The 144,179-nt window shown below is 36.8% G+C and overlaps 5 protein-coding genes, 1 non-coding gene and 1 pseudogene across 39 annotated transcripts; 2 read left to right on the forward strand and 5 right to left on the reverse strand.

The window, feature by feature from the left end:
* Positions 1-1,951: 1,951 nt before the first annotated feature.
* LOC114290488 (putative threonine aspartase) lies at positions 1,952-11,123 on the forward strand. 4 transcript variants are annotated; one of them, XM_082916737.1, is made up of 11 exons: positions 1,952-2,199; positions 3,929-3,979; positions 6,074-6,194; positions 6,354-6,438; positions 6,980-7,061; positions 7,217-7,346; positions 8,742-8,902; positions 9,504-9,667; positions 10,005-10,128; positions 10,207-10,311; positions 10,838-11,123. In XM_082916737.1, the coding sequence occupies exons 1-11, from the start codon at positions 2,050-2,052 to the stop codon at positions 10,925-10,927; spliced, it is 1,263 nt and encodes a 420-aa protein (XP_082772863.1). In that variant the 5' UTR covers positions 1,952-2,049; the 3' UTR covers positions 10,928-11,123. The 4 variants fall into 4 exon arrangements, with proteins under 4 accessions (XP_082772863.1, XP_082772864.1, XP_082772862.1 ...); XM_082916736.1 differs by having other exon boundaries at positions 1,964-2,199; positions 6,351-6,438; XM_082916738.1 differs by lacking the exon at positions 3,929-3,979 and having other exon boundaries at positions 1,963-2,199; positions 6,351-6,438.
* A 6,719-nt stretch (positions 11,124-17,842) lies between these two features.
* On the forward strand, positions 17,843-51,190 carry LOC114290497 (putative disease resistance RPP13-like protein 1). 23 transcript variants are annotated; one of them, XM_082916756.1, is made up of 11 exons: positions 17,843-22,525; positions 24,242-24,303; positions 24,619-24,687; positions 25,939-26,069; positions 28,288-28,332; positions 29,370-29,440; positions 30,420-30,486; positions 33,432-33,482; positions 33,590-33,699; positions 33,794-33,846; positions 33,984-34,484. In XM_082916756.1, the coding sequence occupies exons 1-3, from the start codon at positions 18,228-18,230 to the stop codon at positions 24,648-24,650; spliced, it is 4,392 nt and encodes a 1,463-aa protein (XP_082772882.1). In that variant the 5' UTR covers positions 17,843-18,227; the 3' UTR covers positions 24,651-24,687; positions 25,939-26,069; positions 28,288-28,332; positions 29,370-29,440; positions 30,420-30,486; positions 33,432-33,482; positions 33,590-33,699; positions 33,794-33,846; positions 33,984-34,484. The 23 variants fall into 23 exon arrangements, with proteins under 23 accessions (XP_082772882.1, XP_082772874.1, XP_082772883.1 ...); XM_082916748.1 differs by lacking the exon at positions 24,619-24,687 and adding an exon at positions 27,460-27,544; XM_082916757.1 differs by lacking the exon at positions 25,939-26,069.
* Positions 51,191-51,577: 387 nt separating this feature from the next.
* LOC145819403 (serine/threonine-protein phosphatase 7 long form homolog) lies at positions 51,578-53,766 on the reverse strand. The gene is made up of 4 exons (XM_082913391.1): positions 53,709-53,766; positions 52,507-52,583; positions 52,021-52,398; positions 51,578-51,658 (listed from the first exon to the last, which is right to left on the reverse strand). The coding sequence occupies exons 1-4, from the start codon at positions 53,764-53,766 to the stop codon at positions 51,578-51,580; spliced, it is 594 nt and encodes a 197-aa protein (XP_082769517.1).
* Positions 53,767-70,313: 16,547 nt separating this feature from the next.
* LOC114290486 (K(+) efflux antiporter 2, chloroplastic) lies at positions 70,314-102,050 on the reverse strand. Of its 9 annotated transcripts, none has more exons than XR_014362430.1 (21): positions 101,815-102,050; positions 99,770-101,522; positions 99,397-99,568; positions 99,146-99,236; positions 98,540-98,676; positions 97,884-97,943; positions 97,648-97,767; positions 97,155-97,223; positions 96,638-96,703; positions 96,265-96,354; positions 95,856-95,960; positions 95,645-95,773; positions 95,059-95,268; positions 74,165-74,314; positions 73,252-73,305; positions 72,891-73,070; positions 72,446-72,512; positions 72,188-72,364; positions 71,912-71,968; positions 71,080-71,154; positions 70,314-70,954 (listed from the first exon to the last, which is right to left on the reverse strand). XR_014362430.1 is itself a non-coding variant. In XM_082916763.1 (21 exons), the coding sequence occupies exons 2-21, from the start codon at positions 101,452-101,454 to the stop codon at positions 70,832-70,834; spliced, it is 3,696 nt and encodes a 1,231-aa protein (XP_082772889.1). In that variant the 5' UTR covers positions 101,455-101,522; positions 101,815-102,050; the 3' UTR covers positions 70,314-70,831. The 9 variants fall into 9 exon arrangements, 3 of the variants coding, with proteins under 3 accessions (XP_082772889.1, XP_082772890.1, XP_082772891.1); XR_014362429.1 differs by having other exon boundaries at positions 72,816-73,070; XR_014362426.1 differs by having other exon boundaries at positions 73,012-73,070; positions 74,130-74,314.
* On the reverse strand, positions 98,944-99,048 carry LOC114290502 (U6 spliceosomal RNA). Its single transcript, XR_003639025.1, has one exon. It is a non-coding gene; the product is annotated as a U6 spliceosomal RNA (small nuclear RNA).
* A 5,941-nt stretch (positions 102,051-107,991) lies between the features above and the next one.
* On the reverse strand, positions 107,992-110,051 carry LOC114290496 (iron-regulated transcriptional activator AFT2-like). The gene is made up of 3 exons (XM_028234443.2): positions 110,042-110,051; positions 108,845-108,948; positions 107,992-108,384 (listed from the first exon to the last, which is right to left on the reverse strand). The coding sequence occupies exons 1-3, from the start codon at positions 110,049-110,051 to the stop codon at positions 107,992-107,994; spliced, it is 507 nt and encodes a 168-aa protein (XP_028090244.2).
* Positions 110,052-127,357: 17,306 nt separating this feature from the next.
* Positions 127,358-128,068, reverse strand: LOC145819404 (protein FAR1-RELATED SEQUENCE 5 pseudogene; annotated as a pseudogene).
* Between the last annotated feature and the right edge of the window lie 16,111 nt (positions 128,069-144,179).

Consider the following 144,179-nt stretch of genomic DNA (forward strand, 5'->3'; position numbering starts at 1 on the left):
TCTTCGAACAGAAACCAGAGGGGAGGGGAGAGGGAGAAGAGGGAGGAAGGAGGAGGGAGGAGGCTACGAGCTCGCCATCGCAGCTCGTTGCCTCGCCGTCGGCCGTCGCAGCCGTCTGATCGTCGTCCGATCCAGCTCGTCGCAGCAGCTGTACCGCCGTTGCCTCCGCCTCTGCCTCCGCCTCCTCCTCCTCCTCGCCCACTGGTTATGGCCCCTTCCAGTCCGGCCCTTCCCTTCCTCCTCTCTCCTCCTTCCTCCCTCTTCCTCTCCTTCCTCCCTCTCTTCCTCTGCGTTTTTTTTTTTTTTAAAATTTGCCCTGCCGGGTAGAGCGGCCGAGGATCCGGACTCCCTCTATTACTACTAAGGCCTTATCTTGGTTAGCATCCCTTTTGACTAACCCATCACCACTCTTGTTTCCTTCTCCCAGAGCATGTTGGATTATGTAATTGTATTTGTTGATGAGAAACTTTGCATCTTCTACCAGGCTCTTCATCGAGGAAGTTATCACAAATTTCACTTTCAGCAATTCAATAGCTTCGGTGGAGTTGGTCCCAATGATGAGGTCTTTGTATCTCTTCTCAAAAACAATTGTTAAGTCTCTATAAATTGCTCATAGTTCTGCTTCGAGATTTATACACATGTCCAGGCTTGCTGAAGAATCCACAAAGCCAAATACTCATCTTGTCTCGGATCAAGCCACCAAACCCGCCTTGATTGCATTTTATACAAGATAAAAGTAATCAATTTTTTCAATTGAAAACACACAAATAAATAAAAAGCACATATTGATTGCATGAATCACTTCCTCTCACAATATTAGCAAGCACCACACTAGGCATGGACAAAATTATCGGGGTGCAATTTGGGTGGATTTAGACAGTTAGGCTTATTTCGAGTTGTTGGGTTTTTATTTGGTATAAGATTTGGATTAGAGAGTATTGTTTGACCCAAGAAATCTATCATAGGCTTTACATTAATTATTTAAATTATTTATTTTGTAGTAGCCTTTGTGGCTATCACTTAAAAAAAAATAAAAACAAAAAAATCAATCCACTAATGGTAACATATATTTATTGTATTTATGACTAAAAAAATAAATGATAGTTGTATTTTTAAATATGAATCATCTATTATTTTTGGTGACAAGTATAATATATTGAACATGCTATAATTATTAGATTAATTAATTTTTTTTTAATAAATGATATATACAAAACATCTCATAAAATGAAGAGTTTAAATAATCAAAACTGGCCCTTCGTGGGTCCCACAACTGCTTTGACAATAGTGGTATTTTTTTTTTTATATAGATAATGTTAGGGATATTAATGAAGTATTTGGTAGAATTTTCTAAATATGATTTGATAATAGAGTTTGTAAATTTTGAAATTATGATTTGAGTATGGAAAATTTGTTTGGTGAATGAGTTTTGAAAAGAGTTTTGAATTGAGAGGAGAATTTTAATGTGATATATGATATTTGATATAAAAACTTACAACTTATAACCAAACATATAATTCAAAATTCTATTAAAAACTCATAATTTATTTTTAAAAATATCGATTTTTTTTTATTTAAAATATAAAAAATACCAGGTGTCAATTGTAAAAAAAAAAAAAAATACTGTTCTAATCAACCGGCCAAAAGTTCGGGAGAACGACCGGTTAACTCAAATTTTTTCGCCTTGAAAAGAATTTTCAAAAGTGAATGTAAAATTAATTTTTAAAAACTGTAAACAAACAATACAATCCAAATAAGGAGTGGAAATGTGTTTGGAGAGGTTCTCCAAACACCGCCTAAATTTTTTATCAAACAAATAAGCAAAGGTTTCATATGATTGTGAAGTCCACAATACACATGCGAGACATTTAATTATTTATCAAATTTATGAAACAAATTTAATAATTTATTTGATAAAAAATTTAGAACATTATTTTCCCTTTCTTTTTTGCTAACAACACACTACTAAAACACTCTTTTCACAACCTACAGCACCCATCAGAATTCAGCCCTCCACGCCCCTTGAAAAACGCTCCTCACCAAAATTCCATGGCGGAGGAGGACGATGTCCCTGATCAGAACCCTAGGTTCTTCGTGGCGGTGCACGTCGGCGCGGGATTTCACGCGCCGTCGAACGAGAAAGCTCTCAGGTCCGCCATGAAACGTGCCTGCCTCGTTGCTGCTTCTGTTCTTCGCAAGGTATTTCCTTCGGATCTCCTCTCTTTCCCTCCGTTTGGTTACCGAGAATCTTGAGGAAAATAAAGGAAAAGGAAATTTAAACTAGAATATCTTGAATCTATGTCTTATGTCGTTTTGTTTGAATTCTGAATATTTTCTAGCTATTTTCAGTTGAAAAGGTAGTGTTTGGTTTACTGGAATTGAGTATGATCATTTCATCACAATGTCCATTCTCACATATGGTTCGCTAAAAAATGAGGGAAAATGCATTATAAATAGAATCATCATTCACCATTGTAAGTGGGAATGGTCATTTCGTACAGATTATATAGATTGATCATTCCATTTTATTCTACTAGGTATTTGCATATTGATGGGGGGCCTGCTCTCAGACGTGTGTTAGCATGAGAGAGAGAGAGAGAGAGAGAGAGAGAGAGAGAGAGAGAGAGAGAGACTCTTCATGTTTGGATGGCCCTTTTAAAGTTTATTAGTAGGAATTACCATTATTCTTCTTTTTTTTTTTCTTCTTCTTTTTTTTTTTTCAAGTTGTATGCCATTTTCTGCGCGTCCTAGATGTATCATAGAAGTAGAGCCCTTGTTATTCTGGAGCATGAACACTGAATATGACTGAATTTGTTTTGGATATTATGGTGGGATGTTATAATTTGATCTATGCTTTGGAAAACAGAAGACAATGCAGGCTTGGACGAGGATGGTGTGAGAATATTAGGTTTTATGTATATATGGTAGTATATATATTTTGTATATATTAGGGATTTAGTACATATTTTTGTTTCCTTTTTCAGTTTTAGGATTAGATTGTTATATAAACCGATGTATTCTTATATTAAAAACACAATTGAATATACAGAATATATATACTGCCTAGGGGGTTGTTTGGGATAAACTAAATAAGTTTACTTTTTGACTTTTTATAAAATATGGATTGAGTATGGGTAGGGTTTGAAGTGATGTGGTAGAGAGATGATGTGACTTAAATAAGATGATGCGATTTAAATAGGATAGTGACTTTTTAGCTTTTTTAGGTTATGCCAAACCAAGCCCTAATATTCTCATAGATGGTGACCATTGTTGAACATGAAAAATCTTTTGAACATTAACAGTCTTGAATGTGGAAAATTAAAGATCATGTGCTGTTGGAATCCAAGGATAATGGAGAAGACTAAGAGAAACAATAGCTCAACAACGTGGTTTAGCAGTAGGCCTAGATTCACGGTCAAACTGGCAGAATGATGATTTAGGGTAAATCTTGAATTACAACATAGAAAACCATTTTCTTGGTAACCTGGTGAAACCCACTGATATTTCTCTCACTTGTAATGTGGACTGCCTTCACTTCTGTCATTGCATCTCTTACCAATTCATGATGGCATTGTTAAAAAATGTCTCCAATTTGAGAGCCATAGGAGTTCTTTTTAAGTCAGTTAGAAAGACAAGCCATGAAGTTTTTAGAAGGGACTCCTGAAAACACCTTATCATAGAAAAGGCCAAGTTGTTTTGGTTCTTCCTTGTTACCTCTTTCCATGCGTTGTATACTTGATAACCCTCCAAGGTGGCCTTAACAGGTAAATTATTGCCTGTATGTAGAGGGAGAAGCACTGGTGGAGATGTTGCTATATCAATCCTAATACCGAATATAAAGAATATTAAAGTTAGTTGTGTGGTTGTTTTGTGATTTTGTTTTTGAACATACACCCTTTAATGCACTTGTTTGTTTGCTATGTTTTAGGGTCCTGGTGGGTGTATAGATGCTGTTTCAGCGGCAATACAAGTCTTGGAGGTATGCTGCTTGTTTCTTTGTGTGTGTGTGTGTGAGAGAGAGAGACAGAGAGAGAGAGAGAGCCTACTGTGTTTATGTTGCCACGCTGTACTTTATTGAAGGCATTAAAGATTTACTTTGTGTTGGACGTTGATTGTCTTGAGTAAGTTACAATGTTGAATCTACAGAAATTTGGAGCATGCAAATGATCGTTAGTGGTGGAAAATAGAACTTGTCATTCTAAATGAACTAGAAGGATGTCATGCACTATGGGCATGAACTTATCTCATTGTATGATTTTTAAAATTTATTTTTAATGAATTATTGTAACTGTCTTCATTGATTTATATTTTTATCCTCAACTCATTTGGAAAAAAAAAAAAAAAAAATTCTTACACAAATGAATTAATCAATTTCCTTTGTCCTTTTTTGGAAATAAAAAAATATAACATGTCTTTGGAAGTAGGCTTTACTGGATGTTGCTTTAATATAACAATATAGATTAGAATGAGGGTTAAAAGGATTTTCTTGGATGCTGCTCAGCAATTTTCATATTGCTAGATTTGCTTTACCATGTAGGCATAGGTTCACTAAAAGAAAATTTTTAAAATCACTCATATTTTGAAGCTAGAAAAAATTATGGATTCTGATAAACCTTAAACTTAAGAGACTTCGAAAAACAAAAGCTACTCTTTATTTATTTTCAAAGCGACTTTTAATTTGAAAAAAAATAAATTAGTTTCTCTTCATCAGTCAGAACCCCAGGCTATGCCTCACAATTACATTGTGCTTGGCAGTGGTTCATCTGGAATGATCCTTATTGTTTTTTTACTTCAAGAACAATCCACCCTTAGAAAACAATAAAAGGAAAGCATAACTTACAACAAAAATTGACTTGATTTTCCTGTCTTGGCTATTTGTTTTCCACGATCTTTTGTCTAAGTCCAAATCAATAGAGGATGATATGTTGCTGTAGGTTTTGTTTCTGAATCTCTGTTGGAATTATATGCCTCTAAGGTCCTTTTCTTTCTCGTCCTTTTCAAACTATTTTATTTAGACTTCAGAGTTGACTTATAGTGATCATTTATTGTTGCAATATCTTGTCTGCTAGACAAAAATGTTTGCCCAAGTCATCCTGAGCTTAGCATGAATCAAGATTGCTGCTTCATTAATGTTGCTGTCCCTGTTAGAATCTTTTATTGCTACTATATTGGTGACTTAATGCAGTCAACAAGTAGTTGTGTGGAGTTGATATTAAAATAGAATGACCCCTAGAGCTCACATGAAGATTGTATAATGAAGGCTCATCATAATGCCACTTTGAGTGGCAGATAACAGTTGAGCTGCCATGATCAAGATGACATACTAGAAATAAGATTTGATTTTGGAAGCAGCCTATAACTGAGACATTTCTTATTTGATGAGATGCATAGAGCCTAAAATACTTGATACATATTTTGGTGGGGAGAGTGGGTTGGGTTTGTGGATGGGAGTTTTAAATGCTCTACTTGTGCAAAAATGCAACCAATCCAATCTTTTGCATGTCAGGAAAACTAATCTGTTTTCAAGCTACAAAGCTGAAAAGTAATAGTAGTGGGTGGCGTGAAGAATTCTTTATTTTCTTTTGTATAAGATCCTTACATGCAACTTGGATTACGTGGAAAAAAAAGAGTAAGAAATTTTATGTCGTGGACTCTAAAGTCATGTCGAGAGTTAACTGAAACTCATGGATTATTCTTTTCTTTAGTATTTTGTGAAATTTTTGGTCTTGTAAATGGTAGATGGAATTACACATTTGAAACTACAAGATAGTTCAAGGACATTTTAGCTGTGCAATAATTGGTTTGGATGAACATAAGCTAGTGGTCCATGGGCTGTTTGGGCTCGTTGGATTGGTTCAAACTTAAGGGGACCAATACGATGCCCTAGGGGGATGGTTGGGCTTTGATGTTGTAGGGTTGTTGGGTGGGTTAGATATGGCTCTAGAACATTCCTCCTATCTGTTTGATGTGGAAAGAGCCATTTCATGCAGTGGAAATTTTCTGTAGTGTTTCTCTTCTTAATTCTGTCTAGCTATTGTGAATTTCATTAGTGATCAAGTTTGTTTCTTTAAAGGATGATCCAAGCACAAATGCTGGGCGTGGCTCAAATTTGACTGAAGATGGTCATGTGGAATGTGATGCCAGTATCATGGATGGTGATTCTGGGGCATTTGGGGCTGTTGGAGCGGTGCCAGGTATTCCTGAAGTATAATTAATGGAAACCATACTCTAAATAAGTAAATAAGTTTTTATGTTGTGAGCTGCAATTTTTTCTGTTCTTTGGCTTTGATAATGATATGGAGCTTTCGTTTTCATTTTATGCTCTTCATTTCTGTGAAGTTAATAATTAGCAGGTGTCCGGAATGGAATCCAAATTGCTGCTTTGTTGGCCAAGGAACAAATGTTGGGGTCAACACTGCTGGGTAGAATACCTCCCATGTATGATTACACCTGTGTTTATCTTTGAATTTTGATATATAAATTACCTCTTTCTGGCAGCATTGTCACAGTAATTATTTATTTCTTTTGCATCTCAGTTTATATTTCTTGTTGTATATCATGTCCATGAGTTAGGAGTTGGGGATTTTTCATTGGGAATTATGAGTAGTGCAACATTATTTTGTTAGAGATGTTATGTAATGCATACTATGTGTGAACAGTGAGTATGAATCTGCCTTCTACACATGTTCAGTGCTTGTAAAACTCAAATCAAGTGAAACCATGAAGGGTAATGGGTGAAGTTAGTTACAGTGATTTGGTCTTTAATTCAAAATTTGAAAGAAATGATTTATTGAGGAGTCCATTCCAAGTTTCTAATAAATTAGTTTCTTACTTCAACATCATGCCAAATTGGTATTCCTCTTTTTCTTGGCTACACTGCTGATCCTTGGTGAGGAGTTGGTGCATCTCACTAAGGCATGCCATTTGTTGTTCTCCCTCAGATTTTTGTTTTCTTATGAGGCATTTTTGTGTTTCCTAGCTTCTTGGTTGGTGAAGGTGCACGTATGTGGGCAAAATCCAAGGGTATTCCTTTGCCGGCAAGTATACCGGAGGCTGATGAGGTAAACTCTCCTAGTTTTCTGTCGTATCTGTCTCAATTTCCATTACCTTATATATCAATATTTTTTCTTGAATATGTTGGTTTTAAATTTCTTTAGTAATCTGTTTTTTATTTTGGAATTAGTTATCATACTTGTTGTGCATCTTTTGGAAACAGTGGCTGGTTACAGAGAGGGCAAAAAGACAGTGGGAAAAATACAAATCAATGCTTGATGATGCAAAAGCAGTGAAAGCAGAAATTGATGGAGAACCTTCTTCTAGCACTCAAGAGAATGCTGCTGTATCAGGTACTCCATGCCATTTAGATTTTAAACAGAACATTCCCATACCTCCCAAAGCTGGCAATAATTAAGTGGTGTACCATAACTGAATATGTCAATTACTTGTTTCATGATCAATATGTTTGAGAGAGAAGGATGTTCATGCTAAATATGTCAATTTCATTTTTCTTTGGTATCCACAACCATGTGGTGTACCATAGCTCACTTTGCCCCCCCTCAACTCTTGTCACGTATGACTTTATCCCCTTAAACTAAAATTGTAACACTTAACTTAACGCCCCTTATCTATGTTTTTTCCTTTTCAATTTGGACCTCAATTACGAAAATACCCTTTCAACTATGAGGGTAAATAACACTTTACCCTCTTCAACTATCACTCAATATCACTCTACCCCCCTCAACTAAAAATTTTTATACTTTGTTTGGTTTTTAAACTGAATTACAGTTTTTGAGTGTTTTGTTGATTGTGTTTTTTTTTTTTTTTTTGATCTTTTAGTAAAACTTTTTTGTCATATTTTAGTAAAAAAAATTAAAATTTTAAATGCACCTAAAATATAAAATATTTGTAAGGAAATCTAAAGGAAGTTTACTAAAGTCAAAAAAATAAAAAATGAAAAACGAAAAAGCTGGTATGTTAATATATTTTCATCTTTAATGAACTTTTTTTAGATGCATCTAGATTAGATGTGCTTAAAAAGTAAAAAAGAAAAAGAAAAAGAAAAAGAAAAAAGAGAGACTAAAATATGAAAAGTTTCACTGAAGACCAAGAAAAATATGAAAAATAAAAAGCTCAATAATAATTTTTAAATACTAAACCAAACAAATTGCTTATGTCATTTTAGGCATATGATTTGAGATGTCATGTGCAACTCACATCTCAAATTTTCATTTATCTATGAAACAAATACATTGATACAAATTTGTAAATCAATATGGCAAATGTAGCATTTTTTAGTTGAAGGGTAAAGTGATATTCGGTGATACTAGTTCAAGAGGGTAAAGTGTAATTTATCCATAGATAATAGGGTATTTTCATCATAAAGGTTTAGATTGAAAAAAAATCAATAGATGAGGGGGGTTAAGTGTTACAATATTTAGTTCAGGGGGTAAAGTAATACGGGACAATAGTTGAGGGGGGGTAAAGTGTAATTTACCCTTGCTGAATATGTCAATCACTTGATTCATGAAAATATGTTTTGAGAGAAAAGGATGTTCATGCTAAATATGTCAATTGGTAATTTTTGGTATTCGCAACTAAATATGTTACAATGATAAGTATGTCAATTACTTTATCTTCTCTCTCTCTCTCTCTCTCTCTCTCTCTCTCTATTTTATGGTTGGGCTGTTTTATTAAAGTTTATTTTGAATTTATGAATGTTTTTGCGTGTGTTCCACAAACAGTTCTACCATGTGATCATTTGAAGACAAATGGGGATCATGGTAACTTATGTACGTTGAATGTGCCAGAAGATGACTGCATTATGGACACTGTTGGGGTTATTTGTGTTGACACTGAAGGACATATAGCATCTGGAGCTTCAAGTGGTGGCATTGCACTGAAGGTGATTATCTGCTTTGTTTTTGTGGCATTTTCTTGTTATATATGCAAAGAGTTTCTATATTATTTGTCTCAATTCCTTAAATTGTATCATTATTTTTCTACTATTCTTATTTAATTAACCCAAGTATGGCGATGGGGGTCGAATTGGTGTTCTGTGGGAGGAGTTGACTGGTGGCCATTGACGGCTTGGTGGGGGTGTATGAAGTTGTGTGTGTGTGTGTGAAAGAAAGAGAGGAGAGGGATTTAGAGGCTTTGATTTTTTTTAAAAAAATTCAGTTCCTCTATGACATTTTGTGCTCCCAAGGTCCCAACAACCACGCAAAAGAAATGCTTTTCTTGGTAGTGAATGAAACCTTGAAGTGGTTATTGGGTAGCCAGTTCATTTGATGAAGTTAACCAAGTTTGTAAGGGCCTATTTGGCATCATTTTCATTTTCATTTTCATTTTCATTTTCAATGCTTTTCTAGCTTGTCTTTTTTTTAGATTCGATGCCTCTGTTGATCACAATCCACACCTAAAAGTTGAAATTTGCATGACATCATTTCTAAAATGGATCATTATTCAGTTAAACTTGAAATTTATTCTCCAAATATTTTTAACAGATAAGTGGACGTGTGGGAGTAGCAGCAATGTATGGCTCCGGTTGTTGGGCATCCTCAAAAGGTCTGTTTGGGGCTCCATTTATAGTTGGTTGTTGCGTTAGTGGTGCTGGAGAGTATTTAATGAAAGGATTTGCTGCTCGGGAGTGCTGTGTCTCATCATCACTGTATGTATCCTCGTTATTCAAAAATATTATTTTATTTTATTTTGGGAAGTATAACTACAGAATAAATAAAAAAACAAAAAGAAAATTGTATCTTAGAAACGTGCAATTTTTTAATTTTTCTTTTACTATAAGGAACATTATATTTTCTTGGTATGAGGCTAGTTTAATACTGGGATATTTTTGTAAACGGCTTCTTGTTTTTCTGATTTTTGCCTAGTTTAGTGCTTTCTTCTATGTATTTAGTTCTCATTATTTATTTAAACCTACAAAAATCATATTCTTTGTGTATATACCCCCAGCTTGTGAATCTAACATGGTTATTATTTTTGTTGCACAGGTCGCAGGCAGGTCCGGGCTCTGCTTGCATGAAAGTTTTACGCTCTGTTATGCAAGATAGTAGCCAATATGGCACTGATAAAAGTGCCGGAACTCTAGTTGTTCAAGCCGAGGCTCCTATAACAGTGAGAGCTCCCAACCCTCAGCCTTAATGGTTTTTTTGAGGAAAAAAACGGCTTATTATTTGTTTGTTTCCTATTTAGCTTCCCGGGACTTCACCTAAGCTGAAAGCTATAGAGATTGCAGCAGCCTACACTTCCCTGTCTTTTGGAATGGGTTATTTTGGAAGCTCTATGGAGCGGCCCAAGGTACTATAATCTGTTCCGAGTAATATTTCAAAGCCTTTATTGTTGCATATGAATTTTCTTCTTTAATTGATATATTTAGATCAGATTTTAAGATCACAGTGAGTTCAGTCAATCCTTGCAGATGACATTTAATGGTGAATCATCTCATTGAGAGTAAACCAATATGTTGTGTATTAAATAAGTGTGAAGTGTTCGTTAACATTTGCTATAATTAATGATTTCTTGTTTTATAATTGAACAAATATTTTATATAAGAGCATATCATAAACTGATTGGAAGAGATTTGCATTTCGTATTTGAACTATTCATTTCGTATCAGTCATAATTGTAATGGTGACATATAATAGTTTGTAGTTGTCCTGTTCGGTTGTTCCTTTTTTTGCCTTTTCGTGTCCATATCATGTTATATTATGTTGGTTTACATTTATCTATTTTTTTGCTGATTACATGCAATTCAAACCTAATTATGTGTTCAATTTTTTACTTATACGAAACTTATTTGTTTTATTCATCTGTTTTTATGCAGGTCTCAATTCTTAGGACTACAAAACAGCAAAATAGGACCGACATCGACCAGTTTGCCGCACGAATTGATGTTGGTGAAAGTAAAGGATAAAATATCGTGTGTGCAAAGATTTTGATAAGAAATTTAAAATTTGGATTTAAGTCAAACTGGTTTATTTATCTTCTTCTTTCAAGTGACTCATCATGTTTCAAATGGTTAGTAAAGCAAACCTAAAACCTGAAAGATGTTCATTTTTGCTCATGAGAGAGATCAGCACAATTATTTTATGGACCATTCTTCCACAACATGATAATGGGCTTGTTTGGTGTAGAAAGTTGAAAATTTGTGAAGCCTCTTTCATTGCGCTGGGGGCCAAAACCTTAAGCCTAAGTGAGCTCGCATGGTGGACTGATACGTGGGCCAAAATAGGTTTCCTATATGGGCTCGTGGCCTGGCCTCCAGGCTTAGCCTAAGATTTGAGTTGGTTTTTAAATAATTTTTCTTCACTTTTTTTTTTTATAATTTTTTATGGGCTGGGCTAAGCTGGGTTTCAAATTCAAGGCCCAATTTCACTTGTGCTGGCATGTCCAGGATTTGAGCTTTATTCGTGTAAAAGCCCAATGAGCTTGGGCTAGGGTTGGGTTTCAAGTTCAAGGCCCAATTCGAGGCTCGGTTTAATTTGGGCTGGCCTGTCCAGGATTTGGCCTGTGTTGAGTAAAATTCCAATGAGCTCGGCCAGGTTGGGTTTCAAATTCATGGCCCAGTATCACTTGGGCTGGTCAATCCAAAATTTGGGCTTTATTTAGATAAAAGCCCATTGAGCTTGGGTTGGGGTGGGTTGGGTTTTAATTTCAAGGCCCAATTCTGGACCTAGTCTTATTTCAGCTGACATGTCTAGGATTTGGGCTTGGTTTAGGTAAAAGGCCAACGAGCTTGGGCCGGACTGAAAGCCTCATTTGGTAATCTTTAATTTTAACCAAAAAGTCATTATAAATTGTTACATCGCTCTTTCTATTTTTCTATATATTTTTTTGTAAAAAGTCAAAAAGTTACTAAGCCTTCGTTTGAGATAGATTGATTTTTTGATTTTTTAGCTATTTTAGTCGGGGGCTAAAAAGTCTTGTTTGGGATAAGTTTTTTTTTGGTTTTTTTTTACTTTTGTGAGAAAAAATAAAATGATTATGAGATGGATATGGCATTTTGTTGTATTTGATTAAAATAATCAATTTTGTCCTATATGGCTATTAGTCTAAAGCAGCATCCTAAACATAACCTAAAATAGTCTGTTCTCAAACGAGATTTCAAGTGTCAAATTCAGGGCTCAATTCTAGGCCCAGTTTCACTTGGGTTGACCCATTTAGGATTTGGGCTTTGTTTGGGCAAAAGCCCAACAAGTTTGGGCCAAATGGGGTTTCAAGGACAAAAAATTGTATGTCATTCTCTTTGATCTTTGTCAAATTTTTAAAATTGAACCTTTGAGATTTATTTGATCCTCTTAAAAATAAGATTTATTTGAAAGAAGTGTTTTCCCCAAGAGTATTGATTATATATATATATATATATTTTTTTTTTTTTTTTTGAATTTTTTTTCCAGAAATATATTTGTATATGTTTTTTTTTGGGTTAATTATAAAAAATAAAATTAAATTAAGGTTTCACGTGTCATTTTAAATCTTGGTGTTTTAATTCTGACAAATTAAATCTTAAAATTTCATCTGCATATATATATACCATTGTTGTGATTTCAAAGAAAGAGACTTTCATATTTTTTTTTCCTATTTTTTATTTTTATTTTTAAGTAAATGCTTTTGTGATGACTTTTTGACCCACGTGCTCACATTCTACTTTGTCATTTTCTTTCTTTCTTTTTATTTTTTTTATTAATTACAAAAAAATCTCAAAAATTTACGTATTTTTCACTTTAAATCTCAGTGTTTTAATTTTGATAAATTAAACTCTGAAGTTCTATTTGTATTTCAATGTGTTCCCTCTGTCTATCTCTGTCTATATAAGGTAACAGACAATAATTTTGGGGTTTAAAGAAAAATGTGTGAAATTTTGATTTTTTTTTTTTTGTGTGTGTGTGTGTAATTAACCCTAATATTTATTATTATTATATATATATATATATATATATGCATAACTTATTATATGTGTATTTGTATATATAGTATACTTTTTTTAATTTAAATTGACTCTTCCAATGATAAAATTTTGATTTCGTCTCTAATTTTGATGACTATATAAGAAGGGTTACCTGAAATGTAATAGACACGTATTAGTGTTATAATAAATTAAGGCTATCTAAAATAGGTTACCTACCATATAAGAGGCACGTAGTAGTGCTTTAATGGATTAATGTTATTTTTTAGTCATCAAAATTAGGGATGAAATCAAAATTTACTCCCTCAGTCCAATATTGATAGTCATTTTTTGAAAATTTAAACTTTTTAAGGAAACATAATCATTACACTTTAAATTAGAATTTTAAATAATTAATTCAAAAGTACCTTTCTTTTTTTTTTTTATAAATATATTTATAATTACTTTATAAGAGATAATTTTGAAAATTTTTAATTTTAAAATTTTGACTTTTCAAAGTGAACATATATTTTGGAACAATAAAAAAATGTAATAATGGGCCAATAAAATGGGACCGAGGGGGTATCAGTCAAAATTTGAATAAAAAAATTGCTCATATATACAAGCACATATGTACATTTACAATAAGATATGTAAGTTATATATCCACACAAAAAATTAAATATTAGGGTTAATTAAAATTTTAAAAAAAAAAAAAAAACTCCAAAGTTTTATGCATTTTTCACTTTAAACTTCAGTATTTTTCACTTTAAATCCCAAAACAATTCTCCGTTACTTTACACAGACGAAGATAGACCAAAGGGGCACATTGAAACATAGATAACATTTTAAGGTTTAATTTATTGAAATTGAAATACTGAGATTTAAAATGAAAAACGCGTGAAATCTGAGGATTATTTTTGTAATTAACCTTCTTTTTCTTATGCTTTTTAATGTTCACAAACATAACATCAATACAGTGTGAAAATAAGGGTGAAAGTGAACTATAATGGTGGTTTTCACACGATAAATAGAAAGTAGTGACAAAGTAATTATAAATAAATTTTTTTTTAAAAAAAAAGTAGTGGAAAAAACATTAAGCAGGTGTCTTTTCTAAAAATAACAACCGTATTTATTTTATATGTGACCCATAACCTTTGCAATTTCTCAGTCATTTTTGTACGTTTCACTAACAAATTCTCAAGTTTGAAAAAAAAAAAAATTATGTTTAATTAGCTTTAATATAGGGAGTAGGGATGTAATCGGTTCGCAATGATGGGGTTAGAAAATTAAATTAAATAGGCACTTATTAATTACAATATCAAAAATTTTGACAAAAATATTTCACGCAAATTTTTACGATTGATTTTGAGAAACATCAGAAAAATAATGTTATTTGTAACTAGTGTATCATGGACAATACAAAAAAAAATATGGATATAAGTCTTAAAATAAATTATATAATGATAAATTTTTTTTTATACAAAATTTGATTAAAAACTCAATAGCCCCGTTTGATAGAGCTGTGGGAAAGTGCTTATAGCTTATGCCTAAACAACTTATAGCTTATAACTTTCAGCTTAAGCTGATTTCCAGCTTATTCTTAAAGCATATCCTGCCCCACTCAAAGAATAAGCTGTTTTCTGACTTCCACAAAAGCTATAAGCTATAAGCTATAAGCTAAACCAAACACATCAAAATAGCTTAAATTAAGCTGAAAGCTGAAATAAGCTGAAATTAAGCTGTACCAAACATGGCCAATATAATAGTAATACCACGTCATCATTGATATGTGATATCACCAACTAATAGTACATAAATACATAGCGAGTGAACCTCACATTTCAAATGTAACTAACAATCCAATAAATTTTATATCTTTATAGTGAGATTACTTATATTTGCATGTCAATAATAATGACATCAACGTTACATTCAAAAAAATTTATAAATAATATGGTTTATAGTAGTTTCTTCATTTTCAATTAAAACAACCTTTATTGTTCATATAATTTTTAAAATGTCATTGACATTTCACTCTAATAATATTTTTGTAATTTTTTTATTTAAAAAATTTTCTTTATGTTTACAAAATTTAAAAAAAAACAAAAAATCCCAAAATCTAGGGAGACACGTGACCCCCCAGGCCTTACCTCCCTCTGCCACTGTCGGTTCGATAAGGTTGGTATTTAGGTAAAAAGATTTATCAAACCGATAATGTCGATTTTATTATTTTTGAATACTGATACAGACCGCTTCTCTCATCAAACCACACCGAACCGGATGAAACGGTTCGGTATGGTTTAATTGGTCTAAGACTTTTTAAATTTGAGCCACTTTTAAATATAATTACTAATCTACATGAAAACATTAAATTAGCCATTTATTCACAATTTCAAACATATCTAATCCATCCATTTACTAAATACTTTTCAATTCCTAAATTAACAAAATTAAAATAAAATAAAAATTAAAAAATACTAAGATTTCAACAATAATGAGTTAGAGTTAAGATTATATATAATAAGAGTTTATAAACTTAGGTTATAAAGATAATACGGATAATTAATTAAGGTTAATAATTTATTAGATTTATTAATATCATTATATTATTAGATTTTATATATATATTATAAATATAATATATGTTGAAGCAGTCGGTCTTGGTTTAATTCGATGCACAAGGTATTTAAACCGATACCGAATCAAAAACTGAGAAAAATCAAATTTAAAAATCACATAGATATATTTTTATTAAAAAAAAAGATCAAATATAACTAATTTGGCCCTGTTTAATTGGTTTGGTTGACTTTTTTTGATTTTTCTTACCTCCTTAATAGAGAGAGTAGTGACAAAGCAATTAACAAAAAAAAAAATATTAAAAAAAAAAGCATCAAGCAAGTCTCTTCCTAGAAATTATAACAATGGTGTCTATTTTATATATGCCCCTAACCTTTCTTCACAGTTTCTCAATCATTTCTCTACATTTCACTAGCAAATTCTCAAGTTCGAATTTTTTTATTTATTTATATTTTTTGATAATTAACTTTAATAGAGGGAGAGTAGACATAATAATAGGTTAAATTTTTGTTAAGTTAATGTAAATTAAAAAAAAAATGTCTGATTATATTTTTGTTTTCAATTATGTTGATAAAGAATATTCAATTAATACTAATATAATTCACTTTTTTGTGTTGGTATAAATTAAAATTTAAAATTTTACAATACTTATTTTCAATGAGAAGTTATATGTATTTTTATCCCCTAAAGTTTAAATTCTGGATCTATTCTTGATTAAAGATCCTATTAAATAATTGGATCTTTTTAGCATTTTTGTTTGTTAAAAAAAAAAAAAACAAAGAAAATCGGAGCTTGATATGAAAATTTGTTTAATAAACTGTTTTTGATAATTACTTTTGGGAACAATCCTTTTTTATAGTGAAATTAAAAGTTCCTTTCAAAAAAAAATTGTGTAAACATTCACACTTTCTTATTTTGAAAATACAAGATCATTTGATAAAAATTTGTGAATTTTGACACTTTTTTCCACAAAGATTAATATGAAACTCATCTACAAAAATTCCATAGAGAAAGAGGGAGGGGAGAAACATTTCATTCACAAAAATGAGCAATTGGCATGATGTGCTTGTGTGTGATATGAGAAAAGCCTCATGCATACCAAACAAAAACCATTGCTCATTACAATAAGAAAATAAACATGTGCAAATTTTAATCACTAGTTTTATAATTTGGTTTTAGTGTCATTTCGACCTTTGTAATTTTAATTAATTCAATTTCAATCTTAAATTTTTTATTGTCTCAATTTAACTTAATTGACTGCAATCATGAACCCTTTTTTTTTTTAAAAAAAAAAAAAATTCACATGAGTTACACTTCTAGGAACAAAACTATAAATTTTCTTAACTATGTGAGTCAATCTCAATCATCTCATTAACGATTTTACTTTAAAAACACTAATTGACGTTATTTATTGACGTTATTTATTGAATCAAAATAACACAAAATTTAAAATTAAATCAATTAAAAATATGAGAATCAAAATGATATACAAGACAAAATACAAAACTACCAATTTAATTTACCCAATAAACATTATCACTTTCCTTATCTTGATTCCAGGGAAGACCGGGGTACTAGTTGGCAAGCTATCAGCTTGCAACCTAAGACAAGAAAATAAAACAAACAAAATCAAATCGAGGCCAAAAAAAAAAAAAAAAAACTATGGTGCAAAAGATTTTTTTTTTTTTTTTTTTTTTTTTTAATGATTGTGAGGCAAATCTTCACAATAATAATAATAATAATAATAATAATAATAATAATAAATAGTTCTCGATCTGTATTGAAAGTCGTTGTTTGGACTCATGGAGTTCGCTATGAGTTTCATTCTAATAATCTAAACTGTTCATTTTGTATTTTAAATTTCTCATTATTTAGTTATTTTAGAGTACTGCTCCACATTTTTTATATTAGAATACTTGTCTAATTATCTTTTACAAAAGAGAAAAAACATTAATTAAATTGTAAATTAAATCATTGATCTCCATAATTTAAGTAAAGTGTCATTTTAGTAATCGTAATTTTAATTTGAATATTTTGGTTCTTCCAATTTAAATTTTGTTACAAGATGTTACCTCCGTCAAATGGTGTTAACAATTTAAACATAAAAAATTAAGTGCAAGATCAGAAAGATCAAAATAAAATTCAAAACAAATTATAGGGACCAACGATATAATGAATATATTAATTACACCGCTGATCTTTATAATTGATTTTAAATTTCATTTTGGTTCCTCTTTTAGTTTACTCATAATATTTTTTCTTTTCAAATTCAACAATAAGTAACAAAAAAAAAAAAAAAAAAAATGACATTCGAAAAAGTCATATTCTAACAAAGTGTATAAACCAAATCCCAAAACTATATTGCTGGGTAAAGATGGGAAAACTTCTAAGCCACCCTCTACCAACTGAGAAAAATCATGATAGAGATATGGATTCATTTAAAAACATATTAACAAACGTAGTTGTAGTTGGGTTCTTCTACTAACAATATTATATTTGGGTTCTTTTATTTTTATTTTTATTTTTTTAATTTCTATGCTGTTTTCGCAGAGGGACAGGGGGGCCAATGAAAGGAGACGCCATTATTGACTTCTTCTCAGCACTCAATTTCTTCTTCTCACACAAATATAGCCATTTTTGAGACTGCTAAGGCTTTTTTCACTGAAAAAAAAGTCAACAACCTCTTTGCTTTGCCTTGCTTTGCTTCTGATCTGTTGGTTTTTCTCTTTTCCTTGTGTAATCGGAAACAATGCCAATGCCTATAGCAGAGATCTTTCTCTCTGCCTTCGTCAAATTGCTGTTTGAGAAGATGTCCTCTTTTGCCTCCTCCAAATTACCCACCTGTATTGCTGCCCAGCTTACCAATTGGACCAATATGCTGTCTCAAATTGAAGCTCTTCTGATTGACGCCGAGGACAAGCAACTGACTGATCGAGCTGTGAACCTGTGGCTCGACGATCTCCAGGATCTGGCATATGATTTGGATGATTTAGTGGATGAGTTCGCCACCGAAGCTTTGCGACAGAGTCTCAAGGCAAAGCCTCCCCAAGCTAGTTCTAGCAAGGTATGGAACGTCCTCCCTAATTTCAAGCCAAGAGATGTTATGTTTAATTTCAAAATGAAGTCCAAGATTGAGGAGATCAATACCAGATTGCACAATAGTTTTGAACAATGTTCACAACTTAATTTGGTAAAGATTAGTGTTAGAACCACATCTCTTGAGACTCGGCCAACTCGAGAATCTACATCTTCACCTAAAGGTCCCATTTATGGCAGAGAGAAGGATCAAAGAAAGATAGTTGAGTTGCTCCTAGGTAGGGATGAATCAAGTCGTAACCACCCTGAAGTAATTTCCATAACGGGTATGGGTGGGGTGGGTAAGACCACCCTGGCTCAGATGGTATACGACGATAAAACTGTGAAGGAGCATTTTGATCTGAAAGTCTGGGTTTGGGTGTCAGATGAGTTTGATGTTATGAGAATAACAAAAGTAATTCTTGAGTCTGTGACTGAACAGCCATGCAATTTTACTACTTTGGAACAAGTTAAAGCTAAACTAAATCAGGCTTTGGCTGGAAAGAAGTTCCTAATTGTTTTAGATGATGTCTGGAGCAAAAAATACGCTGATTGGGAAGATTTAAAAACCCCTTTCAGTAATGGAGCCCAAGGGAGTAAAATCGTGGTGACAACACGTTACGAAGACATTGCAAGAATGATGGGAAGTGTTGAAATTCAAAAGGTTGGGTGCCTATTATATAAGGATTGTTGGTTATTGTTTAAACAGCTTGCCTTTGAGAATCGAAGTATTGATGCAAATCCAAATTTGGTATCAATTGGCGAGAAAATTGTGGAGAAATGTAAAGGTTTGCCTCTGGCTATTAAGACACTCGGTGGCCTTTTAAAGTCCAAACTACGAGATGAGGAATGGAAAGATGTATTGCAGAATGAAATATGGGAATTATCAGAGGATGAAAATGACATCCTCCCTGCTTTGAGATTAAGCTACCATCATCTCCCTCCACATTTGAAGCAGTGCTTTGCATACTGCTCAATAATACCCAGGGGCTATGAATTTGAGGAAGAGGAGTTGGTCTTGTTCTGGATGGCGGAGGGTTTCATTCAGCAACAAAGAGAGAAGCAAATGGAAGACGTAGGAGGTGGGTACTTTCGAGAATTGTTGTCACGGTCTTTTTTCCAACCATCAAGTATTGGTAAAAGCTCTAAATTTGTGATGCATGACCTCATCAATGATTTGGCTCAAGTAGTTGCAAGAGAAACTTGTTTTAGATTGGAGGATAGATTGAAATATCCGGAGCAGTGCAAGAATATAGAGAAAGCTCGACATTCATCTTACATGCAGGAGTACCATGAGGGTATGAAAAAATTTGAGATCTTTGACAAAGCCAGGCATTTACGGACCTTCTTACCATTAAACTCACCATATGGTCATAATTGTTATTTGGCAAGCAATGTTCCCCTTAATCTATTGCCGAAGCTAAGACGCTTGAGGGTGCTCAATATGACTGGATATTCCATCACAGAAGTTCCAAATTCGGTTGGAGATTTGAAACATTTGCGGTACCTTAACCTTTCCAACACCTATATTAAAGAATTACCTAAATCATTAGGGTCTCTCTACAATCTACAAACATTGATGTTAAAAGAATGTCGAAATCTAAAAAAGTTGCCAACAGACTTGGGAAACCTGATTGACCTACGTCATCTTGATATTACAAATGCACATTCCTTAAAAGAAATGCCACTGGGAATATGTAAGTTGGCTAGTCTTCAAACACTGTCTAATTTCATTATTACTAAAAACAATGGGCATCAGCTAAGAGAGTTGGGGAACTTAAATTATCTTCGGGGGAAGTTTTGCCTATCTGGGTTACAGAATGTGGTGGTTCCATTAGATGCAAGAAAGGCGAATTTAAATGATAAGAAGGGATTAGATGTGTTATCAATGAAATGGAGTGTTTACTCAGATGATTCACGAGATGGAAGAGTTGAAACAGAAGTGCTTGACATGCTACAACCTCACAAGAATTTAAAAGAGCTCCATATCCAAGGCTACCTTGGTACAAGATTTCCGACTTGGATAGGAGATCCTCTGTTCTCCAATATGGCTGACCTAAGTTTAGATAATTGTAGAAATTGTGCATCCTTGCCACCACTTGGACAACTACCCTCCCTTAAAAAGCTTTACATTATAGGTATGAGTGCACTAAAGCATGTCGGTTGTGAGTTCTACGGGCATGGTGGTGTTCAACCTTTTCCGTTACTGGAGACTCTAAGCTTTGAGAATATGCGAGAATGGAAGGATTGGTATACTTTTGGAGATCACAAGGAAGTTCAACCGTTCACTCATGTTAGTGAGCTCTCCATCAAAAATTGTCCTAAACTTGTTGGAATGTTGCCAAGTGATCTACCTTGTTTGAATAAGCTACAGATCTCAAACTGCCTTAACCTCTGCGGAATGATGCCCAAGGATCTACCTTGTTTGAATAATCTAGAGATTTCAGAGTGCCCGCAATTCCTAGTTGAAGGTTCCAGCATTAGCCTCCCGTCACTCACCTCGATAGCTATGAATGACATTCCTCTAACAAGCCTTGAAGCGATCCTTGAGATGAGGAGTATGGTTGATGATGAAGTGATATCGGCAAATGCAAAGTCTAAGCATCCGAGTTCAATAGCTTCCTTGAGCATTGAGAGGATTAAGAAACTAGAGTTCTTGCCGAAATGGATTACTCATGGGCTGATGGAACTCCAGGAATTGCAGATTAGAAGGTGTGAAGAACTCAAGACACTGTGGAAGAATGAGGCAAGAGTGCAACACAGTCTCCCTGCATTCCGACGTTTGGGAATTGAAGGCTGCCCCCAGTTTGTTTCATTGTTTGAAGAAGAGGAGGATGAAGAAAATGAAGGGCAACATCAGCAACAAGAAGAAGAGGGCCTGTCTTGCATAGTGAGGCTTGAGCATCTAACAATATATAATTGTGAAAAGCTGGAGAAACTGCCACGGCTGCTACATACCTTCACTTTTCTTCGAGAGTTGTATGTCTGTAAGTGTCCATGTCTCGGCTCTTTTCCGGAGACAGGTTTTCCGTGCACGCTGAAAAGACTCGAGATTCGTGATTGTGAGGCTCTGCAATCCTTGTTCGGGTGGATAAGGCAGATTAATGACAATAATCTTGAAGTGTTATGGGTTCAGAATTGTCCATCTCTTACGTGGTTGATATCGTGCAGAGGTGGGGGGCTACCACCCACACTCAAACGACTTTACATTTCGTGGTGTGAAAAGTTGGAGGCACTGCTAGCAGAGGAGGGGATGGAAATTAACTGTCCATCTCTTGAGTCTGTTGAGATCTGGGGTTGTGATAGGCTGAAATACTTGCCAGATGCCTTTCCTAATAATAATAATAATAATAATCTCAGGAATCTCAGTCGGTTGATGCTACATGGGTGTGAGAATTTGGAGTACATTCCGGAAGGATGGTTACACTCCGCAACAAATCTGAGAGAATTGAATATCAGGGGATGCAAAAAACTGAAGGCCCTGCCACACGGATTGCAGAGCATCAACTACCTCACTTCTCTGCAAGAGCTGTGGATGGATATTTCACAATGGAACAACAACTTCAAGAAGATTGGTTTGCACAGTTTATCCTCTCTTAAAAGACTGTTGATTGAAGGCAAAGAAGAAGAACATCCTGTGGGTTCCAGCTTTCCGATAGATGGGATGTTGCTGCCCACCTCTCTGATCTATCTTCGCATTGAGAATTTCCGAAATCTGGAGAAGCTATCTTCTAAGTTGTTTCAAAACCTCGCCTCTCTTGAATCTCTTTATATCAGGGATTGCCCTAGGCTCAAATCTTTACCAGTGCAAAGGCTGCTTCCCTCACTTAAGCAATTGTCGATCTCGAGATGTCCAAGACTAAAAGGGAAGTGTGAAAAGGGCAAAGGCAAATATTGGCCCCACTTAGCTCACATTCCTGATGTCTTCGTTTATGATGATGATGGGCACCGAAATGCAACTCAAATTACCAGGTATCAAAACAGAAACTAATTTGATAAATATAAACATTTAAAAATTATTTTCAGATTTTAAAAACAAATCATATGAAAAACGATAACTGTTTTTTATTTTTATTTTTTTCTTTGCAGACTTTAAAAAACTTAATCAAACAATCTAATTGATAGCAAAGATTTTGAGCATTGCTAATTTTTAAAGTCTTTTTGCTTATCGATTTTCAAAAAAATTTTGAATGAGGAATCGCTCAAGTATGCAATACATCCTATTTTCAATTTAATCAATTTTTTTTGGACGAGGAAGCTATTTTCAAATTCATATAAAAACTTTAAACAAAATGAATTTGTATTTTGAATTAATAAAAAATATTTTTGAAAATAATGAAAAAAATATGTTAAATTTAAATTTGGAGAACCATTATGGGATGTGTAAATAATTTTTTAAATTTTGTTTGGTTTTGGAGTTTCCAAAAATAGTTTTAAAATTTTAATTTGTATTTTTTTAATATATTGGCTAATTTGTTTTTTATTTTTTTTTATTTTTTAGATGCATCTAATCTACATGTACTTCAAAATTTTAAAAATTTTAAAAATCTTTAAAAAATTTAATAAATACAAAATACATACAAAAATGTTTCAAATTTGTATATTTGTTAATATTTAGTGATTTTTTAAATGATTTTTTTCATAAATTTTATACTTTTTAGGTGTATTTAGATTGAGTGGAACTAAAAACTTAAAAAATATTGATAAAAATACTTAAAAAGTTCACTAAAAAGAATAAAATATGGATTGAAACTTAAAAGCTATTTTTGAAAACTCCAAAACCAAATAGAGTTTTAAAAATTATTTCAAATTCTAAAAATTAAATGAGTTTTGGATTTTCAAATTTCTAAAAACTATTTTTAGAATATATAGCCAAACAAAATTTTAGAAAATTATCTTTCAAAATTATTTTTTATTTTCTATTTTTTTAGAGGGTGTGAAAACCAAACCTTAGTTTTTTGGGTTTTTTGGGCTAGTCATTAATAAATTATTTTTGTATTTGTTAAGTTGATGCCTATCTAGTGACCAGGAAGAACTCAGATTGAAAATGATTAAGCCGGTACAAATTCTTGTTGAAGGAGGAATTTTTTGGCCAGTCAAATGAGGGTACTGTTAAAAAAAAAAAAAAAAAAAAGGAAAGAGAATGAAATGCTGTGAAATTATGCAAGTAGTTTGCAAATGCTTAGGAAAATTAAACAATTTTTTTGTTGTTGTAAGAGCTAACTTAAAAGGTTACAAACAAATATACGCATATCAGGTATCCAAATTTCATTTTGGTGAGTTGTTTTGATAAATATGGAAACTGAAAACAATTTTAATTGTATACTTGGAGTTGTTACATTTTTTGTATGAAAAGAATTCAGAGTATTAAGTAATATCAATCTATAAGAGATTATTTGATATAGAAATGTGCTTTCAAGGATCTGAATGCAAAGAAAGGCTTATTCCGATAGATTTCCTCGTTTGCTTGTATTTCCCGAGGGAACCACAACAAGTGGAAGAGTTCTCATTTCTTTCCAACTTGGTGCATTTGTCCCTGGATATCCTGTCCATCTAGTGATTGTTTGCTATCCCCATGTATACTTTGATCAATCTTGGTAAGAATTTTCTTTAGTTGAAACCGTTTTGGTGTTGTCTTTTGTAATATCTTTACCTAACTTGCATCATATGGCCTTTCATTTTGTTTAGGGGAAATATAACTTTGGAAAAGCTCATGTTTAGAATGTTCAGAGTTTCACAATTTCATAGAGGTATGTTGTGTGATTTTTTATTTATCTATATTTGCATATACTAAAAACGTAGTGAGTTTGGCTTCCCCCATTGTTTATTTGTAAAATTTTTGGGTAATATGGTGTATGAGGTGGCAATTCATATATATAGGTTGTTATAGTGATGCCCTAATTTGTTATTTTTCTTTTGATAACTAAGTCACTCTCGCAGATCATCAATACTGATTATTCATCAATACTGCATTTATATGATGTGTCCCTGACTATATTATAATTTGAATTTTGGTTACTGTATGTTGTAAAAAGTTGAATGAAGTCATTTATTAAATTGTACAGGTAGAGTACCTTTCTGTTGTTTTACCCCTTGAAAATCAGTAGGAAAATGCTGCCCATTTTGCTCAGAGGGTGAGTCGACATTATTTGATTAAGCTTTGTTGCCTTGTTGGCTTTAGTTGATATTTTAATATTAAGCATATTCTTATACATCAAAGTTTTTAATGGGCACATTACGTACAATTTGTTAATTTTTTGTATATTGTTAACATGTTCTATATATCATATGTGTAATCTCCTAACCAATTTAGAACCAGTGGATGTTTAACACACCGTAACTATTGTAATTGAATTTGTGTGATGTTATGTCTACTGCATTTGTGTGTGGAAGCCTGCCCTTTTTTTTGGCATTTGTGCACAAAGAATCAGCCAATTGATGATTCCTGGTCTTTGGATTTCAAGTAATATTATATATATACAAGGATCAAAATTTCGATTCGGTGTGTCATTTCAAATAGTACAGAAACAAAACATCTAGGAAATGTTTTATGAAATGAAGATAAAATAGAAATGTTTGAAAATATAAATTGAAATATATCTAAATGTATAAAAGCTAATAATTGATTATAGTCATTCACGTAAAAGAATTAAAAAACTAATGTCACTGGGAACTAAAAATTATTACGTATTGTCAAATAACTCAATTTTATTAAAAAAAATAATAAGGTCTAAAAATTTACTTAAACAGTAGTAATAAATGTTTATGAAAATTTGTAAATTTGTATAGATACAATTTACTCTTTCGGTATATCACACTATGTTTTGGTGTGTTTCACTATGCTTTGATGTGTTTCAATGAAAACACTAGAATTTTATTATCCCACTAGTGTTTCATTTCGATCTCTTGGGAAATGGAAACACTTCAGCCATTTCAATGGAAACAAATGAAAATTTTGTTCTCATATATATTAAAGATAAATCCATGTCAAAAAGTTTTTCATTCATGTGTTGTCTACGTTTTTCATGTTATTTGGTTCCAAACAAATGGCATATGGTACCTATTAAAATTGGGTGTAACTGCACATGCAACAGCCCTCATGTCTTTTGTGTGCACTATGTTAACTTATTACAATTGAAGGAATAGTTTCCTATTTTACGTCTTTAGTTTGGGAAATTTTTCCCTTCTGTATTCTTTTAGTAGCAGTTGGTGTATTGCCTTGATTCTTAGGGGCAGAGCCATGTATAACAAAGTTCCCACTGGAGATTTGCAAAATCTGAAATTATATACACTCCACATGTTTACAAAATATCTAACTAAAATATCTACCTAACTAATTCTGTTACAACAAGTTGAACTAACACTTGACTTGTTTGGTTTGTAAGACAACATATCTCTAGTCTGGTCTTGGATTGAATCCTGGATTGCTGAGTCTTGCCTGGTTACACTAACTGTACAAACATCTCATTCCTATGGGGACATCATGCTGCTTGCAAAAGCTTCCGAGTCTAAACAGGTCACTTTTCGTGCTGCATGTGTTTTGGTTTTTACAGTTTATCTTGATTTTAGGTTGGCAAAAATGATCTTGTACTTCACTCAAACATTCTATGAAGTGCTAGATTTCAGCTCTTAAACTTAATTTGATGGCCTTTTTTGCAATGGACCAAGAATATTTGATGTAGTTGCAATGATGGAATTTACATTGTCTCCTTGAGATCTCATAATGTTTTAGGTGTAGGCCTTGAAGCACACCATTTAACGCTTATAATTCCTCTCTTCCAAAATAAATAAGTTGAATTAATGTTTTTATTAATGACTATTGATTAATCTATATATTACTGAATGGAGGAAGGATCACAGATTAATTTGAAAAAATAGAGATGAAAAATGCAGCAGAGAAGTCTTGGAAAAATTAATGTGCCAGTAAAAGGTCTTGCATTCCTTTAGTTCTAGTAAGGAGATTTTTTTCATCTCAACTGGAGTCTTGAAACAGATCTTTAAAATGTAAATACAGTATTACTTCGATCTATGTTAATTGGTTTCTTTTCTATGGTTTTAGTAAACAATGAATTGTTAATTAATGGAACATGAGAAAATAAAATAACCTGGAAATGAAATTTAAGGTCGTAATTTTGTGGGAAGAAGAGTATACAATATGTTGATGTTTGGCGCGTTATGTCCGAGTCATAGCACTTGACATGTACACCTTGAACCTTTAGTTAAGGTGTGTAGATAAGCCAAATCAAGCAATATATCTGGCTGTCCAAATTCTTAAACATACTTTTAGCTGCTTAACCTTGGCTGGTGAGGAGTAGATTGTTTTCAAACTTGGCAAGAGCTAAGCCAATCTTGCTCAAGTTCAGCTCAAAGTTTTCAGACAAAAGATCGAGCTCCTAATCTTGGATAAGCTTTACGTTGTCAGAAAGTCAAAAGAATAGGGGCCTATGGGTAAAATGAGGAAAAGTAGGGATTTTTTTGTCACGGTGCATTAGAATGGATTCTCACTTTGCTTGTTCATCAGCTTTAATAAAACTCAAGGAGTAAAATTAGCATAATGACCTGCCTGATATTTGGTATTGGACAAAAATTCCCACAACCTGTCATGTCTTACTTCAAGTCTCTTTCACATAAAAAAAACAACGCCCAAATAGTACACATTAATGTATGTTTAGGAGGGGAAAGATTGGGTACACACCTAACCTTTGGCATAGTGCACAAAGTGGCTACCCTGAGACTTGAACCCATAACCTCAAGGTTATTAGGCTAAGATTTTACCACTGAATCAATGGTCACCCCTAACTCTCTTTCACATGCATTACTAAAAATATTTTAGTGTACTTTGGTTTGCCAAGTTTGATTTCTTTCAAATTGGGTTGATTCATAGAACTTGAACTTTGTTCATTTAGCTCAACAATCTAAATTTTGCGAGCGCCAAACAAAGTGTACTCAAGGCTCCAGCTGCTTGGTTCATTTAACAGTTGTAACCTTGAGGTATGGTGAATCCTGCCTAGACATGAGCTTTTTGTGTGGTTAATTTCTAACAGCCTTCATTTCTCCGTTGTATGTTTCCACTTTGATGGAAGAGTATTTTTTTTTTTTTTTGCCAAATACGCCATGCTCCTTCCAGGGAGTATATATGTTGTTTGGCAACATTGTGTTTGTTCATAGTGTTTATTGCCTAGCCCTAGAAAACTGTCCAGGAACTTTCCCGGATGCAACTTTAGCTTCTTTGGTTTCTTTAATATTTTTTCATATTTACTTGGAAAGTTTTTTGTAAATTTTTCATTTTGTCTACTAACTTCTATACAAGCCTTTTTCTAATAAATAATAATGCTAAATTATTTAAAGAGTCATGCTAATGACAGCCTGATGGGCAGCCAATAAGGGGGAAAAAAAGCCAAAAAACTCTCAATGTGTTTTTTACACATCCCAAAGTATTTTCATGCATGTATTCAGATTTTTCACAAATTTGGATACACTTTTTACACGTCCACTGGTACTGTTGACAGCCCAAAGGCTGTCTTTAGCATTTTTCCTTATTTAAATTATTCAAATGTATTCCATGTCCAAGAGATATGCTGGAAGACTCATAGGAATGATGGAAACAACCAGGAGAACACTGCATGTTTTACAAAACAAAGTTGCATCTCTCTCTCTCTCCCTCTCTTTGTGGGGGAGTTTGAAGTCTTCTATGGAGTCCACTCTAATTTTTTTGTGATTTGTATGCTTTGTAGGAAAATCCCTCACTATATACTGTTGAAATGGCAAGGGTGGAATCAGTGAGTTTTTAACTGAATGATTTATATATGAATACTTTTGTTGTGTTATAATATGGTGAAAATACGGATAGATTCATATCTCTTCACTGTTGTATCTAATAGAACAGTTATTTGGAAGGTTTCCTTCTGTCACTTTTTTTAAGAAATCTAGATGTATTACTATGCTGAATATAAGGGTTTTTTTTTTTTTAATACAAAAAATACTTCGTTATGTGCTTTTGCATAATAGGTGATATCATATCCTCAGTATCTTTTTGTCTTGTTTTTTTTTGGGGTGTGTGTGTGTGTATTTAAAATAAATGTATAACACATTTTAGAAAGAAAAAAACGAAGCATGCTTTTGTATCTTTTGGTTAAAATGATGAAAAATTGAAAACAAGCTTTATAGACTTGTAATTTACATATGCCTTTGAAGAAGAATTTTTGGGTGCTCATGTAATATCTAGAATGCATGTTGTGTGTTCCTATAGTCAAGAGCACTCTATCGAGCTTGCCTATTTATTTTTTGTCTATGACCCATTTTTGGCGTTTTATCCTTTCAAAACGTTACTCACCTAAGGTTTTAGTTCAATAGTAAATTTTATTTTCCGCGTAAGAAAACCTGCGAGGAAATATATTTGAAAACCTTTTGAGATCATTAAATTTACCGTTTCGGAACAAAAATGTACCATGTTTCGAAACATGCTTTCAAAATCTAATTCGTTCGGGTGTTGGCGTTTTGTGGTAACACTTTGGTTTTATGGATTTTGTAGAGAGCTTATTTCCATTGGTTTTCTAATTGGGGTGCATTCTGCACATAGCGCGTGCCTATTGTCTCTGTTGGTTTGCAATAAATTATCTTTGTTTTTTTTAAATGCAGAGGAAGATTCAAGTAATTTGATTACCATCAATTATTCTAAATACATTGATCCCTCTCTAAACCAAATTTCTCTCTTTTTATTTAGTATTCTAGTTCATCATTAATGGATTACTCTCAATTTTATATTATTTGGTCAATTGCAAAGAAGATGAATTGGGTTATATCTCTTCTTTGCCAGACATTCGATTTAAGCAGTTCAGAAGCTGTGGACTTTCAGGATACATTTCTATCCATGAATCCAAATTCCAGGTATCATGGCAAGAAATTTTAATTTTAGTGCTATTTCTATAATACAATAATTGTCTTGTATGGCTTCATTTTCCTGTAAGGAACTATTTATAATATACTTCTGATCAAAACTGCTTGAGTTGTTCATCTGGAACTTCATGACACCTTACCTACTTCATGCAAGTCCCTAAATGTGATCAATTTTTCTTCATTCTGTGGCATAAGATTATTGAACAGGGTATTTGAATCATGGATGAGTGATCCGCTTTTTTTTTTTTTTCATTTTATCTGCCTTCATTTCATGTGTTTCTTTTGTTCCGTTTCTTTTTCCTTTCTTTTGCTTGTAGAAGTGATTTTTATTTGAGTTTATTAAAAAGTATATTTTCATTGAACTAACGCTACATCCATGCCAATGATGCAAATGAGGGATTTTTTGGTGGCTTATCAAATTATTCTTGGTATTCCATTATTTGATTTAAAAGCATATGTTATTGCTTCTTCCCATTTTTCTCAGATATATCAAATCCTTGGTAGGGTTATAATTAACGTTGATCATGAGTATTTCTGTGAATATATATTTTTACCCTCATCAGTATGTTGTATATTAGTTGCACAGGATAATCCTGCTCTTGCAGTGAAATTCATTAATCATTATCATATTAGGCTTTTCTTTTCTCTTTATTTTTTCTTTTACGCATAATTTTAAAATATGTGAGCTCAATTTTCTTCCAACAGCTGGGTTTTGAATTTGACACTCTTTTTTTATTGTTGTGATTTGTGACTATTATAACATATTGTAGTGCTTCACTAAACTGAAGATGTAGACCATGTGTATCTAAATATGCTTAATTCTGTCCTAGTTGCAACATGCAGCACTGAAATGCTTTCTTTTCTCTCTTGAGTTTGTCTAATTGCATTTAAGTTTGTGTTAATATCAATGGCGCTTAAGTTGGTGGTGATGCAAGAATTGTTTATCTCACTGTTTGAATCCTGCTCACAGCGGACAGGTTAGAATCCATGATTTCTTCAGGCTTCTGAGATTGAAGGCTTGTAATCTTTCTGAAAAGGTTAGTTACCAAGTATTTTTCACATTTTATGTAACCTACTGATCTTTAATATGAATATCTTGTTTGTGTCTCCATGCTTGAAAGGCCTTTTTAAGTATGCCATCTTTGTCTAATTCTTTTTCGATTTTTGACATTTGAACTGCAAGCTCATTTGTTACATATATATATATATATATATATATTTTAAAAATTAATTTTCCATGGAGTGAAGGTCAATATACATTTGAACAATAAAATAGTCACAAGACAGGCACGACAATTTTTAACAAGGATTTGTGTTTGTGTCAAATGCCAATACTTTGCACACTTCCGGAGTTGTGTAGGACACATTTTAAAGCTGTTCTTTATTCAAAAATTAAACTTCATCATTTATGACACTTGGGCAACATGTCCTGACACTGGCCAATATGTGACTCGCAGAACTTATTTGTTGTGTCGTCGATTTCATCTAGTTTAGAGAAAATTTTTAGTCACATGAAGAAATATCAAGTCGAAGGTTTATACAAAAAATTTCAATTTGACCATATTTTAAAAGGGGAGGATAAATTACCTATAAGGAGTGGGGTGTGGGAGGAGAGAGAAGTTATTGTAGTAATCTGCATTTCTGTGCCAGACACAAATTCTGCTATATCTGTCTCTGTCATCATAAGTGCACTTCTTGACTTTTTATGAAATATGGGTTGGGTATGGGTTGAGTTTGAAGTGATGTGATAGAGAGGTGATATGACTTAAATAAGATGATGTGACTTAAATAGGATAATGACTTTTTGACTTTTTGATTTTTTTAGGACACCCAAACAAGGCCTAAATATCAATATAATTCACTACTAGAAAGTTCAATTACAACTTAAACGATCCCATTACAAGGGTGAGGACACTCTAAATCCGCATATTGCCCAATTAGAAGCAAATCAATTATGAAATTGATAGATGATTGATTATTATCTGTGGATTGATATGACTACTTTCAGTAAGTATACATAACCAAGTAGGACTAGTTCAGTTGACCAAAATTCTTGAATCTCTCATGGAGGTCAAGTGTTCATGTCTTGCCATGGACAAGGTTCCCCCCCTCCCCAGGCTATGATTGCAAATGTCCATAAGTAAAAAATAAAACAAAATAAAGAAAGATATTACCACTTGGAACTTGCAGACTGGGGACCCTGACATTCCAAAGTTGTATAACAGGATGCTCAACTCCTAATTGGATTCCAAAGCTGCAATGGCTTGTCACACTTGATTAAAACCTGTGTCAAGTATCAAATGAAAAAAAAATACTAGAAGCATGTGTTTCCTTAGTTTTTCTTATCAACCTGTACAGAACTGAGTGCAGCAAGTATTGAACGATGTTCTCCATAACCTTCACGCCAGTGACTGCAAGGCAACGACAATTATCATAGTCATTAATTCCTCTGATTTACTTGAACAAAAATACTTAAGCATTAAGTTGCATAGACGATAGTTATTAAAGGAGAAGGCAATATAAGTGACGACCACAATATATTAGATTTGTGAATCATAAACTATGTGATTTGCTATGTAATAGTACTCTTATTTGTTGTTGTGTATCTATTTTCTTATGATTTGATGAGTCACTATCTAAGTTAAGTTTCAATGTTGGACTCTGGTGATGTCCCATGTCTGTCTGTGCTTCTTAGATGTTGACCCATGTTCTGTCTTTGTGATGACTTGAGCATAGTTGCTGGTGACACAAAATGGATGTGAAATTATGGTCACTAATAGGAAAATGCAATATTGTATAACTATAAAGCACGGGTACGGGTACTAGTACGATGCGGGTTTGTCGATATGATAAAATCTAAAAAAGTAGGGTACGGGTACGGGTACGACATGGTACGTTTGTAAAAAATATTTATTTTTAATTTGGAGTAATACAATAATTGATTAAATGATTTAATTTGTTAAGATTCAACCTACAATTAACATTTAATGCCAAAAGTAAAGGTATAAACCAAAATTAAACGTCTTTATATTAAATAACTTACAAACCACAGCTTAATTTTATTATAAGAGTATAAACTACCAATAGGTTCTAATAGTTGGACTTAATTCTCATCAAGTCCTATTGAAAATAAGACCTAGTATAATCGTCGTTAAAAATAATTTTTTGTGATGATTTTTTTTATACATGTCGCTAAAAATTGACAACCAGTGACTTTTTTTTTGTCACGATTTTTATAAATTGTCACTAAAACTTACAATTAGTGACTTTTTTTTGTGACGAATTTTTCAAACAGTCATTGAAAGTTGAAAATTAGTGATGTTTTTTTTTAAACTGTCACTAAAACTTATAATTAGTGACATTTTTTGTGACAATTTTCAATCTATCGCTGAAAATTAACAATTAGTGACTTTTTTAATAGTATATGATGAAAAATGCTATTAATTATTATATGACCCATTGGACAATAGTCCATTTAGTATATGACCCATTGGACAATAGTCCATTTAGTAGGATTTACACGTAAGTTCCTCATTTTATAATCATGCTAAGCATAAAATTAAAAAAAAAGAGTCTAGAGAATGAAATTTTATCTCCTTAGTAGAAGAAAATAGTGCTTCGACAGAGGTACGGTATAACTTGGATATATACTAGGTACATCTGAGTATGCCAAAAATTTGAATACGTGTTTCGTGTATCCAGTACGTAAGCAAAAATACGTCATACAAAGTACCATTCGCCGGTGGTATGTTTGTCAAAATACCCATGCTTTATAGTTGTATAACCATGTAGACAATACTAGGCCTTGGTCTTGAATGGATGGATATGAGGCCTTTGCTGTGGAAATAAATTAGATACGTGAATAAATTTTGCTCACTTGCTGTCCATGAAATATGAAACGATATTACAATTTACAGCTACTTGATTTGAGAAAGTTTTCATATGTAATCACCTATCTCATGGTGATTATTCTATGTTGTAGATATTTGGAGTCCTTGATGTGGAGAAAAAGGGTAAAATAACATTCAAGCAGGTGATAATCTCTCTCTTAGTTATGCATGCGATCCCCAATCGGTCCCAACTTTGTCTGCACAAAGCCAATACGGAGCTTCTCATAGATGGGAAATCTATTGCTTGCAGTTCCTGTATGGGTCAGCTCATGCCCTATAGCAACCATTTTCAGACGAGCCTGTGAATTAGCCTTCATTGAGTGTCACACTGGTGGAAACCATTACATTTCCGAGCAAGAAGTATGTCTCATACTCTTTTCCTTGGTATTCCCTTTTATTTATTATACTTTTGGATAAGGTTTAAGTTGCGTACTCGTGGTTGGTAAATGGATAGCTCAGTTGGGAGATTCCATTAAGGCGGCTATTCCAAACATGGACGAGTTTGAGGTGAGTAATCGACATCCTCATGGGTTCAATGGACATGTCAATCTAATCCATACGATAACCTTAGAAAAGTAACCACAACAGTATATTTTTCTTGTAATTCTTTCGAACTAAAGCTTTGTTTTACTTTATATTTGTAGATCCATGAACTATTCAAATCATTTGATACCGATAGCGATGGGAGGATCAACAAGGATGATTTTATCAGCTGTTTAAGAGGAAATCCATTGCTTGTAGCACTTTTCTCTCCCCAGTAATGCACAATAACTTGTCTGCAGTCAATGATACAGAGGAGGTTAAAGGAGATGGTGTGATGGATGATGGGTTGATGGGTCTTGTTGTAGATTTGGCTCTATGAAACATTTTAGCTCTTTCACATAGGGCTTAAGTGAGGGATAGGTTATTTGCAGATAATTCTTTTTTCTTTTGAAAATAGTCACTTAACTTCTTGTGGTTTGTTGAATAAAATATACAGTCTTCGTCAAGATTAACAATGTATTACACATGCCTACGTTTTCAAATAGTAGGGGATTATGTGCATATATAGGGGTAAAGTGAAGTGTTTAGTTTAGAAAATGAGATTATTTAAATTTGTTTACAAATACACATAAATTATAAGGAGTTAATTGTTTATTTTCAAATGACATGGGTATTATGTGCACATTACTTGTACTATAAAGGGATAAATTAAAATATTTGTTTTTTTTTTCTTTTTTCCTTTTTCTTTTTTGAGAGGGAGGGGGGGGTAAAAATTATAAATATGCTCCTTAACTAGAAATATAGTTTACTCGTGATTTTAGAAATTACAATTTTCCCCTCATCAGAATTAGTTTATTAATAGAGTCGATGAAAAAAATGAAAATAATCCTTTTTTTCCCCCCTAATTAGCATTACCCTATTACATATCTCCCTTTCCTTTGTTGTCAAACTTATTCTTATTTGGGGGATTTGGTGATAGGTCCCTTATTGTCTAATTTGTCTTTTAAAAGGACAAGAATTATATAGGTATTTTCAAAACTCCCTAATATTTTAGAACTTATTTCTTTTACTATATTACCCTCATATCTATTAGCTCTCCTATTAAGCCATCCTCACAATGTATTTCATAATAAAATTTTACTTTGAATCATAGCAAACTTTACTCTGATTCAGAGTAATTATTCTGAATCAGAGTAAAGTTTATTATGATTCAAAATAAAATTTTATATCGTTAAGCAAATCAACATGTTTTTAACCAGAGTAAAATTTCAGAGTAAATTTTTACTTTGAATCATAGTAAACTTTACTCTGATTCAAAGTTCACTATGATTTAAAGTAAAATTTTATATCGTTAAGCAAATTAACAAGTTTTTAACCAAAGTAAAATTTTAGAGTAAAATTTTACTCTGATTCATAGTAAAATTTTACTCTAAAAGTACAATTTTACTCTAAATCAGAGTAAAGTTTATTATGATTTAAAGTAAAATTTTATATTGTTAATCAAATCAACATGTTTTTAACCAGAGTAAAATTTCACTGTTACAAAAAATAAAATACATACTAAATGAATAAACCAGAGTCAAATTTTACTCTAAGATCTATTAACAACTAATAAAAAAAAGCCAATTGACTACACCACTGACGGACCACCACCTCCGTCACAACCGATCTTCCACCATCGCCTCATCTCTCTCATTTTCTTTAGATCTTTTTTGTTTTTTTTTTGTTCTCTCTCTCTCTCTCTCTCTCACTCACTCTCTCTTTTCTCTTTATTTCTCTCCTCAAATCTCACCATCCTCCACTTTAAGCCGTTATCCTCTACTCCGTTGTCAACAAGGTCATCGTCTTCAACGTTGCCTTTGTTGCTGAACCGAAAATCCAGATTTGTCGTCGATGCTATGCAACTGCAAGATCTAGATCTGTTGCTTCCAGATCTAGATCTACTACCACTACCGGGTGTGAGATTTGTGCTCTTTGTTGCTGATCTTGGTAGAGCGGATGAAGAGAAAGATGGAGAAGGTGGGGAGAAAGTAGGGGCTTTTCCCATATTAAGCCTATTTTGTATCTTAATTCCCAAACTAGGCCTAGTTTGGACGGAATTTCCAAACTAGGCTAAAGCGCTATTACAAATCGCGCTTTCACTGTTTGGAGCCCAAAATGTGATGAATAGTGAAAGCGTTATTGCAAACCACGCTTTTAATTAAGAAAACGTGGTTGCAAATCACGTTTTTAACATAAATTTTTTTTTCTGAAGAAAGCGTGGTTCCAAATCACGCTTTCACTGTGCATCTCGTTTAATTCGTTTTCTGAAGAAAGCATGGTTCCAAACCGCGCTTTCACTGTGCATATAATTTTTTTTTTTTTGAAGAAAACGTGATTGTGAATCACGCTTTCACTATTCAGCTAAAGAAGCGTAGATTGTAACCACACTTTCACTGTTCACTACAGTAAGCGTGGATTGAAACCACGCTTTCACTGTTCATTTATTTTATTTTATTTTATTTTATTTTTTAATATTTTATTTTTTTTCCTGTTTTCATTGTTTTGGTGATAATGTAATTCATAAATTTTTTTTGGCTTTACTAAAGCCATTCTCATGTTAAATTTTTTTTTTCTTTTGTCTTTGTTTTGGTTTAGAAGGTGTAATTCAGAAATTTTACATAATATGGGAAAAACCTCTTCTTTTCATATATTAATTTGTGTTACATAATATGCGAAAAGCCTCTTCTTTATATATTAATTTTACATAATATTTTTAACTAATTACCAAGCATTTGGGAATTAAGCCAATTTATATATCATTTAAATTTTTATGGGAAAAGCCTCTTTTCATATATTAATTCTACATAATATTTTTCATATATATAATTTTAAAATCATGTTCATTTAGATATTATTAAGCCAATCATGTTCATTTACAAAATTCATGCTTTCACTGTTCACTACAGTAAGCGTGGATTGAAACCATGCTTTCATTGTTCATTTAAATTTTATTTTATTTTTTTTTCCTGTTGTTATTGTTTTGGTGATAATGTAATTCATAAATTTTTTTTGGCTTTACTAAAGCCGTTCTCATGTTAAATTTTTTTTTTCTTTGGTCTTTGTTTTGGTTTAGAAGGTGTAATTCAGAAATTTTTTTTTGTCTTTACTAAAACCGTTTTCATGCAAATTTTTTTTTGTTTATTGTTTTGTCTTTGTTTTGGGTTAGAAGGCGATATGTAATTAATAATTTTTTTTTTGGCTTTACTAAAGCCATTTTCGTATAAAATTTTGTTTTTTTTCTTTTGTCTTTGTTTTGGGTTAGAAGATGTTATTCAGAAAATTATTTTGGTTTTACTAAAGCTGTTTTCATTTAAATATATATATTTATTCTTTTGTCTTTGTTTTGGGTTAGAAGGTGAGAATGTAATTGTCACGACCCAAACCCGGCCCTATGGGTTTAGCACCGTAACCGGCCAGTAATCCGAGATTACCGAAGGCCTACCTAACAGTAGTACAGTAAAACAGAGTACAGGGCCTGGCGGAAGCCAATACAGTAATTAAATAATGTCCACTGAGCTATGACAGTCTGTATGCCAAAAAGATTTTTCATACATTTATACATAACCAGTACAGAACAGTATGCACAATACATATACAATCATTCAGGCTAGGGACTCCATCCCTTGCAGAACAGTACAGTAAACAGTCAGTCTATACAATTCATTCAGTTATTACAAAACAGTAAGACAGTACAGAAGGGGGACTTCTAAAACACCCCTAAGCCTTAGCACGATAGGCTCGGAACCTCGCAGTGAGGCACAAAGGCTGGCTTGACAAAACTGGAGTAACCCTGACGCTCCTAGCTGCGGTCTGGTGCCTGAACACCTACATATATATATATATATAAGCAGTGAGCTAAAGCCCAGTGAATAACATAAAGCGTAAAGGAGTTTAGAATGAATGTCCTTACAGTAATGAAAACAGTTCATTTCAATCAGTATTTCAGTTGCTCAGTACAGTAAACAGTCATATGTGGTACATCCATTAGCATATCAGTAACAGTAGGTCTTAAAAGGCCGAACAGTAATGATGGCCATCAGTCAGTAAACAGTAGTGGCTCCACGAGGGAACCGACAAAGATCTCTGTAACAGTAACAGTAAACAGTAGGTGCTAAGGATGCCACAGTACAGTTCAGAAATAAAAGACATACATTCATTCAGTAATACTAGTTCAGTAAACAGTTCAGTTCAGTATTCAAAGATAATCAGTTGAACATATCTTTACACAATTGTTACTCACAGAGTTCTGGGCTACAGTAGGCTAGAGCGTCTCCTCAAAATGCCAACCCTATACAGTTAACAGATTGAACACACTCTAAGTTTCACAGCTGGGAAAGGTAATAATTAAATCCCTAAATTTGCCTCGGTGTGTTCTACATCTATAACCTCGTTAAGATGTCTAAAACTAGGCCTAAGAATGCTTAGGATGGCATGAGGATGCAAAGATGCACTTAGAAAACATTTCCGGAAAGCAGAGTCCCGCTCGAGCGTAAGTCACTCCGCTCGAGCGGACTGCAAACAAAGGTACCCGCTCGAGCGTATAATTACCCGCTCGAGCGTACTGTAAAAGTACTGGATGGGTGAAATCTCCGCTCGACGCCCGCTCGAGCTTGAGACATGACTCCGCTCGAGCGCCCGATCCTCCGCTCGAGCGGACTGTAAAACAGTGCAGAGAGATGCTGGATGCTCGGATTCCACGCTCGAGCGGCACTTCCCCCGCTTGAGCGGAAGTGCAGAATCTGGGAATTCCAGATTGCACCTCCAAGCTCAAACTCACATTCAAATACATCAAAACCAATCCTCTTGGGCCCATTTTCTGGAAAACGTTTATAAACACATAAAATAACATGGTTCAAAGCTCAATTTGAGAAATTAAAGCCCAAGGGTGTTTAATTCACACTCAATTTCAACCATTTTTCAAGCACAAGATGAACATGCAAACATGCATGAATTCAAACCATTTTGAAGCTCTAATTTGATGCTCTAAGGAGCCAATTGATCCAAAAACAAGTTGAAAACATGGACCATTACAAAATTATGGACATGCATGCACCATTTTGCCATGAACTCAACTCCAAATTCAACCAAGAACACATGCAAGCATAAATTATGCTCTTTATCAACATGTATGAACTAAAATATGACTTAGCTCTACAATTTAACATGGACCATGCAAGAATTAGTTCAAACACAAGAATGAGAAGGTGAAATTCATACCTAAGTTCCTTGAATGCAAGTCTAGAGGTTCAATTAGCAATCCTCACTTCAATTAGCAGCAATTCACCAAGCAATTCAAGCCAATTCAACAAAATGCACTCAATTCTCTCCTCTAGCCTCTCTCTAGTCGGCAAGGCAAGGAAGAAGGCTGGGGAAAACGTTTTTGGCTCAAGTATAATGACCTCAAAAGTGTATAGGTAGTGGCCCACTCAAGGGCAAGGTTGTAACTAAGGCCAACTCTGTATTTTATCAATATTTAATCTAACTTAATCATACCTAATCAGTTTCCAAATAATTATACCATAAAATCACATTAATTATGACGATCATCAAGCACCAATCGGTTTCTAATTCGGCCGCCGATAAGGCCTTCAATGAGCAGTTTAAACATAAGACATGAACAGATCAAACAAACAGTCAACAGATAAAATGCAATTCAAACAGATGTATTCATTCGATTCAGTTTCAATTTCGGTCAGTCAGTTCAGTACTTTGAATCAGTTCGATTATCAGTCATAATCAGTCTCGGTTAACAGTAATTAGCAGTTAATCAGTCATTAATCGGTAAACAGTATGAGGGTTGTTACAGTAATTCAGAAAACCAGTTTAGTAAAACCGTTTTGTACCCGTTTTCATTAAAAGAAAAAATTTCTTTCGTCTTTGTTTTGGGTTAGAAGGTGATATGCATGCTCTACAGTTCGAAACACACCCACACACTGTGCAGTTTGACGAGCAACGACGAAGGGTGAGATGCGAAGAGCACCGCGGAGTAGGCCAAGAAGACGAAGGCCACCGCGAGAGCTCCTAAAATAAATTTTGTCAACATTTTTGTAATAAAACTTAATACATAATATACGAAGTCACTAATTTACTAAATACTCATACAGGCATGAAAACAACATAATTGAAGTTGCAAATGTAACCGTTTTTAGTTACATAGGTAGTACAGACATAAGTCTCCCCCAAAAATACATTCTGGACACCATGAACTGAACACATATTACATACATCCTGGACACCCTGAACTGAACACACAATACATCAACATAACAATTAGACAGACAAATATTAGGCAGACAATCTGACAAACTCATTATGGAAACACTTAGTCTAACACAGACATTACATATTAATGCATGACCTAATATTGCCGAAGTGTAGACATTAACACCTAATTCGCGCTTAAATCGGCAGGTGGGTCAGAGTCTGAATAATCCGAAAACTCAGCATCAGAGACAAGTTCAAGATCCTCCATAATACCCTTGATAGCCGCAACATTTGGTTCTGTTTTGTTCTTCTAGGCATCCTTCTTAACTATGTATAGCTGCATATCGCGAGCTAACCTACGGCGCATTTGAGAAATCTCACGTTGTAGTCTTTCACATAGTCGATCAACATTATCAGGATCTTCCTTTTGGATCTCAATAGAACGTGCTTTTGGCACCTTAAGTTGATTTTCCCGACTTAAGTTTTCCAGCTATACCCGCTCTATAAATAGTGCGGGCCACTTGAGACGAGCAGCGTCAGATAAACCATATCCTGTTTGATTGTCAGATGGCTCCATACATGAACCTCCTTGAACTGGATAATACTTGGGCATCAAAAAATGTCGCTTCCCAAACCTATCACGATAACCACAAGCATAATCTAAAACTGGTATTCCCATTCCCTCCCATGAATCGTCTTCAGCATCGCCATGTCCCCTTCCCCCTCCTCGTCGTGAACTGTCACCCCTTTGCAAGTTCCTACCACCTCTGCGATTCCCACTCCCTCCCATAAATCATGTAGCCATGCTAATTTTTTAAAACAAATGAATGATAATTTCGTAGGGCAAAATGAGTTGTAAGGTTGTGTCTTCACCTTTAGTCGTTTATATAGTTGGTTATGAACAACTTTAGAAAGATGCCTCTGCATGACAATCCTACATATACGAACAAGGTATGAGTTGTCACTAGAATGAAAAAACAGAGAAAAGCAAATACTGTGTATCAAGTCACGTGACTTGACAATCCATCTGCATATACCGACATAATAAGGGTATGCTCAATGTAAAGTAAATCAGTGAATTCACTGTTGCCATGTGACTTTTTGAATTGAGAATCCCACATATATCAATAAGAGATGAGTTGTCACTGTAACAAAAAAATCGAGCAAAAAATTGAGAAAACCAAAGCCTGTGCACCAAGTCACATAACTTGACAATCCATCTGCATATACGGACAAAATAAGGGCATGCTGACTGTAAGGTAAGTCAGTGAATTTATTGTTGCCATGTGACTTTCTGAATTGAGAATCCCACATATATCAATAAGAGATGAGTTGTCACTGTAAAAAAAAAAAAATCGAGCAAAAAATCGAGAAAACCAAAGCCTGTGCACCAAGTCACATGACTTGACAATCCACTACATATACAGACAAAATAAGGGCATGCTCACTGTAAGGTAAATCAGTGAATTCACTATTGCCATGTGACTTTCTGAATTGAGAATCCCACATATATCAATAAGAGATGAGTTGTCATTGTAATAAAAAAATCGAGAAAACCAAAGCCTGTGCACCAGGTCACATGACTTCATAATCCATCTGCATATACTGACAAGTCTCTCCACGATTTGACTACTCAATGTGTGGAAAAATGAAGCTTATGTAGGCAATGTTGTGTTTCACTTAGCTATGCATCATTCGTTGTTACGACCTACTATTTGTACTTCATTGAAAAGTATGACTATTTGAATTTTTGTTGTCATTTGGAATTATTTTAAAATCAACTTTTGAATATTCAATTTGTAATATTTTGGGAAACATTTACAATCTTAACTTTTGAAATCAACTTTAAAATAATGGTGGATCTTATGAGTGAAACGTGGGTTAGGTAAGAGTACTTGGCCACCAATGTTTGTGAATATCATGGTGCATTCAAATTTGTCCAGAAAACTGGTGCATTCAAATCTGTCCAGAAAACTGGTGTTACACAGTAATTTCGGAAGTGTTGTTCTCTTTGGGTATAAATCTGAAAAATAACAAATCAGCGTCATTAGAACTGGTTACAAGTCTAGTTTCTTACATTTTTGGCCTTGCGTTGATTGCTATTCTATACTAAGAGAATCGTCAATTTCTTTAAAAAGGTGCAGAAAACAATCTGTTTGGGTATAATTAATTGTAAATAGTGATTTTCACAAGCAAATCAAGTAAAACCAATTGGGTTTTAAACTTAGTCCCCCAACTGGACCAACCACCTTGCTTTGAGCTTGTTTGTCTAGCCCCCGAAGTTTAGTTTTCTGTCAACCCCCCATTCCTTACCAAAGTCATCATTTGTACTGGACTTACAAGAATTGGAAGGTGACTCTTTCTTCTTTCCTGATGGAGATTGAAATTTTTTACGTAGAGGATCCCTATTTGACGAGGCCCAGTTAAGGGAAGCTTTTCACCGAGCTAACTATTAGGGGTGCAACTCGGGCGGGTTCGGTCGGGTTGGGGGTCTGCCCAAGCCCGACCCGAATTGTATTTGGCACTGCCCAAGCCCGCCCAAGCCCGACCATGAACCCGAACATTGTTGCCCAAGCCCGGCCCAAGCTTTGTATTGTGAACTCGGGTTGCCCGAATTGCCCGAGTTCAGAAACCTGTAAGTAGATCTAAGGGCAGACATAAAAGATGCTAATCTAATGGTAGAAAACTAACCAAAAAAAAATAAAAAATAAAAATTAAGACTAACTCTTTTACTTAATAGAAGACTAACCAAAAATAAAAATAAAAAAAATTAAGACTAACTCTTTTACTTAATTTATATATATTACATAATTTATTAAATTATATATATATTATATATTATATATTATATATTATATAATTTATATAATATATTAAATTGAATTCGGGTTCGGGTTGCTCGGGTTGGCCATTGGTTCTGCCCAAGCCCGGCCCGAATTGCAATTCGGGCATCAAAAATCTGCCCAAGCCCGTCCAGATTACAAGATATAGTTGCCCAAGCCCTAAAAAAACTCGGGCTGGGCTCGGGTTGCTCGGGTTGAGCCCGCCCGAGTTGCACCCCTACTAACTATTCTGTTTTATGTGTTATTGAAGGCGGTAGTTCGTTTGTCTGAACTTTATTAGTCCCCTAACTAGACCAACCACTTGGCTTTGAGCTTGTTTGTCCAGCCCCAAAAGTTTAGTTTTCTGTCAACCCCCCATTCCTTACCAGAGTCATCATTCGTACTGGACTTACAGGAATTGGAAGGTGACTCTTTCTTCTTTCCTGATGGAGATTGAAATTCTTTACGTAGAGGATCCCTATTTGACGAGCCCCAGTTAAGGGAAGCTTTTCACCGAGCTAACTGTTCTTTTATGTGTTATTGAAGGTGGTAGTTCGTTTGTCTGAACTTTATTAGTCCCCTAACTGGACCAACCACTTGGCTTTGAGCTTGTTTGTCTAGCCCTCGAAGTTTAGTTTTCTGTCAACCTCCCATTCCTTGCCAGAGTCATCATTTTTACTGGACTTCCAAGAATTGGAAGGCGACTCTTTCTTCTTTCCTGATGGAGATTGAAATTCTTTACGTAGAGGATCCCTATTTGACGAGCCCCAATTAAGGGAAGCTTTTCACCGAGCTACCTGTTCTGTTTTATGTGTTATTGAAGGCGGTAGTTCGTTTCACCGAGTTTAGTTTTCTGCCAACCCCTCATTCCTTACCAGAGTCATCATTTTTACTAGACTTCCAGGAATTGGAAGGTGACTCTTTCTTCTTTCCTGATGGAGATTGAAATTCTTTACGTAGAGGATCCCTATTTCACGAGAACCAGTTAAGGGAAGCTTTTCACCGAGCTACCTATTCTGTTTTATGTGTTTTAAGTATTCACATATTTCAACATACATTAATCCATTCATTAATCCAGAACATTCATTAACTCATTGCAATTCAATAAAGAAAGTCATGAACTAATAAATGTGTAGTCATAAATGTAGTTATTTCATAAACTTCAGGTTCATAAAACAAATACTTGAAATACATCCGTACGTTAGATGAACGACAACATTGTCTTACACTCCAGTAACGAAGATACGACACAACATACAACCATATAGGAAAGATAACGGTGTTTGATTTCTCATTCCTCATCTGACATGTAGTAGTCAGAGAGATATTTTTCATTGTTTAAGACATTATTTCGCTCAATCACTATCAAATCTCTGTTGTTTGCTTCTGCCATTTCGGTGGCTAGATGAAGCATGAAATGTCGACATCTCCGCATCAACATTCTGTTGTTCTCCTTTTTAATTCTGTTAACTGCTTTTTCATAGTCACTTACATTTCGTCTAGCCATGGTCAATGAACGACGATGAGGTACCGGTGCCCCAAAGTTACGTACATCATTAAACAATCCTTCTTGCTCCGTTACCCTAAATGCCCATTCTGCTCGGATACCAGCGTAATAATCCTTTGGACTCGAGTACTTTTCGCTCTTGTAGTCATAGATAAATGGAGGTAGCAGCCACACTTTCAGATTTCTTTGCCGGCGTGAACTTCCTGCACCTCTTGAAGATATTGTCCATAAAATAAAAAAATTAATAATAATAGCAATTGTAGATATATTACTATTGTTATGACTTCAACAAACATCATACTAGGGGTATCACTATTTATAGACATCATAGTGGGGGTTAACTAGAGATGATCTGGTGACGATAATGCATGCTGGGGCACTATGGAAGAAGTGATACCTGTGATATTATTTTATGTTATTCATTTCATGCAATTTTGAGTACCCGTGACTTTGTGTACCTGTGATGTAGTCACGGACGTGGTTGTCAGATAAAATTATAATTGTAGGCCAGAGGATCACAATGCAATCCCTTCATATTCGAGCAGCGAGTTGTCAAATAAAACAAAATGCAGTGAGTTGTCACATTGCCACATGAAACTATTTCTTCGTGCTTACTTTTGAAATTCAGTAAGTAGTCACTTGGAATTGACGATTTCAGTACAAATAGGTGTTTTAAAAAAATTATAAATGAAATCATAAAATAAAACAATGGCTTTAATTTTCTTTCTTTTAAAGTAATATTGTTCATAAACAACTATGAAACAGAGTGCAAGTAAATACACAACCGTCCAACTCACTTCGACCTACAAAACTATCGTTATTTTTTTCACCAAAATAATAAAATGGTCACCTGATATGTAAACACGATTGGAACTTTGCAGCCTGTATTTTATCTTATTTTCACTTAATGAACTTCATAATCATCCCATTTTCTCCTTTTTGCATTTTCTGTTTCTTTTTATATTCAGTAAATTACACTTACTCCTTCAGTCCATCACATAATTGTTTATCAACACTATTGCCATGTGGTCGTATTAATGTGACTTAGATGAATTCTGAAATGTGAGGAAAAAACAAAGCATGTAAGTTGCGCTGCACAAAGTCATATGCATCACGTAATTTGAGGAAAAAAGTCACAAAGTATACAAGCATGGCAAAGTCAGAAAGTCACATGCATTACTACATCACTGCATAAAGTGACATGCATCACTGCATCACTGCACAAAGTCACATGCATCACTGTATCACTGCACAAAGTCACATGCATCACTGCATCGCTGCACAAAGTGACATAGCATCTGACGAAAAAACAAAGCATACAAATTATTACGTCTGTTCAAGTCACTGGTGAGCATCACCGAGAAATGTTGGACGTATCACTACGCCGAGCTACAATTTATCATCGTACCATACCTACTGTGCCGATGTGAATTATGCAATTTGGTCAAATTTCTCCAATTAAATTAAATGAAATATGTAAGGTAAAAAATGAAATTAAATATGTTGTCAAGGCAAAATAAATTGAATTATATTTGTAAGGGGAAAAATTAAATTAAATTTCCAAGCGGATTTGAACTTTGCTTAAAACCTTCAGATATGCACTGAGTAGTAAATAAAAGTCGAAGTGACAACTCCTATCAAGTTGATGCATAGTTGTTCAGGTCATAAAAGTTGACGTGACAACTCTAATGCATGGTTGTTTACAATAATTTCATACATACAGCTACCATGTGTATATATGGTATAAATATCGCATCATACCACAACAAAAGTTTCACGGCTATTTCGAGTGATATCATCATGAGATATACGGTGGTTGATCTATATTCAGCAATGGGTCGTTATTGGGTTGCAGATGGAGATGAATTTCAATACTTATTAAATCCAAATTTGCATTACTCACGTGCCACCGTCAATACCATGAGAGTTGAGTGGGAATTTCGCATAACTCGAGCAAACGTTCTCGTTGAGTTATGTCATGAAGTTAATATTAAATTTCCTCGCCGGTTAGCCATGCGTATGCTAACTGACACTCCACAATTGTTGCAAAGGGCATTGCATCGTATCCGCGACGAAGTTAATCGCATGACCCAACGTTTGCAAAGGTCCTCACTAATGAAGACCGCAAATGAGCGTGCCCAAGATGGGTTAATGGATGATGCACACCAGTACTTCGCCTGGAGTATGGATGTTATGTATGAATCTGATATTGAGATGTTAGATAATGATGATAATGAATGAAATTGTTTGGATGAATGACTAAACCATTTATGTTGTAATGGATTTGTAATGCTTATCCACGACTTATCAATGAAGGGAAATATTTCAATTGTTTTTGAGGAGTTCTTGTAATTCTATAAATAACAAATACCTTTGCTTTCTCTCCGTTATTGTTATTTTGAAGAACGCTTTCAATACCAGCCACTCCATGCACTCACTCTACGCACTCACTCTTCTCTTCTCTCTCTCTCTCTCTCTCTGACACACACACACTCACCCCCCCCCCCACACACACCAAACCACACACACACACACACCAAACCAATATAATTTTTAATATATATAAATTTTATTTTATAAAATGAAGACCAATATTAAATATATATATAATAAAATTTATAATAGCAAATAATAATCAACTATATGAAATTAAGACCAATATTTTCAAATAATTTTTTTCAAATAATTTTTTTTTTCAATTCATTTTTTTGTCTATTTTTTTTTTCAATTAATCTTTTAATTCAATTAAATTTCTTTCAATTATTTTTTTTTCGATTTAATATGTGTGATCCCATTGTTATAAATAATAAAAATAAATATAAATATTTTAGGTCTGAACAAACATATGTTTTTATAATAATCAACTTTATGGGTTTTTAAACATTTTGTTCAAGCCAAACGCGTTTGTAATTTATGTTTTTCTAAAAATAAACAAAAACTAGTTTTTAAATTTTTTGTAAACAAAAACAAAAAACGTAAATGTTACCAAACGCTACCTTTTTATTTTTATTTTAGGGTTTAGGATTTATAGTTTAATTCTTAAAAAGTTTTTTAACTTCAATTTTATAAAAAAATAAATCCTAAACCCTAAAAAATAAATTTTATAAGTAAGAATAAAAAATTGTGAAATTATAATTTCGAATAAATAAGTATGACACATTTACATTATATGTACAAGTTTGATTTACAAAAACTATAACAATTACTACAAATAAAAAAAAATAGACACTCCATATCACACTCGCTAATGCCCTAACCTGCCCCTAGTCCCACAACCCCGACCGTGGACCTCCCTCCTCGGTCTCCTGCGGTAGACTCTCTGAATGTCTGGCGCTCCCTCCCCTGCATGTGCCCCTCCACTGACTGCCTGTGGAGCCTGTGAGTGTGACCCCCCCCTCTCCTGCATGTGCTGTCCCTGATTCTGTCTCTGCCTGAAGATCGGATACTGCTGTGAGCTGTGAAACTCCCTCATCTGGTGCAACTGTATCACGATCTGCAGCTGGACCTCTGCCTCTGCTCGCACCCCGACCTCGGCCGCGACGTCTGCCGCGACCATAACCTCGACCTCTCCCTCGCGCTCTGGAGGGGGCTCAATATGGGCCTCATCCTCAACGTGGGAGATGTCGGTGAGAACTGCATCAGTTGCACTCATGGTCACGGTCGAACTAGTCCCCAGAAAAGCAGGTGGTAACTGGGTGTGTGGGGTAACAATGTCATGCATGTATCGGGGCAGTGTCCAATCAGGGTAAGCATGCTGGGTAGGATGTACGTGTGGGGAATCTGGAGAAATGTATGGGGTACCATGCGGTGGGGTGACTGAAGTCCAAGGACCTGCTGTGGCTGGCGCTGAACTGGAAGGCACTGACGTGGACGGGACTAATGTGTCTGGAACAGCTGTTGCACTGTATACACCGTAGTGGCCAAAATGCAAACAATCTGCCCGATGGGTATGCTAGATCCCCTTGTACAATAAGTCTCGGATCTCTGCAAGGGCCTGCATAGCATGCTGTCCATCACGTTTGAAAAGGGCGTCCTCAGCCAAGTGATATGACCTCCCAGCTCGAACCACCTGAAAAAAAATTCAAACATATTAGGCTATAGTTGACTGAAAGTAAATCAATTATGATCTTAACAATTATCTGACACATACTATGATACTCACTAGTGTCTCGAGAGAAGGCCCAAGTCCCTGATATCCGGACTCAGACAGGTGGCTCGGATTACTGACGAGTAGGTGTGTATGTCGCCGATACCACAACATGTAAGGGTCCGAAGAGGGGAGAACCTTATCGCTCCAGTCAGCCTATACAATACTATCGCGACGGGCATCCCACAGCTGTATGTATCGCATATGATGCAGACTCCAGTCAGTGCCGGCTTGGCCACGTCTATCAGTTGCATGCAACTACCACTCGGTGTCGCACCGGTCCGGCACGGACTGGACCTAACCAAACTATCGGAGGACACGATCAGGGAGATATTGGTTATAGCGATCTCGGTTTTCCCTCCTTTGGTTGTTGTGTTCCGGACTTAGGTTCCGTGATGTTGGTTGTTGCTTATATCTTGTTTCCGTCCTTCAATTCTTTGTGTATGAGTTTTAAGATGTGTTGGGTTGGTTTGTAACTGGTTGGTTATGGTCGGAAATACCTACTGTCCAGCCTTTAGTCTCTTCGCTCGAGCCAGGATTTTGTCGCTCGAGCGAGCCTTGTGTTGTTACTTCTTCGCTCGAGCGAGAGTTTGTACGCTTGAGCGAGTTTTGTATGTCTTCAGGTTTTGTTCAGACACAGCCTTGGCTCGAGCGAGCTTTCCTTCGCTCGAGTGAGCGAGCTGTATGTTTTGGATTTCTTTGTTCGAGCGAGCTATTCTTCGCTCGAGCGTGCTTCTGGTTGCAGACCTGAAGCTTCGAATTGTTGGCTCGAGCAAGGCTTTCTACGCTCGAGCAAGGCTTTCTACGCTCGAGCAAGTTATCTTTGTGTCTGGTCGCTCGAGCGAGCCTCTGTTATATCAGTACGCAGCAGCAGTCCCCTTCATCACTTTTTGATTTTCTTTTCTCCCTCAAACCCTAGATTCGACCTCTCTCTCTCTATATACATCTTCTCTCTAGGGTTTTATCTAGTTCTAGTGGTCTTCTACCCTAATCCCTTTGGAAGAAAGGTAGAGCTTCGCAAGGGCTTCACTTTAATCTGAAAAGTTATGGATTTAGAGCACTTTGACTTTCACCTCTCTTCTCCTTTGAGCTCTGAAAATTAAGGTAGGGATATCCTACTCCTTCTTATGAGTTTTGACTTAAATATTTATCATTTTGATTAGTTGGTGTTGTTGGGTAATTTTGGAAAAAGTTAGGGTTTGGGTTGTAATTTATAAAAGAGGGGTTTTGTGTTCAATAACTCCACGTGTATTTAAGGCCTTGGAAATATGAGTTTGAGAGTTAAATTGGTGGAATTTAGTCTTAGGACCAATATTTGAGAAAACGGGAAGATGTCCTAATTTTTGTAATAAATTAATTTGTATAATTAATTTGGAAAAAATGTGAAAATATGAAATTGAGTTGATATCCATGAAATTGGGAAAATTATGAGATTGAAAGGTGTAGTTGGATAATTTAATCACTCTCCTATGAAAATGTCGATATTTTATCTGTTGATAAATTTACTATCTGTTTAGAGATAACTGCTTTGGGCTATCGGTGGAGGATAATATAGATTGTTGTAGACACTGCATGTTGATTAAGGAAAACTGAAACTAGTCGAACGTGTTATGTCATTGAATATTACGGTTGGATTAATACAGCAAATATGTGTATTGATTGATTATTATATGTGATGAAGTGCTGAAATACATTATATATGTATATTTGTTAGGGAGGAGATAGGGGATGTACTCCAGTGTGTTGGAGGAGATAGGGGATGCACTTCACACACATATGTGTTCATATACTTTAACACATTATTTATGTATCTTTGTTTGGGAGGAGATAGGGGATGTACTCCATATGTGTTCATATATTTTAACACATTGTTTGTGTATCTTTGTTTGGGAAAAGATGGGGAATGTACTCCATATGTGATTATATGCTTAAATACATTGTATATGTATCCTTGATTGGGAGATAATGAGGGATGGACTCCATAGATAACTAAGCTGACTAGAATGTCCGGGGTAAAGTCCCGAAACCTTATAAATTGAAGTGCATGAATAGAGTTGTTAATTGGAGTTTTAATTACATGAGTTGTAGTCTCATTTTGAATCATAGATAGCGGAAGTATTAATGAGTCGAGCTGTAGTCTCACCTAAATTGTTTGGTTAGATAATGAACCATATTGAGGAATTGAATTGGATAAATAAGGGAAGTGCATGGTGGCATGGATGTATTTGTTATCGGGAGATGAGAAGGGTATAAATTGGTATGTACGTGTTAATCACTTGTCGAATGATAATGTTTTAGTTATTTCTCATGTTGGGTTTAGTATATCTCTATAGGGCTTTGGCTTACCCTACTTGGGACACCATTTTCAGGTACCGGAGACGTGCCAAGTTCAAGATATTTGCTTGGGAGGTTTTAGGAGTTGAAGACTCTGCTTTATTATTTGTTTTGTTGATTATATGTAAATGTAAGCTGAGGGCTTTACTTGTAAAAGAGTTAGAACTCTTTTTTCGTATAACCAAGTAACAACTTGGAAAGATGTAAGCCCGCAGGGTATTTTATCATTTTTGTAAACATTTGTGACTTGTATGAGATACTCATTTGTAATATTAACTCTGATGTATGTATGGGAATGTGACTTATCTATCATGTGTATCTATATAGGACAGTTTGGATGGTGGAATTATGTATTATTTTGAGGGCGTTACACCACTCAACCACATCAAAACAAATGAGTGGCACTCTTGCCATCCATATCTCTTCACCTAGTCGGCAATAGTCTGGGAGCGTACCGAGGACCCCAGCATAAGGCTGCCAGATAAACTACAATAACGACAACTCTATTAAAAATCGCTCATGAATATATACACTCCATATGACAATTAAAATTTAGGTATTTAAATTTTATACCTCGCCCTCTATCATCCGGTCAAGCTAGTCTCTATACACGACGACTACATGGGTCGATACGACCTCGTGGCCCATATCAACCCTCCACTAGCTACCCCGAGGTCCGGCTGGCAACTGCATGTCTCCCTAGCTGATGGGAACCTCACCAGGAGCAACCAGTTGCCGCCTAGATGGGTCAATGTGAATCAATCTCTCCCACGCCCAAATCTGCAATAGTTTGAACGCAATTACAATACTGATATATGCCATACAATATGAATTGACATGTAATAAATTTTTTACTAACCTGTAGCAAGACAAGGGGTCCTCCGATCTCCTTCGCACCCACCTGAGCTGCTCGACATAGCATCCTGTACAAGCATGCCAAAGCGCGCCCCAGCTGTACTGCCCAATCGCGTCAATGTCTCTCAACAATGGAAAATACATCAGCTTGAGCAAGTTCTGTGACTTATTAGGAAGAAGTACCCCCCCAATAAGCCACATAATATATGTCGGGCATGCTGATGTACTAACTCATCTGGCGCATGATCTGGAAGATGGCCCTGAAACTGCTCGGACAGCCACCTCACCCTCAGTCTACCTGGCTGTAAGTCTGCAGGTGTGGGTGCTACTCCCAGTAGTTCAGCACATAGGGCTATCCACTGGTTCCTCGTCAATGGTGGGTCAGGTCCAGTAACTGCTCGCCCATCAATCCGTAGACCATATAGGACAGATACGTCCTGTAATGTGACGATGGCCTCCCCAATCGGAAAATGAAATGTATGAGTCTCTGTGCGCCACCTCTCGACGAGAGCAGTGATGAGTGGGTGGTCCAGTCTAATATGGCCTATACGATAGACACCATAAAAACCCGTGCGTAGTAGACACTGCAAGACTCTATGGTCCAATGGACGCTCCCACAGGCCGGAATCTCCCCGCCGGCATGTCACTACGGTGCGTGCCTCGTCCTGCATAACAAAAGGACTAGTTTAAATTATAGCATTATCACGTAATATAAAACAAAATGCAGGGTAGTTTCATTGTAAGCGTAAAGTCCAACAAACGTTATTGCATACCGGATCCTTCCATATACTGTCAGCCCGATGTGGATGACTGAAAAGTGGTACCTCATCAGGTAGATGTGCCATGAAGCCTGTACAAGTGACATACTAGATCACAATAATAAAAGTCTCATTTAATCATAACATGAAAACTGTAATTATTCCATAAATTACGATTTTTAAAAGAAAAGTTTTTTACGCTGCTATTTACAAATTTATATTTGTGTGACACCATATATGGAAGCAATTCACTAAAATGTAAATAATTTTTATTTACAAAAACTGTATTGGTGAGCATGTAATTTAACTATAACAATTAAACTCAAATTATTCCATACATGACGACTTGAAAAACAAATATAGTCGATTATTTTAAAATTCTCAATTTGTGTGCCACTAACATGGAATCAATTCACTAAAATCTAAATTTATCAATTTATGTGCCATTAAATATGATAAGCAATTCAACAGAACCTATCGTTATGTATGCTATAACTAATATAGAAATTTTTACAAAATCATTTAAGGGTCTCAGTTACATAAGCTTAATAATGAGCAGTAACAAGTAGATAGTTTTCATACGTAAATATTTGTGAAAAAATTGAATGAGAATTTTTTGTTCAATAAGAGGTTGCTAATTACATTCATGACATATTTTACAAAACTTCATTATTGATTTTGTAATGGTAAAAGTTCCAATCAAGTATAAAATTTGTAAATTACGTAGATCTAGTTCATAAATTGTAAGTGTAAAAAATGCTTGCAGCATTCGAAAATATTAAATATATTCATAAATAATAAATTTTAAAATGGTAGAAGAACTATGTGATTTTCACAAAAATTTTTGTAATAGACATTTTCAATCAAGTAGAGAATAAAAAACATAGGCCTATGTGGTATAGTTAAATATTTTTGCATACATATTTAGTTCAATTTATTTGTTTAGTATGTTAGTTGTAAATTTTTTCAAGGAAATCAAACAATTACAATATATAAAGAATAAAAAAATTGAAATGATTTATTACAAATAAAAAATGATTTATTTAAATGTACGACACCGTTTACAAATAATGAATTACAAAATAAATAATTAAATGATCTATTACAAATAAAGAATTAAAAAATTATCTATTACAATATGTAAGTATTACATAGTCTTCATCGACCAAGTCGCGTCGGACATGTTCGCCTGTCATGACCCGTTTGCTAGCACTCACTGCAACGAGAGGTCAAACGCCTATCTGATATATCCATCTCATTTGGAATACGAGACATAGATGTACGACCCTGTTTTACTTCTCGCAGACGAAGTACATTAGGCATTAAGGTCCACTGCGGATCATCCTAATAATCTTGATGTGGTATTGGATTGAATTTTGTTTCCCAAACCCCCATGTATATAGGAAGCCTATATACTGGATCAACGTACTTGAATGGATTGTCACCGTATTCAGACATTATAGCGAGCATATGGGAACATGGATAGTGTCTTATCTCATATTTCCCACAACTGCACATGGGTTGATTCATCCGCACAATTTGTGTATTGCGACCTCGTCCATGGCGTAAAGATGTTTGCACCTCAAATACGCGGCGTGGCCTATGTAGACGTCCCCCGAACGCCCCGGAAGGGTGAGCTCCCGTTCTGTTCATTTGGGGTCACTACAGCTCGGACTCTCAAATTGTCACGGTTCTAAGTCTGAACCAAAGAGTCCAAATCCGGCAAATCATTTTGAGAAAACAGATTTTTGAAAGAAGTGCCAAACATGGACTGCTTTGCCTGATACAGAGTCGCCACCTAAATATTTTATTTTGGGAAATTTAGGAAACCCTGACTCGTTGCCTAAGGCCACGTGTCCGTCATCACCAAAGTTGCCTCGGCTCGGGAACTTGGGTACGATTGGGGAAGGTCACTTCGTGAGCACCCCCGCTCGCCCGATCAAAGATCGGCCTCTACTAACCATGATATCAAGTTTTGAAAACATTGTGTGTTCTTATTCCGGTTATTAGCCTAGATTACTATGTGATGCGCACAGCATACAAGTATAGACTGGGTCGCCTGAATTGGAACAAAACATTTCATGTTCGTTTGTTTTGAAAGTGGTTTGCTACCCGCAGGTAGGCTTAAAATGCAGATTTTGCCACCCTCGGGTGGGCTTAGAAAAGATGGTTTTGCCACTATCTAGTGGGCTTAAAACGCACATTTGATGAATTGTTCCAATTCAGATAACCCAACCTTCACCCACAGACATTCAGGCAGTTATATCACATAAGCAAATAGCCTCATGGTAAGCATGCTATTCATGGCAGTCACTCACACGCATGCAAGGATGCTAAAGCATAAAACTTACCGAGTACTCCAAGCCAAAACAAAAGCTAGGTTAGAAATCCATGCATGATCCTAACTATACAGAAATGCCTAATGCAACACATGCAAAATGCAACTAAGATAGGCTCGGCTATTCTAAACATGGCATATGAAATGCTACGGCTAACATGTATTCAACTTGGAATTGAAAATACAATGCAGTTAGTATGATGCGCCGAGCCCGGTGCATGCAAAACAGATGAATGAATGCAAATATGCTATCATACTGTATGCTAATTGAAATATGCCCTAATCTAACCATCATAAGCGGATAAATAAAAGGGAAGAAAGACGTGGGGTTGGAAGACATACATCACACTCACCCACATTTATTACAGTTGTGCTCTCGCGCAGAGGGTCCGAATGAATAGTACAGTCTAGAATAAATACAGTCCAAATAATACAGTCCAAATAATACAGATTCCTAATTAATTTACAAATTAACTAAGAAAAAAAAGATAAATTGGCATGCAAGCCAGGGACTGCCTTGACTCTGATGAATGATGCATGCTCGGGTTGCCTTTGCGCGGAAATCCATGACGATGCCCCAATTAGCCTCTGTTTGCACCTGTTCTTGAAATGCGTGCTAAGCCTCGGAAGACCGCTGATTCTTGATTTGCTGCAACAGAGAGCAGGAAAGGGGCATAGCAATGTATTTTCATAAATGTATGCATGCCTCGATCCTCGTGCCACCAATCACGCATCTCGATGCATGATGGCCGAGGAGTCGAATTGCACAATTTAATATGGAATGAATGCACGTATAAACACAACAAAACCTAACTCTATCATGGATAATCCGGAGTGTCGGTGACTGGGGAATTGAGACACGTTTCGTCACTCGGAGTACGAAATGCACCTCGTTTCCCGTGCCCGGGCTAACTCCTATCCCGAACACGATGCAATATGCATGACATGCATGAAATGCAACTAAGATACAATCCTAACATACACAATGTTATGGAATGGCATACACGCTACACGAGGTAATACACAACCGAGCATACATAATGCTATGGATGAAATGGCATACGCAATGCAATAATGGGCTTACACCAACATGAGAGAGCCTCAGCCACACTCACATAGGAGGCCATCAGATGAAAACAAGACAACTCGAAATGCGTGCACACATGCACGCAAACCGAGGACCGACCCTCAGGCACCGAAATGCCACTCTAATGAGGCATGGCAAAGACATGAAATATGGCACACTATAATGCAAAAATCAGAGGTAAAATGAGATGCAAAACAGCCCCAAAACCCGGTAAAATGAAACCCGATGCATGGAACGAGCCCCGAAACATGGATTTTGGTGCATGAAATGGCTTATAACTATACAATACAAACATAATTTGAACATGAGATGAAAATACAGAAGCAAGGCAGCCTCAAAATAAGAATTTTTACAGTTCAAAGCATGGCCAAACAGCAAACACAAATAGGGCAAAAATAGCATGCAAAAATGGCCCTAAATGTGAGATAATGAAGCAACTCACAGATGCTGACCCCAAACAGATTAGGGCCCTTCAACAAAGTTGAAGAGGGGCCAAAAATATGATCTTTTACAGTTTATGGAAAACCACAAAAACCAGCACAGGTATGGCTAAACTCTCATGCAAGAAATGGGCCAAAAGATGACCAAAGAAGCAAGTGGTGGTTTCTGGCCTTAAACACAAAGGGGCCCTTCAACAATGTTGAAGAGGGGCCAAAAATAATGCATTTTACAGTTGATGGCCGGACCCAAAACAGTATGCAAATATGTTCAAAATGCTATGCAAAATGAAGCCAAAAAGAGAGATATAACACAAAGTATATAAAAGATGCCTCAAACCATGAAAGACCCTCAATTAAACATGAAGAATGGACCAAAATAAGACTGTTTTCAGTTCTGAAAAGAGCCCAAAAACAGAAGCACAATAGGCTAATAAATCATGCAAAAAAAGGGACCAAAGAGGGGTATAAAGACAAGTGGCACATGGAGGTCCCAAACAGTGATGAGCCCTTCTTAAATGTTGAATAAGGGCTCAAAATAAGCCTATCTACAGTTTACATCATGCTCCAAAACAGATCACACATAGGCCAAAAATACTATGCAGGATAACGGTATATAAGAAGGATAATGAAGCAAGTGCAATGTGGGGGGCTCAAACAGTGTTGAGCCCTTAATGAAATAAGAAAATGAGCTCAAAAAAATGACCTTTTTAGTTTTGGTCGGAGCTCAAAACAGTAAGAAGAGAGGCTAGAAAAATGTTGCAAAATTGGGCTCAAAAGAGGGGAAATGATGCTTACCCTTGAAGACAAGTCTTTGGATGCTTCTTGGCTTGAGAAGTGGTGTCTCCTAGCTGCTGGAAAGCTCTCCAAGCTGCTGGAAATGGAGTAGTGGTGGTGGTGCTTGGTGGTGATGAAGAAATGAGGGGTAGGACTTAGGAATTTTTAAGGAAATGAGAGAGATGGAGGGAGCTATGATGCAAGAGCTCTTAAGGGAAATTTTTGTAACCCTTATCCCAGACCTGGCCAGCCAAGTATATACACCAAATAGGGAGAGAAATGGAGGGAAAAAGTGGAGGGAAAACAAGCCAAGTTTCCCCCCAAAAGTTGTCCCCCCGGATACAGGTTTTTGGGGGGAAAAAAGTGTACAGCTGTAAAGTACATGTTGCAAGGATCATGGCCGGCCACTTATTTGAGCTTCAGGTGGCCGGCCGGCCACCTCCTATAGCCGGCCGGCCAAGGGTCAAAAGGGTCAAGAAGATTTAATGGCCGGCCACCACAAATTGGTGTCCTCCCAGGTGTCCTCAACACAGCCCTGTGGTTCAAAATTGTAAATTGTAAAACAGGAGAGAGAATAGGCCATTTTTAGGAGGGGTTCAAAAGGGTCAGGTGGAATTACTGGCCGGCCACTAACTTTTAGGGTCCTCCCATGTGTGTGCATCACAAATATGTGGTTAAAAGTTCAAGAAAATGGCCCAAGGGTGTTCAACATTGGCTCGGAAGTGAGAAAAACGGGCGTCGGAGGGCGCCGGAGGATATATAACTGGTTGCTGAAACAATTGCTGGCCTCCCACCCTTCTACGGCCTTCCTGGTGATGAAACAGAGGTACCTGCCAAAAATAAACGAAAACCGATGCAAAACGAATGTTCGGGGGCCAAAACGCGCAGTTCGGGGCCCCGAAAACTGCCTGTTAAGCACCGAAAGTGGCACTCGACCTCGAAGTGGGTCTCTCAGACCTCAGTGTACCTCAAAAGGGAGTAAACAAGAAGTATGCCAAAAACCGGGGCAATAGGAGATGGTTAAGTGGTCCCGAACCGAGGCACACGGCCTGACAGCTCCGAAAACCGGGAACCGAGCTCCGAAATGGGCAAAATGGCCTACAGCCACAAAATGTAGCCTGCGGCCACTGAGAGATAGTCTACAGGACCTCTCCCTCCCCTCAGGAAAAGAAACAGAGAAAACAGAGCCTGGTTCGCAAACCGAGGCAAGGCACAGAAGAAGGTTCGGAAATCCGGAGGCAGGGCTCATGGCCGCGACTCTGAGACTTCTAAACGAGCATAATATGCAGTATCACCGAGCGCTCAACTGGTGACGTCTGAGTCTTAAGGTCGGTCAAAAATGGGGTGTCTACAGCCTATCAGAAAATTGTAATATAAACTAATCAAGTTCATGTTTTTAGGTGTACTTAACTTCACAACATAATAACAGCAATTTAGTTTATATTGCAAACTAACCTGTCATACGATATCAACTTGAAAGTATTTACCCTTGGAATGCCATCCTCAATAGTTTTTTGTATCTCTCTAGGGTATTGGAACTCATTTCGTACATCTATTTCAGCTTGGGCTCCCATCTCGTCAAAATATTTTACGAGCCGCTGAAATGTAAATTCAACCATAGCTGAGATAGATAAGTTCCTTGCACCTTTCAAGATGCTATTGAAGCACTCTACATCGTTGCTGGTCAATACCCCCCACTGATATCCACCGTCATACGAAAGGGCCCACTCCACAAGATTCATCTTGTGAACCCAATTGATGGCATCTTGGTCAATAGCCTGTATTGTTGTAAGTAACCATTACACTTTCGTCGTTGATGAGCACTCCCTACTTTCCATAGAAGTTGTTTCGGCTCCTTATTTTTGAACCTAGTGTTAAAGTTACTACAAACATGTCGAAGGCAGTGCCGATGATATCCAACAAATTGGAGCAAGGGATTCAGCCAATGTCGCCTCACAGCAGCTAAAATACTCTCAACTCGATCAGATATCAAAGTCACTCCCTGTCGGTCCATGACAATATGTTCCTTGATATTTGAAATGAAGAATGACCAAGACTCTAAACTCTCCCTGTCGACAACAGTGAATGCAAACGGTAATACTTTGCCATTGGCAGTGACAATCGTTGCTACAAGCAACACACCAGTGTATTTCCCATATAAGAATGTACCATCTATGGTTATAACAGGCCTACAATATCTGAATCCATCGATGACGGGTTTGAAAGACCAGAAAATAAAGTGGAAGACGGGCATAATGGTTGTACCTCTGGTATATCTATACTTCCATTGCATGATGATGCCAGGATTAGATGTTTGTAATACATGCATGAATTTAGGCAACATCCTATATGATTCATCCCAATCCCCGGATACCATTCTAATTGCCTTTGCCCTTGCATGCCACGCCTTCTTGTATGATATACTATAGTTCATGGTCTTTTTGATATCTTCAATGACATTCTTAATTGGCATATCAGGTTCATTCTGCATACGACAATACCTATGAGTCAGATTATTTTGTTGTGAACACTATAAACAAACAAATATATATATATATATGTAAACATTTATTTTGTATACTCACTGCAACTTGTCCCAAAAGATGAGAAGCAATGTAACTGGAGCTAATATTAGTGTGGTCTCTGTTCATTCGTGGATATAAACAATGGTGAGGACCCCTATACTGCTTTATTTCAAAAAGACCATGTATCCTACTAAGAGATGCACGCAACCACCATCTGCAATCGTGCTTGCAAGCAGACACCCAAACGTCTCGCTTGGAGGTTACAACTTTATACTCTCGATTATTTGTTGCATGGTACAATTTCACAGCATGTACGAGTTGCTTCTTATCTACGAAAACTATCCCTTTGTCCAACTCTGGATTTTCAGCATTCTATAATCGGTTACGGGGAACGACATCGCGGTTACTAATGTCAAAATCACCACCCATGTGAATGTTTTCATAGAAAGGGATTTCAGGTCTAGGTGGAATGGGGGCATTCTGAATATCAACGGGAGCATCGGCATCATCTTCTTCATCATCATCATCTGATCTGCCCAATAAATTTTCTTCATCACACATTTCGTTCTCATCATTGTCTAGGGCGGCATCAGGACCGTACATGTCGCTGTCAGCAAACTGCACAGAATTAACCGTTTCAGCCATATTACCAACAACTTCAACTTGAGTGGTATGATGGCTGTAGGTGGGCACATCTTCGGTGTTATTGTGAAATTCAGTCTCATATCCACCACGTGAACTTGATTCTCCACCATGGCCCTGAAATGTCTGTTGTGTGTAGCCCGCTGCATAACATTCATTTCATTCATACATAGGAGACTGAAACGCTGTCGTGTCAATCCCATGTGTCAGCAATGTAGTGAACGGACGAGAATCCATGTGTGTCATATTTGGGACATTGTGTACAACCTCTTTATCAATGTACACTTCCAAACAATTTGGTGATTGGAAACTTCCACCGATAGTTAATATGGTGTTCAACGCCTCATCATCATTGATCGGTAATATTTTGTATTTGCTGGTTGCTTGCCACTGGCGATAAGGATATCTACATTTGAAGATCAATTGGATAGTTTCCCCGTAACTTGCCACCTTGGACATAAACATCTCCTCCAAATTGGTAAGTGTGGTGCCAAGTTGCACCCCATATATCTCTTTCGGCTCAGCATCTTATGACACACCTTCATCGGGATCCCGAATTATGTTTCCCCCCCAGTAAAAGATAATTAGAACAGTTGCCATATACTTGCTTCAATGAAACAATAAACATTAAAATATCAACAATATCCGTACATCGAATTTTACTTCTAAAATAATTATATGAATTTTAAATCATTTAATTAGAATTACTTGTGAGGCAATAACTTTATCTAAGTAATCAGTAATTGGACAAGTCATACAAACATTTTAAATCATAGTGTAAGTTTTGTATGAAATTATTATTCTTCTCATTGAGTTGAAAGAACTCGATTGATTTGGACAATATAAAATAGAGGTTTCAAACATTGTTCTTCATTTTTTAAAACTGGTGATCCAATTCTTCAAATTTATGGACAATTAAAGATAAGTTAATTTGATTTGCTCAAACTTGTACCATTAGGGACCTTAATGACAAAGTTATTTCCTATGTGAAATCGTAACCCCCTGTGACAACCCTCACCACTATTTACTGATAATACTACTGATCACTGCTAAATTATGACTGAATATGATTAAGTAACTGATTTGACTGAAATTCTAACTGATTGATTGAGTGTATTAGTTTGAATGCATGTCTATTTGTTTGACTGCTAATGATCTGTTCATGTTTTATGTTTTAAATTACAAATTGAAGGCCTTATCGGCGGCCGAACCCGGAACTGATTAGTGTTTTGTGTTAATTAGAATTAATGTGATTTTATGGTAAATTTAATTGAAATTTGATTTGGTATGATTAAATTGGATTAAATAATGTTAAATTGCATTAGTGGGCTTATTTACCAAAATGCCATTAAGTGGACTTTGCTAGACCAATTGTTTAGTCTTGATTTACATGTGTTGGCATCACTTTTCATCATCCTTCTTGAGACCCAAAACCGTATGAAAGAGTGAGAGATGAGAAAACTTGGCTTCAATTGAGATTTGACTTGGAGGCTTAGAAGATTTGGAGGATAATTGCAAAAATTGAGCTTCCCTTCTTGAACTTGAAGACTTAAGGTAGAGCTTTTGCCTTCTTGTTTATGAATTGAGTTGGTTCTTGCATGGTTTAGAAGAATGTTGAAGTCTAGAGCCAAGTTATGGCTTAAAATGTGGAATAGTGAGCTTGTATCATGCATGCATGTTTACATTCTTGAATTTTGAGGTTGTTTTCATAGAATCCTCACATGCATGTCCATATTTGTGTTATAGTTCATGAATTCATCATGTTTTGGAAGGATTAGCCCATTTGATCAAGTATTTGAAGCTTTGATTTCAATTGAACACTTGCATGTTGCATGTACATCATGTTCTTGAAGTTTTGTTTGGAAATGGGTTCAATTGAACTACCTTTGGGCTTTGATTTTGCAAATTGATCTTTGAAACAAGTCATAATATGAGTTTTAAAGTGTTTTCCAGAAAATTAGCCCAAAAGGATCGAATTTGATGCTTTAAATGTTGAGTTTCATGCTTGGAGACAAATCTGAAAATTCCAGATTTTGGATCCACGCTCGAGCGAGGAACTCCACGCTCGAACGTACACTCTGAGTTCATGCAGTCCGCTCGAGCAGGGAAAGTAACGCTCGAGCGTGAAATGCGTATATCCAGTACTTTGCATGTGTTTACAATCCGCTCGAGCGAGGGAATGCACGCTCGAGCGAGGACTTGTGTCTCACGCTCAAGCGGGGTTCGAGCGCCCGTCGAGCGTGAATTTCATGCATCTAGTACTTTTGCAGTCCGCTCGAGCGAGGAAAGTCACGCTCGAGCAGAGATCTTTTGTCTGCATGTCTGCTCGAGTGTAGAAAGCCACGCTCGAGCGAGACCCCTGTTTTTTGAAAATTTTAAAAAGTGTTTTAAAGTACATCTTTGCATCCTTATTTCATCCTAGGCATTCCTAGACCTTGTTTAAGGCATCTTAATGAGGATATTGATGTAGAACCACACCGAGTCAAGATAGGGACTAAGTCATTGATTCCCAAGTGTGTAACATAGTGTGTGTTCGTTTTGTAACTGTGTAGGGTTGGCATCCGAGGACGCTCACTAGCCTATCTGTAACCCAGAACTCTGTGAGTAACAATGTTGTAAAGATATATTCAATCATGAATATTTTCTGAATGACCAACTGTACTGCTTTCTGAAATGATATTTCTTACTGAATGAATGTTTGTCCTATTTGCGAACTGTATTCGTGGCATCCATAGTAATTTACTGTTACTGTACTGTTACAGCTACTGTTACAGAGATCTCTGTCGGTTCCCATATTGGAACCACTACTGTTTACTGATATGATGGCCATCAACTGACTGTTCGGTTTGTTAAGACCTACTGTACTGTTTTGCTATTGGATGTATCGCATATGACTGCTATGACTGAATGACTGATATACTATTATAATTGACTGTTTTAAATACTGAAAGGACATTCATTCTTAACCTCTTTACGCATATGTTATTCACTGGGCTTTAGCTCACTGTTTATATATATATGTAGGTGTCCAAGCACCGGATCGGACCTAGGAGTGTTGGGTTAAACTCCCATTTTGTCAAGCCAACCGACGTGCCTCACTGCGAGGTTCCAAGTGTGTTCAAGCTTAGGCTTTTTGGGGTGTCTCAGTTCACCCTTCTGTCTCTATTTTGTAATACTGTATAGACTTGTACTGTACTGTTATGGTAGGGATTTGGTCCCTAACCTGAATGCCTGTATATAATGTATGTACATACCGCTTTTGTTCCGAATGTGAATGTGTTATGAAAAGTCTTTTTGCATACAAACTGTCACAGCTCATCGGACATCTTCTATTACTGTTTTGGCTTCCGCCAGCCCCTGTACTCTGTATTACTGCCTTTACTGTTAAGCAGACCTTCGGTAATCACGGATTACTGGCCGGTTACGGTGCTAAACCCATAGGGGCCGGCTTGGGTCGTGACACCCTCGTCCACTTTTTAGATTTTTAGAGGTCATAGAGGCTTTGTTATGAAATTCAAACAAAAAGCTTATTTTGGCTCGTTCAATACCCATTTCAAAAACTTTTTCAAATTTTCTTAAGTTTTGTGACGAAATTTTAATTTCTACTATAATGCTATTATATGTATTACAAATTCAGCTCATTAAATTTTTAAAAATTTCTATTACAATATTATAAAATTAAATGTTAGCATTTTATGATATTCTCACCATTATTTGAATCAATCTCCATTTCTTCGCATTCAAAAATAACAGTCCAATATTCATCAACCATTTACAGTTTCTTTGTCAACAATGCAAGTCTAAAAAATAGAATGAGTTTTGCTTTTGAAAATAAATTTTTTTGGTATTAAAAACAGTTCTGGAGTACCCTTTCAATATTATTTTTTTTCTTGTAAAAATCAATTCATGATACAAGCTCTGGTATTGAAATTTGATTACAATTTCCAAACAACTCAAAATCTAAAAAACAAAAGGCAATTTGTCAACAACTACTACATCAATGTGCATATCTTAAACCTAGAAATCAATATTCCACAAATATGGTAAAATAGAAAATACAAGGGGGTTTCCCCTGACGAAATTTCAAGAACTTCATATAACTCGAAGAATTGTAACTTAGAATTATACAGTTTTAGTAACAAAATTCATATTTCAGTATTCAAAGAGGGTACAGAAAAATAAAACTCATTAAAGAGAGATCTCCAGCCTCTAGCAATCCACGATTGAATCCTTAAACCTCTTTTGATGCTTCTCTTTAATTCATTTATGTGAAGAAAAATATATATATAGGATAGAATTGTTGTCTTAAAGGCATAAGAGCAAGGATGATGGACCATTGAGTCAAAATTAAATATATTTTTTTTGAATAATTTCATTTAGTAAAGATTAGTTTCATGAAATTTAACTTAGGAAAAAACGTTAATCTTTCCATACACTTAGTATTTTTAATTGAAATTCATATTATGAGATTCATATTTGTCATTTTTTTGAAAGATAAAATTGACTTTAACCCCCTTTGCTTTACTCCATGTGTGATTTACCTTTGATATTTGAAAATAAGAACATAACCCCCTTATGACCTAGCACATGTTTCACACTTGATGTGAACTTGGATTGAACGTCTGACAGTATACTTCATTTAGTCCACAAACCAGAAGAGCATTATAGTTATTTCCAAATTATGTGGGTAGTTTGCACATGCACATTGAAGTGAAATTTGCCCTTTATTAAATATGCACAATGTCTTGAATTGAATAAATACACCTAGAGGGTAAAATAGTATAGTCAAATAATAGACGACAGATTCAAGTATACAACCCCACCTTGATATTACCAAGTGAAATACTGAATAAAGGTGTATATATATCTAGTACTATTATAAAGAGAAGTCTTCTCTAGGTGTTTATGTCTCATATTTTGGGTTTTCTATTACATAATTAGATAATTTTCTCAGTTTTATTAGATAATTTTGCAAACTGAGAAATTGTTAGTTTTGTATAACTAAAAAAATAATATTTTATTTTTATGAAATTTTATATTCAATATTGGTCATGTTTGGTAAATCTCATTGTGTAGACTCCAAAAATATATATTTTATTAAAATAAATGTGTATAATAAAAATTATGAAATTTATAAGTTTTGAAAAAAAAAAAGAAAGTAAAATTCCACATCAGCAATACTATTTGAATAAGAGAAAATATCTAGTACTTTTGAAGCATGGTTAGGTGATTTTCAAAATATTTATGATTGGTGGGGAGGGTGGGGCCTACAATTTTGTATTAGGGCATAAGGTATAATGCTTGGCGATTAGTTGATAACATTGTCATGTGGTGCACTTGTAACACCTAATAATTTTCTACTAACACTCAAGGAATTGACACAATTCCTTCTTCTTTTAATAAAGAGATGAGTTTTATATAAATAAATATTTTTAAAATAAGATTTTATGGGTTAACAAAAAAAAAAAGAGAACTTAATGGAACATGAACATTCCCAATAGGACTTTTAAGTAATTAACCCAATTATTAGGACTTCTTCCTTAAAATTTAAGAAAAACAAAAAGAAAATTTGATATTGAAGATTAAATTTAAAAACAAAAAATTAATAGAGCAGCGATGTATACTGACAAAATTTGTATAATTTTTTTGGGTTTGATGCGTATCTTTCCTTAAAAAAAAAAATGTAGATGATTTTCATTTGTAATAAAAGGCAAATTGAATCCCTAGTCGTGCAGTTTGCTTCTTGTCTCAAATCAATTTGATTCTTGAAGCTCTAATTGTATCAACTTTAATCCTTTAATTTTACACAATGCATGAATTAAGTGCAACGGATAATATCTATTAAGAGATTAGACCAAAATCAATTGCAAAATAATTCATTCAAAAGGGAGTAGATCACTCACACTAATCCCTTAATTAGTTTGAGAATAATAAATTAACTATTTTAGTCTTGATTTTAATCCAATTTCTAAACACTGAATAAAGGTAAACTACTGAATAAAATTGACTTTAAGAGAACATGATTTCTTTTTTTAAAATTGACTTTATGAGAACATGATCTTTTTTTTTTTTTATCAAAACTCTCAAATTTTGAATTTTTCAGATTCATTTCAATTTTCAGATTTTGAATTCAATCATACAGTTTACAGTCTTATTTTCTGGAACAAAATGATCATATATATGTAAGTATGTGGACCTCGAATTGAAATTGCCAATCCACCTTAATTCTCAATTCATGAATTTCATAATATGAATTTCAATTCTCAATTCTCAATTATATGAATTTCATAATATGACATTAACAATTCTGAATTGTATGAATTTCAATTCGCATAATTTTATTCTTAATTAAAAAAAATTCCTTTTATTAACAAGCAATTTTATAAAATTCCAATTCAACAAATATAGGTTGGTTTATTCACAATACAAAATTCCAAACCCTAATTTCAAAAAATATACAATAATTTCAACAAATTGAAAACCCTAATTTCAACAAATCGAAAACCCTAATTCCAAACATTAACAATTCTGAATTATATGAATTTCAAGTCGCATAATTTTATTCTTAATTAAAAAAAAAATCCTGAAAACCATAGAGCATAATCATAAATCATAACATTTTACAATTCAAAACCCTAATTCCAAACATTAACAATTCAAAACCCTAACATATTTATAATTTCATTTGTTCCAAACATTAACAATAACCCAACCTACTCATAATTTCTGATTTCACAATTCAAAACCCTAACATTTTATGATTTCATAATTTCATAACCACACATTTAAAACCCTAACACATTTCATAATTCCAAACCCTAACAAATTTAACCACACATTTCATAATTCAAAACCCTAACACATTTATAATTTCATAACCCTAATTTCTAATTTCAAATTCAAAACCACACATTCACAAACACAATAAACACATAAGATTGAAATGAGACATAGAGAGATAGATGCCATACCACGGACAGAGAGAGAGCAGAGACAGAGAGTGAGAGCAGAGTGAGAGTCTGAGAGCAGAGTGAGAGTCTGAGAGCAGAGGGAGAGGGAGAGCGAGAGTGTGAATCAGAGAGCAGAGGGAGAGCTCGAGCAAGTAGAGGAGTCGTCTGAGAGGGAGGAGATCGAAATAAGTATAAAAACGTGGTTGCAAATGAGGGCTTTTCCGTGATTTATATAAGTTGTAAAAGCATGGTTCCAATCCACGCTTTCATTAATGAACAGTGAAAACGTGATTGTGAATCACGTTTTCTTAACAAAATTATATGAACAGTGAAAGCGTGAATCACAATCACGTTTTCTTTAGAAAAAAAAAAAATTTATATGCACAGTGAAAGCGTGGTTTTCTTTAGAAAACGAATTAAAAGAGATGCACAATGAAAGCGTGGTTTCAGAAAAAAAAAATTTTATGTTAAAAGCGTGATTTGCAACCACGCTTTCTTAATTAAAAGCGTGGTTTGCAATAGCGCTTTCACTATTCATCACATTTTGGGCTCCAAATAGTGAAAGCGCGATTTGTAATAACGCTTTAGCCTAGTTTGGGAATTCCGTCCAAACTAGGCCTAGTTTGGGAATTAAGATACAAAATAGGCTTAATATGGGAAAAGCCTCGAGAAAGTAGGCGGAGAAGGTGGGAAGATCTAGTTGAGGGGTATAATAGTCTGATAAAATATTTAAATAATAAATTTTGTCATTTATAGAATACTTTATAATTATGAGAGGGTTTTGAAAGTATAATTTTTTTTTTTAGTTCTTTTAACAATGAAAGAAAGGTAAGAGGGATTTATAGCCAAATTTCCCTTCTTATTTTTCTTTCATTTCAACTACTTTCTATCCTTGTCCCCCCACTCTAGCACCCGACCCTCTCTCTCCTTCACAGCCACCATTGTAATTTCTTTAAATGGTTGGTGTACACTCCTTTCCTAGTCACCTCCACTCCCTTCCCTACTTTTGCTGCTTACTCTTACTCCTGCATAAATAACCCTTTTTTAAAACACTTTGGTAGTGCTCTTGTATCAAAATCTAAATAATGAATCAGAATATCGGGAGCCATCTCCTAATTAATATAACCCTACCCACCACTCCTGCCCCCGCTTGTACTTGAAAAAGAAAATAATAATACACAAATATTTATCAACCCCTCAGCCAAATAGATCTTGGTTTAACATTCAAAATAGACACTATTGTTGTGATTTCAAAGAAAGAGACTTACATTTTTTTTTTCCTTACTTTTTTGTATTTTAGTAAATGCTTTTGTGACTACATTCTACTTCCCATGTGAGACCTACCATTATTGTGTTCACACTCTACTTTCTTCTTCTCTACTTTCTTCTTCTCTGTTTGTCATTTTTGTTCTTTTTCTGTATTATTTTTTTGGTTAATTAAAAAAAAAAATCCAAGATTTCACACGTTTTTCATTTTAAATCTCAGTATTTCAATTTCGATAAATTAAACCTTGGAATTCCATCTGTATTTTAATGTGCCCTCTTCTCCATCTATTTTCGTCTGTGTAAGGTAACGGAGAATCGTTTTGAGATTTAAAGTGAAAAACACTAGAGTTTAAAGTGAAAAATGCGTGAAATTTTGATTTTTTTTTAATAATTAACCCTAATATTTAAATTTTTTTTTTTTTTTTTTGGTGTGTATATATGTACCTTACATATCTTATTGTATATGTACATGTGTGCTTATATATATGGTGAAATTTTTTTATTTAAATTTTGACTCTTTTAATGATAAAATTTTGATTTCGTCCATGATTTTGATGACTATGTAAGATGGGTTATTTTAAATGAAAGAGACACTTATCAGTGATTTAATAGATTAAGAATTAAGGCTATTTGAAATGTAAGAAATACTTATTAGTACTTTAATGGATTAATGTTGTTTTTAGTCATCAAAATTAGGGATGAAATCAAAATTTTATTCCCTCCATCCAATATTGATAGTCCCTTTTTGAAAATTCAATTTTTAAAAAATTAATTCCAAAAATACCATTCTATTTCCATTTTTAAATATATTTATAATTACTTTATAAGGGATAATTTTGAAAATTTTTAAATTTAAAATGTTGACTTTTCAAAGTGAACATACATTTTGGGACAACAAAAAATGTAATAATAGATCAATAAAATAGGACGGAGAGAGTATCATCAGAACAATCAAAATTTGAATAAATTTTTTTTACCATATATACAAGTACACTTGTACATATACAATAAGATATGTAAGTTATACATATGCACAAAAAAAACGAAAAAAAAAATTGTTAGGATTAATTACAAAAAAAACTTCAAAATTTCACGTTTTTATCACTTTAAACCCCAAAACGATTCTCTGTTACCTTACACAGACGGGGATGGATAGAAGAGGCACATTGAAACACGAATGAAATCTTAAAGTTTACTTTGTCTAAATTGAAATACTGAAATTTAAAATAAAAAATACATAAAATCTTGAATTTTTTTTTTTTTTTTAATTAATCCATTTTTTTTAGGTGTTCAGGATTTGCGTCAGGTTTGGTAAAAGCCCAACAAGTTTGGGCCGGACTGGATTTCAAAGACAAAAATCTGTATGCCATACCCTTTCATCTTTCTCATAATTTTTAAAATTGAGCCTTTGAGATTTATTTAATCCTCTTAAAAATAAGATTTATTTGAAAGAAGTGATTTCATTAAAGAGGATTGATTATATATATATATCTTATTGAATTTTATTGAGAAAAATACTTGTATATAATTTTTTTTAGTTAATCATATTGTTTCGGAAAATATATTTTGGCCTACTACTCATTTATTTGTATTAAAAAATAATTTCAAGTAAGAATATCAAATTTTGTTATAGCTAAATTGGGAGGAAACTCGAATCTCCACATTATCAGTAGGCATCTTCAACTAATTGATGTGTCATCAATGTACTGATTTAATAAATCTCACCTTTCATGTCTTATAACAAATACAGTAGCGACACAAATAATCTAAAATTTCACCGCAACATAACTGAAATTGAAATTATCCAAACAAGAAATTATTGATACAGTAGACAAACAAAACGGAATCCAAACATGCAACAAGTTCCTGCTAATGAACATCCAAAGCAATCAGCCAATCCATGAATCTACACATTTTCTCACAAAAACAGTTTCTCTATATGTAGCATCATACCCTTTTGACCATTTGCATTATCCAGCATGATCAAAACTAAAAGCTAAGAAAGTACTCTAAGATTATGGAATGCAATGTGATTAGTGAGACAAGAAAGTCCTTTTAGACAGTTTAACGAGGGCCTACCAAAATTTATCAAATCGGAATACAATTGAAGAAAGAAAAAGAGCAGTCTCCCCTCTCACACAGGGCATTATCGGAACAAAAATGTCCATGTGGCCGATCAACAAATGTGTCTGCTACTGCCACTAATTCGGCTATATTTCTGTACAATTTATACCAAAGGGTTCAAGTAAACCGCTGTACAGTTCTTTGTGATCTGTTTTTTAATATTATTATGTCAATTCTTTGCTTTGGGTGATGGGTTATATGACTAGTGCTCCTTCGGTGATTTGATTATCATCTGAAGAATCAGAGGGTTGAGATTTGGGTTTACTCATGATCTGAGAGTATCCGTAACCAAGAGAGCTTCCACTTGCTTCAGAGAGCTGCATGCAATATTTGATTGTGGTAACTCAGTCAAAATCCAGATGAAAAACATAAATATATATATATATTTGGGCCTATACTAACAAGACTAACCAAATTGTGAAAATCAAACATTAATGAGTACCTCAGTAAGCTCAGAAAGATGGCGGGACCTAAACTCATTGATAGTAGCTGCTATTTCTGACATGGGCAGTTTAGCCTTACAGGGGAAAACAAGATAAAGTAAGAACATTCGAAAGATGCCAAACTAAAATAACCAAACTTCTATAATGTTTTTGACTTTCCATAGCACATGCTAACAATTTCACAAGCAAGCATCAACCAACAGCAGTAACAAGAGTTTGAGTTGCTGCTTTGCAGCTGGCGGATCCACAAGATCAGATCCAAATGCCTTCAGTTTTCAATGTGTTAACCGAGTCAAATGCGTTTGTGTGTGTGTATGTCACGTGAAAGTGAAATTATATCATATAAATCACAAAATATTTCAGAGAAGCAACAGCCGCTTCTGCTTTACAATCAGAGAACCAGCATGGACATAAATCAGGTGCTCAACAATGAAGACGGTGTACACAAATAGTTGAATTGAGAATTAATAGTAAGCATGTAGCAAGTCACTAATTCAAATTAAAATATCCAATAAGATGCACTGTAATCATTAAGATTGTAGCGAAAAGAGATTAATCTTACAGTGATTTTATGGAATATCAATCCAAAAATTGATCAATTACATTGCATACTAGCATAGCATGGTGGTGACAAATTCAATGGAAATAATATTCAGCTTCCTTATGATTTGTTACAATCGGGACTCCACACTACACGCATGCAACCAATTACCGAAAAGAAAATAGTATTCATCAAATAACTTACGCAGTATGTACTAAATACAAACAACATACATAGCTCATGCAGTGAAAAATCTTATACAATTCAGTGTCATCGATACTGTTTTTTACCTGTGCAAGAACAGCAGCAGCTAGTTGGAGACTAGGTTCCAAGGTCTCGGGGACAACCTGTAAGAGTTTCAACTAAAACTCAAGATATGATGTAATTTGAACAAAAAATTGATCTTTGTATAGATAATGCAAGATATATTAGTACTGATTAATGATTTATACATAAGTCAAACAAGAATAATGAGCTCCTAAAACATAAAATAAAATTGTAAGATTAACCTATATAGGCAATTAGGAAGAGTGAAATAACTAATGAAAACAGCAACAGAAATGTACCGCTGTTGCTCCCGCCTTTTCCAAATTGAGTCCATGATCAACGTCATGAGCACGGACAAATGTCTTGACATTAGGGAAATACTTGCTCAAAGCCCACACTGTTCTATAGTTTGCACCAGGGGTATCTAAAGTTATTGCTGCTGCACATGCTCTTTCAGCACCAACTTTATGGAGCACCTGGTGCCCAGGAATACAAGCAACATGTCAGACAATGAACCTGCACAAAGCATATTTAAGTTTGAGCAGGATCATCTATACCTCTCGACTACCAGCATCACCAAAATACACGGGAAGATCAAGTGCACGGCCAACTGCTACTCGGTCACTGAAATGATGGAAAATCTAAAATCAGTTATCTGGATTCAGTTGTAAAATATTCTCATAACCATTTAACACATTCTCAGTAAGTCATGGACACAGTGCCTTTTCTTTTTTTCCAATTTGCATTTATGTTAAAATGTTCAGAGAGATTCAGGGAATATAAGTAAATATAGGAAAATATGGAACCAAAGGCTGGATAATCCTGGATATTCATTTCATAGACTTGAAATCCCCATGTTGTCTTTAGCAAGTAATACTAGATTTTATCATAAAAAATGGACGTCATAAAAAAACAAATGCGGCATACCCCAGAACAGAACTACATGAAATAGTCTTCAAACTGGCATAGATTACCCGGAAGGAACTAGCTAGAAAAACTCACACAGCCCACACTCATATGACTAAGATTTTCAGCAGAATATTCAATCAGCAATCCCTTCTGTCTCTCAGCCCCAAAATTGACTTTATTCCAGGAATATCAATTCATTGTGACGGAAGCATACCTCCTCACATCAAGAGCAACAAATGGAATAAGCCGTTCTGAAAGAAGCTGTGCAATGATCTGAAAGAACAACAGAATGAAATACTACTCTTATACAAAACATGATACATACATCCATACATAAACTACATTATTTTTTTGGGTAAGAATCTATAAATAAACTACATTAAAAATAGATCCACCACAACAAATGATTTAAAATAAATTCATCAAAAAGAAAAAATGCAAACAGTGACAATACCTGGCCAACACGTCCAAATCCACAGATAATGATATGGTCCTGCAAATCATCTGTCTGGAAACAAGCCAAAGGAAATCAACAATCAATACATTCAGTGAATATTTCAGTGTAATAGCAACATCAACCTTAAATCAAAAACAGAGAATTCATCCCATGGTCAGATGTATGGCTGCACCAGGTCTTAAAAACGATTTAAAATTATTGAATAATAAAAATTTAGTAGATCCTAGGTACAGTTGGACATACTATATTCAGGAGTTTGGAATAGATTTAATAATGGATCATATCTTATACAAATATTGCAAGACCTAACTTATTTTAGGGCACAGACTTTATGGCAGCCAGTGGTTCTTCACCACCTTCATCCATCATCATCAAATATTTTTGCATGTACTCAAAATGGCAAGACTTCGAGAAGGAATATAAACACAAAATACCAAATGCAAGCGAGTAAGTGTTTACCAAAGATTTCTCAAATGCATAAGCACAGTGAGTTTATTGAACCCAAAGATCAAAACAAAATTCATACACACACAGTTCAAAATTAAAAAGGCTTCATGATGTTGTCAGAGAGACTTTTGAGAGCACATCATAAATATTTCCCCACATTCTGGTGCAATAACTAATAAAAATGCTTATAATACAATTTTTATTTTCATTTGCCCCTCCCATGATATAGTTAGAATGATCACTACAAAATCTATGCTCCATTTTCCTAACGAAGCTGAGTTTGAAAAGCTAAGCTACCCAGTAAGCCGATCCTGATTGACAAATCATATCCATAACTAACATAGTACCCATAAACTACAAATTATTATCTAGTGGAAATAAATAAATAAAGGAATTGAATTCCGTAAACCACCAATATAAATGCTCACTCAGATATCATCGAACTTGAAATTATGAATTCTACCTCACTCTCTACAGGTAACAAACTCCGCACATCATGCAGCTCAAAACGAGAGGCTAGTAACTGGCCTCCAGCAGCTAACCATGGGGTGAGGGCCATTGATACCCCTACCACAAGAAACAGCAAAGATGACATCTGAGAAGACATTATACCCTGCAAAAGAGGCCAATTAGCAAACAATTAGTTGTGCTAGCAATACCAATGGTAACAGTTACCATTTATATTGTTTTGTTTTATTTATCTCATGTGGGAATACCAGTCTTGCACAGTTTATTTATCTACTGTTATGTATTGAAGTTCACAAATATATATATATATGTGTGTGTGTGTGTGTGTGTGTGTGTGTTGAAAAAGAGGAATCAAAAGGGGAAAAAAAGACCTAAAATAATAAAAGGATAGCATGAATTTCAGTCAATAATACTGGCTTCCATGTCAGCGCACCACCACAGATTTGCTTAGACTCCCATTCACAAAATCAAACTCTCAACAGCAATCCAGTCCTGTGATCCCTTTAAACATAAAAGAACCTAAGGTCCACCCAATCTTGGTGGCCTATGTAACTAGGTCTAAATAAAGCCCACATCATTTTCAGACCTTGCAATGCTAAACTGACCTAAATTTAGTATTATATCACTTTCATATACTTTTGAACAAGTATTAAGTACTTATGCTGGTGCATTCTACTAATCAAAGACAAATGATATGGCATATCATCACTGCATAATGGTTAACTTGGATATAGGTGTAAGGTGCAGGTATGTGTGTAGGTGTCAGATTTATCTAATTCTCATGTCCAAGGACACCACAACGTAACCAGATTCCATATTTCTCAAACATTTGTTTGTTTTGTATTTTTTTAGTATAGAATGGTATTTGCAACCAAAAATTGTTATGAATGAAATGAAGGTCTAATGCATAGTGATATAGTAAACTCAAACCATTTAGACATTCTTGTTTGGTGCATGTTCAACTATACATGTTGGATGCATTTCTCATACAGAACCCTTACCCTTACACACGTGGCATGCCTATGTATCGGACACATCATATGGCTTGTCAAATTATTAATTATTATTTTTTGCAAGACATGTTGGGAACACTTCATGAACACACGTCCTATGTCTAGACAAGTCTCTTAGAAAACTGATTTGGAGTCAAAGTAAATATATGGAAATCAATGCTTCTCATATCTTTGTACCTTAACTTAATATTCATATACATAGCAAATAAAAAAATATATAAAATGAATAAATAATTCGTATCCCCCACGTTCGTATCTTAATTTTTAAAAAATTCCATGTCCCATGTCCGTACTCGTGTCCAGGTCTCTTAGGCTACCACTATGAAACCTAAAAGGATACGCGAAAGCATTTCACTTTCAAACTCAAAGATGGTAGAAGACTATCTAGAATGATTTGCAATAATAATAACAATAATAATGTGTCACAAACTCAACTGAGATATCAAATCCATTCATACATTAGCACCTTCTTGATAAGCCAACCAAATGGAAAACCACAAATATAAATTTTTTACTTTAAGCTCATATGACGGAAGTCCATCTCTTGGGTTGTGTTTAGATCATGGATTTAGGTTTCCAAATCCCAACCCAAATCCATGATCCAAACAAAGTCTTAGTAGATGCATAATACAAATGGAAAATCACGGGTGCCTAAAATTTTGGATTTTAAGTTTTAGGAGAACTAAACCTCTAAGATTGTCCTAAAAGGAATTTTCTTTTAGTATCAACTTTAAGGTGAATATACTGCAAAAATTCTGAATGAATAATCTATATATTCAATTGTATATATGATTACAACAAAACCCTAGATTATATAGCTCTAACTCCAAAACCAAGAAAGGAAAACACAATCACGCCTATACACAATCATGCCTATAATATGTACAATCACAATCATGCCAAATATAGAATATACACAATACACAATATATTCTCACACCTCAGCTCAAACTCAAGGTGTTTTAGCAAAAAACACTGAGAGTTTGCTAAGAAGAAACTGAAACCGAGCAGTAGTGTGAGTCTTGGTGAAGAAGTCCGCAAGTTGCAAAGCCGAAGAGACAAAAGGAAGCGAGATAGAGCCAAACTACAGATGTTGTCGAACAAAGTGACAATTTATCTCAATGTGTTTTGTCCGTCCATGGAAGACAGTATTGTGGGCAATCTAAATAGCACTGCGGTTGTCACAATAGAGAGGTCGGAGAAGACTGAGGGACACCCAAATCAAACAGTAGACAACGAAGCCAAATAATCTCAGCAGTGGAATGACCCGTAGCACAATACTCAGCTTCAGTAGTAGAGTGAGCAACAACGGATTGTTTCTTGCTTTTCCAAGATATTAAGGAATCACCAAGAAACATACTGAAACAAGACGTAAACTTGCGATCAATACCATCACCAGCCCAATCAGAATCAACATAGGCCACCAAGTCCAAAGAGGAAGTGGAACAACAGTAAGCCCTGAAAGATGATACCCCTGAGATAGCGAAAAATGCGAACCAAAGCAGCCCAATGGGTAGAGCGAGGAGCAGAAACGAACTGACTAACCACATGGACCGCATAAGCAAGATCAGGGCGAGTGACAGTCAGATAAACTAAACAACCTACAAGCTCATGATATAAAGTGCCATCATCCAAAGGGACACCATTAGTAGAGTTAAGCTTCATATTAAGCTCAATAGGTGTATCAGAAACCTTAGTATCAGTAAGACCAGCACGGTAAATGACCTCATTAGCATACTTAGCCTGAGATAAAAAAATAGCCCTTTAGAGAAGAAACAACCTCAATACCAAGAAAATAACACAACGGACCCAAATCCTTCATTTCGAAGATGCGGAAGAGATGCTGCTTGACCCCAGAAATAATAGAAGAGTCAAAGCCAATGATGAAACAAAGCAAAGTCGGAAGCAAAAGGATAAAATCCAAGCTCAGTAACAACGGTCTGAAAGCGATCATACCAAGCACAAAGAGACCATATAGAGCACGCCGAAGATGACAAACCTGTCTATAGGAATGGTGAAGGCCAGAGGGAGGATGCATATAAACCTCCTCAGCGAGATGACCATTAAGAAAAGCATTCTTAGCATCCATCTGATAAAGAGGCCAATGGCGAATAGCAGCGATAGATATCAAAGTACAGATAGTAGTCATCTTAGCAACAGGGGCAAAGGTCTCCTCATAATCAATACCATACTCCTGTGAAAAACCCTTGGCAACCAGGAGAGCCTTGTAGCACTCAAGAGAACCATCAGAATGAGTCATGATTTTGTAGATTCATTTGCAACCAACCCGATTCTTACCAACAGGCAAAGGAACCAACTCCCAAGTACTAGTTTTCTACAAAGCAAACAACTCATCCTCCATAGCTCAAACCCAATTGGGATCCTAACAGGCCTCCTTGTAAGACTAAGGTTCTAAAAAAAAATGAATAGCAGACAAAAAAAGTGCAATAAGAAGCAGAAAAACATATATTAGACCAACCCAACCTGTTTGGAGGATGACGGTCTCGAGTAGGATATCGGTGTGCAGCAAGATTAGAGTCTTCAGAAGCAGAAGAGACAGCAACCGGAACAGAGACAACTAGTGGAGGATGAGCCTTACGACGAGAATAGACTAACAACGGAGGAGGAGGAGGAGGAGGAGGAGGAGGAGGAGGAGAACTAGCCAAAGGTGAAGCAGGAGGAGAAGTAGAAATAGCCTCAGGGGGGTCAGTGGAGAGGTACTCAACAGGAGGGGTGGAAGGTAGAGAAGATAGAACAAGCTCAAGAAGAACAGTGGAGATGTACTTGTAGGTTTAGATAAGAGAAAAAGTTAGGGAATGAGTTAGATTTCATTCATTTTTATATTAATAATACTGAGTAATTACAAGAGTGCCATAAGACATAATATATGGGCCAGCCCATTATACCAATCAAGGGAATAAATAAGAAGAACATACAACCACTTATTTTTTATTCTAACTTGTTTCCTATTCTAACACTCCCCCTCAAGCTAGTGTGAAGATATGTCTCATGCCCAGCTTGTTGAGAATGCCATGAAATGGTTTGCTCCCTAGCCCCTTGGCGAGAACATCGGCTAGTTGGTCTCCAATCTTCACAAATGGAATACATATGATGTCACTCGTGAGTTTTTCCTTGATGAAGTGCCTATCAATCTCCACATGCTTAATTCTATCATGTTGAACTGGATTATGAGCTATGTTGGTTGCGGCCTTATTGTCACAGTATAATCACATGGAGTCAGTCTGATGGATTCCCAAGTCTCCCAATAATAGTTTAATCCATAGTAACTCACATACACCCTGAGTCATAGCAATGAATTCTGCCTCAGCACTAGATCTAACCACCACATTCTGTTTCTTACTTCGCCATGTGACTAAGTTGCTACCAACAAATGTGTAGTATCCGAAAGTTGATCGTCTGTTAGTGACTGGTCCAGCCCAATCTGCATCAGTAAATGCCTTCACGCTGAGATGACCATGTTTTGAGAAATAGAGACCCTTTTCCAGGAGAAGACTTCAGGTATCTCAGGATTCTCATAACTGCCTCTAAGTGGGAAGTTCTAGGAGCAAGCATAAACTGGCTCACCATGCTCACAGCAATAGCAATGGCAATATCTGGGCGAGAGTGGGATAAGTATATGAGCTTGCCCACTAGTCTCTGGTATCTCTCCCTATTCACTAGATCTCCCTCTTGATCCTCACTCAGTAACTAGCCCGGTTCTAGAGGTGTATCACATGGTCTACCTCCAAGCATTCCAGTTTCCTTTAGCAAGTCAAGTACATACTTCATTTGGCATATAAAGATGCCATCCTTAGACCAAGCTACTTTAATGCCCAAAAAATACTTCAAATAGCCTAAGTCTTTGATTTCGAACTCTTTGAATAAGTATTCTTTCAAACGAGGAATCTCCTCACCATCATCTCCTGTCAGAACAATATCATCAACATAGACAATAAGAGCTGTGGTCTTACCATATGAGGAGTGCTTCACAAACAAGGTGTGATCAGCTTGACTTCGCTTGAACCCATATTTCAGCATAGCTTGAGCAAACTATTCAAATCAAACCCTAGGAGACTACTTTAGCCTATAAAGTGACTTTAGGAGCCTACATACTTTACCGTTGGACTTAGCATCCGCAAAACCAGGAAGAATATCCATATAGACCTCTTCTACTAAGTCTCCATGAAGGAAGGCATTCTTCACATCAAACTGATGAAGTGGCCAATCTAAATTTGTAGCAAGAGGGAGTAAGATTCTCACAGAATTCATCTTAGTAACCGGTGCAAATGTCTTCTAGTAATCCACCCTATAAGTCTGAGTGAAACCCTTAACGACCAATCTTGCTTTGTACCGTTCTATGGAACCATCTGCTTTGTGTTTTACTATGTACACCCACTTCCACCTAACTAGATTTTTGTCTCTAGGTAACTCTACTAACTCCAGAGTGCCACTCTTGCTGAGAGCTCCCATCTCTTCCATCATGGCATGTTTCCATTCAGGAATAGAGAGAGCATCCTAAAAATTGATAGGTAGACTCACAGAAGACATTGTAGACAGAAAAGTTCTATTTGAGGAAGACAGATTAGAATAAAAGACATGATTAGTAATAGGATGCTGAGTACATGACCTAACCCCCTTTCTATTAGCAATGGGAACATCTAGATCTGAAAAATTAGGAATAGAAGCACTAGAATCAGAATTACCTAGACTCTCAGGAGAGAAGGGTGACTCTGGACACTCATCCGGAGAAGAAGTTGGCAGTAGAGGAAAGAAAGTAGGTGTTAAAATTTACCATCACCTACCACACACTTACCATCACCTACCACACACTCACCTACTACACTCATCTACCACCACCATTCACTACACCTACATCTATATAAGGAACCATTTGTAATAGCATCAATAATATCAATATATACATTATTCTATTTCTTTATACATTAAATTTCTACATGGTATCAGAGCAAGGTTAAGAATCTAAGTAATTTCGCTTCACCGGCGGGCGGCAACCTCGCCTTGGCCGCCCGCCGGACCTCAGCCTATTCCGCTGATAAAATCAACAAAGATCTGTGCAACTGTAGCCCTCTGTTATGGTCAGGAGCGCTTCCTCACGATGGTTAGATTAACTGGGTTTGCCACGCTCACTGTAGCGATGCCGGCACTACGATACCAGGTGAACTTCGCCTGTCGGAGACCACCTAGACAACCAAAAACACACAACACTCAGACAACACAAACACGAGGCCCACGGCTCTCTCCCTCAACCAACTCCAATTTTCCGCACTTCTACCTTGAGAGACTTGAGGTACCTGACAGCTTCATCAAGAACAGCAACAGTGTTCATTTGGTTGGCACCGGGAACAATTCCTCTAAGTGTCTTCACCATCTTCCTCATTTTCTCACGCTTCCTTTCACTGTTACAGCTGCCAGCGGACTTCTGTAAAGAAGGCAACCTGCTCTTTTTGGGTTTTGAACCGTAACTAGAGCAAGAATCCGAGGAATCGCTTTCATAATTTCCACAACCTGATCTCTCTCTCCCTCTCTCATCCAACGCCATGGCTAAATTGTTGATCGGAAACAAGAATATGAATCTCTCTCTTAAACTCAAGCTCTTCACTGCTATTCTAATAGGGCTGTGTTTCAGTGTCTCCATAGCTGAGCTTGAGAGGTTCGAACACCCTGCAAAAGCTGATGGGTCACTTAGCGTTTTGGTGGTTGGTGACTGGGAAAGAAAAGGAAATTACAACCAATCTCAAGTTGCTCTTCAGATGGGCAAAACAGGAGAAAAGTCGGACATAGATTTCATCATTTCCACCGGTGATAACTTTTACGAAGATGGATTGACTGGTAGATGATCCAGCAAACAGCTTTTCTCTCTCTCACTTTACTTTTTCCCACCCACCAAAACCTAATCATCCTGCTGGCCATGTATCTTCTTCTTTCCACACACTCCTGTTCCTCACTCCACTTTCTTTTCTTTTTTTTATATATTTCTTTTAATCCATCTTTTGAAAAGAAACCGCACTCACCCCACGTGCCCCCAGCTACTTCCCTTCAAAAAAAAAAAAAAAAAAAAACAACCCAATTTCCAATTTGCACAACCAACCATATTTTATTCATCTCAGGTATCAATCCTGATCCCAATTTTACACGAAAAAAAAAAAATCAAATAAAATAAAATAAAATACAAAAAAAAAAAAAAAAAAAAAACCACAAACAAACAGAACCCACACAAACCAACCACACCCACAATGGGATTTTTCTTCTCTACTCTGCTGCAGGTCTCTTCTTCTTGCCTCCGTCTTGGACAGTCCTTACCGGTGTTGCCTCCGTGCTTCCTAGACCACCAAGCAAGTTTCCTACTCCCTGCTCCTCCACTGCAGCATATGGCGGCCCTCCAAATCGGAACATCACGGTGGCCTTCCGCTTCAGCTCCTTGTTTTCTGTCTTTAGCACACTTATCTCTGCTCGCGCATCCTTATACATGCGTTGGAGCAGAGCCAGCTGGGAGTTTAACTGTTGCACCTCATTTGTCCTGCTCTGCAGCCGGTGCGACAAGTTTGTGACCGCAGTCATGGTTTCCACACATGACTTCAGAGTATACTGATTGGCCTCAATATCAGTTTGCACCGCCATTTTTTGCTCCACCGACCGCATCGGAAAGTTCAACGGAGCAAAACCAGAGGTGTTTGGTTGAGGTTCACTGGCCACCGCACCAGTTATTTCTCTTGTGGACTCGTTCAGTTCTGGAAAGAGCGTGAGCAGACCACGGGAAGAGGAGGCCATGTTCTGGGTAGCTGGACGGGAAGAAGAGGCCATGTTGCTGAGTGTTTCAGAGACGGGTTGGTTACAGAGTGTTTCAGACTGCAAAGGTTCAGAGGTTTCAGACTGGTTTGTTATGCTTCCAAGCCTCAGCCTCCGCTTCGGTTTATAAAGACCATGACAAAGAGGCCGACACGCGTTCTGTCGATCACGTGCATCGCCGCGTGTCTGGCACACCTTTTAATGGCACGCCTTTTTATGGATTGGGCACGCCTTTTGATGGCATGCCTTTTGAAAGATTGGGCACACCTTTTGAGGGTGCGACTTTTTAAGGGTCCGACAAGACTCTGTAAACTGTCCCGACATTGATTCCGGTTAGCTCCTTTATGGGTCCGACAAGACTCTATAAACTGTCCCGACATTGATTCCGGTTAGCTCCTTCATGGGTCCGACAAGACTCTGTAAACTGTCCCGACATTGATTCCGGTTAGTTTCTACAAGGGTCCAGCAAGACTCTGTAAACTGTCACAACAACTGTCACAACATTGTCTGCTACAACGGTCCGACATGACCCCATAAACTGTCTTCTACATCGGTCTGACACCGCCATCCAGTGTCCTCTACACCGTTATGACACCACCATACAGTGTCCTCTACAACGTTATGACACCCCCATACAGTGTCCTCTACAACGTTATGACACCACCATCCAGTGTCTTCACCAATGGTCTGACACGACCATACAGTGTCTCCTATCCTCTTTTATTTTTATGTATTTTCTTGTTTTGTTACTCTCTCCAAACTCAAGTTGGTTAGTTTCTATCCTCCTTGAGTTTGCGGGGGGCTGTTAAAATTTACCATCACCTACCACACACTTACCATCACCTACCACACACTCACCTACTACACTCATCTACCACCACCATTCACTACACCTACATCTATATAAGGAACCATTTGTAATAGCATCAATAATATCAATACATACATTATTCTATTTCTTTATACAATAAATTTCTACAGTAGGCTCTTGCATCCAGTGACTTGTTGTCTGTCCTTGTCCCTGATATAAACTTTGCCTACTTCCTTTTTCTCAACAACTGCTGGGTCATCATCCTCATCCTCTATCTGGTCAACCACTGGTGGAAGTGGAACAGGAATCTCTTCACACCAAGGCGCCCCCTGAAAGGATGACTGTGAGACCGGGAGGGTCGGAAAGTAAGGCTGAGACTCAAAGAAAGCGACATCCATGAAGACAAACCATTTGCGAGTAGGAGGATGATAACATTTATAACCCTTCTTAGTGGAAGAATAATCCAGAAAAACACACTTAAAAGACCTAGGATCCAATTTGCCACGAGTGGGTGTAAGATTATGGACAAACCAAACACAACCAAAAGTCATAGGAGGAATGGAGAACCCGGAAGAGGTAGACCCAAAAAAAATTGAAGAGGTGTTTGTTTTTTAAGGACTTGAGTAGGAAGACGATTAATCAAATAAACGGTAGTGAGAACCGCTTCCCCCCAATAGGATTAAGGAACCTGCATCTCAAAGGATAGACAACAGGCGACATCAAGAAGATGGCAGTTTTTGCGTTCTGCAATACCATTTTGTTGAGGGGTATTAGTGCATGAAGTTTGGTAAATAATGCCATGAGTGGCGAAGTAAGTAACAAGACCAGAGTCAATGTATTCCCCCCTATTATCAGAACGTAGAATTTTGACAACCGCTCCAAATTGAGTACAAACCATTTTATGAAAATTTTGAAACACAAAAAATACTTCACTTTTATCTTTCATCAAATAGACCCAACTGGCCTTGGAACAATCATCTATAAAGGTAACAAACCATTTTTTACCAGTTAAAGACACAAAACAGGATGGACCCCATACATCAGAATGAATCAAAGAAAATAGAACTAAACTTTTATTAATAGAAGGAGCAAAAGAGACTCTGTGTTGTTTTCCAAGTGATAAGGTCCTGAAAAAGACAGTGATCAGGAAAAAACGTCACGCTACAATTTAAGTCGCGGGTAATACGACTTAAAGAGAAAAGATTAACACTAAAATTGGGAACATGGAGGACAGAAGACAAAGGAAGGGAAGATGTGGCATGAAGTAAACCTTTCCCTGACACAGACGAAATGGTACCATCAACAATATACACTTTTTCCTTACCTAAGGAGGGGTTATACTCTGAAAATAAATTAAAAGAGCCAAACATATGGTCGGAAGCATCAGAATCAATAATTCATAGGACAGTCGTATGAGATAGCAATGCACATGGGGAAGCCAAGTTACCTGAATTGGCAAAGGAAGAAAAGGGTGCACCTGTAGCAGAAGTGGAGGCTCAATGGTCTAGCAAGTGGCAAAGATCATCTCAAATCCGAGGTAGATAACCCCGAGATATCAGCAGCGGAGGAGACAACTGGAGATGAAGATGGTGTGGTGGCTCAACAATGTTTGAAAAATGGGCTCGTGCATTGGCCCCGCAGCCTCGAGTACCAAACTGACCGCCTCGAGGACCAGGACAATTGCCTCAGCCACCAAAGGGAGTGCCATGCAGCTTCCAACAAGTCTCGCGTGTGCGGCGAGGTCGACGACAGTAGTCACAATAAAGATTATCCTTCTCAGAGGAAGGATGAGAACCACGAGTCACATGGTTGCCATCGCAAGAGGGTGCAGAAACCAAGGCCGAGCGATCAATAGTAGTAGAAGGAAGCATCACAGGACAGCGACTCTCCTCATTCTGCACAAAAGCAAAGGCTTCCTAGAGAGGAGGAAGCACATCCATGCTAAGTACTCTGCTCTGAACCAGATCATACTCCACATTTAGGCCTTCCAAGAACTTGAAGACCTGCTCTTGCGCCACAAACTTCCAGTAACTAGCAGAATCAGTGGGTCAAACAGGCTTGTAATCTTAAAGGTGATCAAACCACTTCCACCCATTGCTAAGGAAGGTAAAATACTGAAGGATAGTCTGTCACCTTGTACTGACCTTTCAATGGAGAGCGACATAACTCGAAAGCCTGTGAAAAGTTCCCCTTCCTGGAGTCAGTAGTTACTACGGCCTCCCAAATATCCTAGGCAATGTCTATAGACAAGTAGCACTCTCCAATCTCTGGAACCATAGAATGGATCAACCAGCCTATAATCAAAAAATTGGTGATCTCCCACTGGTCACAATAATGAAGGTCGGTGATACTGAGTGCCTGAACCCACCCATCAACATATCTCATCTTCCCCTTGCTCTTCAAGAAAATAGTCAAACTCTGCAACCACGCTAGGTAATTTGGACCATTGAATAGAGAGGGGGTGATTCTAAGGCCAGTGTGGAGGTTATCAGTCATAGTGGATGGGATAGCAGAACTCTCGCCTTGAGATGGTTGAGAGGTAGTAGATTCACTGGTCAAATCCGCCATGGAGACACTACTAATTATTAAGCAAACACAATACCAATCACAAACCCGGAAGATGAGAGTGGAGTAACAAGCACAACAATAAAACTAGAAAAGCATAAAGGAGGGAGAATCCAGTGTGGTTTTGTTTCTGGACTGTTTTTACATCACCAGAGTTTTTTTTTTTTTTTTGGGTCTGCTTCGATACTGTTTATAATTGTTTATAACATCAGGTGACTGTGTCTAACATCACTAGAAGACTACGGCCAAGTTTGGGTAGTTTAAAAAAAGCCAAAAAGTCAAAAAGTTACTCAAAAAGTTAAAAAGTCATTACTATTCACCAAAAGTCAACAATTACGGCTGCACAATTCCCAATTCTAATTTTCCCCTACAAACTAATTTTTACAATTTTTTATTACACATTTTTCCATAAAAAGTCAAAAAGTTAACCCAAACATTCATATTCTCAACCTCAACTTTTTAGTCTAAAAAGACAAAAAGTGCACTTATTTAGTCTTCCCAAACTTGGCCTACGTAAGAGACCTATTACATCACCAAAGGACTTCGAAGAGCAACGACCACCCCAGGCGACCCTAGAGGGCCAGACGACTTCGACTAGATTAGTAAGAAGGCCGGTCGGCCCCTTGGGAACCCTCGTCAATGGCTGGAGAGGCCTACTGAGGGAGAGAGAAGCCTAGGTGATGGCTGTCAAAGGGAAAGAAGGGACGAGGAGACTTGGGTAGAGGCTATTGGGGTTAGACGAGGCTGGGAGACCTGTTTGGGGCTGTCGTCTAGTTTACAGGAGAGGAGATCACTTGTAGTGATGGGTGACAGAGAATGAGAGGTGGCTAGGGCATGACTTTGATACCAAGTAGGTTTAGAGAAGAGAAAGAGTTAGACTTCATTCCCTTTTATATTAATAATACTGAGTAATTACAGGAGTGCCATAAGGCATAATATATGGGCCAGCCCATTACACCAATCAAGGGAATAAATAAGAAGAAAATACAATCACTTGTTTCCTATTTTAACAGTATTTATCAGACTGGACCTTAAAAGGAAATGGGTCAATGTGAACCAAATCCTTTTAAAACTGGAGCAGTGAGAGGGGGAAGGTGAAAGTACGACAGACGTTTAAGAAAGGCGACATAGCGAGAGATATAAAGGCGACAAGAGACAAGGTCGTAACAGCGGTAGCTTTTCTGGGTAAAACTGTAATCCAAAAAGACACACAGGACAGACTGGGCACTCAATTTGATCCTATCTTTACGGGAAAGAAGGACAAAGGCCCAAAAACACGCAGGAAGGAATAATTAGGAGGTTGAGAATATAGAGCCTCATAAGGAGATCGTCCAGAGAGGAGAGGAGTTGGCATGCGGTTGAGTAGAAAAGTAGTCGTAAGAACTGCCTCACCCCAGAATGGTGTCAAAACAGAGGCAGAGAGGAGAGATCAAGTTGTCTCTAGGAGATGACAGTATTTGTAATTTTTGAGAAGAGAAAGAGTTAGGGAATGAGTTAGACTTCATTCCCTTTTATATTGATAATTGAGTCAATTACATGCATAGTCTGAGTAATCAAAATAGGAATGAATAAGAATACAACCAACTATTTCCTATTCTAATATTTCCTATTCTAATATTTCCTATTCTAACACTCCCCCTCAAGCTGGTGCGAAGATATCTCTCATGCCCAGTTTGTTGAGAATGCCATGAAAGGATTTGCTCCCTAGTCCCTTGATGAGAACATCAGCTAGTTGGTCCCCAGTCTTTACAAATGGAATACATATGGTGTCACTAGTGAGTTTTTCCTTGATAAAGTGCCTATCAATCTCCACATGCTTAGTTCTATCATGCTGAACTGGATTATGAGCTATGTTGATTGTGGCCTTGTTGTCACAGAATAATCACATGAAGTCAGTCTGATGAATTCCCAAGTCTCCCAACAACAGTTTAATCCATAGTAACTCACATACACCCTGAGCCATAGCCCTGAATTCTGCCTCAGCATTAGATCTAGCCACCACATTCTGTTTCTTACTTCGTCATGTGACTAGGTTGCCACCCATAAATGTGCAGTATCCGAAAGTTGATCGTCTGCCAATGACTGAGCCAGCCCAATCTGTATCAGTAAATGCCTCCACACTGAGATGGCCATGTTTTGAAAAATAGAGACCCTTTCCAGGAGAAGACTTTAGGTATTTCAGGATTCTCATAACATCCTCCAAGTGGGCAAGTTCTTGGAGCATGCATAAACTGGCTCACTATGCTTACGGCAATGGCAATGGCAATGTCTGGACGTGAGTGGAATAAGTATATGAACTTGCCCACGAGTCTCTGGTATCTCCCCCTGTCCATTGGATCTCCCTTTTGATCCTCACTCAGTTTCTGGCCCAGTTCTAGAGGTATATCACATGGTCTACCTCCAAGCATTCTAATTTCCTTTAGCAAGTCAAGTACATACTTCCTCTGGCATATAAAGATGTCATCCTTGGACCGAGCTACTTCAATGCCCAAAAAATACTTCAAATAGCCTAAGTCTTTGATTTCAAACTCTTTAGCCAATTGTTCTTTCAAACGAGGAATCTCCTCAACATTATCTCCTGTCAGAACAATATCATCAACATAAACAATAAGAGATGTGGTCTTACCATGTGAGGAGTGTTTCACAAACAAGGTGTGATCAGCTTGACTTTGCTTGAACCCATATGTCAGCATAGCTTGAGTAAACCTTTCAAACCAAGTCCTAGGAGACTGCTTTAGCTCATAAAGGGACTTTTGAAGCCTATATACTTTACCGTTGGACTTAGCGTCGTCAAAACCAGGAGGAATATCCACATAGACCTCTTCTGCTAGATCTCCATGAAGAAAGGCATTCTTCACATCAAATTGATGAAGGGGCCAATCCAAATTTGCAGCAAAAGAGAGTAAAATTCTCACAGAATTCATCTTAGCAACTGGTGCAAATGTCTCATAGTAATCCACTTCATAAGTCTGAGTGAAGCCCTTAGCAACCAATCTTACTTTGTATCGTTCTATGGAACCATTTGCTTTAAGTTTTACCGTGTACACCCACTTACACCCAACTGGATTTTTGCCGCTAAGTAACTCCACTAACTCCCAAGCGCCACTCTTGCTGAAAGCTCTCATCTCTTCCATCATGGCATGTTTCCATTTAGGAATAGAAAGAGCATCCTGAAAATTGGTAGATAGACTCACAGAAGACACTTTAGACAGAAAAGCTTTGTATGAGGAAGATAGATGAGAATAAGAGACATGATTACTAATAGGATACTGAGTACAAGACCTAACCCCCTTTCTATTAGCAATGGGAACATCAAGATCTGAAAAACAAGGAATAGAAGCACTAGAATCAGAATTACCTGGACTCTCAGTAGAGGTGGGTGACTCTAGACGCTCATCCGGAGAAGAACTTGGCAGCAGAGGAAGAGAAGTAGTCTCTTGCATCCAGGTGACTTGCTGTCTATCCTTGTCCCTAATATAAACTTTGTCTGCTTCCTTTTCCTCAACAACTGCTGGCTTATCATCCACTATCTGTTTAACAGGAACAGGAATCTTTTCACACTAAGGCTCCCCCTGAAGGGATGACTATGATACCGGGGAGGTCGGAAAATAAGGCTGAGACTTAAAGAAAGTAACATCCATGGAAACAAACCATTTGCGAGTGAGAGGATGATAACACCTATAATCTTTTTTGGTGGCAGAATAATCCAGAAAAACACACTTAAAAGACCATGGATCCAATTTACCACGAGTGGGTGAATAATTATGGACAAAGCAAACACAGCCAAAAGTCTTAGGAGGAATGGAGAACCCTGAAAGAGTAGACTCGAACAAAACTTGAAGAGATGTTTGTTTTTGAAGAACTTGGGCAAGAAGACGATTAATCAAATAAGCGGCAGTGAGAACCGCATCCCCCCAATAGGATCGAGGAACCCGCATCTCAAAAGATAGAAAACGAACGATATTAAGAAGATGGCGATTTTTTCGTTCGGCAACACCATTTTATTGAGGGGTATTAGTGCATGAAGTCTGATGAATAATGCCATGAGTGGTGACGTAAGTGGCAAGACCAGAGTCCATATATTCCCTTCCATTATCAGAACGTTGAATTTTGACAACTGCCCCAAACTGAGTACAAACCATTTTATGGAAGTTTTGAAACACAAAAAAGACCTCACTTTTATCTTTCATCAAATAGACCCAAGTGGCCCGGGAATAATCATCGATGAAGGTAACAAACCATTTTGTACCGGTTAAAGACACAAAACGGGATGGACCCCATACATCAGAATGAATTAAAAAAAAAATGGAACTAAACTTTTATTAAGAGAATGAGCAAAAGAGGCCCTGTGTTGCTTTCCAAGTTAATAAGACTCACATTGAAAATCTGACACATTATTTGTCTCAAAAACAGAAGGAAATAAATGCTTAAATAATAAAAAAGAGAGATGTCCTAAGCGACGGTGCCACAGCCAAATGTCTTCCTTGGTGGATGGTAACTGAAGAGATAAGTGAGCCAGCTTGTTAGTTTGATCCAGAATATAGAGACCATGTTCCTCTCTACCACTGCCAATCCTTTTCCTCGTAATGAGGTCTTGAAAAAGACAATGATCAGGAAAAAACGTCACACTACAATTTAAGTCACAAGTAACACGACTCAAAGATAAAAGATTAACACCAAAATTTGGAACATGGAAGACAGAGGATAAAGGGAGGGAAGAGGTAGCATGAATTGAACCTTTTCCGGACACCGAGGACATAGTACCATCAACAATACACACTTTTTCCTGACCTGACGAGGGGTTATACTCTGAAAATAAATTAGAGGAGCCAGACATATGGTCAGAAGCACCAGAATCAATAATCCATGGTACAGTCGTATGAGAGAGCAATGCACACGGGAAGGAAGCCAAGTTACCTGAATTGGCAAAAGAAGAAGAGGGTGCACCTGTAGCAGAAGTGGAGGCTCGATGGTCCAGCAAGTGACGAAGAGCAATCTCAAAATCCGAGGCAGATAACCCCGAAACATCAACAGCAGGGGAGACAACTAGAGAGGAAGATGGTGGCTCAATAGTGTCTGAATGATGTGCCCGAGCATTGGCCCCTTGGCCTTTAGACTGACCATACCTACCCCCTCGAGTACCAGGAGGTCTCCTCGGCCACCAGAAGGAGTCCTATGCAGCTTCCAACAGGTCTCTTGTGTGTGGCAAGGTCGACGGCAGTAGTCACAGAAAAGATTATCTTTCTCAGAGGAAGAACAAGAACCACGAGTCATACGGTCTCCAACGCGAGGGGGTGCAAAAACCAAGGCCAAGCGATCAGGAGTAGTAGAAGGAAGCATCGCAGAGCGGCGACTCTCCTTATTCTGCACAAAAACAAAGGCTTCTTGGAGAGAATGAAGCACATCCATGCTAAATACTCTGCTTCGAACCGGATCATACTCCACATTAAGGCTTTCAAAGAACTTGAAGACCCTCTCTTGCGCTACAAATGTTCGGTAACCAACAGAATCAATGGGACAGACAGGCTTGTAATCCTGAAGGTGATCAAGTCGCTTTCACCCATTGCTAAGGAAGGTAAAATATTAAAGGATCGTCATCTCACCTTATACCGACCTTTCAATGAAGCGACGTAACTCGAAAGCCTGTGAGAAGTTCCCCTTCCGGGAGTAAGTGGTATTTACGGCCTCCCAAATATCCTATGCAGTGTCTATAGAGAGATAGCCCTCTCCAATCTCCGGAACCATAGAATGTATCAACCAACCCATAATAAGGGAGTTGGTGATCTCTCACTGATCATAACTCGGGTTTGTGGTGAAGGGTGCCTGAATTCTGCCATCAACATACCCCACCTTCCCTCTGCTCTTCAAGAAAATAGTCAGACTCTGCGACCACACTAGATAGTTCTGACCATTGAATAGAGAGTGGAGATTTTAAGGCTAGGGTTGAGATTATCAGTCATAGTAGAAAGGATAAGGGAACTCTCGCTCTTAGGTGGCTGAGAGGTTGTGGACTCACTAGTGAAATCTGCCATGAATATGCTACTAAGTAACCCTCAAACCCAGTGTCAATCACAAACTCGGAAGATGGTGGAGGAATAGCCAACACTTGACCACAAAGAGAAAACCAAAATAAGTCTTTTTTTTTTTTTATATTTTTATTTTTTAACTAACTAACCAACCATTAGAAGCACTACTAATATACCATCATAACTTTATAAGAAAAGAGAGAGAGACAACGCTGCGAAAGAGAGAGTCGACAATCGAGAAGGAGTCAACGGCTGCCTAGGAGATGCTGACAGAAGCCAAGGAAGCCAGAGAGGCTGTCGGCAGGCCCTAGGGTGCCTTACGATGGCCTAGGTGAGGCCCTAGAGTGCCGACAGACCCTCTAGGAGACTGACGATGGCCTGGATGGACTGTGGGATGACAGACGATGGTCTGGGTGAGAGGCTATTGTGGCTGACTGGGCTCCTGGGGAAGATAGAGCTACCGGCAGACAAGAATAGGGTATGGGCTATGGTCTAGGCTCTGATACCATGTAATTTTAGAGAAGAGAAAGCGTTAGGGAATGAGTTAGACTTCATTCCCTTTTATATTGATAATTGAGTCAATTACATGCATAGTCTGAGTAATCAAAAAATGAATGAATAAGAATACAACCAACTATTTCCTATTCTAACAATTTCTTATTCTAATAGTATTTACGCTCAGCACGACCATTTTGGACAGGTGTATCAGTACAGGAAGTTTGATGAAGGGTACCCAAATTGGCCAAATACTCACAGAATTCAGTTTTAAAGTATTCCCCACCCAAGTCAGACCGAAGAATTTTAATTGTATTCCCAAACTGCATAATGATCATAGACTGAAAGGTACGGTAGATCGGATAAAAGTCAGATTTATGAGCCATAAGATAAACGCAAGTATGGAGGGTACAATCATCAACAAAGGATCCATAGTATGCAGAAACCCTTTTAGTGCGAACAGGAAAGGGTCCCCAGACATCAGTATGGACAAGAGAAAAAAGAAAAATAGAAAGAGAGGAACTTTTATTAAAAGGTAAAGCTGTCATTTTAGCAAGTTTACACCCTCGACATTCATTAATTTGACTAGGAGAAACTTGATCCAACAATCCTAACTGAGCTAAAGACCATAAACGGTCAACAGACAAATGGCCGAGGCAAAAATGTCATAAATAAAACTGACTCAACTGAGAATCTAACTGAAAAGATGAAAGTGCAACAGGAGAAGGAGCTAGAGAAAGATACATGCTTTCCAACACATAGAGATCTCCAACTTTACAGCCGGTCCCAATCTGCTTCTTGGACACCCGATCATATACACAACAAACAGAAGAAGAAAAGATAACATCAAAACCAGAAGTGTCAAGCTGACTGATTGAAAGCAAGTTGACTGACAGTTGAAGAACATAAAGAACAGAGGGAATAACAACAGCAGAAATGGCAAAGGGTAAAACAGATCCAAGAGATAAAACAGACATACTAGACCCATTAGCAGTATTAATAGTAATAGGAAAAAGAAGGGGATACAATTTTGGAGTAAGGAAAGGTGAGGAGTCATATGATGAGAGGCACCAGAATCAAAAAACCAGACAGAAGAAGGAATACCTGAAGAGGACCCAAGCAAGCAAACCTGAATAAAGAGAGGTGAGAGCAGAGACAGATGAAAATGACTGAGAGGTAGACAAGATCTACTGAAGTTGAGCAAGCTGAGTACTCAAGGAAGCCAAATCAAGACCTGGAGCCGGAGTGAATGTAGTATAAGTAGCGGGAGACCGAAAAGAACTTTGAGTATGAGCTCGGGACTGAACGTCCCTTCTTGGGACAGTTGTACTTCCAATGACCCTTCTAATGGCAGAAAGCACACTCATCTGATGCTAAGGGCCCTTTTTTTGGCTTAGCAGAAGATTGAAGTTGAGAAGGCGCCAATAGGGGTGGCTGTGTAGGTGCTAAGAAAACCGAAGGGGACACGGTCTGACTGGCTGTCTTGAGACAGGTTTTCTCGAAGAGAAGCTCACGAACAATAACATCTACAGAAGGAAGAGGAGACCGATGAAGGATGCCACCACGGACAACCTCACACTGACGAGGAGAGAGTCGTTAAGAACTATACTAAACGACCTTGCTCTCGAAACTCAACATAAGGGTTTAGTACCTTGAGGCTAGGTGGTTCCATGAGAGCCAATTGATCCCAGAGACCTGTCATATCAATATAGAAATTTTGAATAGATTGATCCCGCTGACTAGCGCCATGAATAATTGTTTCCAACTTATACCCCTTAGCAAAGTTGGACTGCTGATAAACACTTTGTAAGTAATCCCACACCTCCTTGGCAGTACTGTATTTGAAAAACATCATCACAATACCAAGTGTCACAGGAAATCAGATATCCTTCATGTTTCGGGTCCGATAGACGAGGAATAGAACTAGAGACATATCCCTTTTTTTTCGACCGAGGAGAAAAATTTTCATAACACTAGACCAATAAGCATAATTGTCACCAGTAAGTTTACATTTAATGGCTTGAATTTTATCCTCCGGCATTATAATAAACCAAAAAAAAAAAAAAATGAATGGGGCAAAGTACAATAAATAGAGAACTGAGAGATCGGAGTGTAATAAACCTAGAATAAATGTATTAAACTCAAAACACTCAAGCAGAATCAGGGAGAGAGAGAGACGAGTCGAAGTCGACTCTGAACTGAAGCAGCTGATAAGCCGATCGAGAGGAACAAGGGTAGACTTCTCTTCGATCTTGGTGAACCAGAGGGAGAGACAAACAAATCGCACTTGGGAGAGGGAAATCACAACCAAGCGAGTCCAACAAGTGAGAGAAGACTAGGTCGCGACTTCGATGAGAGCAGTGGCTAATCACGGTGAAAGCAGAGGCGAGAAACGCTGCTGATACTCTCGTGACTTCGGAGAATAGAGACGGCAAACAATGGAGAAGAGTTATTCGAATCATGAACCAGACTTAGATTTCGAAACGAGAAACAACAACCAAGAAGACTAGGGTTTTGCATGTGGTTCTGATACCATGTAAGAATTCTGAATGAATAATCTATATATTCAATTGTATATATGATTACAACAAGACCCTAGATTATATAGCCCTAACTCCTAAACCAAGAAAGGAATACACAATCACGCCACAATCACACCTATACACAATCACGCCTATAATATGTACAACCACAATCATGCCAAATATAGAATATACACAATACATAATGCATTCTCACATATACAATGCACACACCTTTTAGCTATGACATGTATGCACATATATGCACATTTAAACAAATAATTTATGTCTCACCAACTATGAATCCTATTATATGGATTACAAACCCCGATACATTTGTAACCACAATATACATTGATATTCTATATATAGTTACAAACCAAATATTCATATTAAGTAATGCTCACTCACTGAAAATAAAATAAAGTCAAGCTTTTATTATGTGGGCCCATAGACATGTTTGAATCCAATACCCAGGAATTAGTAAAATTAAACAAACAAACAAACAAAACAAAAAAAAAAAGGAAGTAACGCTTAGCTACATAAACCATCAACTATAAAACAACGCTCAATTAATACACATTAATGTGTGTTTGGAAGGGGAAATCAAATAGTAAAATTTGCAAGAAAGTATTTATAGAGAGGAAAACCTGATTAACAGCTTCACCAAAAGCCACAAATGCGAACTCTCCACCCGGAGCAAGTAGAAGGCCAACTCTTATTGCAGATATGATTGAAATACCAAAAAGTCTACCTACTACAGCAACCAATATAGTCTTGCCACCAATTAAAAGAGCTAATGTCCCCATAATTACTGGAAAATTTGAAACAAGAAGGTTTGGATCAATAGACATTCCAACCTGAAACCCAAAGAACAATAGTCGTTAACCAGAGGTACCAGAGTAACTATTCCTGTTCATCGATACAGTGATCATATCAGTCAGTTAAAATCGATAGCAATCTACTGGCATGGACAAGAGTACTTTTTTCATTGCTTCGGTAAGAAGATTGGTATTATATGACTATCATTAAAGAAAGCATGAAAGTGGCTGAAAGATGCAAGGTGACTCAAAAAACTGGGAAGACTGCATAAAGAGAGGATCTATTACTTGTAAAATTGATTTTCTTAATGATTATCTTCTCACCAGATCAATAAGTAACTTCCATAACTAGAAATAAGATTTAATAGTTAAATTAGATAATAAATGAATCTTATAGAAAGAAGTAATTTCCTACCGTCATGAAGAACAAACCCAATAAAAGGCCACGATATGGAGCAATATCTGATTCAACCTGTAAAGAAAATTCCGTTTCCGCAAGAAGCAAACCAGCCAAAAACGCTCCCAATGCCATGGAAAGGCCAGCCTGTTCCACTTATAATAAGAAATGCATACACTTAACACTACAATGATATAAAAGAGTAAAACTTACTAACACATCAGCGTACCCTAGCTGTAAGGAGACTAGTTCCCAAAATAACAAGGAGCGTGTTTGCAGAGAATATCTCAGCATTTTGATTCTCCGCAACTTGCTTATAAATTGGCCGAAGTAGCTGAAAATTAGCATAAGAATGACTAATATCACGAATTTCACAAATGCTTAAGAAATTTGAAAATCCTTTTGCTTGTGAAGTCAAAAGCTACATCATGGTTTTGCATAAACTCAAGTAGACAATATCATGGATCTTCATCTTTGATACAACACACTGATGATGCGTGATGATATGTTTTATTAAAATTTCTTGAAAGAAGGATACTTCTCGAGAAGTAAATGATATAAATTGCATCGTCAGGCATAAAAATGTTGTTTCATCACTTAGTATATCATATTTATGTTCAGCAACACATAAAACTCACCAAGCGCCCTCCAGCAATTATGGCAGTAATTGCAACAATAGCCTTCACAGCAGCTAATCCAAGAGCTTCAGCAATTGCTTGGAAACCAACCTAAAAATGATGGAAAAATTACCCATAGTAGCAACAAAAGAAGAGGCAGCAGCAATAGCACTGGCAGAAACAACTATAATAGCAGTTGCAGCTATCCTACACAAGCTGAAACCAAAAAGTGAAACAATCTTCAATAATTATTCATTTAGCATTTCCAGGTGGGAAACAAATATAGTTAGCATCATATGCCCAACAGTGACTGCAGAAGAAAGGGTGATTTGGCAGTTGGCTGCTCATCAATACATGTGGTATGATAACTTAAAGAATCAGTAAGAACTTTTACCCCCCCTTTAGATGAATTCGGTGAAATAAGAGGAATGAGTATCAGCAAAACCACAACAGCCAAATCCTGGAGGAAAAGAACAAAAAAATGAAAAGCCAATAAAAAACTATAGAACCAAGTTCAAAAGAGACACAAACACAATCAAATCAGACAATATAACCGACAAAAAAAATCATCAAGGGACAAACTATGAAGGTGCGATCACATATGATAATTAAGGAACAAATACAGACTAATAACTTATTAACGCATTGTCTTTATTTCTGCTAATTCAAGCATCTTAAATGTATGCCTTAGATTATAACACCAAAAGGGCAGAAATGGTGCAAAAGCATTGAATCAGAACTGCATTCTACATTACACAGGTGTATGTAGTTCCAAAATGTTCACCTTCAAGACAGAATTATGGCACAGAATAGTTGCACAGTATCAGAAGACACTGTAAATTCCACCAAAAAGCAATTCATTCACTTCATAACATCCAAGGTCAACATAATTTCTGAGACCACACAGGTACCTGGAAAAGCAAAACAGAAAATGTAGCTCGTCCATGGCGTGACGTGCTCTCACCCCGTTCTTGCAATACCTGCAGAAAAAAGTACAATAAAAACAAAAGAAAATATTATAAAATTATTCAACTCCCTAATAAAAGGGTATCAACCAACAAATTTTGAGTCCTGACTACTTGATCTTAATGGAACAAAGTGACCTCATTTGGGAAGTTGGCTATTTTAATAAGCTATTTTAGTTTTTGACTATTTTAGTAAGCTAAAATATTTGTGTTTGGGAAGAGGGTTGAATTTTTTTATAGTTGGATATGATATTTGTGAGAGAAAAAGTGAAATGATCATTGGTTTGATGTGACATTTTGTCTTGTTGGCTATTTTGGCCTATTTTTTCTTTTGTGGATTTAAGCCAAAAAAAAGAGCCAATTTTTGGCTTCTCAAACACCCCCAAGAACTAAAAATAGGATATCGTGAGAACTTAGAAAGCTGTTCATTAACTGTTACCTGAAGGACAACAGCAGTGGAAGATAATGCCAAGCCATTCCCAATGACAATTGCAGCAGGACCGGGCTGACCTGCAATAAAGCGAGAAACTAAGCCAACCACCACTGCTGTCACCAAGACCTGCATTTGTTGTGCACATTAACAAAACTAAGATTCAAATACATCAATGCACATAAAAGTGCTAGCTTGTGGTGAAACACAAGTGATAATATTTGAAAAACAAGGTTTCCAATCACCTGAGCAGAGCCCAAACCAAAAACATATTTCTTCATAGAACTCAGTCTTTCAACGGAAAGCTGCAAAATGAAGACAAATGCTTAGGTTGCGTTTGGTAGAGTTTTAGAATTATGATTTGAGAATAGAGTTATATTTTGAGTTTGTGAGTTTTGAAATTATGACTTGAGTGTGGAAAATTTGTTTGGTTATGAATTTTGAAAAGAGGTTGGAATAATTGATGTAATATATGATATTTGATTCAAAAACTTACAACTCATAACCAAACATAAAACCCAAAATTCTATTCAAAGCTTAAAAAAAAATTTTAAAATTCAGAAAATATTTTTTATTTAATAAATAAAAAATAACAGGTGCCAATTGCCAAAAAATATATATATATTTGCATTGTTCCGGTCAACAGACCGGACGTCCGGGAGGACGACTGGATAGGCCAAATTTCAAAATTCAAATCCTACCTGAAACGAGTTTTCAAAAGTCGTGTGGAATTAATTTTTGAAAGTTGTAACCAAACATCATACTCAAATGGAGGGGTGGAATCATGATTTCAAAGCCACACCAAACACAGCCTTAGCTTTTCTTTTTGTTATTAGGAGATCAAATGTTATGGTAACTAGCTGTTTTATAGAAATTAACTACAAGGTCTGATGGATTCTACCTCCAGGCCAATGTTAAACATCAAGAAAACAACACCAAATTCAGCTATCGCCTTTGTTCCATGTACATGACGAATAATAGAGAGACCATAAGGTCCAATCAAGATGCCAGCAGTCAAATATCCAAGAACAGGACTGCCTAAACATTGAAACAGATAAAAAAGATACATCATCAATGAAACAAAATAAAACTCCAGACACATATTAGAAGAAGAAAATGGCCAGAAAATACATGCAGATGATGGCTGAGTCCAAGAAGGTATGATTGTTGTTATCAAATTCATTAAATTGTACTCCTAACAATTATAATGTTCTACTTTTAGAATAAGTTTACAAAAGCATAATCAATAACAGACATGGACAATGAAACATGAGCTATGAAAATGCCAAGCAGAAAAATCTGGATATAAAAAAGTTCTGATAGTAGCATGGTGTATGTCATCCTTGTGCAGGAGCCATGCTAATTTTCTATGTACCTTTCCAATTTTATCTGACACTGTATAGGAACAATCATGAAGTACATGTACCTTACATATCCAAACATGAAAGCATGTCACACTGCAACCATCTTACACTAAAGAAGAAGTCAAAGATGAGGCTTCAATTACCTCCAGGTATTTTCTGGAATATTGGCACAAATATGACGCTTGCAAGCAGCAACCACAACATGTCAAAAAGAGAAGCTTCCTCCTCATTTACCTAAATAATAATAATAATAATAATAATAACAAAGAAAAAAAGAATACTCAATCATGTAAAACCGAAACAAAAAATAAAATAAAATCCTAAACAAATAAGTAGTATGGAATACTAGGTTCTGAGGGCAAACAGAGTACGCAAGGGAATTTCAAGCACATGCCTCTTGATGAGGAATCATCTCCATTAGTTTCTTAACTCTCTTAGGCAATTTCCATATTTGACGAATTAAAGGCTTTGTATTTGATGAGACTTCGTCAATACTAGTGGTAATGATATCTGGTTGCAGAAATAGCTGGTTAATTCTCTCCGCCCGACTGAAATAAAAGGTAATCCTGTGGTAAATCAAGAAAAGCAACTTTTGTATCAGATATAGCAATCTAATAAATGTTCACACATACTGTTACCAGAAATAATTGATGACAATAATCTAAAATCAGTAACAACTGCAACAGATATTCAAAGGGATGCATGTCATAAATAAAACAGTAAAAATGATCATACACAGAAATTCCATCTTTGAAAACGTTGCATACCCGGCTCCAATGAGCAATGAGCCAACGACGAGCTTAGGCAAATGCTTCCTTGCAGACTCAATAAGACCATGGAAAAGGGATGCTGGTGTGAACTCAGTCCCATCTGAAGAGAAATATGATGCAGAGAAGAAACGAGAAGATTTCTTCAGCAATGCTTTTGGAGCATTAAATGGTGATCCTTCCCTCCTCAAATCCTTCTGTAAATCTTGCTTTTTTGTTTGCGCCATGTTCTTTGACTTTTCTGAATCTATTTCAGTATCTTTTGACGACTCTAAACTTATTTTTCCATTCTCTTGATCACTATCAGAAGATAAACTTGGTCCTTCAAAACTCTGGCCAGATTCATCAAACTGGGTACCTGGAAAAGGCACAGTAGTAACCAAAGAAGCAGCCTCAATTTGCACATCTATGTCCCATTCAATAACAACACCACCTGAATTTCCTTGAATCAACTTTCCCTCCTCAACCAATTCGTCCTCACTTTGGGATGAAGATCCATTTTGGTGTACAGTAGTTTCCGCGCTATCAACATAAGAAACGGAGATATCTTTTTCGGCTCTTTGTAAGGCAATCTGTGCATCGTTTACATGCTGTGCTGCCTCAAGTTCAAAAGCAACAGCTTGCTCTGCTAAATGCATCACATTTGCCACATCTTCCTCCCCTTTTAAAGCATTCATTTCTGTTTTCTCTGCAATCTCATTTAGCCGGTCCACTTCCTTTTGCAATTCCTCTTTTCTGCTTTGCAATTGTCTCAAGTCTGCCTCCAAATTTGTCAAAGTAACTTGACAAACTCTAATATCATCCCGAGCAACCAAGACTGCTTCCTCATCTTTCCTTAATATATTCGACTCATCCCCTCCACTTTCATATTCTAAATCACTCTTTCCATAAGCTTCCATGGAATCATTTCTACCTTTCACAGCTTCTACTGAATCCACTGCCACTTGAAGCCTTGCTTCAGCCAAAGAAAGGGCCATTGTTGCTTTCTGAACAGCTTCTTTAGCAACAGTTTCTTCATTCACAATCTCTTGAATGGTATTACGCGTAGAATTAGCATTATCCCAAGCATTTGCTGCATCGTCCTTCAATGCTATCGCAGCTTCCGATATTCTCTGAGCCTTCTCCTCAAACATGGTACTGTTAAGCCGCGCAACCTCCAATTCCTTAAGCGCCTTCTGCAAAAACTCCCTCAATTCATCCAAAGTCGGCCCCTCGTTCTCTTCTCCTTCCCCTACTTCTTCCCCCAAACCATTATTCAACTCCGGATTGATTAATTCTTCATTATGGCTTTCAACAAATTCTACATTTCGACCATTACCATCAATGTAAGCTATTGAGTCGTTGCCCAGACACCGCAACCTAACTACTCCCCTTGATGTCTTAAAGACATTAACAAAGTTACAAATCAAAGATCCACGTGAATTATAACCCCACAGATTGTTATCAAAATCTCTTTTACCAAGTACACTTGAATGGACACTACTGTTCGTGCTAGACACAGTTATTTTCTTCACCTTATTTTTCAGGTATGATTTCGAGAGAACTCTTTGATTGCCAAGAACATTACAACCAATACTTCTAAACCTAAACTTCAAATGTGAATCCAAACGATCTGAAGTACTGTAACCTGTAACTTCACTTCTATGAAACAAGTTTGACTGCCGAAAATTACATGCAATGTCCATATCTCTACGATTTTCTAACTGATTCTACAGTAGATTTCACAAACTATTGTTAGTATCAAATCAAACACCTGCGAAAAAAGCAATTTAAAGCAAATATTCAGAAAAATGACCTAATCGAATCGAATTGACATCAATTGAATCCAAATTTGCTATTCGAATCACATAATCATGAGAACATACAAAGGCCAAGCGTATTGATGCTTGATCAGAATAAATTAATCAAAATAAGTATACATACACACATATATGCTCAAAGAGAAACAGATACATGTACATATATATATATATATATATATCAGCATAGTGTGTATGTATGTATTGAATGGTGTAAGGAGTGAAATGAGGAAGAGTAGCACTGACCGATCACGTTCGATTGAGAATGAGAGTATGAAGGTGGAGCTGAGAAAATTTATGGCGTAGTTTTCTAGGGAAAATTTGGAGAAGAAAATAACAGAGCGGGTGAAGAGATCGACGTGGCTTTCAGTTCAAGTTCGCTTGTCCGAAAGGGAGCCAAAAGCACGAGTAAACGATGAATCTCTCGCTTTCTCCCCCTGTTTGGTAAGCGAGAAAATAAGTGTGTTTAGTTTGTGTTTTTTTGAATTAAGGTTTTTTAAAATCGATTTTTTTGATTTTTATTTTTATTTTTTTTGTTTTTAGTGAATATTTTTTAAATTTTAAATATTTTTTTTATCTTATTTAAATGTATTTAAAAAGTAAAAAAATTGTGAAAAAATATTTTAAAAAATTAATAAATATATAAAAATATAAAAACAATAATGCTAGAGGGTCACAATTTTTGTGGCTACAATGGCTCAAAACTGTCAAAATGACGTCGTTTTGATATGTTTTGCACCCAAAACGACGTCGTTTTGATAGTTTTGAGCCATTGTGGCCACAAAAATTGTGACCCTCAAACATTTTCCATATAAAAAATTGTATTGAATTCTTGTATTTTTTTATATTTTTTGTATTTGGTGAATTTTTAAAAGATTTTTTTTATAATTTTTTTATTTTTTAGGTGTATTTATGTTAGGTGTATCTAAAAAGTAAAAAATTTGTTTAAAATATTAAAAAAATTCAGTAAAAACAAAAAAATAAGAAAAATAAAAAAATAAAATTTTTTAAAAAGTAAATTTTAAAAAGTGAAAACAAGCAAGGTGATTTTTATATTCCTAATTGCTAATTAGTTAATAAATTTCGCTTCTACAAATTTACGAAAATAGCCTACGTACACTTTCGCTTGTAACGAATTTTTTTAAGTGATTCCCTAGCTTCCCCTTCTTTGAATCTTCATTTGTTAAAATTGATCATTTCTTTTTCTTTAAACTTTACCATAATCGAACAAATATTCCCTTTTTAAACCCCAACTTTGTCACCAACTTATTTTTATAGCCTCTTCTTTATTACCAATTGTCATTACCAGTTATAGTTACCAATTGTCATTACTAGTTATAGTCATTACTGTTGGAAAATTTGGTATATAAAGTTTATTTAGGGTCATCTTTGAGCCCAAAATTGAATGGACCCCGAACGTTTTTTGGGGCGGGTCCGAAGAGGTGACGTGTTCCTTACCACGTAGCAAGTCATACGGTGAAGACGGTTCGTCAAAACTATTTATGAGTGAATAGAAACATGATGTCGTTTTCGGGTTCGTGGAATAGGAAATTTAAGGAAGTAAATGTGGATTTCTGTCACGACCCAAACCCGGCCCTATGGGTTTAGCACCGTAACCGGCCAGTAATCCGAGATTACCGAAGGCCTGCAGATACAGTGATACAGTAAAACAGAGTACAGGGCCTGACGGAAGCCAATACAGTAATTAAACAATGTCCAATGAGTTGTGACAGTCTGTATGCCAAAAAAATTTTTCATGCATTCATACATATACAAACAGTACAGAACAGTATACACAATATTTACAATCATTCAGACTAAGGACTCAACCCTATGTAACAGTACAGTAACACTCGGTCTATACAGAACAGTAAAACAATACAGAAGGGGGAAAAACAAACAAAACACCCCCAAGCCATAGCATGGCAACTCGGAACCTCGCAGTGAGGCACAAAGGCTGGCTTGACAAAACTGGAGTAACCCTGACGCCTCTAGCTGCAGTCTCGTGCCTGTACACCTACATATATATATGAGCAGTGAGCTAAAGCCCAGTGAATAACATAAAGCGTAAAGGGGTTTAGAATGAATGTCCTTACAGTAATGAAAACAGTTCAATTCAATCAGTATTTCAGTTGTTCAGTACAATCAGTATTTCAGTTGTTCAGTACAGTAAACAGTCATATGTGGTACATCCATTAGCATAACAGTAACAGTAGGTCTTAAAAGACCGAACAGTAATGATGGCCATCAGTCAGTAAACAGTAGTGGCTCCACGAGGGAACCGACAGAGATCTCTGTAACAGTAACAGTGACAGTAAACAGTAGTGCTAAGGATGCCACAGTACAGTTCAGAAATAAAGGACATACATTCATTCAGTAAACAATATCAGTTCAGTAAACAGTTCAGTTCAGTAATCAGAAGATAATCATTTGTGAACATATCTTTACACAATCGTTACTCACAGAGTTCTGGGCTACAGTATGCTAGAGCGTGTCCCCCAGTCGCCAACCCTACACAGTTCACAGGTTGAACACACACTAAGCTACACAGTTGGGAAATATCATAACTTAATCCCTAATTTGCCTTGGTGTGTTCTACATCTATATCCTCATTAAGATGCCTTAAACTAGGCCTAAGAATGCCTAGGATGGGATGAGGATGCAAAAATACACTTAGAAAACATTTTGCAAAGTTTGCTGAAAATAGGAGCCTCGCTCGAGCGAGACTTTCTCCGCTCGAGCGTAAGTCCAAAATCAAAGGCTTCGCTCGAGCGAGGAATCCTTCGCTCGAGCGGTCTGCAAAACAGTAAAAGTACTGGATGCTGAGATTTTACGCGCGATGATCGCTCGATGGTCGCTCGAGCGGAGCCCTGGACAAAGGTGCTCGCTCGAGCGGGGAACCCTTCGCTCGAGCGAGGAAGCCAAATCTGGAATTTCCAGATTTGCCTCCCAAGCTCAAACTAAGCATTCAATCACTCCAAACTCGACCTCTTGGGCCCAAATTCTGGGAAACATAACTAAATTCAATGTATAACAAGTTTCAAAGCTCAATTTATGAATTCAAGCCCCAAAGGTGAGTCAATTAAAACCATATTCAAACCCATTTTCAAGAACAACATTCAAACATGCATGAATGAGTTTTAAACCAAATTAAAGCTCCAAAGCTTGTTCAAATGATCTCATTTCTTTTCAAAACCAGATGAAAACATGGTCTATAACAACAATATGAGCATGCATGTACTAATGTCCATGTAATCAACCTCAAAATGCAACAATACTAACATGCATGCAAGAAATGAGCTTCAATCCAACATGTATGCACCAAAACATGGCTTAACTCTACAATTAAAGCATGAATTGTGCAAGAATGGATTCTAAGACAACAACAAGAAGATGGATGTCCTACCTTAGTCTTGTATTCAAGGTCTAGGAGCTCAAAGTAGCAATCACACTTCAATTCTCAAACAATTCCAAGCAATTCAAGATGAAAACCAACTCCTCAAGTCTCTCTCTCTCTAAGGTCGGTTGAGGCAAGAAGAGGAGAAGAAATGTTTGGTTTGATCACATACGTGGAGTGTAAAAGGCTCAAGAGGTGTGATGTGGTGGCCACTACGTGGCGGAACGGTAATTAAGTCCAACTCTTCAATTAGCTTATTTAATCTAATTTAATCATACCTAATCAATTTTCAGATAATTATACCATAAAATCACATTAAATATGAGGGTCACGGAACATCAATCGGTTTCTAGTTCGGCCGCCGATAAGGCCTTCAATTAGCAGTTTAAACATATAAACATGAACAGATAATCAGACAATCAAACAGATAGAATGCAATTAACTAACATATACTCAGTCAATTCAGTTTCAATTTCAGTCAGTCAGTTCAGTATTTCATTCAGTTCGATTATCAGTCAGTTATCAGTCATTATCAGTTTCGTTTAACAGTAATCGGTGATTATCGGTAATCGGTCAGTCATTAATCAGTAAACAGTATAAGGGTTGTTACAATTTCTTTGGAAATGATTGTCCCATATTGAAACTTTAAAAGAGTTTTGTTGAGTATATAAGCTCTAGCCTACAACACTTGGGTTTGTAGAATGGAAGGGTTATGGACAAAGTGTACCACCACATACAGCGTCATAGTATAACTAACAATCTAGTCATCTATAAATATTAATTTTTTTCCTAACTATATTTATTTGTACATTGATCTTATATAAATATAGATATAGATAAAGATATAAACATAAGTATATATAATTTTTTTTTTAAATTATAAACCGTCAAAAATAAGTTTGGTGAAGTGATTTTTTTAAGGAAGAAAAATGAAATTGTTGAAAGGGACATGATTGATTATATGCCAAAGTATATCCCAACCAAGGGAGAAAACAAGAAGAATAGAATGGGAGTATTCAAGGTGGGCTTTGTCAGTTGGATCTTCTCTCACCACAGCACAAAAAACAAACTAATACACGTCACATTGTTCCCATAAACCATACCCATCATGCCATTTTCACCTTATTTTAGGTGGTTTTTTAATATTTTAATTTTTTAAATATACACAAAATTGAATAGTTGACTTTTTAATAATAATTTTTTATTTTTTTTAATATTTTAAGTGGTTTTCAAAACAAATCTCAATATTTTATTTATTTATTTATTTATTCATTCATTTTCTTCTCTTGTACAATGACAAAATGCTACCAAAAATTATTTATTTTTAAAGAGGTTTGGAGCAAAGTCAATTTTCAAATAATTTGAGGTTTGAAGTTATGCAAATTACAAACATAAATGCTATGTCATTGGGAAAAATAAATTGAATATATCATATAAATTTAAATTTATTGTGGTGTAAAACACGTGCAACATGAATTTAATTTACAGATTTTAAAATTTTAAACATTTTTTAAGTTTTTTTTTTTTGGTCATAAGTTCAATAATATTACAAAATAATCTTCAAAATATAGTCTGCATTCAATAATGAATATATATATGATCATAGATGGTCCAAAAACTATTAATTAAAATAATCACAAATTTCCCACTTTATAAGTTAAAATTGCAAATAGTAATACTTCACATAAATTAACTCATGTTATCTTACAACTATTTAATTAGGGAACCATTATATGCTTATTAATCTAACTGTTCGCACTTACAAGGCAATTTGATAATACAACGTAAAGACTGGTGATGTTCATATTATTTATGAGCCACAAAATATTATGTTATAGATTAGGCAATTGTTTCCATCAAAACAATCTTGATTTATTTCAAGATAATGTAGAATTAGCCAGTGTTTAACGTTAACTAAAGGAAAATCATATTGCTTTGAAAATGTTAAGAATTTTAACATTTACCAAATTTTTGAATAATGAAATTGCTTTGGGGGAGGCTTTCAGCCTATATAAGTTTTTAGAGGGCAAACTTGGAAAGGCATTTTGGTAATTTTATATAAACAAGTGTCATATTCAATTCATCATTTGCGTAGAATCTTATCAAAGAGAAATTCTATTTCCACACACTTAATTACCTCAGTACACATCTTTTCTCAATACACACACATATTAATTTAATTATTAATTAATTTTCTCAATCTATATACTAAAAGTTACAATTATACCATTCACTCATAACCATTGTACACGCACCAAACACTCCTTTCCACGCATTTATTCATTGACCCAATGTCCACAAGGATTCAACTAACTCACAGTAACATACTTGATTACTTCGGAATAGTTACTGAAATCCTTATGCAATATTGCAAGGTGATCATTGCACTCTTCTTCAGTCGATGACAATACTAAACAGTTCAATACAGTGTTAGACTTCTTCCATTTTTCTTTTGTCTCAAACATTTTCTTGCATTTCGCCAATATATTCTTATTAATATACCAATGACATAATAAATGTCGAGCATTTAGAAAGGTGTTGTCAATGGCATTCATCAATGCAAACTCTTTGTCTATAACAATGACTTTAGGTAAAACATTGTTGTCCATAAGATTACGCAATGTTTGTAACGCCCATGCATAATTATTAACACGCTCAGTTTGCAAGTATGCAAAAGCTACAGAGAATGTCAAATGAGTTGATGTCACTCCCACAATTTCAAGAAGAGCAAGTCGATATTTATTCATCTTATATGTGGAATCCATAATCAACACATAAGGGAATGTACGAAGCAAATTCAAGCTCACTGGATGTGCCCAAAACAAGTACGTCATAGTCATAGAGCCTTCATCACATCAATGGCGCTCAATGTACTTATGTTTCGCTAATTCACCCAACAGTTGTTGCATCTGGGATCTACTAGCTTTCTGTAGAACCCTGCATCGATGTCGTACATTGTAAACTGTTTTCATTGTGCTCATATTAAGGGCATTCCTCTATTCGAGTGTAATGAGTATCTTTTTTAGTCATATCAGGCTCTTTGACATATCTACTAATAGTGACTTCTCATTAGCTGACAATCTCCCTACATATGAATGTCTTTGTAGATGCTCCACAATTGGATGATCATGCAGTCCACAAACTACATTCAATGTCCATTCATCGTTTGTTTTCAACTTGTCTGCCCTCAAATCAAATGGACATTCGCACTTCTTCGTACCAGTTTGTCTCAACAAGTCTTCTGAACCATCTTTCAACTTGTTATGCGATCTATACTTGCCACTCCGCTCACAATCAAGATAAATTCTTGGTCTCTTGCGACCGCCACCATAGTCTGATGTTCTAATAATAATAACAAAGCCATTAATCTTTCCAATATCACGTACCCAAGTAAGCAATTTATCCTTATTGTCGAAAATCTGTATATAATGTCACACAACTTTCATAAGAACAAACTAAACAAATTACCTAATAAAAATTATTAACTTATGACATTCATGTTAAATGTTACTTGTTTTGCTGTAAAATGACTAGTACAATCCACCATAATATCATATTGAACCTTAGTTTGTTTAGTGCATGGAACTTGACAAGGGAAAAAAAAAATTTATTTAAGTCGGCAATATAGAGCCGAATATAACAATATAATTCGACACTTGATAACCGAAATAAATTACTAAATTTGATTTTCAAATACCAAAAAATTTATTAAAAATCGGTATTTAAGTATCGAAAAAATCTATTATTTTCGGTCTTAGTGTGTCGAGATAAATTAAAATATTTAGCAGTTGATATCTGAAAATATTAAAATATTTCGACACTGGTTATCTAAGTGAAAACCGTGAAAAGAAAAAAAAAATTGTGCACGAAAAAACTAACCTGCTCATCACTGATTTTGCTGTCACCAGACATATTTTTGCTTGAGTTTAAACTTTCATTGTTTTGCAACTCTTCCATAACAAAATCGAGGAAAAATTGTGAAACTAATAAGAAACAATATAAATAATAGAGTATAAACGTACAGATCAAACCAATATGAGAGTTATTATGAGAGTATTGCTTTGCAAGCAATAGAGGAGTATAGAGTGTGTAGCAAACAAAGTGACAACAATGGAAAAAAATAAAATAAAATTGGGATTTAGTTTTTTTTAGTCAAAAGGTCTACAATATTTTTATTTTTATTTTTAAAAGATCTGTACAGAGAATATTTTCACATAATATTTTAGGTGTTGATAGATGTCCATTATAGTCGTTTTAATTTAGGATATAACTGTCATTAAAATAATATTTCATTAAATGTGTGGAATAGAATTTCCCCTTATCAAATGATTAATAAATACATTAATTTTGTTTGGTTGAATTATAATATTCATAACGGTTGGCCATTTTATTAAGGCAGTGGAGAGTATTGTTAGGTCTCCGATAGGCTCATCACAGAATTCACATCAATAATTTGAATTATTTAATGTGTAAAATTTATTGAGTATTTCATTCTTATAAAAAATCACTTTGATTAAATATCGATAGTCGCTTGATAAGATCAAATTTGTGCCAACAGTAAAGTATGATTTTATAAATAAATTGTTGATACAAATGTGATATGATCAAGTGGCTATTACTATCTGATTAACGTGATTTTTATAGGGATAAAATACTTAACGAGACCTACATATTGAACAATTTAAATTATCAAGATAGATAAAACATAAGCTCCAAATAGATCGAATTAGACCGTCCAATTGAAATACCGCACCAAAAAGGATCCAGTTCCTTTTATTAAATATTTAGTGTTGAATTATATATTAATTCATTTATGATGTCCATTGCTGTTTTCCAACAAGGAAAGGCCATTAGCATTCTTATCCAACTCACGATTGTTAAAATATTCCCATACACATTATGAAGAGGGAAGCTTATGTATTCGTAAGCTTTATCACTTGAAAAACATCTCAATATGTAATTTTATACTTACTTTTATCTGTACTCGTAACGTTGTTGCAAACATGATGTGTGAAGTGATTATGCTCAACTATATTGGTATTTTATTAAAGTTTGAGGAAATTTTACTCTACATACCTTTTACCATGTACACGATTAAGTTATGTCCTTTTCTTATTTAGTAATAATCAATTTTTTTCTTTAGTTACGACCTTATTTTAATTATGGCTCATGAAATCTTTGATTATGTCACATATGTTGTTTGGTTATGATTTTTTTTATTTTAATTATGACTCAAAAAGTATGAAATTATACATTTTTTTTCTTTAGTTATAAGGTGTATATGGTATACACACATTAAGAGATGTGTACCATAGCCTTTCCCGTAAGATTGAACTTCTCTAAAGTTCATAACTTGAAATATTGAAGAGAGTTTTTGAGAATTTTTACACAAATTTAATTTAAATTTGGACTCATTTTGATATGAGAATTTTTACTCAAATTTAATTATGATATACTGTGCCTGTTTGGCAGAGCTTAATTACAGCTTATTTCAGCTTTCAGCTTAATTTAAGCTATTTTGATGTGTTTAGTTTAGCTTATAGCTTTTTGAAAGTCAGAAATCAGCTTATTCTTTAAGTGGGGCAGGAGATGCTTTAAGAATAAGCTGGAAATCAACTTAAGCTGAAAGTTATAAGCTATAAGCTGTTGAGGCATAAGCTATAAGCACTTTCCCACAGCTCTACCAAACAGGGCCACTCTGTCATTTGGATATGCACATAATTGTTAAAAAATAATGATTTGTTAGTTACTTTAATATGAAATTAAAGTGGTACCCAATTGTTGATTGAGGTAGATCTGAGTCGGTCTAGATACTCCTAGGTGAGGGGTTATGCCACAAAAAGAAATGAGCCAAAACCATTAAGAAATGAATGAAAAATTGTCTCATAAAATGGACATAATGAAAGAGATTTTGAGAAGGTAAAAAGTCACTTATCACACATTGATTAAAGTTGAAACCATTAACGAGTATTTATATCCCAAGATTTTTCCTATTATTTGGACCTTTTGAGTATTCAAATTTTTCAAAAGAATGAAATTATGAATAAGTAATGGATGGACTTGGACGAAGATTATGAATCAAATTTGTTAGGCAAAAATTGCCACACCCGTGCCACTTGCCCGAACCGGCCTATGGGCCCTCGGATCTTAGATTTGAACTGTGTTATGATTGGGCTTGCCCAAACCAGGCCTATGGCCCAGGATCTTAGACTTTGACTTTGTTATGATTGGGCTTGGGTTTGGGTTCGAATCGGGTCAGCATAACCTCAAGCGCTTCCGGTGAATCTGTTTAAGGACACCATGTGATATATGAGCCTCAGTTTGCATTTCTGTTTCATTTTTCCAGATTCAAGTCGTTTTCTAGTTCTGCTTTGTTTTCGAGTCTCTGTTTTTTTTGTTTCTCTCCTATTAATTGAATATGTTTGATCATTAAACTATTATTATTTTACAATTTGGATAAAAATAATCGTTTAGAACATAGACAAAGCTACCTGACTTTTTTGGTGTAGTTTTTTTTAAATTAAAAGTTAATTATCAAAAATCAAAACTTAAAAGCATTTCTTCCACAACTTTCAAATAATCAAATTATTTAAGTTATTTTTGCTTTCATGAGTTATAAGAAGAAGTCGCATTAAACATTTTGACACAAAATTCCAAAATAAATATATATATATATATACAGGGCCGGCCCTGAGTTTCCGAGGGCTTAAGGCGAAATAATTTTTCGAGGCATTTTTAGATATTTATTAAAAATAAAAATCACTCTGTTTGGTTTAGAGTTTTCAAAAATAATTATCTGAGTTTACAATTCGTATTTTTTTTTAAAATATTTTTTTTGTATTTGGTAACGTTTTTTAAAAAAATATATAAATATTATAGTTTTTAAGTGTACCTATCTAAATTAGATATATCTACAAAATAAATAAATAAAAATTGTGTAAAATATTTTTTTAAAAAAATACTAAAAAACACATAATTGAGCCGTAAAGAGAGCAAAAAATAGGCCACACAAAATTAGGCTAACGGCTAATACATATACATATATTTTATTTTTTATTTTTTTAATTGGACTAACAACTAAAACTTATAAATATTTTTTAATTGGACATTTTATCAATTGGGCCAAATAGATTTTTTGAGGCCCCCTTTAAAATGGCCTAAATTAATTAAACAGAATTGGGCCATTTTAAGTTTTTAATATCGTGCAAGACCAAATTTGGGGCTCTCTTTTTGAGCCTAATTTTTGGGGCCCTAAGCACAGGCCTCACCAGCCTTAGCCTAGGGCCGGCCCTGTATATATATATATATATATATATTTATATCTATACTATATATAAAGGGAACACATCTATTGATGTCTTGAGGCCTTTTTTCTCCCCCATGCCAAATGGATTTTTATATCCCCTAATATCCTTCTTCGTTTTTTACTATATGTATACTATTATTCTCTTCCATTTTATAACTATTCGTAAATTATTTGTAATAACCTACATATTCATACTGCATATTTCAAGCACACTCATGTGAGTGTGCACATCTACTAATATATATATATATATATATATATTCATATATGGATTACGATTCTCTCCATTCCATAGTTATAATGAGAGATGTCCATTGCTTGATAAATTACATCAAAGAAGAGCTCTATGAGGTTTCACCACTAACAAAATGAAAGTGAAGTATATCCGGTAACATCATACCATATAATTCTGCTATTTCAATTTCAACACATCTCAATATTCTCAAAATGAAGAATATTTCAACACGTCTCAATATTTATTGAAGTTTTTATATTTCCTCCCCAAAAAATATATCTTTTCTATTGTGTTGGTTATGTACAATTTAGTTGTACATAGAGAAAATACGGGAAAATTCATAATAGTTTCAAAAACCCAAAAATTGCCCAGAATTTGTAATCAAAGACTGAAATTTACTCATAGTGTCGCCCCACAATAACAAGGTCAAAATATACACCAGTGATTACAAAATCTGAGTCAGAAATTCTGGTTTGGTTTGTTTGACTTTTTGTTTCACATGTCAAGATTTGAATTAGGAAACAGGGCAATTGAAGAGGGAAGGTAGTGTCATATGTATGAAACTAGTTACCAATCTTTGAACAGGGGAGGTGGGGTGTCATCTGTTTGAAGCTAATGAATTCCAAGGTCATATCTCTTATCAAAGTAATACTTGATGTTACCAAAATGTCCGACTGGGCAATTGAGCATGCCAGGAAAATCAGGGGACTGGAACATCCATACAAAAGCAGAGTTCTCCGAGGCTTCAATGAATGAATTTATGTTGAACAAAGTCATTCGAAAGCTAACCTGGTTACTTGAATCAACACCCCACACAATACACCCGGCCTGCAGGAAACAGAGCAATATATATATATATATGAATATTAACATTCGAGTTAAAACTTATTCGGTCATTTCGTATGAAAATTCTGTATAGTTACCCGACATGTAATCTAAAGTCATTCCTAAAACAGCAATACAATACAAAGCAAAGGAGAGACTGAACTTTGATGATTTTCTTACCTCTTTTGTAAGGATAAGGTCTTCAGATCCTGATCTGAATGTCAAAACTTCTGTATTAGTTACAATCACATCGACTGCAAGGCCACACTAATGTTATAAATTCCAAGGAAAGAGAAAAAGAAAAAGAAAAAAATAACTTCCTAAAATAAGTATATAAAAAAGCGTAATGCTATATACGCAGAATTTATGTATTTTTTGAAGGGAGAAAAAAAAAAGTGTTGATGCACTAGATGAGTTTTCTGTGTAAATGAACCATTGGTTGCCCAAGCGTGAATGTGTGGCTCTTACGCTGTGTTTAGTTAGGGGATTTGGAAAAAGAAAAGGAAAAGGTGTATCAAACTAGATGAAATGTAAGTATATTTTATTCACATTTCAACTCATTTTTCCCTTTCTTTTTCCAAATTTCTTCCCAAATTTCCTAACTAAACACAGCGTTAGGATTGTTGGGGCATGGGCGCCCCACGTGCATAGTAATTTTTCAACGAAACAAGGAAACTTCTGACATCAAGACTCAAAAAGTTTAAAAGCAAACCAAACAAGGTGGTGTTTGGGAAGTTTATGGATTGGGTTTTTTTTTTGATTTTTTACACTAAAAGACAAACTTTTTGCAAAACCAAAAATAACAAATTCAAACAAAATATCACATCAAACCCCATAATTATTTCACTTTTTTTTCTTACAAACATCACACCCAACCACAAAAAAACCCAACTATCTTCCCAAATACCAAAAATTTTTTATCCAATAATATCCTGCAACTAAAAAAATCTACATAAAAACCTACTTTCCAGACACCCACTCAATGTGCCCATAGCACAACACCTATCAATGTTTCTTCTCTTTAATCTCTTGAAATTAGGCATTTACGCCTTTAATTTTGGTGATTAAGAATTTCTAAGACATGGCTCCCGTAAGAAGAAAAAAAAAATCAGTAAAAGTTCAACTGTTGACATAGTTGCAGTGAATTGTCACCTTCTCTACCTGTGCAATTTAACAGGCTAAAATTAAACCGAAACATCAATCAAATCGCTGCATGCAAATAGATAATTACCTATGAGCGTTGCAAACTCCCTTATGTACCTCAAAATCTGCCTAAACTCATTTGATGGTATCCCCAGAATGACTTGATATTCATATTCTGATTCATGGATGCCCAAATAATTGTAAGGGTTACCAGGAGTGCGAGGTTCGTAGTACAAAAGAAGCCTAGTTTGATCAGACTCTGAAATGTAGTCGAGTTTGAAACATAAGAACATTTTTTAAAAAAAGCCTGTGGGATACTGCAAAAACCTATAAAACTCAAAGAAAAACAACATCTTACTGTATGTTTTTCTGTAATTGAATTTGCAGTCACAAAAAAAAAAAAAAAAAAAAAAAAAAAAAAAATTAAAATAAAGATTTTGTGAACTTCTATGGGTTTTCCTGAACTTTTTGAGAAATCAATCCAATTTAACATAAACAGAAATTTTCATATTTTAACAGATTTCCAAGAACCAATTTGAAACCAACCATGAACCATCACATAATTGAACATAAATATGGCTTCGCACATGTGTGTATATATATATATATATATATAATAAACACATCACATTATGGTTATGAAATGAAAATAGAAAATGGACTATAAATCTTATCCAATGGTAAGGGGATTTTCAAGAATGAATTCTAGCTGAAACAATAATTTGAGAAAGTGAGAGAGAATAGAGAGAGAGAGAGAGAGGCACAATTGTTTTATCTGTCAAAAGAATGTATATTACACACAGAGAAGGCACTCTCTTTTATAGAGAGAAATGGATGCCTTGGATGCCTTGGAGGATGTCCACCGAAAGCATGCCTATGATGATGTCCACCTAAAGTATACAATTATACAATTACCACCGAAAGTAAACTAAAGGTAAAGGTACCTAAAGTATACAATTATACAATTATATACAATTATATATTAACACAATTATACACTAACATCCCCCCGCAAACTCAAGGAGGGAAAGCATCAACCAAGTTGAGTTTGGAAACAAGATCATTGAAGCGGCCAGGAGGATGAGCCTTAGTGAAGATATCAGCGGGTTGATCGATGGAAGCAATAGGGAGAAGACGAACAGTACCACAGGTAACATGCTGGCGAATGAAGTGACAATCAATCTCAATATGTTTGGTGCGATCATGAAAAACATCATTGTGAGCAATCTGAATGGCACTCTGATTGTCATAATAGAGAGGGGTAGAATCAGAAGAAGAAACACCCATATCAGCAAGGAGCCAGCGAAGCCAGAGAAGTTCCTGAGTAGTATCAGCAAGAGCTCGATATTCTGCTTCGGTGCTAGAGCGGGCAGTGAGGGATTGTTTTTTGCTACGCCAAGCAAGAAGAGAATCCCCTAAGAAGAAGCAGAATCCCGTGGTGGAGCGTCGATCCGTAGGATCCCCAGCCCAATCAGCATCGGAAAAGGCACGCAGTTCAAGAGAGGAGGAAGCAGAGAAGTGAAGGCCATGGAACAGAGTGCCTTTGAGGTAACGAAGGATGCGGAGTAGAGCAGTATAGTGGGGAGTGCGAGGAGCCGACATGTACTGACTGACAATGTGAACAGCATAGGCAATGTCAGGACGAGTTACTGTGAGATAGACAAGGCTGCCGACGAGTTGGCGATAAAGAGTAGCATCAGAGAGAAGAGTCCCATCAAGAGGAGTGAGTCGTATCTGAGGATCAACTGGAGTAGATGTAGTTTTGCAATCAGTAAGACCAGCATGAGCCAGAAGATCAGATGCATATTTGGCCTGGGATAAATAGGAACCAGTAGAGTCATGAGAGACTTCAAGGCCCAAGAAGTAGTTAAGAGTACCAAGGTCCTTCATCTCAAACTGGCGGTGGAGGAACTGTTTGAGGTGGAGAATACCAGCTTCATCATTACCAGTGATAATCATATCATCCACATACAGAAGAAGAAGAGTGGTACCATGAGAAGTAGTCCGTATGAAAAGAGCAGAGTCATAGGAGCTAGAGGTGAACCCGAAGTCATGAATGGTAGAACTGAACGTAGCAAACCAAGCACGAGGTGCTTGCTTGAGGCCATAGAGAGCACGCTGGAGTTTGCAAACCTGATGAGGGGGAAAAGTGGATCCAGGTGGAGGTTGCATGTAGACCTCCTCAAGAAGATGACCATTGAGGAAAGCATTTTTGACATCCATCTGAAAGAGCCCCCAGTGGCGAGCAGCAGCAACAGCAAGTAAACTGCGAACAGAGGTGAGCCGAGCAACAGGAGAGAATGTCTCCTCATAATCAATACCATATTCCTGGTTGAAACCCTTGGCAACAAGACGAGCTTTGTAGCGTTCAATAGAGCCATCAGAATGTGTTTTGATTTTGTAAACCCATTTGCAGCCAATGGCAGTCTTGCCAGGAGGAAGATCAACAAGATCCCAAGTATGAGCTTTGTCCAAGGCCTGGAGTTCATCAGTCATAGCTTGCTGCCAAAGAGGATTAGTACAAGCCTCACGATAGGAGGTAGGTTCATAAGTAGAGAAGGCAGCAGATCCAACAATATAATCACGAAGATGGAGAGGAGGTTGAGTTACCCGGCGTGGTTGACCCGTAGGAGGAAGAGCTGGTGGAGAAGGAGGTGTGGCAATAAGAGGGAGACCTTCAGGAAGAGCAGGCTGAACAGGATCAGGAGTGAGCAAGGGCGTCTCGATGAAGGAGGAACCTGCATCAAAATCAGCAGAGAAAAGATCTATGGAAGGATTAGTAAACAGTACAGTAGTGGAAAGTGCGGGTAAGTGAAAGGAGGATAGCGAGGAAAACATTTGGTGCTCCCAGAAAACGACATGGCGGGAGATACGAAGACATTTAGAGAGAGGATCCCAACAACGAAAACCTTTATGTTCAATTCCATACCCAAGAAAACAACAAAGACGAGAACGAGGTTCAAGCTTGGTGTGTTCATGGGATTGAAGGAGAACAAAGCAGGCAGAGCCAAAAACCCGGAGATTGGCGTAAGGAGGGGGAGTGCCATGCAGACGTTCAAAGGGAGTTTGATTATGGATGACAGGGGAAGGAGCACAGTTGATAGTGTAAACAGCAGTGAGGGCAGCTTCCCCCCAAAAGTTTTCAGGGCAGGAAGAAGAGAGAAGTAGAGCGCGAGTAGTGTCAAGAATGTGCCTATGTTTCCGTTCAGCGCGGCCATTTTGCTGGGATGTGCCGGCACAAGATCGATGAGGCAGTGTACCATGATGTTGAAGAAAGGAAAGGAAATCGGAATCCCGATATTCCATAGCATTGTCAGAGCGAAAAATTTTGATGGTTTTGGAGAATTGGGTGTGGACCATTTGGGCAAACCTATAATAAATGTGTTTAAGTTCAGACCTATTTTTCATGAGAAACAACCAAGTAAATCGGGAAAAATCATCAATAAAAACAACAAAATAGCGGGATCCTCCCATAGTAGTAGTAGGGGAGGGCCCCCAAATATCTGAATGTATAAGATCAAAAGGTGCAAGGGAAACAGACGTACTTTTATTAAATGATAAAGCAGGTTGTTTGGCAAGTTGACAGGGGATACAATCAAAATTATCAGAAATTACATGACCCAACTGTCCACTGAAAGCTATGCTGGACAGAGATGATGTCAGCAAAGATGTCAGCGGCGCACGTTAGCAGAGTGCAGAAAGGAGCACGTTAGCAGGAAGCGGCGGTGCACGATAGCGGTCAGGCGCAGACGCGGCGCACGGTAGTTGTTTCGGCGCACGCGGGTGCACAGTAGTGAAATGGCGCACGAGAGGCGCACAGTAGCAGGCGCGGCGTACGGAAGAGACAGGGCTGACGTCAGCCGCGGGTCGTGTGGGCGCGTGTGGGCGCGTGTCGGAAGTGACAGACGACGGATGGCGCGTGCGGGCGCGTGTGAGAGTGGTGGCGGAACTGATGACGCGCAGTGGACAACGGCGGCGCGTGTGGGCGCGTGGAAGGTTGTCTGAGGCCGGGCTTGGTGCCGTTGGAATCGTGAGGAAATTTCGAGTGGTTTGGTGTAGTGCCGCTGTGTATGGGACTAAACACCAAAATCGCAAATTATCAGAAATGTAACTCTGGGCTCTAATACCATGAAACAATAATTTGAGAAAGTGAGAGAGAATAGAGAGAGAGAGAGGCACAATTGTTTTATCTGTCAAAAGAATGTATATTACACACAGAGAAGGCACTCTCTTTTATAGAGAGAAATGGATGCCTTGGATGCCTTGGAGGATGTCCACCGAAAGCATGCCTATGATGATGTCCACCTAAAGTATACAATTATACAATTACCACCGAAAGTAAACTAAAGGTAAAGGTACCTAAAGTATACAATTATACAATTATATACAATTATATACTAACACAATTATACACTAACACTAGCAAACACAAGCAACCATGTGTCTATACACATATCTGTACACATCTATTCTATTATATAAAGCAAGCGTACACCTTATTTCCTATAAATATTGTCACAATTTTTTTTCACCTTTTTTTTCCTCCAAGAATACCTTCTACATTGAAATAAGTGCTAAACAACTTTTCTTTTTTGATTGGCACTGGAGTGTCCTAATCAAAGCTCGACTAATCCCCAGAGGTGCACAGCCCTCATCAAGGAGTTTTGCACAAGTGTACCACGGTTAATTCAAAAGTTTTCCCAGTCCGATGATCCCAAGAAATTGTTAACACCTATGAAGTTTCGGTCTCTAAATCTTGGAGGGAGCATGCCCCCAAGGCCCAATGCCTTGCCACCAAGCCAACCCAGAGGTGCACAACCCTCAGCAAGGAGTTTTGCACAAGTGTGCCATGGTTAATTCAAAAGTTTTCCCAGTCCGATGATCCCAAGGAATTATTAACACCTACGAGGTTTCAATCCCTAAACCTTAGAGGGAGCACACCCCCAAGGCCCAATGCCTTGCCACCAGGCCAACCCTTGGGTTGAAGTGCTAAACAATTTTTCTCATTCATAAAACTATCCAAAATTGTTAAACAGTTTATTTATTTATTTATTTTTCTCAATCTTCAAACCACCCAAAAAATTTTTAAATACAAAATTATCATTTGCACCAACTACATATATATGTATGCTCATGAAGTCAGAATTATTGAAGGCGAAACTGAGTATTATAACTGATATTCAAATATCGGTTAATAAAAAACAAGCAATTCAAGAATCAATTAATAAAAAATACGTAATTGAACATAACACATGAAAATCGAAGGCATCACACATGAGTCACATGAATTAGGGTTTTGGGACCTAGAACAGAGCAGAGCGTACCGAACTGAGCATTGTGATGAGTATTGTTGAAGAAGTTGAAATAGATGAGAGTTGTGTCATGAGAATAATTGGCGGAGACAATGAGGGATTCTAGATCATTGGTAGTAGAGAGTAGAGAGTTGAGAAAAGAGAGATCAAGTGATTCAATGCAGTTGGAATTGCAGCGAAATCTATGGAAATTTGAAGAATTGATTTGGAGAAGTACCATAACCATTCCAGAAACCGATGGAGGTGAAATTTTCAGAGAAATACCATCCTCTGAGCAGATCGCCGTGGCTCTCGTTGATATCTGCAAGAGCGGCGACACCGCTTTCTTCAGTAGGATAGCTTGAATTAGGTGGAACACTAACATCTTCACAGAGAGAGAGAGAGAGAGAGAGAGAGAGAGAGTTTAGTTTGGGAAATTTGGCGGGGAAATGAAGTGGTATTCGGCATTTTAAGCTAGTTAGTTTGGAGACGGTTGGCTTACAGGAGAAGAGCTTGTATTAAAGGCTCTGTTTCGATTTGATTAAAAAAACAAAGGGTTATTTTTTTGGGCATATTTAATAAAAAAATAAACAAGGATTTATTTTCGATTGAAAAAGCAAACAATTGAAAAATGGGAGATTGATCAATAAGTTATATATTTTGAATTTATGATATATATAGTCTTATATTTTTTTTTGTGATTCATTTAATCCTTTTGGATGTGTAATGACTCATTTGTCGCTACATTAGAGTGTCACATTTGAAAAAAGTATAATAAAGAATTTTTTAGTGTTACATCATACCCCCTATGTTTGGAGTGTCACATTTAGGAAAAGTATACTAAAGAATTTTTAATTTTTTTGGAGTGTTACATCATACCCGCCACATTAGAGTGTCACATGTTACATTTAGAAAAAAATATATACTAATATTGTGTTTGGTTGGGAGATTTAAGGAGGGATTTGAAAAAGGAAATGAAAAAGGTAGGTGAAACGTGAATAAAATATACATACATTTTACCTAGTTTCACACACTTTTTCCCTTTTTCTTTCCAAATCCCTCCCTAAATTTCTCAACCAAACACAAATAAAGAGTTTTTAGTTTTTTGAAGTATCACACAATATCTACTACGTTGCCACATTTGAAAAAAGTACACTAAATAGTTTTTAGTTGCCACGTTATACCTGCTACGTCGTCACATTTAGGAAAAGTACACTAAGAAATTTTTAATTTTTTTGAAGTGTTATATCATACCAACCACGTTGGAGTGTCACATGTTACAATTAGAAAAAGTAAACTAAAGAGTTTTTAATTTTTTAGAGTGTCACATCATATCCGTAACGTTGTCACATTTAAAAAAAGTATACGAAAGAGTTTTTAAATTTTTTAGAGTGTCACATTATACCTGTCACGTTAGAGTGTCACATTAATATTTGTCACATTAGAGTATCATATCATACCTGTCATATTAATAAAAAAGTATAGTCGTTCACCAAAATACTATCATAATAGAAAATAGAACCACACATAACGAAACTCTTCACTAATAGGACTAAACAAATTAATAGAAAAAACGTAGGACTAATTGGAGTACTTGTTTGTGAGATGAGATTTATTGGTAAATATCCCTTGAAAAGTAAATGGTAGATTACAAACACACTCTCTGAGATTTATTTAAAATATAAATTGTCTTTCAAATACCCTTTATAAAAAAAAATTATTTAACATTATTAATTGAAAAAAAATATAATTTCTAACTATTCTCCTATATAATAATAAAATATTTAGCATTATTAATTGAAAAAATAAAATTTCTAACTGTTTTCTATACAATAATAAATTACTTAAATTATTAATTGAAATACATTTTTGGCAACATTAAAAATTATTAGTTGATTTGATGATTTATTAACAAAAGAGATTATTTATTATGAAATTAGAAACTTCAAAGAGTGTATTAATAATTTACCCAAAAATTAAACTAAGGAGCCACACAACTTTTCCAATAACAAATAAATAAATAAATAAACTATTTTTTTAAACATTTATCGATCATATCATCTGTTTTTTTTAGCAAACTTTATCTTAAAAACTAAAGAGGAAAAAAAAATAACGATAAAAAGATAATTACCAAATCAACCCTGGTTTGTTTCAACTGAAAATATTTTTTTAAATATTTTTCAAATTTTATTTATTTATTTTTGTTACTATTATTTTGTATTTGTTTACAATGCTAGAACTAATTTGACAAGGGTGATGCTATGGTACATTTAGGTGTACCATACATTTAGTTATGAACTTATATGATTTTATATCATAACCTATACCATATTAGTCATAACTATCACCATATTAACTCATAACTTAGTTATATTCAATTATTTACTTATACCATATTACTTAATAACCAGGTCATTAAAAGTGACCTGCTAAACAAGTCACTTTTTATAGTTATGAGCTAAAATCATATTTCTTTATAACTATAATCAAATTAATCATAACTTAGCTATAACTACATCTCATAACCAACACCATTTTGTTCATAACTAATATCACATATTTCATAACCACATCTCATAACCAACACCATTTTAGTCATAACTAACATCACATATTTCATAATCATAATCACATATCTCATAACCAACACCACTTTGATCATAACAAATATCACATATCTCATAACTATTGATCACATATCTCATAACCACATCTCATAACCAATCCCTTTGAGTCATAACCAACATCACATATCTCATAACCACTAGTCACATATCTCATAACCAACACCTTTTTGTCATAACTAATATCACATATCTCATAACCACTAATCACACATCTCATAACTACTACCCACATACATCATAACCACATCTCATAACCAATCCCTTTGAGTCATAACCAACATCACATATCTCATAACCACTAGTTACATATCTCGTAACCAACACCTTTTTGTCACGACCAATATCACATATTTCATAACCACTAATCACATATCTTATAATTAACACCTTTTTGCTCATAACCACATCACTTTGATCATAACCAACATCACATATCTCATAACTACTAGTCACATATCTAATAACCAACATCACATATCTCACAACCACTAGTCACATAACCAATATCTCATAACTCATAACCATTAATACATATAGCATAACCACACCCTTTGACACCACTTTGCTCATAACCATTACCCACATATCTCATAACCACTAACACATATAGCATAACCAAATACCCTTTGACACCACTTTGCTCATAACCATTACCCACATATCTCATAACTACTAACAAATATAGCATAACCAAATACCCTTTAACACCACTTTGCTCATAACCATTACTCACATATCTCATAACCACTCATAACTATTACCCACATATCTCATAACCACTAACACATGTAGCATAACCAAATACCCTTTGACACCACTTTGCTCATAACCATTACCCACATATCTCATAACCACTCATAACCATTACCCCACATATCTCATAACCACTAACACATATAACCAAACACCCTTTGACACCACTTTACTCATAACCATTACCCACATATCTCATAACCACTCATAACCATTACCCACATATCTCATAACCACTAACACATATAGCATAACCAAACACCCTTTGACACCACTTTACTCATAACCATTACCCACATATCTCATAACCACTCATAACCATTATCCACATATCTCATAACCACTAACACATATACCATAACCAAACATCCTTTGGCACCACTTTACTCATAATCATTACCCACATATCTCATAACCACTAACACATATAGCATAACCAAACACCTTTTGACACCACTTTACTCATAACTATTACCCACATATCTCATAACCACTCATAACCATTACCCACATATCTCATAACCACTAACACATATAGCATAACCAAACACCTTTTGACACTACTTTGCTCATAACTATTACCCACATATCTCATAACCACTAACACGTACAGCATAACCAAATACCCTTTGACACCACTTTGCTCGTAACCATTAGCCACATATCTCATAACCACTAACACATATAGCATAACCAAACACCATTTGACACCACTTTGCTCATAACCATTACCCACATATCTCATAACCACTAACACATATAGCATAACCAAACATCCTTTGACACCACTTTACTCATAACCATTACCCACATATCTCATAACCAACATCACATATATCATAACTACTAATCACATATCTCATAACCAAACACCTTTTGACTTATAACTATACCACTCTGCTCATAACCAAAATCACATATCTCGTAATCACTAATCATATATCTCATTACCTTTACCCACATATATTATAACCACATCTCATAACTAGCACCCTTTGTTTCATAATCAATATCACATATATCATAACTACTAATCATATATCTCAGAACCACTACCCACATATAGGGGTATAAATTTAGCCCATGAGCTCGCGGCACACCCCAAGTCCGCTCGTGCCCTGGGTAGGCCTAACTAGGCTTGAGTCTAAACCCAACCTAAGACCCTGAGCTATGTGTTCTAGAGCCCGACCCGACCCTGGTGTGTTATGGAGTGTGACCCATCCTGTGAGATCGCCCCGAAATTTTCTTTCCCATCTAGCTCGACCTGACCCCAATGGCTCCTTGCCCCCATTGTCAGTGCAATGGTCAAAAATTTAAATCAAAACAATTTGAAAGAGTCATATAACCGTTAATTCCACCAGCAATCAATTTTATTTTATTTTTATTTTTATATATATAAATTAACTCCTCCCTCCCAAGTCCTATAAATACCACCCCTCTCACATAATGTCAAAGATGGTGTTGTCTCTCAAACTCTCATTCTCTCTAAACTTTCATACATATACAAATCTTTGGCCGTAGTTATGATTTTATCAATTTGTACATTATCTTATAGAACTGTTGAAAATGAATATTACGATTTTGTTGTACTGTTTTGCTATCTCAGCTCTCTTCATCTATCAAACATCTCTCTCATTCCTTACTGTCACTGTAGATATCTCCGATGTTCCTTATCGGAAACAACACCATCTTTGACATTATTTTCACAGACGACAAGTCCGTTCAGTCTCTCTTACTCATATTCCCTTTCCTTTCGCTCTATTGGTTAATTTTTTCTAACTCTCATTTTCTGTTCCATGGCTATAAGTCGTGGATTAAATTATTTGATTATTGTTATTACATTCTGTGTTTATCTGCATCATTAGAGATCCCGATTGGTGATTAAATTATTTAAAAAATTTAGATGTTTTTGTTACACCAATAAGTGGATAGTTACATAATTTTTGGTTAATGTTATGAAATTTTGGAAATTAGTTACGACATTTGTGATTTTCTAGAATTTTAAACAATTTCGTTACGCCAATTAGTGATGCAGTTATGTATTTTCTATTTTATATCACAAAACTTTGTGACTTGATTACAATATTATGATCTGTTTGGTAACTATTCCGTTTTTAGTTTTCAGTTTATATTTATAAAAATTTTAAAAGCTGTAAAAGGCCTGTCACCTTTCTTTATCCTTTTCATTGCTGTAAAAGGCCAAGACCCTAGATTGAGAAGGGTGTACCAACTGAACTCTTCAAGATGAAAAAAATAAAATTCTCGAATCATAGAACATCGATGATAAAAGTAAACAAGAGGTCGACAATAACAAGGCATGCTGCCAATTAGTTCCAATTGATGTTTTGGTGGCAAATGCTACTGTGCAAAGAATTGTCAGAGCTAAAATGATGGTTTGGCCATTTTCAAGAGAATATTTTATGGGAAAAGACGATTGAATAATGGCATTCAATTTTCTATATGCACTTGCTGTTGCACATTTGCTTCGAAAATGAGCGAAAACACTAAACAAAATGGCTTCATAGCCTTTGCTAGAAATTTATACAAAACAAATATCCATCAAAATACTAACAGATTTAAGTCCATACAACAAAACAAATATCCATCAACCATCGTTTAAGAGTATTTATACAAAATACTAACAAATTTAAGTCCTCAAATTTTTTTTTTAAAAAAAATCTTAGTTTAGCTCCAATATCACCTGCTCGATCATAGCAACTATTACCCATAGCAACACCTGCAAAAACAAATTAAATTGTCGTTAAGGTTGGTTCACTTGAAATTTATGATTCAAATCATAACAAATTGAATTTTGATATATTGGTCATTACACACTCTTTTGTCATTTTGTTTTCGTAAATTATTTATTTTCATAATCAAGTTGTAAACATCATAATTAGTTATGACATCAAAATGTTCTAGCTAAAATCTATCTTGGCATATCAAGAAATTAGAATTAAGCAGCCGCATAAAATTTGCAAAGCAAATGTAAGCAAAATGAACATAATTTCAACTGAAAAGATGCCATAAAAGTAATCACCTAGAGACGTATCCGCATCAATGAACGTTGAATTTTGGACGACTTGTGCATCGCAACTACGCAAGTCATTAACATCCTTGCTCAACTGCACTGGAGACGTATCCACATTAGTGACAAAAAGTCGTCTCTTCATAGGGTAGGTCTTACATGGCCTAATATTATTCCTGGGACGCTTCGGTGTAAAAGGGGTGAGAGTACCAATTGGATCATAATCATCCTATTCCTCAAACAAATTGCTACCCACTTGTCCCGTTTTATGATCGTTTTGGGGGCAAGTTCTCCTTGTGTGGCCGACGACCCTACATTGTCAACTAAATCACCAATCATTAAAGAGAACAAAAATGTCAACACTACCTCACAATAACAAAATTAAGACACAAAGCACAATATAATGTATACCTGCAACACTGGCATCGCCTTGGCTTTCGAGGTTTAGCCATGTAGGATCCCCCAGTATTCCCCTTCGTGTTCACTACTTTTGAGTCCCCAACCCCAAATGGCGGCAGTGAACTTTTTCCTTCATCAACATTAGTTCCCTTGGCCATGCAAAGCTGCTTCATCCGACATGTCATAGTGAAAAATGCATTCCTAGCCTCTTCAAATCCTTCAGATGTTTGTGAGGCATAGTAACACATTTCAGTAAAAGAAGAGCAAAGTACCCCAAAACGCGTCTCCTGTGTGAGAGTGCTAGAGAATTGGGCTTGGCAATGTTGTTCACCAACCTTTCTTGTTTGCTTTGTCCAACGATGCATCACACAACTTGGGAGAATTTCAGTCATGTGTTCGCATTTCATCACAGAAATCATGTGGCTGCAAGGAAGTCCAAAGAACTCAAACTTTTTGCAACTACATTTCATTATGCTAGTTGCGGGATGGTATGACACTTCTCATGTGGAACCAAATTCAGTGTACTTTGAAAATTTGTATATGCGATGATCGAACTCCTCTTTCCTTCCATCAAAAATCAACAATGCTTCCTCAATTTTTTCATTACGGAACATTAAGAACAAACATCTGGTAAAGATGGCTGCTGCATGTTTCTCTAGAGGCTGAAGTGTTGTGGTAAGACAAGGATCACTGTTGTCAGTTTTTGCCTCGGCATCCGCTTCTTTGTTCCGTAATCGATAAAGGGCCATGTCAAAACATCTAACAAATTCGAATAGTTTCAGTTTTCATTTGAGGCACTCATTGAAAAAAGCATGCATACCCTCACAACGCTGACTGCTCTTCATTCCAGCAAAAAAATGACCACGCAAATATGACTGAGCCCACATGCCTTTGTTGTTGTAGGTGTCTGATACCCACTTGTTATTTTGAAGGCCATATTTTCTGACCATCTTACTCCAAGCTTCCTCAAATACAACCTCATTCGCATCAAGATCCATGAGATGCTTGAAATGTCCTTCAAATCCATCGACTCGAACATTTCGCTTGGCATTTCTGTGCATATGCCAATTACATAGACGATGCTTGGCATTTGGAAAGACTTTTTGTATTGCCTCACGCATGGCCATATCCCCATCTATCAACACTGACACCGGTCTTTTGTTATCCATGGTTTCTAACAACTTCTGCAAAACCCATGTGTATGTTGCAATTGTCTCATTAACAAGCAAGTTGCATGCAAATATGGTGGTTTCAAAATGGTTATTGACGCCGACGAAAATAACAAAAGGTTTGTTATATGCATTCGTTTTATAAGTCGTATCAAAGACCAACACGTCACCAAATGCAGCATAGTCTAGGCGAGACCTTGAATCTGCCCAAAACAATTTGCCAAGCCGGTTCTCTTGATCCTTGTCATACTTGTAAAAGAAGTAAGGGTTAGCATCAGCTTTTGCACATAAGTAAGCCAAAGCACACTCCGCGTCACCATCCTTCATTTCTATTTTGCGCTCGGCTTGAATATAATTGTGCAAATCCTTGTGAATAAAGCCCACATTCGCAAAAGACCCAGATTGTTGATTACGCGTGTGTCCGTGTTATTTGGTGTTGTATTATGTTTTTGGAATAGGTGTTGGTCACCTGCCACAACCCGTGTGTTAGAGGTTTGGAGTATGGCTCGCCACGTGGCATGCTCAGGGTGTTTGTTGGGTGCCACAACATTGGTAAGTACACTAAGGCTTATTGTACTTTTTGCATTGAACTGAAACAACCCATTTAAAATGAATGACCCCAATGTGGCACCACACACACTGATTTAAACACATGAACCCAATAAAAACATTGAATACGAATGTGCCCAACACAGACAAATGACCTCGGTGTGGCACACCATACAATTGAACTGACATATGTACGCAACATAGCTATCCTAACACGCAATCACCAAAAACAAACCATGTCTTCAGAATTCCAAGAATGTCGACAGCGGAATTCCGATTCTCCGTCAGTCCGGCACACAAAGCACCTCCCACACACCCCGTCACAACAATCACAAAACCTTAATGTAATGGAGGAAACATCTTCTACTACAATTTTTGACTTGCCAAATATGCACAACTAATCCCACCAAAAACATCCTAATAGAAAGGAAGGGTATAATTGACCACTAAATGTTACCAAATAAGAGAAATAGGATCAAACGGGAAGATATTTCCCCACTAATAGGACTAAGGAAAATGACTTAGACCCCCAGCTGGGGGTGCTGGGGGTCGTCCCTGATTGGTGCAAAAATAGTTTTTTTTTTTTGGATTTCAGCCAACCACACGCTGCCACGTCATTGGGGGTGCCACTGGGGGTCACCCCCACTGGGGGTCGGAAGCAATGCCCATAGGACTAATTAGAACAATAGATGCAACGTTGGGACCAATTGGTGCAACTGTCTGTTGGATGGGATTTATCGATAAATATTCCAAAAATTTAATTGAAAAAAATATCCCAACAGTTCTATAACATATGTACAAATTGATAAAATCATAACTACGGCCAAAGGTTTGTATATGTATGACATATTAATGCGAAAGGGCCAGAGTTTTGAGATAAATGTATTTACTAGATAAAGAAATGTCACCAAAATGAATAGTGTTGAAATAGACAAAGAAAATAGTGACGAGTTCAAGGATCTATTGCAGAGACACAAGAGTATAGAGAAGAAGAATCCAGTGAGGAAGAACTATCAACGATGGTCGTTCGATGATTCAGCGAAATAGAGAAGTCTGATTAAGAAATAGAGAGAGCTCAGGCACAACTAGGACAAATCAAGAGAAAGAAAATTGAGTGGAGAAAAAAATGAAGAAAAGTTGGGGAAAAAATTTAGGAGAAAAATTATTTAGTGCAACAAAATAAAATCACGTCATAGATAATTTTTATCAGCATATTTTTTATTAAAATTTAGTTAAATTATATATATATATATATGTGTGTGTGTGTCTATAAGTGTATATAGATATTTTAAAAAGTATATCGTTTGTATATTATTATTTCTATTATCTTTAATGAAGATACCATGACTAAAAATAAATCTAAAATAGAGATAAGTGATCAATTGCAATTGTCACTTAGGGATGACACTTCAAAATTAATTGAGAGAGTTGAGAGTTTAGAGAGAATGAGAGTTTGAGAGACAGATTTGTTTATGAGAAATAAAATGTGAGAGGGGTGGTATTTATAGGACTTGGGAGGGAAGAGTTAATTTATATATATATATATATATATATATATAAAATAAAATAAAAATTGATTGTTGGTGGAATTAACGGTTATATGATTCTTTCAAATTTTTTTGATTTAAATTTTTTACCATTGCACTTATAAAGGGGGTAGGGAACCATTGGGGTCGGGTCGATCCAGATGGGGAAGAAAATTTCGGGACGAGCTCACGAGATGGGTCACACTCCATAACACACCAGGGTCGGGCCGAGCTCTAGAACACATATCTTAGGTTGGGTTTAGCCTCGAGCCTAGTTGGGCCTACCTAGGACACGAGTAGACTTGGGGTGTGCCGCGAGCTCGTGGGCCAAATTTACACCCCTATATAGGGGTAGTGGTTATGAGATATATGATTAGTGGTTATGATATATGTGATATTGATTATGAAACAAAGGGTGCTGGTTATGAGATGTGGTTATAACATATGTGGGTAAAGGTAATGAGATATATGATTAGTGATTATAAGATATGCGATTTTGGTTATGAGCAGAATGGTATAGTTACAAGTCAAAGGGTGTTTGGTTATGCGATATGTGATTAGTAGTTATGATATATGTGATGTTGATTATGAGATATGTGGGTAATGGTTATGAGTAAAGTGGTGTCAAAGAGTGTTTGGTTATGCTATATGTGTTAGTGGTTATGAGATATGTGGGTAATGGTTATAAGCAAAGTGGTGTCAAAAGGTGTTTGATTATGCTATATGTGTTATTGGTTATGAAATATGTGGGTAATGGTTATGAGCAAAGTGGTGTCAAAGGATATTTGGTTATGCTATATGTGTTAGTGGTTATGAGATATGTTGGTATATGTGTTAGTGGTTATGAGATATGTGGGTAATTGTTATGAGCAAAGTGATGTCAAAGGGTGTTTAGTTATGCTATATGTGTTAGTGGTTATGAGATATGTGGGTAATGATTATGAGCAAAGTGGTGTCAAAGGATGAGGTTATGCTATATGTATTAATGGTTATGAGTTATAAGATATTGGTTATGTAACTAGTGGTTATGAGATATGTGATGTTGGTTATTAGATATGTAACTAGTAGTTATGAGATATGTGATGTTGGTTATGATCAAAGTGGTGTGGTTATGAGTAAAAAGGTGTTAATTATAAGATACGTGATTAGTGGTTATGAGATATGTGATATTGGTTATGATAAAAAGGTATTGGCTATGAAATATGTGACTAGTGGTTATGAGATATGTGATGTTAGTTATGAGTCAAAGGAACTAGTTATGAGATGTGGTTATGATTTATGTGGGTAGTAGTTATGAGATATGTGATCAATGGTTATGCGATGTGTGATATTTGTTATGTTTAAAGTGGTGTTGATTATGAGATATGTGATTATGATTATGAAATATGTGATATTAGTTATGAACAAAATGGTGTTGGTTATGAGATGTGGTTATAACTAAGTTATGATCAATTTGATTATAGTTATGAAAAAATATGATTTTAACTCATAATTATAAAAAGTGACCTGTTTAGCAGGTCACTTTTAATGATGTGGCTCAATCCTAGCCCCGTACATTTTTTAAACAAAATGTACTATAGACTTTCCCAATTTGACAATAGTTGTGCTAATGGTGATGGTGGCGATATAGGTAGTAGAGGTGATCTAACATTTATAGAGACCTAAGGTAAAATTTAAAAGTGAGGTTTTTTAGTATTTAAATATTAATTATAATTTTTAAATAATTTCTTTTTAGCTAAAATTAATTTAATTTAATTTTTTATTATGCAAAATAAATAACTAAATTTCGTTTTAAAATTTTTTTAACATATCTTTTTCAATTAGTATAATTGGGGTTGCTCATTTCTTTTTAATCTATAAATGTGTAAATTATTTATGAAAAAATTAAATTAATAGGATAGTTATATCTATTCAATTTCATCATTTGTAGTAAGTATAATTTTAAAAATATACTGCCTATTTTTTTACAAACAAATATATTAAACTGTTAAATATTCATCATTCTAATAGCCTTGTTGTCAGCCCAAAACATTAGACAAAAGTGAAAGAGTGTCCGTTGTGTACAATTCTCAATACACTTAGTGCAGTATATCTGAACTACGTATAACTTATTTTACAGATTATAAGCCAGAATTAACCTAAATAAGTTAAAAAAACTAATTATAAGCCAGAATATGATTTGAGAGGGTAATTTTTGGGGAAAATTGGGCCGAGCCGCGAGTTGGGCATTGAGGCCCAAAACGCGAAGGACTAAATAAGAAGACCGCAATAGGTACTCCGGCCCAGAAGGGCAAAGTTACTCCGGCCTTGTTAAGATAAAGTTACTTCAGCTCAAGGAGGTGAAATTACTCCGGCTCAAGAAGAAATATCTACTTCGGCCCAAGGAAGAGTAAAACTACTCCGGTCTTTAGGCAACTTACGGTTTGGCCGGTCTCAGAATTAGTCCGGTCATGACTTACAATGGTTAAGACGGTCAGAACTTGTTACTTGGAAGTTTGATCTAAGTACGTCAAGGGTGAACAGAACAGCCGAAGTAAGGAGTTAGGGGGGAAGACCGAGCTAAGGATAGTTCGGCCCTCTGTGGCTCGGTATAGCCAATTTTACTTCGGTCAAATGGAAGTTCGGCCATAGAGAAAACCATCCCACTTGGTTTAAGCAGTGGGGAAGGGTGTAAAAGGATAAGCATTATCCTTAGGAGAATGAATCCTAGGAGGACTCTGCATGGAGAAATACAAGTCCTACTAGGATTGTGCCATATGAAACTTATAAAAGCTCACAAGCACCACCTTGGAGGAGGTAATTGAACACAATCTTTCTGAGAACTTAGAGCTTTTTGTCAAGTTTTCTGACTTAGGCATCGGAGAGGTTTCCGGCACACACCCGCCGGCTAGCTCACGTTTGTGTTTTCAGGTGACAAAGCGACGTCGTACGGAGGAGCGTGGACTTGGTCAACAGGATTATACGAGGAGAATTATTTCCTCCCCGTACAATTGGCGCCGTCTGTGGGAAGAACAGACAAGAACAAAAACCTCTTGACTAAGCTTCTCATTTTCTCATTCAATGGCACACATTGAAGACTTGCCGCAGTCCGCCGTCGACGGACTAACTCCAGAAGGGGGCGCAAGGCGTGAGGGATTACCTGCTGTCCCTCCCATGGCGGACTTGGAGCCCCAACAACATAATTCCAGGAGGAGCAGGGGAAGGCGGAATGGCAGCCCTCGTCACTCTCAAAGTCCCGACAGGCAAAGGAGGAGGATTGATCCTCAAGCCCTGGAAGATCGCGTAAAGGAACAGGATGAACTGATTCGGAGGATGGCGGCGGACATGGAGGCCTTGAAACGCCAGATGAAGACCAAAGATGTGGCAACAGGAGAGGGGCGCAAGCACAAGATGCCCCCTCGCCACTCAGAGAGTCGTAGTAGGAATACTACACCCTCCCAAGGAGAGAGCAGAAGCCTCAGGACAGGCGACACTCACTCCTTATCTTCAAGGACTCGTCACTCCAGGTCTGAAAGGACGAGATCATACACTGAAGGAAGCACGTATTGGCCTTCACATTCACACCAAACCAGATCCAGACAAACCGAGTTACCCAGGTCATCCGACTTACGAACCGTGCTAGAAGAAAAAGCGCGATGCAAGGAAGATGCCAGGGCAAGGGATCCACACCGAGTTTCGGCCTTACAACGGTTAGCTCCTCGGACGCACGGAAGCGTCGAGGTTGGAATGCCAATACCGCGACCGGCCTACGAACCAACGGACAAGGCATTGGCAAGACTACAGACCTCGCCGTTTGTCCCAGCGATCGAAAACGCACCCCTGCCATCAGGCTTCCTTCAACCGAAGTTCAATACATATGAAGGGAAGACGGATCTGTATTCTCACCTGAGCCACTTTCGCCAAGTCATGGCTGTGTACAGGCGAAACGAGGCCCTAATGTGCATACTCTTCCCATCAAGTCTGGGCGACTTAGGCTTGACTTGGTTCGAAAAGATCCCAGAGGGCAGCATAGCCTCCTGGGCCCAATTGGCAGAAGCGTTCGTAACAAGGTTTCGGACAAATACTAAAACACCGGTGGAGATAGACCAGTTACTCTCCATCGACATGGGTGAGAAAGAAACCCTCAGATCTTACAACAGTCGCTACTGGGAGACATTCAATCAGATTGGAGACTGCCCCACCAATCTAGCCATTGCGCAATATAAAAGAGGCCTACCAGTAGGGAACCGACTAAGGGATTCAATTACCATGATGCCACCCCTCACCATGGAGGCCCTGATGGAGAGAGTGCATCAGCACATCAGGGTAGAAGAGGATGGCGCACGTGCAAAGGCGAAATCTAGCGCTACCATAGTACCAGAAAAGAAGACCTCAGCAAAGGTCAATACAGTAGATAGACAGAACAAAAACGGGCGTGGCAGACGAGATAACGGAGAAGACCCAGACAAAAGATGGTTGAGAATCCGCATTGCCATAACAACGGTGTTCAAAAAACCAATATATCGGATTCTGAGCGAAATAAAAGACGAGCCATTCGTCAAGTGGCCAGCCAAGCTAGGGGAAGCTCAGAAGAATTACGACGACAGATCTCGGTGCACCTTCCACAAAGAAAAAGGACACCGAACTGAGAATTGCACACCACTGAGGCAGCACTTGGAAGAATTGGTGGCAGCAGGCCACTTGGACGAATACATTGAAGGAGGAGCACAACCGGCCCCCTAAGATCATAATGACCAACCCAACAGAATGCCAAACGATGCACCACCACAAGGCATTATCAATGTAATTCATGGAGTTTTTGAACCTGAGCGCGTATACGAGCTTAGAGGTTCGATCAAGAAGGCTGAGCACTTTAGGGAAGTATTAAGTGCCCAACCCGCCATCAAGAAGGGGAGGACAGAGGCAACAAACGTCATGACCTTTTCAGATAAGGACTTAGAACGAATTTACTGCCCCCATAATGATGCCCTGGTCGTCACTCTCCGAGTCAAGGATTTTGACGTCAAGCGGATTCTGATTGACCAGGGTAGTTCATGTGAGATCATGTATTACGACACATTCAAACAACTAAAGCTGCAAGACAAAGACTTGGCACCTGCAGTTTCTCCCCTGATTGGATTCAACTCCATGCCAGAGTGGCCTGTCGGCAAAATAATCCTTCCAGTCAGAGCAGGAAGTGTATCAAAACAGGTGGAGTTCTGGGTATTAAAGGTCCCCTCCACCTACAACATCATCCTGGGCAGAACATGGCTGCATGCCATGCGTTCGGTAGCGTCATCATACCATCAGGTAATGCGGTTCCCCAATGACGCCGGTATAATTGAAGAAGTCTATGGCGATCAGATCATGTCAAAACAGTGCTTCGCCACAGCAAATGGAAGCCGAGCTGCCAAAGGATACGTTCATTCGGTGGAAGAACCAGAGAGTAATGAACTATTCGCGGACGTCGGCAAAGAGGCTGATCAGAAAGCGGTGGAAGACTTGGTGGAGGTAAAAATAGATGAGAAGAACCCGGATAAGTTCTTCTTGCTTGGCTCATCATTGTCCAGCGCTGAGAGATTAGAGGTCTTGGAATTCTTGACCTCTAATATCGAAGTGTTTGCCTGGACGCCTTACGACATGCCAGGCATTGATCCAAACTTCATCAGTCACCAACTCAATGTCCACCCATCCGCCAGACCAGTCATTCAACGCACACGCAGATCGGCACTCCACCACGCCGAAATAGTGGCAGAAGAGGTAGGCAACCTGTTGGAGGCAGGAGCGATAAGGGAAGTGCACTACCCAAAATGGATCTCCAACACCGTCGTAGTGCCAAAAAAGAATGGTAAATGGCGTGTCTGCGTCGACTACAAAACAGTCAACAAAGCGTGCCCAAAAGATAGCTTCCCTCTACCAAGGATAGATCAGCTGGTGGACTTAACGGCAGGACATAACCGACTTAGCTTTTTGGATGCATACAGAGGCTACCACCAGATCGCCATGCATGAACCAGACCAGGAGGTCACATCCTTCACAACACCAAGGGGGTTATATTGCTACAAGGTCATGCCCTTTGGCCTAAAGAACGCAGGGGCGACATTCCAAAGGATGGTCACCAAGATGTTTGAACCATTGTTAGGCAGAACAATGGAAGCGTACATCGACGACATGGTGGTCAAAAGCAAGGATGAGAATGACCATCTGAAAGACCTAGGCGAGATGTTCCAGATCCTGAAGAAACACAAGCTACGCCTCAATGCGTCCAAATGCGCATTCGGAGTTGGATCTGGCAAATTCTTGGGCTTCCTGGTGACCAACCGAGGTATAGAAGCCGACCCCTCTCAGATCAAAGCAATCCAGGAGTTGGAGAGACCAAACTCAGTCAAAGAAGTGCAGCATCTCACTGGTATGGCGGCTGCACTCAACCGGTTCATAAGCAGATCGTCTGACAGACTACGACCGTTCTTCCAAGCTTTAAAGGCCAAGTTTGAGTGGGATGAAGAATGCGACCGAGCTCTGGAAAGCTTGAAGGAATACATGTCTTCCCCACCACTACTTGTTACTCCAGTACCTGGTGAAGAACTCTTTTTGTACCTAGCAGTCTCTCAACACGCAGTCAGCGCAGTGTTGGTTCGTGCAGAAGGAATACAACACTTGCCCATCTTTTATGTCAGCAAGACATTGTTGGGAGCCGAAACAAGGTACTTACCATTGGAGAAACTAGCATTAGCATTAATGATGGCATCCAGAAAATTGGCGCACTACTTTCATGCCCACACCATAGTCGTCCTCACGGCCTTTCCACTAAAAGCTCTGTTTGAAAGGGCGAACTTTAGTGGGCGAATTTTGAAGTGGGCGGTGGAGTTAGGACAATTCGACATCAAATTCCAACCCAAGACAGCAATAAAAGCCCAATCTTTGGCGGACTTCGTCGCAGAATTTACTCCTGGAAGTCATCATATCTGCCCAGTCGACCTGACTGACACAACCGAACTAGGGACGGAAGTTGACGCCGGAATAGCGCAACCCCTAGTGGAAGGTAGTCCAACCGAACTAGGGACGAAAATTGACGCCGGAATAGCGCAACCCCTAGTGGAAGGTAGTCCATCAAGCACAAAGGCAGACCATACTAAGGACAACAAGGAGGAGCCAAACAAAGGCTCACCAGCAGTTCAAACAGAGGACGAAGGGCAGACAGCCAACCTGGACTTTGAAGAAAACACCATTCTTGACCTCACGACATCGTCTGACCCTTCCACCTGCTGGAAACTATTCGTTGGAGAGATGTGGAAGCTCTTTGTGGATGGAGCATCCAACCGACATGGTGCAGGGCTTGGCATAGTCCTCATCTCTCCACACGGCCTGGTTATAGAGCAAGCAATCAACCTTGGCTTCCCAGCATCCAACAATGAAGCAGAGTATGAGGCGCTTCTCGCGGGACTCAAATCGGCACACTTCATGAAAGCAACCGAACTAATGGTATACAGTGACTCTCTGCTGGTGGTAAACCAAATTTCTGGCGAATACGAAGCAAAGGATGACAGAATGACCAAGTACCAAGAACTAGTCAGAACGGAGATCAAGAAGTTTGATGTGGTAAGGATAGAACAAATTGGCAGGGAGGAAAACAGCCGAGCGGACGAGCTAGCAGGCCTTGCCTCAATGGCAGATACATCGATCCCTCATCCATTGCTCGTCGACTTCTTACCAAAACCAAGCATAGAAGACCCCGAAGCAGAAGAAGTGTATTGCGCAGAATTAGGGCCCTCTTGGATGGATCCCATCATCCTGTTCCTAAAAGACGGCATCCTACCAGAAGAGAAAAAAGAAGCCAACAGAATAAGGGCGAAGTCGCAGCGGTTCTGGCTATCTCCATCTTTGGCATTATATAAGAAGTCGTTCTCTGGGCCTTACCTCAAGTGCGTTCATCCCAGCAAAGTAGAAGCATTCCTGTTCGAAATACATGAAGGGGTATGTGGAAGTCATCAAGGGGGAAGGTCGCTCGCTTACAGGGCTATTTCACAAGGATATTGGTGGCCATATATGCAAGCAGACTCAGAGAAATACGTGAAGAAGTGTGAAAAATGCCAGAAATTCGCGCACCAAATACATCAACCAGCAAGAGAACTCCTACCCTTAACTAGCCCATGGCCTTTCGCAATGTGGGGCTTGGACATAGTAGGACCTCTTCCAACAGCGCCCGGCGGCAGAAAATTCTTTCTCGCAGCAACAGACTACTTCACAAAGTGGGTGGAAGCAGAAGCATTGGCATCAATCAAAGAAAAAGATGTGAAGAAGTTTGTTTGGCAAAATATTATCACTCGGTTTGGCATACCAAAAGCACTGATCTCAGACAATGGAACTCAGTTCGACGGCAGAATCTTCAGAAGCTTTTGTGAAGAATACAAGATAGAGTTCTACAATTCCACACCGGCTTATCCTCAAGCAAATGGGCAGGCTGAAGCATCAAATAAAGTCGTCTTGGATGGACTAAAGAAAAGGCTAGAGAAAGCAAAAGGCAAGTGGGCGGATGAACTTCCTCACGTCTTATGGGCTTACCGCACCACACCTCGGCGATCAACTGGAGAAACACCATTCTCCTTAGCCTATGGAATGGAGGCAGTGATCCCACTAGAAGTTGGCCTCCCCACAATTCGAAGCGAAAATTTTGATCCAGACTTAAATGGAGAAGCCATAGCCCTAGAACTCAACCTTGCGGAAGAAAGAAGAGAAAGAGCATTAGTCCACATCGCCTCATACCAACGAGAGTTAATCAGAAAATACAGCAAAAAGGTTCATCCAAGACAATTCAAAATTGGCGATTGGGTACTGCGCAAAGTAATGGGAAACACCTTGGTCCCAGGAGACGGCAAGTTAGGCCCAAATTGGGAAGGTCCTTATAAGGTGGTTGGGTTAGCCGGCAAAGGGGCATACCACCTAGAAGACAAGGATGGCAAGGCAATCCCTAGGCCATGGAATACGGCCAATCTCAAGATATTTTACTTTTAGCTTTTCTTTTTCAAACATGTAATTTTCTCTTCCTTCAATAAAATGAGAAAATCTTTTTGGCACAAATTACTCTTTGTAAAAGTTAGCTTTCAAGACTTAAGTATATTGCAAACATGTTATTCTAAGTTAGCTGGAAAAACTAATTTAGAGGTTGGCTGGATTAAACCAACACCCTTCCTAAGCCCAGGATAAGGATCCAGGCTGCAGGACATTTGGTCGGAATAACCAAATACTATAAGTTAGCCAGAAAAACTAACTTAGAGGTTGGCTGGAAAAAACCAACTCTTGTTACTCTTCAGCCGAAGTAAGTGTATGGCTAAAAAGTGGTTGGCTGGAATAAACCAACTCTTGTTACTCTTCAGCCGAAGTAAGTGTATGGCTAAAGAGTGGTTGGCTGGAATAAACCAACTCTTGTTACTCTTCAGCCGAAGTAAGTGTATGGCTGAAGAGTGGTTGGCTGGAATAAACCAACACTTTGTACTCCTTAGCCGAAGTAAGTGCATGACTAAGGAGTAGTTGGCTGGAATAAACCAACTCTTGTTACTCTTCAGCCGAAGTAAGTGTATGGCTGAAGAGTGGTTGGCTGGAATAAACCAACTCTTGTTACTCTTCAGCCGAAGTAAGTGTATGGCTGAAGAGTGGTTGGCTGGAATAAACCAACACTTTGTACTCCTTAGCCGAAGTAAGTGCATGACTAAGGAGTGGTTGGCTGGAATAAACCAACTCTTGTTACTCTTCAGCCGAAGTAAGTGTAAGGCTGAAGAGTGGTTGGCTGGATTAAACCAACACTTAGTACTCCTCAGCCGAAGTAATTATGTCGGCTAAGGAGTGGTTGGCTGGTAAGTATAGTTTAACCAACCAAAAACCGAAATAACACTTGGAGTAATAGAAGACATTACAAATGCAAGCATACACACAATAACCGGAATAAGAGAAGTAAAATTTTCATTGCAAGAGAAGTCATTACAAGGGGGCTTAGTTCGGTTACAAAGAAAAAAAAAAGAATACAAAGTCAAGCGAAAAGATCTTCAATCTCGGCATCAAAGGCAGCATCAGTGACAGCTGGAAGACCGGTCTCTGGTGGCAGGACTCCTTCAGTCACAATAGTGGCATCGACCGGAGCCACAGTTTCATTTGGCTGCTCAATAGTCAGATCTTCCACTCTGGACTCCGGCCGATCTATCTGATCCACGTTTTCAACCGGAGTATCCTCAGAAGCAGAATCTTCGTCAGTATCTGAACCATCAAGGAATTGCTGCTGCATGGCATCCGCATACCCCGCAAGGGACTTCGGTATAAAGTACTCTGGAGGGTTGAAGACCTCGGTCTGTTGATCATGACCGAGCTTCTCCACAGCCGCCCTCCAGCCGCACTTGAAGAAAAGCTCCTTGGCGGCATCGCATTGCTTGACGTAGGCCTCCTCTGCCTCCTTGAAGCCTCGCTTGTACCCCCCCTTGTCGACCGCCTCCATGTTCTTTTTCAGTTCGCTTATTTCAGCGTCCTTTCTCTTCTCAAGCTTCAACAACTCCCGCAAATACTTGTCCTTCATAACGATGGCAGCTTTCTACTTCTCCGCTTCCGCCGAATTAACTAGATCGGCAAGACGGCCGTTCTCCGCTTCTAGCTCGGCCGTTCTCCGCTTCTAGCTCGGCCATTCTCTTTTCGGCTTGTAGTAGTTCGGCCGACTTTGCTTCGGCTTCCGCCATCGCCTGCCTTGTGGTTTTGCGGAGTTCTTGGACTTTCCTATAAGTGACATTGTTCTTTTGCAAGGCCTGGCAAAACAAAAATCTCATCTCAGCCGAAGTAAAAGTTGGAAAAATTTAGACAGGAAAAAACTGACAGAGCTACTTACCAAGATCATGGACTTGGAAGCAGACCGAATTGATTTCATTTCGGTGTTCAGTTGCTTCAAGTGGTGCTCCATGTCCTTGGGGAGGCACACACTTTTGGCCAGATTAAAGGCCAGTTGGTGGTCTTTTTCAGCCACGACCGAGTCAGTGGCTTTGATGTTTCGATCATTGAAGATCAAAGGCGGAGCCCACTTCGGAGATCGAGCTCGGTCAGTTTGCTCTGGTTGGGAGGCAGGATGAGGACTTTGGGGGACGGATTCGACTTCATCAACAAGTTGTTGTTCGGTTGGCATAGATCGGGCGCGTTTTGAAGGGCGAGATGAAGAAGGCCTTTGTGAAGGAAGGGCCACGACGGCAGGCTGCACCTCAGTAGTTGGTGTTACTTCGGCCCTGGTTGTTGCAGTCAGGAGGGCCCTAACTCTGCTTTTCTTTGCCATTTCTTCTTCAGCTGATAGTGGGACAAGTCTTATCTCGGGCAAAGTTGGGTCCGGTTCTGGGCCTTCCTCGAGAAGAAAATCGGTTACCTTTGCTTTCCGTCGACCGCTGTAACGGTAGGTCGGTTTGAAATTTAGAAGCTTGGCCCAATCTCTTTCTTTAATCCGAAATGCGGCTCGCAAGACTCCGAGGTTGGGATAGCTATACAAGGAATGGAGATGGGCGAAATCTGCAAAAAAGACAAGTGTTAGTTCGGCTAATAGACTAACAAAAACCGAAATAAAATACAAAGAAGAAGACCGAAGTTAAAATTACCAGGCTCTCCCATTTTCCAATTTATAGGTCGGCCAGGAATTTGAGCTTGAAAATCCTCAAAGTTCCCAGAGACCCAAAAGAAATCATCATCGTTAAGATCTTTGTCCGGAGTGTGCTTAATTATCTTCTCGCGACGGCGGCGAATTCTAAGGTAGTAGACCCACCCAGCATTCTTTGAGCCAATAGAGTATTGATGAAAGATCTCGGCCAGACCAAGATTTAGTCCGGTTTGGTGGTTTAATGCAGCTATCCCCATTATAATACGATATGTATTGGTGGATAGTTGGGTGGGGCATAACCTAGTCTGTCTAAGAAATTCGCAGATTAGCGGTTGGACAGGAAACCGTAGTCCGGTTTCTATTATGGATTGAAGGGTAAAGGGGACGAAGCCTTCATTGTTCCAGGGAATAGCATCTTTTTCGGCCAACGTCAGATGGACATCATTAGGAATCTGGTAATCTTGCCTAAATTCGGCCATGCCACCAGGGGTTTCGACTAAATATCTATACTTACCCATTTGTTGTATAATTTATGAATAAATTATTTCGGTACAAAAACTAGGCTCAGTAGCTCGGTTGAGCACGCGCAGGAGTGCCTGGGCAACCTAAGTCTGCAAAGTAGAAAACAAAGGGGTTAAGCACAGATCGTTGGATCGCGCTACAAATTATAAGCAAGATATACAAATCCTACTTCGGCTTAGTGGGCTGGTTCTACCTCGGCTCATCAGAAGGTTTCTTAGCTCGATTTTGAGCAGTTTAGACCGGTTTAACGTCTAGGGGCAGCTTTCTGAGTTCGGTCTAAAAAACTAAGAAAGCTGGTTTAGTCCCAAGGCCTAAATCGGTTGCGGTGTGAGGAAAGTTACTCCGGCTGAGCCCCTAGGGGCGGCTTTCTGAGTTCGGTTTCAGAACTAAGAAAGCCGGCTTGGCCCCAAGGTCTTAGCTCGGTTGGAGACCGAAGTACCTAGTTCGGTAAGTGCAAGCTTGTTCGGTGAACTTATCTTGGCTAGAGTGGGTCAGAAGAAACTACTGACATTCCTACAAGTTCTAGTCCGGTCATTTCCTAAATCTATATACATAACACAAACAGCATCCTAGTTCGGTTACTATGTGATTTTGGATCCAAGATTGGTTTCTCTACATGACAGTTCATACACGTACAAGTTCTATGATTTTTTCATGAAAGTACAGAAGCAAAAACAAGAAATACACAAGCATGCTTCACCCAGATAAGAGAAAACAGAAATGAAGAAAGCAAAAAACAACAACAAGTTTTCTCAGAACTTACCAGGGGGAAACAAAGGCAAAGAAGGAAGAATGGTAGCAAAACCACAGCTTCTTCGAGAACAATGGAAGAACAGTTAGAGCACACAGAGAGAAGACGAAGAATTTGAAGAATGTAAGTGAATGATCCAAAGGTAGAATGGTTCTTTTGTGAAAAAGGAGAGAGAAAGAAGCGGCAAAAAGGGGCGGGAACTGTACGAAATTTTTGTAGGGCGGCGTGACAGCTGGCCATGGCTTATCAGAGTTTGCCACGTGTCACTAGAATGGGAAGCGTTACAGTCGCTGTGATTGAAGAGACGTTTTGACCGGATGTAGTGATACCCGAGGTAAACTTAGCTCGGCTGGAAAGGCTAAAGGATTTTTAGCTCGGCTGGAAAAGCGTAACAAACTCTAGCTCGGCCAGAAGGCAGGTAATCCCAATCATGTTGCACAGATGGAATTAAGGGGCAATTGAGAGGGTAATTTTTGGGGAAAATTGGGCCGAGCCGCGAGTTGGGCATTGAGGCCCAAAACGCGAAGGACTAAATAAGAAGACCGCAATAGGTACTCCGGCCCAGAAGGGCAAAGTTACTCCGGCCTTGTTAAGATAAAGTTACTTCAGCTCAAGGAGGTGAAATTACTCCGGCTCAAGAAGAAATATCTACTTCGGCCCAAGGAAGAGTAAAACTACTCCGGTCTTTAGGCAACTTACGGTTTGGCCGGTCTCAGAATTAGTCCGGTCATGACTTACAATGGTTAAGACGGTCAGAACTTGTTACTTGGAAGTTTGATCTAAGTACGTCAAGGGTGAACAGAACAGCCGAAGTAAGGAGTTAGGGGGGAAGACCGAGCTAAGGATAGTTCGGCCCTCTGTGGCTCGGTATAGCCAATTTTACTTAGGTCAAATGGAAGTTCGGCCATAGAGAAAACCATCCCACTTGGTTTAAGCAGTGGGGAAGGGTGTAAAAGGATAAGCATTATCCTTAGGAGAATGAATCCTAGGAGGACTCTGCATGGAGAAATACAAGTCCTACTAGGATTGTGCCATATGAAACTTATAAAAGCTCACAAGCACCACCTTGGAGGAGGTAATTGAACACAATCTTTCTGAGAACTTAGAGCTTTTTGTCAAGTTTTCTGACTTAGGCATCGGAGAGGTTTCCGGCACACACCCGCCGGCTAGCTCACGTTTGTGTTTTCAGGTGACAAAGCGACGTCGTACGGAGGAGCGTGGACTTGGTCAACAGGATTATACGAGGAGAATTATTTCCTCCCCGTACATGATTATAACTTTTAACTTATAATAAGTTGTATTAAACAAACCTGTATATCTAGTGATCTCTTTAAAATCACAAAATGATGTTTCCCTAGCACCCAAACAGAGCAATTTACAAAACAATACAGCTTAATATTCTCTATATTATTAATTGAGCTGAAAAACTTGGGATGATAGAAAAGTTATAAACACTCAAACAAAATACTAAAAAAATTCACGAAAAAATTAAAATGGATG

This window comes from Camellia sinensis, chromosome 2 (assembly GCF_055761805.1).
Source record: "Camellia sinensis isolate YWXY chromosome 2, ASM5576180v1, whole genome shotgun sequence".
Lineage (NCBI taxonomy): Eukaryota > Viridiplantae > Streptophyta > Magnoliopsida > Ericales > Theaceae > Camellia > Camellia sinensis.

Bases quoted from the DNA above. Each gene is read 5' to 3' on its own strand.
- LOC114290488 (XM_082916736.1), top strand. From the start codon at position 2,050: ATGGCGGAGGAGGACGATGTCCCTGATCAGAACCCTAGGTTCTTCGTG. The intron at 3,980-6,073 runs GTATGCTGCTTG...GTTTCTTTAAAG, and splicing joins CGGCAATACAAGTCTTGGAG to GATGATCCAAGCACAAATGC. The intron at 7,347-8,741 runs GTACTCCATGCC...TTCCACAAACAG, and splicing joins AGAGAATGCTGCTGTATCAG to TTCTACCATGTGATCATTTG.
- LOC114290497 (XM_082916741.1), top strand. From the start codon at position 18,228: ATGCCAATGCCTATAGCAGAGATCTTTCTCTCTGCCTTCGTCAAATTG. The intron at 24,304-25,938 runs GTATGTTGTGTG...TTGGTTTGTAAG, and splicing joins AGTTTCACAATTTCATAGAG to ACAACATATCTCTAGTCTGG. The intron at 28,333-29,369 runs GTGAGTTTTTAA...CTTCTTTGCCAG, and splicing joins AAATGGCAAGGGTGGAATCA to ACATTCGATTTAAGCAGTTC.
- LOC145819403 (XM_082913391.1), bottom strand. From the start codon at position 53,766: ATGTCTCGTATTCCAAATGAGATGGATATATCAGATAGGCGTTTGACC. The intron at 52,399-52,506 runs GTATGCAATAAC...TTTGTTATGCAG, and splicing joins ACAGTATATGGAAGGATCCG to GACGAGGCACGCACCGTAGT. The intron at 51,659-52,020 runs GTGAGGTGGCTG...AAACTATTGCAG, and splicing joins TACAGCCAGGTAGACTGAGG to ATTTGGGCGTGGGAGAGATT.
- LOC114290486 (XM_082916763.1), bottom strand. From the start codon at position 101,454: ATGGACATTGCATGTAATTTTCGGCAGTCAAACTTGTTTCATAGAAGT. The intron at 95,961-96,264 runs GTGAGTTTTATG...GCTAATTTTCAG, and splicing joins TAATTGCTGGAGGGCGCTTG to CTACTTCGGCCAATTTATAA. The intron at 72,513-73,011 runs GTATGCTTCCGT...CCATCATTTCAG, and splicing joins GTTGCTCTTGATGTGAGGAG to TGACCGAGTAGCAGTTGGCC.
- LOC114290496 (XM_028234443.2), bottom strand. The intron at 108,385-108,844 runs GTTAGTTTTTTC...CATTATATACAG, and splicing joins GCAAAATCAGTGATGAGCAG to ATTTTCGACAATAAGGATAA.